The sequence below is a fragment of the Rhipicephalus sanguineus genome, chromosome 11 (assembly GCF_013339695.2).
Source record: "Rhipicephalus sanguineus isolate Rsan-2018 chromosome 11, BIME_Rsan_1.4, whole genome shotgun sequence".
NCBI lineage: Eukaryota > Metazoa > Arthropoda > Arachnida > Ixodida > Ixodidae > Rhipicephalus > Rhipicephalus sanguineus.
The window spans coordinates 2534076-2666288 of NC_051186.1; the positions used below are offsets into that span (position 1 = coordinate 2534076).

The 132213-nt window shown below is 46.1% G+C and overlaps 4 protein-coding genes across 4 annotated transcripts; 2 read left to right on the forward strand and 2 right to left on the reverse strand.

Moving 5' to 3' along the window:
- Positions 1-1708: 1708 nt before the first annotated feature.
- LOC119373669 (NPC intracellular cholesterol transporter 1) lies at positions 1709-2438 on the forward strand. The gene has a single exon (XM_037643731.2). It carries the CDS (start codon positions 1713-1715, stop codon positions 2385-2387), a length of 675 nt encoding a protein of 224 aa, XP_037499659.1. The 5' UTR covers positions 1709-1712; the 3' UTR covers positions 2388-2438.
- Positions 2439-37011: 34573 nt separating this feature from the next.
- LOC119374211 (denticleless protein homolog) lies at positions 37012-79679 on the reverse strand. The gene is made up of 8 exons (XM_049410899.1): positions 79575-79679; positions 78688-78796; positions 76578-76690; positions 60992-61081; positions 59265-59376; positions 46828-47003; positions 44496-44849; positions 37012-38373 (listed from the first exon to the last, which is right to left on the reverse strand). The coding sequence occupies exons 2-8, from the start codon at positions 78773-78775 to the stop codon at positions 38305-38307; spliced, it is 1002 nt and encodes a 333-aa protein (XP_049266856.1). The 5' UTR covers positions 78776-78796; positions 79575-79679; the 3' UTR covers positions 37012-38304.
- A 15442-nt stretch (positions 79680-95121) lies between these two features.
- On the forward strand, positions 95122-120188 carry LOC119374011 (T-complex protein 1 subunit delta). Its single transcript, XM_037644070.2, has 6 exons — positions 95122-95306; positions 98215-98267; positions 98868-98957; positions 100458-100566; positions 105734-105998; positions 119985-120188. The coding sequence occupies exons 1-6, from the start codon at positions 95192-95194 to the stop codon at positions 120148-120150; spliced, it is 798 nt and encodes a 265-aa protein (XP_037499998.1). The 5' UTR covers positions 95122-95191; the 3' UTR covers positions 120151-120188.
- Positions 120189-131287: 11099 nt separating this feature from the next.
- Positions 131288-131965, reverse strand: LOC119374212 (tigger transposable element-derived protein 6-like; the record flags this gene model as incomplete). Its single annotated transcript, XM_037644270.1, has 1 exon — positions 131288-131965. A coding segment is annotated over one exon (678 nt), but the record flags the coding sequence as incomplete, so codon positions are not given.
- Positions 131966-132213: the final 248 nt, after the last annotated feature.

Consider the following 132213-nt stretch of genomic DNA (forward strand, 5'->3'; position numbering starts at 1 on the left):
CTCACCAGTTTCACCGAATAAACTGAAACCGAAACGCTGAAGAGCGTTAAAGCCATACTTCTCCAAAAAATCCGCTATCAGAGCGCGTCGTTGTATCAACCATCAATCCACTCGGATTCGTGGGTGTACGGGCAGCGCATGCCATGATAATACTCTAGGCGCACGTACGTTAAAGAATGCAGAACTAATACCCCTACACCCGTTGTAGAAAACAGTGTCGTCATTTTGGTAGTCCTTTAGGGTACGGCATTTGCGCTATTAGGAGCATCGGATTCGGCTTCACCCATGAACTTTGTCGAATTTAAAGGTTACCACAGGCCACCTTTTGGAGATCCCAAAGACGCGATGAGTTCTTTGACGGAAGGACTTCAGTTCTCCCATCTAACCTAACCGTCTATCGCCTCTAATTAGAAAGAGAATAATATTAATTTCTATAATGAATGCTGTCATTATGTCTATAGAAAATTTAACATTTCTGCCGCCACAGCAAAAGTAAACACGGAGGCAGCGGGCAAATAGCGCATTTCCCTTATTTTTTTAAAAAGATTTTCAGGCACATGTTTTTGAAGCACTCCGTATATCTTACGCATTGCCACTCGCGTGTATACGGAACACGCGAGTGACAATGTGTGCAGGTAAATCACGTATTCTTTCGACATACTATACATTCGATAAACCACGTGCGCGCTGACCATCGTAATACTCGCTTTCAGTGCACGCCTATAAATGCGAATATGTCGGCTAAGATAACATCTCGCAAAGCAGAATTGCCCTTATAGGATTGTCGCTTACCTTATGTTTCTTGGGCTGTTTTAATGTGCCATGCAACCATTTAAACGTAATATTGCATTCATGAAACGATGAAGGCACCTTCTAGAAAATAGTTTTGTTCACCGAGTTAAAAGATTATTACAAGCAGTGCATTTGAAACCCTTCAAACGTGCGTTCCGTCAACGCAGAGAAGGTGCAATTGTAAAATACCTCAAAACCGTACGCAATGCATGACTCCAGGGCATTTAGAGGTCACTTTTGGAACGCTCTAGGCTTTTTCGTTCTTTTTCTTGTTTTAGAGTTATACTCCTGCTACCTTCAGATAAAAGAGGTACTACTTGGCACAACGCTAAAAGCAATTTGGAAATCTCGAGTTTCCGCAAGAAGTCAGTGAAACGAAATACACTCAGTAACTATTACAATGCCTATTGCACGACAAAATTACATCTTCACTTATATGTGGAACATCGTAATACCGTGGAAGATTTTCTAAAGACACATGCCTTAAAAATATGCTGCCATTTGTGTCGCGTTCCTCTTAGGAGTGTTGCGTCGTACGGTGCGACTTGAGGAGATAAGGGAAATTTTATAGGCTTAATTTTTCATATATAATTTTTGTTTCCCGAGATGCTGCTACCTCACATGTAGGTTTGACTTTTGTTCAGGGCGAACCGCAGCGCGACATAATAGAATAGGTGCGCGTTGCCATTGAACGTCCGGCGGCCTGTTATCAGGTAAGTAGGTGTGCAACTGCGACGCGTATCTGTCTAATGAAGGTCCTGCGGTCATCGAGCGCTTATCGCAACTGAGGTCATCCGCTTTGTCTTATTGAGAAACTGTGATCCAAGGGAACACGAACGAATCGGTGATCGCGAGCCGTATAAAAGGAATGCCTCAACGCCGATGCACCGTTGAGGCCTCCGGTTCGAGCGCGCGTCACGATGTCTAGCAGCTGGCTTTTCACCGTCGCCGTAGGCGTCACGCTGGTGTCGTCCGCACTGGCTCAGTGCGTCACGTACGGCTACTGCGGCAGAGACGAGGACTCCGACAAGCCGCTGCCCTGCGCCGTTAAGCGTAACCCTGCCCCACTCGAGAGTAGCTTTCTTGAGGACGCGTGCCCCGCCCTGGTCGACGGCAAGGCGGCATATGCCTGCTGCGACGCTGAGCAGGCGGCTGTGTTCAAGTCCGAGTACAAGACCCTCATCAGCCTCGGCGTGCGCAAGGACAGCAAGTGCTTCAAGAACTTCCAGAACCTCGTCTGCCAGGCGTTCTGCTCGCCCAAGCAGTCCGAATTCGTCGCCGTCAACGGCACCAGCGGCAGCGGTGAGAAACTGTCAGCCACGGAGTCGGTCTACGCGGTGCACAAGAGTTTCGCCCAGCGAGTCTATGACGCCTGCAAGGACGTGCGCACCCACATCTTCGGCATCAAGCTGATGAAGTACATGTGCGGTAAGCACGCCGACGGCAAGTGCTCGGCCCAGCGCTTCCTGGACTTCGTGGGCGCCGTCTACTCCGAGGGCGGCTACTCGCCGCTCAAGATCCGCCACGTCCTCACCGACAGCCCGATCACGGTGGACGGCCAGACGCTGGAACCCTTCAACCCTAAGATCCTGTGATATCGTATAAGTCTGGAACTGGAAAGCGAGTACAACTGTTCTTACAGTAAAATAAAGACTAAGAACAAGTGACAGTGCACATCTTTTTCGTTTCACTTTATAAATTTTTAAGGCTCGCGAAGCATAACAAAGAAGATGAGCCTAGAACTACAGAATGAGCTGTAATTGTGAGAGATTCATGAACAAGGATTGTTGCTGGCAACATTCCCTTGTCAACCGTTTCTCATCGCTTCAATCCCCGCATACCCGTGAACTTTTTTTTTCTTACGCTGCAATTATGCTATTTGACATGGTGGCCTGCAGAACATTATCTGAAATTGCATTGAATGTTAGTCCACAACCAACTCAGACGGGTAATGTGGTTCCATTTAGATACGCAGGTGGTTCCTGTTCTTCTTGAAGTGCGGCTTTCTCTTTGAAATCCTAGCCATTTTCGCGGCTACGTAGCTATTTCATAGTTTGGAGTATTCAAGCTTTCGCCACCTCACCTGGTTCTGTGCTGCCTCCGTGGTCGGCCCACCTTTGACCAAGAAACGATATCATGTGATGGCGCCGTCGTGCGACGTCACTTGATGGCACTGTCTCAGTGACGTCACGATGACGCCACAAACTTTGGCGATCTGTGACGTCATAATTCTGTCATGATGCGATGGTGATTTTTTGCATCACTCTCAATGATGCCGAAGCCGCGGGACGCCGACGGTAAATTTTCACGTTTGATGAGGCATCTAAGGCTTTCGAACTATTAAAAAAAAAGAACTTCGGAAAAAAAAATTCGGGTCTTCCAAAGCGACGAACGTAGGAGTCTGGACAGTTCATGTAAAACGTACGTTTTCTTTTTAATGAGCAATCATGGCACTTGATGTAACGATATAAGATTGCGGATTAAATCAATAGACTTGAGATGCGACTCAGCACTCGTGTTAAAGTCAAGGGGTCTTGGTCCGGCTTTTGTTGGTTATCTTTTGATACTGTTCCCGCTTGTCTTTATATGCTTGCGTTCAAGCAAGGTGTGCTCTACGGACTCCACAGCGTCGCGGTTGTCACAATATGCACTTGTAGCCTGGCAATTGCGGCAAAGATGACCATCCGTGTTGATAGCATTTAGCGGAAGCCGGTGACACACCGTCTCCAGGTGCCGTGGTAGATATTGTGGTATCTGAGTTATGTGTCCATACTGTGAAAGAATAAAATGCGCAGCTGTCTGACAGTGAAGACCAGAGCACATTCCTCTCCGTGGACACGTGGCGCTTTGCCGTAGCTGAGGCCTCAGTTTTCATAAACATCAATTCTATAAATCTGATGTGGGTATGACGTTTGGGAGCTTTTCATTGCCTATTATACCGAAACTGGTAGGACTGCAATGGCCGGAAGCCATTGCATTTCTACCACATGTCTACCCTGCATTTAATGCCAATTAGTGCAGGTACGCTATGTCATTGTTCAAAATATAATTGCATGATGTCCTGTCCTTCGTGCAAAGGTTTTACAATGCTTTTTTTAAGAGTCAGTGAAAACTGTCAAATGTTGTTGAGCTTACTGTGGTATATATTTCATGACCTGTTTCATTGCATACAGCTCAGCCGTTGGCGTTATTCTCGCTAAACGTCATGGGAATGTCTAGCTTGTTGAAGGAATGAAAAGGCTCGTCACAATGAATTGTGATCTAGCCCTGGAGTTATACCACCTGTTTCTGTGCAGTTCAGGTTTTAAAGAATTAGGAAGTATCAAAGATAGCGACTGATGACAGACCGGGCCACGCTTGCGAGTATGGTATTGCAAGTGAAATTAACACTTTAAGTACATTACCTCAGTCTCATGCACATGAGGCTGAGGTAATGCACATGAGACATGGGGTAATGTAGTACATGAGGCATGACGCTGATGTTTTTCATGTAATGAATGACCACGACCGTGATTTCTTTACTCCACAAACTGCGCTGCAGTATGGTTTATAGAATGATAATTAGTCATGCGAGAAGGAGCGAAAAATTTCTCAAGCTTGAAGTTACGTGATAGGTCTCTGAAGCATACGCACTTTGCCACTGTGCATGGTTTCTTGCTTAATAAGCTTAGCCAAGTGCGGCCGACAGGCTGGTGTAATGTCGCCTGTTGATTGTAGTACATATCTGCGCTCAAAGCGCTTATCACATTTCAGTGTCTACGCTCATTTCAAAGTTCTTACGAAAATTTGGTTGCATAGCCATGTCAAGTGATAATAGAAACTGCCGACCCACGTTACAGATTTATGTAAAACATACTGGGCCTTAGCTGCGAAACTACGCTCTACCACTTTTTGAATGATGGCCACTGGTCTTAATTTTACGGACCAAACAGATCCGGCCGCCCGTTTCTACACGTTGTTTTCGTGTTTTTACTTATGTTTGTCCAAGTCTTCGTCATCTCTTCCTTTACTTTCCTTCTTCTTGTCTCTTTTTCTCCTCCTATCTTCCTTTCCTCTGTCTCTTCCCTCCTCCCGAAAGAGTAGGCCGGCGTTGTGCCCCTCTAGGTGGCAGTTGTCAGCCTGCTCTCCACCACTTTCCTCTGTGTCCTTGTGTACTTGCGTATGCAAATCAAATAAATAAATAATTTTACAGCATCACAAATATCGACGTAGAGAGAGAAATGTTGTAATGAAAAGCTGGAGTTAGCATGCTTGCTAATACTTTAAGACGTGATTTGGAAGCTTTCATCCGCTGCAAGGAATTTTGACCGGAGCGCTGTCCTGCGTGGTTTTCTAAAGACTCACCTCGTTTTAATTCGGAAAAAGCTAGTACGATATGAAGTTCAAGAAAATAGAATCATTGATGTGGTACGAAATATTTAGTGTCTTGCGAAGCGAGAGGAAGCTCTCAATGCGTATGGACAGTGCATATGTTACGTTTATTGAAAAGGGCGTAAAATGCGACCGCAAACGTTTACTGTACGTCGTAGCCATACAGATATGTAGGGGCGGCGCCAGGATTTTTTCACTGGGAGGGGCCACTCCCGAGAAACGAGTTCCCTCAGGGGGGAAGGGGGGGGGGGGGGGGGAAGGAAGGCGGACAACCAATGCGTTATGTTTTTAATGTTTCCTTTGGGTGGGGAGGGGGCGGGGCAAAGGGGGGGCAGGTGAAGATTACTGAGGGGAGACAGTAATCTTCACCCGGTTGTTATTTTACTCTTCTACTACGCTATATTACATACGTTAATGTGGTTCCTTCTCGACATGAAGCATGTATAGGGACCTTTTGCAATGAGGTTTCAAGCACCGGTATGGTTCTGTGGTAGAATACTGGGCTCCCACGCAGAGGGCCCAGGTTCGAACCCCTTTCCATCCTGAATATTTTTTCTTATTTCGTTTTTTTTTTTCTTATTTCGTTGGAGCAGGAGCACGGGAGGCTGCTGCCCCCCGTGCCCCTGCTGGCGCCGCCCCTGCAGATATGTTTGACGACAACGAGCAAGAAAAGACTGTCCAGTTGTAAATGGCTATTGGTTGCTTGCGCCTATTAACAGCACAAATATAAGTAAAGGTCCTAAAGTATGTGTGCAGGGTGTGCAAGGCTGAGGAACGTTTGCTTTCATGGCAGTAACGCGAACAGAAGTATTGCACGCATTTCAGTTAGTCATCGAAAAATGCTAAATCAGACACGCAGAAAAGAAAGGTAAATAAAGGGGAAGAAATTTGAGCGAGCAAGTTGGGGCCCATCAGGTTCGTTAGCGTTACCTGGATGAGGGAGATAGGGAAATGGAAATAAGGTGGGGAATAAGGAGGGATCGGCACACAGTCACACCACGTTCATGGTGTATAAGCACACAGTCACACCAAGTTCATGGTGTATTAAGGGAGTACTGACACGATTTTCAGGCGTCGGAAGAAAGACATTTGTTATTTCCTTGGCATGCAGTTATAACGCTCCAAACGCACCGGAGCCAGGAAACACGTATAAAATAATATCAAAGTGTTTTAGCAAATTACGGAAATATAGCACGCAAATACGGTAAGGCAGTACGGTAACGCTCCTCATCTTCCTCTCGTTGTGCTTAAGCCGCTCCCAGTACCAGTGACAGTACGCCCCCCGAACGACAGGTTCCTCGTTAACAATGCGTAGGCTGACAGGCAACAATGAGGCGTGATAACCTCACAGTAATTTTTGAAAAAGCTTTTGTGGCGTTGGGGTGCCTTCACCAGCAAAAGCACAACGAGCGGGAAAAGAGGAGCGCTACCGTGCGGCCTTACCGTATTTGCGTATCGTGTTTCCGTAGCTTGCTAGAAGACTCTACTGACGGGATAGATTTAAAGAGCTCGTTTCGCGTCGTCGTCGTTGGTTGCGAGCGAAAAACCATGTCTTGTCCGTAACCGAAAAATCGAGAAAGATGCAAAAAAATAAATAACAACAATTTTCGGTTCGAGTGAGAATCGTACTCAGGCTGTCTGCGTGGCAAGCAGCTGTTCTAGTACTGAGCCACGCTATTGCTCTAAACTGCTTCAGAAAAAAAAGAAAACACTACATGAATGTCATGTAGTGGAAGTAGTCTCCTTAACGCGTGTAATATTGCGCGGCAGAAGCGTAGAATCGCGCCAGGCGTCAATACATGTGAATTGCGCAACGAGTGGGTGTTTAAAGGTCCACCCATTACAAAGCGCAGAGACATATTTAATCATCATCAGCTGCAAAAGCACCGGCAAAGTGAGCAGCTGCGTAGGTTCGCTTGTTGCCTTACGGACGCGTAATGGGCCCTTCGCTGAATCGCAAAAGGAAAAAAGTATGGCGTAGTGGGCACTTGACAACTGTACTTACAGTAGGCATTTTAGGATACTTTAAAACGGCCAATGATACGCGCACAGTCGTTCGTTTCCTTACGGCACAGTTGAGGCATGCACCGAAAACCGAAGCCAGGCCAGCAGTTTAGAAGGTGATGCGCACTGGGCCCGATTACGCTATCGCGTTCTACTCTTGAAGGCGAAGCTCAAGCGTCCACCAATTTTTCTTTTTCAGTTTGATTTTAAAGTTTTCTACACCCAGCACCTGCAAGCCAGCCCCACTGCAATGGACATTACTATGGCGAGTTAACACGGTTCGCTGGGTTTGCGAACTATGCGTCCTGGATGCGGCTAAAATTGCTGTCGGAGCCGCTGAATGGCATTGCACTCCTCGATTTTTACGTGCAATACGTACAACTGACAGCCGACCACAGAGTGCTGCTAGTACGTCGAGAGCTGCTACCCCCACGTGACTTTGACCTAAGTCACACTGTGTTTGCACGTCACTGTGATACAGCCGCCTCGATATCGAAACCGAAAGGGTTCTTTTAAGGAAGCGGTATTAAAAATACAATAAATGCGGTCCGAGGCACCATGATATGCTTCTTAGTGTTCTCGACTCTAATGCTTTTACTTAGAGCAACAATACGAAACTTTTTTTTAATTGTGTCGATACTCCTTTAAAGGGCCACTAAAGAGAAACAATGAATCGATTTAGATCGATAAATTGTGCTCTGAGAACCCTAACGTCGTTAATTTCGCCATCATAGGTTTGTTATTAGAGGGGAAAATCAACTTGAAAGTTTCATTTTTAAATTTCTCGCCGTATCTCCCCGCGTGACGTCAGGGATTTCAAAGTGTATTTATCGTATTTTGGCGCCATTGACTCAACAAAATTACCCCAAACTTGCTGTGTTAAGTCTATGGCCCCCTCAGAGGACAATGTACTTCATTTTTACCGATTAGGAGCTACGTAGTTCCTAGTAGGCAGCGTCAAAACATGTGACGTCACGGCGAATGATGCGGAAACTTCAAGGTGGCGTCGCCGCCCACATTTTGTTTTTGCGCGTTTTCTCGCTTACTAAGCGTCTTCTCGCAGCAAGCGTTGTCTTTTTTTTTTTTGGTATCGTGAAAGAGTACTTTACTAATAAGAGAAAAAATCGTTTTGCTCCTTAGTGTCCCTTTAAAAGCCAGTCGCAGAGGCCAATCGTGAGCTTAAACTGCCGCAGAAAACTTCACTGCGGAGGAAGACCACGTTCACTGCCGACGTCGTAAAGGTGTGAAGAGTCAGCTGGCGGATTTTTTGTTTTCGCAAGAGCACCTTCACGTCGTAAAGTCACGTTCTCGTTATGGGAGATTCATTCTCAAACTAGTTCATTCTCAAAATATAGCTCTTCGTTTTTCTCGTCATCTTTCGGAGCCTCTGTCCCACTTGCATTCTTTTCTGTAACAATATGCGAGCGTGACGTTTGCTTTTCGAGTCTTGACGCCATCGAATGGATCACGAGATATGAAACCTCCCCCAAGGCAGCACACATTACTGGGAAGCCGAGGGAGATTACAAATCACGCTGTGGCCGCAATATCGGATGTTTACACGAGCGAGCGCGAAAGCAAAGTGGCAGGCTCGTTTTATCACTCTCATAACTGCTGTCGTCACGATGTTGGACACTCAAATATTAAACCGTAAATTCAGTCGTCAATGCACACAGCGCTTGTCTCGTGGCGATTGTGCATTTCGAAGGCGACTATCGAGATAACATTCATCTGTGCAGTCCAACGCGTTGTTCCGTGAGAACGATAGTATTCTTAAACGAAGATTTTATTGCTCACAAATTGGCGTTTTAGGTGCGACCACAAAAAAAAAGAAAACCCGGTGCCCATGAGTGCACAGGCATGCGAGTGTACAACAATATACAGTCTAAGAAAAAATCGAGTATTTGGGGAGTTTTTTTGCCACACAACAGTAATCGTCATCCACCTCGCGTACTTCCCTCGCGTTATCACGAACGGCGCGTGCGTTATCAGCGTGGCATAGCATTCTTGAGGGGAAAGTGACGAGAGCCGGGTTTTCAAGAAAGGAAACGCGAGCAAGTCGGATGACGATCATTGTTGTGTGGCAGAAATACTCCCCAAATACTCGAATTTTTCTTAGAGTGTAATAAGGTCCTCGAGGTTGCGCTGGTAACACGCGTATTTGCATGCGGTTTTCCAATAAATGATGTCTCTCTCGATCGTGGGCTTGCCGGCGATCAGCTGTTTCTGATCCGGCAGTCTGATCTTTCATCGAGGTGACATGTCATTTCACGGTACCACATTTCAGTGTTGCCTTTATGCGCTGTTACCTGTAGCATCTGAAATGTGTTGCTAAGTGCGTATATGGAAGGTCCAATTCCCGGCATGGAGCAAGGAAACAGTTGGTAGGAAGCATTACAGAGAAAGAAGAAAGAAAGAAGAAAGAAAGAAAGAAAGAAAGAAAGAAAGAAAGAAAGAAAGAAAGAAAGAAAGAAAGAAAGAAAGAAAGAAAGAAAGAAAGAAAGAAAGAAAGAAAGAAAGAAGTAGTCGTGGAGACAAGCACACGCCAAGCTTGCCTCAATATTCCCGATCAGACAAGGGGCCCTGACTTTTCTCTTTTTGTCTTTTTCTCTTTTTTTGCGCTCTTTTCTTTTTATTTGGTGAAGAAAGTTATTTGCCAAGCGCTGCAAGTATGCGGTCTTTCCAGAAAATTGTTCGAAGTTTCTGACGTAGGAAGTATATATTGAAGTGATGTCCTCGGTCAGGCACGTAGCCAGGATTTTTTCTCGGCGGTCAAGGGGGGGGGGGGGGGGGCAAGGCCTAATTGTTCAAAAGAAAGTCTTTCCATGGCAAAAAGAAAAAAAAAGTTGCCCAGGAATATAGAAGGCTCGTCGAATTTCGGGTGAGGGGGGCCTAGCTTTGTCGTCGACTCTCACTGTTCGCTGTCACGGCATACAGAAAAACCGTTGCTATAGTCGAAACATATATGTGTGTATGTGAATCGAAAAAAGGTTTACAATAGACGAACATCAATCGTAATTGTGAGAGAACAATATAAAACACCTACAAGCACGAACCCTCTATACTAGTCGGCGACTTCAACGTAGACATTGTGGACCTTAGGACCTAGCTTTATCGTCGACTCTGTATATTGGATTGCTGCCTTCAGCATTGGTTTTTCTGTAGTGGCAGGGATTTTAAGATGGTTAAAGAAATTATTTGGGAATGTAATTAAAAAAGTTAAATTAATTAATTTTTCAATTAGTGGAGTTAGGTGGTTATGTCAAATGGGAGAATTGATGTTCTTCATGCCAGAAACCCAACCCAACTTTGAGATTTCAAAAAAGTGGCATCTAGTAATAATTACGAAGTAATGGAATTTAACCAAATTCAATGGCGAAACCTAAACATAAACATGGAAGAACGCAACTGTCATGTTCTTCTGAGACGTCCAAAATGAGTGAATGACTTTTTTTCTGTAGCGCTAAGCATCTTAAGATGGTTAGAGACATGACTTGAGGCAGTAATTAAGAAAGTTAAATTAATTAACTTCTTAATTAGTGGAGTTAGGTGACTGTGTCAAATTGGAGAATTGAAGTTCTTCGTGCCAGAAACCCATCCCAACATTGAGATTTTGAAAAAGCGGCCTCTGGTAATAATTACGAAGTAATGAAATTCAACCGAATTCGATGGCTCTCGCTGTTGAAAGCCGTTGCGTTTCGTTGAATTTCATTACGCCACAACAATTACTAGAGGACGCTTTTTCGAAATCTGAAAGCTCGGATGGGTTCCTCGCATGAAGAACTTCAATTCTCCCATTTTACACAATCACCCAACTCCACTAATTAAAAAGTTAATTAATGTAACTTTCTTAATTACTGCCCTAAATGATGTCCTTAACTACCTTAAAATTCCTGCCGCTACAGAAAATGCAATTCTGAAAGCCCCGAGCAAATATCGCATTTTTCTGATTTTTTGAGAAGGGTGGACACATTTCTTGAAACACCCTGTATATGGGGTAACGCTCGGGTAACGTGCGGTTACTCGCCCATACGATACCCAGAGCTTCGCCCACTCGTCATGATTCATTTCGTGGAGATGCGCAGGTTTTTTAGGGGCGAAGCTCCTCATAGCATCACCTGGTCGGTCGTCGCTCCATGCGGCGTGCCCTCCCCGCCGTCGCGTCTCCCGTATCGTTCAATAGATGGCGCTGTCCCATAGAGATGCATGCAAACTGCAGTTGGATGACGATATACTGGATGGTACTGTCCCATAGAGATGTGTGCAATATGTGTTCAAAAAAAAAGAAAAAAAAAGAAAAAAAGAAAGAAAAGGAAAAGAAAGAAAAGAAAGAAAAAAAAGCAGTGGCACCCTGCACGCTAGATGGCATGCAGTAATCAAAGCGGCGTATCGCTGAACATTTCACGGTGTAACCATGACTGCTTCAGGAGCTTCGCCCAAGCTCTTCATCATTCACCCGTGGATATGCTGTGATTTTTTTCCATTGCTCATCATTCGTCACGTGCTGTTATTCTTTGTGGCTTTTGTGGTACATATTTTCGTATTCTGCACAAAATGCTCAGTTTGGAAGTTAGCGCTCGTCCTCGTTTGTCTATGCGTCCTAAAACCCTCAGTTCGCGCTATAGCAATCATCGGGATTCGATCCCGCGACCTTCGGGTCCCCAGCAGAGCAATAACCACTGGACCACCGTGGCGGGTGTTGGCACAGCTGTGTCGAGCCCTCGGCGCAAATGGGAAACAGAGGAGGTCTGCCTCGCCGTTTTGTGTCCACGTTCATTTCCACTAATTTGACTTTGAAATAATGCAATACCGACAAGCCTAACAGTTCTTCCTGCTGGAATTAGAAACGTACGCTTTTGTAGCCAGCTAATATATGTACATCTCACTCAGTAAACAAAAAAATGCATCGCAACGACGACGTATATGCATGCAGACCTAATGTGTTTTTGGGCGTGAAATATACCTGTAACAATGGAAACTTTTAACAATAAAACCACTATGTGGTATGTGTTAAGGAAGCTTTCCTGGAAAGCGAATCATAAGACGCGTAACAAAGGCAAGCACATATTTCATTCAGAACACCGCTACTTCTTACAAGAAACTGTCTCACGCTTTTCAGGCGTTATGGAATCCCGTGGATGCCAGCGCCCCCCATCGCGCCTGCATAAGGCATCAATTTTAGGGGTGAAGCTCCTTAAGGCGACACCCGTTCGTCCCTCGTAGCGTAGTATGTAACCAGTCTTACGCTTTGACCTGCAAGGTGGTGCCGGTGGGAGATTTCTCCTGTGCGTTGTTGAACAATAAAAAAAATTCGCAGCGTGCGCGTTAACTAAAAGCCGAATTCTTCTGTCTCTCATTCCCCATTAGCAGCCATTGGCATGTTCCAGTAGGAAACGTTAGTAGAAGTAGAAAGTGTTAGCTAAACCAACGAAACCAACGAAAGACGCCAGATGTTTTGTAAAAGCAAAACGAAAGAACGCCAGATGTTTCTAAAGCAAAACGAAAAGACGCCAGCTGCTTAACGAAAGACGCCAGATGTTTTCTAAAGGAATGGTTTTCTAAACAATGAAAATTCACAGCGTACGTGCAAAATTAAAGTGAGCTGCAAGTCGTCATAACTCATCGAACCTTTAGTATAAACGCGCCCGATCTCACGTCGGTGATGATGTACTGGGCAGAATTCACGGAAGATTCACGGTTTACCGATGAACCTCCGCAGCTTCGCCCACTCATCATCATTCACTCCGTGGATATGCTGTGATTTTTTTTGTACAGCGTTCACGGCGGAGCGCATGCTGATGAATTATGGCCTGCTGTATGATTAGACCATATTAATACGAGACTCTAGGTATAGTTTAACGAACAACAGAGAACCTGGTGCGAGGAATTGAGCAGCGCAGCATTTCTAGCTCGTTCTTTCGCAAGCGCATCGCTAGCGTTGACACTGCGCAAGCGCCGTCATTATATCTCAGTGCAACGCAGAGCGGCACAATCGCGGAGATAACACGTTTACCTCGTATTACGCAATAAAAAAAAGGTCAGTCTCGGGGTGCGGCGCTTTCGGAACTTCCGAAGAAATGCCCGCAGCTGACGATAAGGTGATTACATTCTTCGAAAGAGACTTCAATGCCCGGATACGCTTCTGCCGCTAACGATACGGAGCTGTGTACTTGTGTTTTTATCGATAACAGTTACTTATCTTTCTCGTCGTTATTAGAGCGAATGTCCCTGTATACCTCATCGGTGGTCAGCACGATAAGCGCCAGCCCAATCAATAGGACATTTCGCCCGGCAAAGGCACACCGATTGACCTCTCTGATAATATTTTTACCTAAGAGGAGTAGTAGTAGTAGTATCTGGGGTTTAACGTCCCAAAACCACGCTATGATTATGAGAGACGCCGTAGTGGAGGGCTCCGGAAATTTTGACCACCTGGGGTTCTTTAACGTGCACCTAAATATAAGTGCACGGGCCTCAGACATTTTCGCCTCCATCGAAAATGCAGCCGCCGCGGCCGGGATTCGATCCCGCGACCTTCGGGTCAGCAGTCGAGCGCCATAACCACTAGACCACCGTGGCGGGGCTTACCTAAGAGGATATCATTATGTTACTGTGATTATGTAGAATAAACACGAGTAATATTGTCGGCTCTTGACGCAACAAGTGGATTCGAGGGCTCGATTGGCGAATACGCCAAACAGGAATGGGAAGCAATGTAGATTTATGAATGCGAAGCATTATTTGACCAACCAAGGGCACTTCGACCGTTACTATCTATCTATCTATCTATCTATCTATCTATCTATCTATCTATCTATCTATCTATCTATCTATCTATCTATCTATCTATCTATCTATCTATCTATCTATCTATCTATCTATCTATCTATCTATCTATCTTTTCGTTTCGTTTATTTCATACATACCAAAATTTGCATGGCATGCCATGAGTGTGTGAGGAATATAAACTGCCAATCATCACCAGAACATCATGATATACATGTCATGTAAATTATTGTCCAGACAGCCACCTACAACATTGTACTTCCGTGACCGTTTCGGTAACTTGACATTTACCAAATTTGCATAAATGGCATCAACGTATGAGGAACATGAGAGGTCATGACAGAATATCATGACAAGCGTATCATGCAAATCACGATATAGCCGACAGACCTCTTGCTCTCGTGGTGGTTTGGTTAATTTGATGTATGTGAAAATTTGCATGCAATGACATGAGTGTATATGAAAAGAGAATGACCGATAACGACAACATCATGACATGCATTCCATGTACGCCATGACATAAAATACAAGATGCCATCGCGATGCCAAGGTAATTGTGTCATTGCATTGCTGTACACCAAGGTGTACGCCACACGACGCGGATGTATGCAAAACAAGAATGATAACTTATCAAATTAATATCATCTAGTACGTGTATATCAGGATATGATTGGCACAAATGAGATGAATATATGCAACGACCATGACGTGAAGCCGTCATTGTCGTTTACTTAACACGGTATGTAGGAGAATGTGCATGTACGCATTACAAATACGTTGTAATGATTGACATATGAAGACATGAACCACACGCAAGATCATGAATGGCACGCTACGCCTGTCATGTGTGGCGTGACATGAGTGTCCTAAATTACAACGTATTATTGCTGCAATTGCTTTATCTATATTACGTAAATGTTTATGACACATCGTAAATGACATCACATACATATGCCATGCACCGTATTTGCCCAGGTAAAGAGAGCATCCTTTGCCCAACTATTGGCTAGTGTTTTATAATGGTCACTAGTGAGCCAGTGCCGACACTGCGATGACTATAAGGTACCTTCTAGGCGTGAAGGTGTAGTCTATGTGCACGGTCAACTTGCGTAACGCGTACAGAGGGAGAGATAGGTTTATTTACAGAAAGGCAGAGAGGTCGACCTGAGCGATGTAGCATGCTCTGGCCTGCTACTCCACACCGGGGGAGAAGAGAAGGGAGGAAAAAGAGCAATGAATGACGATGGTAAGTTAGGGAGGTGAGTATATACATTCCCGTCAAGTTAACGCAATGCTATAGCCGTATATCCAGCATAGTTGCTTGTAGAATGGCTATGACTGCTGTGACGACCTCGTTTGCACTTTCATGCCAATGGCCCAACAAAAGCTCATCAGTTAACGGCCTATTATGAAATCGTTCAGTAGAGGAAGTCAGTTTCTGTCGTTCGCGTGCGTATGCTGGGCATGTTCAAAATATGTATACAAGCGTGTTGTGGCACTTGACAGCGATCACATTCAGGACCGGTGTCATAAACACCCCATTTAACACTTGGCTGCAAGTCAGACAATGTGCCATAGCCAGCTTCTTGCTCAGTGCTTCGCACAACGTTGATTTCCATAATGCGTGAGGTCTGCTTGAACTTTTTTTGTTAACTATGTGAAAGGTATGCTTACTGAGCATCATTCACAATTTCTGTTACGCACGCCTCGGTGGTCTTGCGTGTGGAATAATCTGCAGGTCTGCGTAGAACATCACACTTTCCAAAAAGAAGAACACACCTGAACCAGCGAGAACAAATGCCGTAGACGGCATGTCACCTGCTGCAGTCATAACAGTGCCTAAATTGCAAGGAAGGGCCTTGGTAAAATTATAGCTAAGCTCTTTTAATTACTCGCTACATAAGGCCCTCTTTTCCGATATAGATCTTACCACAGGATACGGAAACCGACCACACCAAATTTATAGTACCCAATACGCAGCGTCAAAACTCGAGGAAAGGTGCAGCACACACTGATGACACCATTTTCTGAGCGTCCACTCGCTCACGTAGTTCCTGCGCGCCCCCCTTAGAGGTACGTTGATATACACCAGCTCGATATACACCATAATTGGTATCGCGCGGCGCGACTGTATGACGAACGTAAATGAGAGGTGGCAACATGAAAGTCATAACACGCATGACATGTATGGCATGATTTACATGCCACGATCATGGTGCTTTCGTGGCCGTTTCGCTAGCTTGATATACACCAAAATTAGTGTTGCGCGACGCGACTGTATGACTAACACGAATAACAGGTGGTAACATGAAAATCATGACATGCATGTTATATATGTCACGATTTACATGCCACACTCATGGTACATTCGCGGCCGTTTCGCTAGTTTGACATTCACCAAAATTGGTATTGCGCGATGTGAGTGTATGACGAACATAATTGACAGGTGGCAACATGAAAGCCGTGATATGCATCTCATGTATGGCATTATTTACGTGCCATACTCATGGTGTACTTGCGGCCATTTCGCTCGTTTGATATACACCAAAATTGGTATTGCGCGATGTGACTGCATGACAAACGTAAATGACATGTCTTAACATGCGAATTATGTTATGCATGTCGTGTACGGTATGATTTACATGACTTTGTCAGGGTGCTCTTCCGGCCGTTTTGTTAACTGGATATATACCAAAATTGGTATGGCATGACATGAGTGCGTGATGAACATAAATGACAGGTCATGCATTGTATATACTAGAATACACGTTTAATTGGCATGGTATATACCAGATTGTGCATGCATTCGTGCATGGCAAACATGCGATATAGGGTGAACTAGATGTCGTGGTATGAATGATTTCATTTGGCTCAAAGACAAACAAGCCGATGTATGCAGCTCTTTGCTGGCTGCTTCGCATTACATCGATTCCCACAGTGCGTGGGATCTGCCGGCTTTTTTCAATTTCAAATGTACCTGAAGTTCAGCACCCTTCCTGTATATGCTATTAAATAATTTTGTACGTGGAGCGACAAAAATATCATATACACGTGCGCTGTGTCGAATAGGGATCCTTACCACATGTGCCCTTTGCGTCCTCTCGTGAGTTCTTTTTTTTTTTTAATGTGCATAGTGGGTTTGTCCTGATAAGAAGGAATACGAGGTCCTGGTCACCATTCCCGATTTTGTTGCAATTTACTCTAGGCGCAGGTTTAAGGCCCAGAACAATGTTATCGGAGCTAGTTTAGCGAAAACAAATTTCTTGCTCAAAAAAAAAAACAAAACAAAATTGGCCAAGCTTGCACTAAGTCGCGCTAGGCTTGTAGCAGTGAAACTGGACGATTCTTACTCTAATCTGGTTGTTTCTAGGTTGTTGCTGGGCTTTAGCTAGGTTAGTCACGACACGGACGTCCAAATTCCAGAACCGAGTGTCCGCACCTTTCGTAGAACGGCCCTTTCTTTATCTCTGCTTTTTTTTTCTCTCCTTTTTTCCCTTTATTTCTCTCTTCATTTTTAACCGCCACGGTGTTCTAGTGGCTATAATGCTCGACTGCTGACCCGAAGATCGCGCGATCGAATCGCGGCCGCGGCGGCCGCATTTTCGATGGAGGCGAAAATGCTTGAGGCCCGCGTGCTTAGGTTTAGGTGCACGTTAAAGAACACTTGATGGTCGAAATTTCCGGAACTCTCCATCCACTACGGCGTCCGTCATCATCATATCGTGGTTTTGGGACGTTAAACCGTAACAATTATTATTATCTCTTGATCTTTCTATTTTATCGCGATAGCAATTATGTGGACACTCTCGGCAGGTTTTTGCCGTCGCCGTACGTCGACGCCGTCAGGGCCCGTGTGTGTGTATATATATATATATATATTTGAACGCGTCGCTCAAGCCCAAAGGACGCACGAAAAGAACACAGACAGGATGAGCGCGAACTGTCATATGTCACAGCTCGACGCTTGAAGCGCTCTGCTCAAACATAAAGCAGGACGCGCGATACGAACGCGGAGTACACGTAATATATATATATATATATATATATATATATATATATATATATGTATATACCGTGAATGTACCATGAGTGTGGCATATAAATCGTGACATACATAACATGCCACAAAGAAAAATAAGTCAGAAAAATTTTTCCCGAAGCGAGGAATCGAACGGGCGACCTGCCGCTCCTGAGCGCGCGGCGTTAGACGGCTTGCCCACCAGAAATACGTACTGCAGCATGCTAATGGCGAGCTATATTCATATGCATCATTTACTTCAGCATGCTTTCTTCGCCACCAGCGAGACGGCGCGAAGTGCGCGTGGGGCGCGCTTTAAAGGTAGTCGCCACGCTCCTGCCACACCGATGCTCTTCGCCCTACAGGGCGTGGTCGCCTGCGCGCGCGCTTATCTCGAGGAATGAGGAGGGGGCGTTGTATGTCTTGTGCTTTCTTCGCGTTACAGAGCGTACGAAGGTCACTTCACTCGCTGCAGCGGCCTCGTTTGCGAAAGGAGCGCGCTGTTCGAACAGAAATAGGTCACAATTGTGACAGTTATTAGTTCGCGCTCGTCCTACGTGTACCTCCTCGTTCGTATCGCGCGTCCTGCTTTATGTTTGAGCAGAGCGCTTCAAGCGTCGTGCTCTGACATATGACAGTTCGCGCTCATCCTGTCTGTGTTCTTTTCGTGCGTCCTTTGGGCTTGAGCGACGCGTTGAAAATTTCGAGCTGCTTTCCGTTCTTCGCGTAACATTCCAATTTGTTGCTATCGCATTCATTGCTTCGCCCCTGAGGCGAAACTGTGACTTCTTTTTCTCTTACTCTTACTGCTCCTTTCTCTCTCATTATTTGTTTCTATATATATATATATATATATATATATATATATATATATATATATATATATATCTTTCTCTGTCTTTCTATCTTTTTGTGTCTTTATTCTCATTATTTCTCTCAATTTTTCTCTCTCCTTCTTTTTATAGTTTTCTCTCTTTCTCTCTCTCTCTTAGTGAACCAGTGGTGATTAGTGGGATTTGTCCAATTTCTGTGGGGCATACCCGTTGATGATAGCCATGTTGGGGGGGGGGGGCTAATTGTTGCCTTCTTCATTTTTAGTGGACCAGTGGTGAGTAGTGGGATTTGCCCACTTTCTGTGGCACATGCCCGTTAATGATGATGATAGTTTTCTGATAGGCCGCACGATCGATTCGAGTAACGAATCGAATAGAATGCTATTCGATTCGCTGTTCGAAATTTTCGAATATTCGCACACCCCTAGTAGACAGCATCCTTGACTTCAATCAGACAGATTTAAAAAAAAATTGAGATGGCATTTTTGAGGAACCTATTTACAAACTTCGGCGTGTTTGGTAAACCATATACGTTTGAGCGCCATTGTGGATTTTAATGATGAGAGCGAAAAGCACGAAATTTTTAAGGGAAGCTCGAAATCCAAAGTCAGCACGTACCGAGTTTTATTGTCCTCAATTTAATTCGTCCGCAGCAATAAATTCCAGAAATACAGGCATTTCATTCAGTTACCATAGCCTGTGATTTTTTTTCCTCATTAGTCCTTTTACAGCAAAGGAAAATAAGAGACTCACAAAATTTTATTTCACTTGTTCATTGGCGGCAACAAATCCTGTGACCAAGAAGTGCGCCGACTTCTCACTAGGTGCGCTGAAAGTGCAGATATCGCCAATTAAGTGAAGGTGTGTTTTTTTTTTCTTTTTCCGACCGTAATTTGTGTATTTTTTTAACAGCCAAGCTGTTTAAACTAGCTTTAATTAGTGCATATTCAAAATGCCGAATATTTTCCGAATATTTTTCGAATAACCAGCATCATCGGGAAAACTCCAAAGGAACGAAACGTTGGAACAGCGAAGGGTTAATTCTCTTTAATGTAGCGCGAAACTGCGCACGGACTCGAAAAGGCGCGCTGATTGGTGCTTCTGCATGTTCCTTGCCGTGTCCGTGTGACTTTTCGTGCGGCTTCAAGCCCACATAGCAAACAGGATGCACGCAGCCCAAACTTTCATGGGACTATCGGCGCTATATTTATGACCGGATGAAAGCGTTTTTGTTTAAAGCTGCAGTGTCGCCGAAGCGAAAGTGTCGTCAACCCACTGTCATCATCATGATATTGGTCGCTATCAGTAGAGGGTATAGGACGGCTGCATTCAGCTTCAGAAGTGCAATTTTGTACATGAATAACAAAAGACGCAGATGTTGTGTTCATGTGAGTAGTTATTGCAGATAGCGTATTCAACCCCGATGTTTTCCTGCTGTCGGTGCCTAGGGCTATGCTGTGATATCTAGTGCATTTATTTCATTATATATTTAGCTGTATGTGGGGTGTTTGGTTCAACGTTGTTTAATTTTTCTCCGTCACTTAGATTTAAGAGCTGGTGGCAAAGTACGACCTTTAGTACCGTGGTACTGCTGCATTTCGCTCTACAATTGTAAAATATTTCGGAGGCTCTCTTGGCTGCAGTATACAAGCTTAATTGTCGTATGAATTTATAGGTTCGAAGTAATCGCAAAGTTCCTTTGTTAAAGTTTGTGAATATTTGTTTCAAATAAAATATTATCAAATCTAGAGCTGTTTTGAAAACGGCTGCCGTACTATTCGAAAACCATCTGAATAATATTTGATTAGCAATCGTATTCAATTCGGTGTCATCACGATTCGATTCGTGTTTAATTCTGTTCCAAAATTCACTATTCGCACACCTCTATGGTCTACCATTCTGCCAAAAAAATGTTGCGTTATTGGAGTTGCTCACGAGGAATAGTGCGTCAAATGTGACCAACTCTGCATGGCTGCCGCGTCATTTATTATAAAAAGTTCAAAATAACTGTGTGCGACATAATAACGTAGCAGCTGTTCCAAAACAACAAATGCGCCGCCAGGTTGCATGGTGCGGCAAGCATTGTCTTGTGATCTGCTGCTTGGCAAACTTGTGTACACGACCCGTAGCGGCGGCCGCTCGAGGCTATGAGCGCTCACATTATCAATACCGCCTCGACTGCGGGCGTGCTCTGCTTGAGCATGAAAACAGCGCTAAGAGGGCGAATGAGATAAGGAATGTATCACTGTGAAAAGTAAAAGCTGTCAATTGGCAAGAAGGTTCATAAATAAAAACTGTTTGTATAGTTTACAGTGAGCGCATCTGGTGTTGCATGCCCAGACGTGTTGCTTCCTCTCTTCTGATGACTTAAAAATAATTAGGTACACTCTATCGGCAGCATATGACAAAAAAAAATCACAGCATATCCACGGGTGAATGATGAACAGCTTGGGCGAAGCTCCTGAAGCAATCATGGTTACACCGTGAAATCTTCAGTGGTTTCGCCCAGCAGTAATCAAAGCGAGATAGCCCATATATATATATATATATATATATATATATATATACTCTGGGTATGAAGATCGATGGGTCCGGTACGATAGATGGGTGAAAAGACGGACTGGCGTACGAAATGTTGTTTTATTAACGGTTCGGCTGGTGGGCCAGCCTTCGTCAGAAGGCTGGCCCACAATATATATATATATATATATATATATATATATATATATATATATATATATATATATATATATATATATATATATATATATATATATATATATATATATATATGCCATCTAGTGGCGATTCACGTGCACACGCTTCTATTGGACCAACGCCATCTAGGAAATGAGACGAGAAATGGTGATGACGACGATGGATGGATGGATGGATGCTAGGAGCGTCCCCTTTATAACGGGGCGGTGACAAGTGTGCCACCAGGCTCGACAAAAAAAAAAACCTTTACACTTCTTTTTCTTAGTGTTGGCCTATAGTATCTTTACTCCAATTAAAACTATCTTACTCCAGAAAAAAAAAGCAAGTTTTCAGCTCCATTCTTTGCCCTTTACGGCAGAATGTCCTTATTTTTTTCAAGTATTTATTTTTGTCCTTTCTAATTTTCTGCCACCAATACGCTAACCGTCTCTTACTTATTTCAATCGCGGGTGTGTTCAGTTTTCCATTGTCTCTAAAACCTAGGGCGTCATGTAGGCTCGTGCCCAAGCGTACACCAGGATGGATATCTCCACATTCAATCCGGGCGCTGTACACAGATTGTGTACAGCGCCATCTAGAATATCATCACTCAACTGCAGTTTGTATGTACTTCTATGAGACAGCGCCATCTATTATGCTGTTCGGGAGATACTTCCGGTTACGCCTTCCGCCGGACGCGTGACAAGGTTAGACTAAGATAGAGTGTACTAGAACTGTCGAGTGGCGTGAACGCGCCTCGCCGCCTGATGCCTTCCGCGTCGACAGTAGCGGCGGCGCTGCAGTCGCTTGGTACTGAAGGCGCGCGGCGCCGCGCGCTAGAACGGGTCGCTAGAACTGCTGGACGCGTCGGCGGCACCCGGCAAATCGGCACTGATGTGGCTTTCGTTGCGTGTCTATCATTATAACGCGTAGGAATCGTCGTCTTAAGCCTTGATGGACGACACTTCAAAGCTTTTAATGGATGCTTGCTTCATATATGCCTTTGAGAGATACTGCAAATCAGTTCTTGTAGCCGAAGTGACCGCAGGAAAGTACGCAAAATATAAAAATGAAAACAGGCTGACACCGACCGTGAATATTCGAGATCTCAGTGTAATTGAGCCGAACTCATTGCTGGGCTATTTAGAACAATTACTCTCAATTAACTAGACGCCGAACGACGGCCAGAAGAAGGAGACAGAGGAAACAAAAAGGGCGTGTCTTATTCTGATTTCTTCTGCCTTAATGCTTTTTTTGGTGGTGATTCGGCGTCTAGTTTATTCAGAGTAACTGAGCTGCTCTAATGGAATTTAACTGTGCTCAGAAAGCTGTGTGCTGATATTGTGCCGAAAGCACACCGAACATTAACCGCGCGTTGGCGAAGCTGCGAATACGGCGCGTATCTTTACAAATGCGCTGTAAATATGACTTCGACGTTACGAGGGCTCAAAGGTATTGGAACTCAAAGTTAACTCGACCGGTACAAAGAACGGTCGTCCTCAGGTTCCTTGCACGGCTATTGTTATTAATTGCTAGGCGCCGGGTGGGGAGGGGATACCTTACTGTCCGTATTTGTGCGTGTAAATACATATCCACGTATATATATATATATATATATATATATATATATATATATATATATATATATATATATATATATATATATATATATATATATATATATATATATATATATATATATATATATATATATATATAATCTCGCAAAATCTCGCTTTACAGATAAAGCAATGAAATTATAATACAAAACGTTGTCCAAAAGAAGTTTTTCTAATGGCATCGATAGAAGATCAGGAAAAGTGCAAGCTGTCCATTGAAAATGAGAACTGGCTGTAATAAATTTAGGCAGAATAACCGACGGGCTACATTTCCATCTGCGCATTTTAATATGCTTGAGATAAGCCCTGATGCATGAAGTTTGTGCCTCGAAGGTGAACACGCGCCTTCGGCTCGGCTTCCTGGCTCGCCTTCCTGGTATTTTAAGCCCTCAGAGGTCGCATAACCGATGCATCGTAACCGCGGAAGCATGCTGTTCATACAAGATAGCCTTTCGGCATTAAAGAAACAGCGCAAAACTGGCAGAACTCAGCCGTCACTAATATAAATGTTGCGATAGAGTCATTTGTACTTAGGTTACTCATGAAACAGTCGAGCGCATTGGAGCTCATACAGGGATCAATGCTCTGGATATATCGTAGAGACTGCCGGCAGAAGAATTGTAGGCTTTTTTTCGTCGCTGGTTCGTTAGTTCTTCGTAGTCAGTGTTCGTAGACACTTATAGTGTAGCGCGGCTCGAAGTGCTGCTTGCAAACCGCACAGCAATCAGTGAGCAGCTAGATGCATGTGCGCAAAATCCCATTGTCGCCTTCACTGGGGGTCGGCAGGCTCCAAGAACAGGGAATATCTCGGCGCAATTTTGGCACGCCAGCATATTCACTCATGCACCATGGCGCGTAGCAGGCGTGGATACACCGATCGAAGCTCAGTAATGCATTAAACGCGCTCAAAACGCGCAATTACACGCTTTCGTAGGCTGCAACGAGCGCGCGCCAAATGCAGACGCTCTCCACAGCTTCAGTACAAAGCGACTACAGCGCCGCCGCTACGGTCGCCCGTCGGAGCATCACCCGAGATGCGGCGCGGCCGCTTCGTTCGTTCCACTGCCCCCTTCTAGTACACTGTAACTAAGAGGAGCTTCGCCCCTAATAAAGCAAGCCTGTGACAATTAAAAAAGCCTGTCACACATGCTCACGCTGGTCGAACAACTCAAACTTCAGTCTGTTTCTCTTGCCTCACCCGGGTGTTAACAAAAGTGTGTCCGAGTGCTTTTCTTTATGAAAGCATCGCTTATACGATATCGTTCTTGTGTGTCTGCATACAGGATATTCAACACAAGCCACGCGTTTATCACGATATCTTGCGACTTCAGGTATAACAGCGGAGGAAGAAACACATGTGTGCTGTACTGAAGGCGCTCACTGCGATATTACCGGCAGTTTTAACGCGGTAGCGTTAGAGAGCTCGTGTCGCAGAAATTCCGCTGTCGGCGTCGGCACCGTTGGTTGTGAGCGAAAAATCGAGAAAGTAGCAAATAAAATAAACGATAGAATCTTCGGTCCCAATGAGGATCGAACCCGGGCCGTTTGCGTGGCAAGCAGGTGTCTTACCACAAAGCCACGATGTTGCTTGCAGCTGCTTTGGCAAAAACACTACATAAATGTCATGTAGTGAAAGGAGTTCGGCAGGTGTCACGACGAAAACGAGCCCATACGGTAGGCGCATTCGCGAGGCCATCAAACTACGTCGAAAAACGCCGGGATAGTGCAGCCATCGCCGCTAAATACACACACGAACTTTCAAACAGCTCTAAAAATGGACAACTATGTCCATCTAGAGGAAAACATATCAAGCCAACGCAGCAAACGCTAGATAATGTGCTGCCATCTGTGAGGCGTTGTGAGAAATATGTCTCGACTTTTTATGGCATCCGAGAGGGCCGGCGCGCGGCGTATATCTTGGAGGCCATGCGACTCTTGCTTTAGATCGAAAGCCTGTAAAATTCGCGCGCGCGCGTGCGTGTGTGTGTGTAACAATACACATTAATAAGTATGCACTTAGTGGTTGAAGTGCGCACTAGGGGCCGGATTTCGCTATCGCGTTCAACTCTTAAAGGCGAAGCTTAAGGGTCCCCCAATTTTTCGTTGCATAATATGGCTCGTGTTGGCAACAGCTGTTACTTTTCGCAGTGATACATTCCCCATCTCATTCGCCCTCTCTGCGAAGCTCGCCCACAGTCGAAGCAGCACAGGTAATGTGAGCGCCTGCAGCCTCGAGAGGCCGCCGTTACGGGCCGTCTACTCAAGTTTACCAAGCGGTTGATCGCAAGACAAAGCCTGCCGCCCTATGTAACCTGGCTGCGTATTTGTTGTTTTGGAACATCTGCTGCGTTATTATTTCGCGTACAATTATTTTGAAGAACTTGTATCCGATTTGCAGCAAATAATTAATGGCTCGAACGCTAGGCTGAGTTTTTCATGGGGTACCATGACCTCCCTCTTCACCCCGCAAACACTTCTACGGGAAGTTCATGATATAAACGTGTCGTGTTGAGTCGCGTATTTCATAAAAATGTCCTTGGTGTACTGAAACCACTGATAGCTCGTATAAGACGGTACAAGATCAAATGGCGTGTCATAAAGCACCGAGTATGTGAGATATCAGCGTTAAAAAGCATTGACACCGTGATCTAAAAAGCAAATTTTAAGCTAACGGACTCATGAGTCGACTCTCTCAGGCTCACTTAGACTCAGGTCAAGCCGTGAGTATGAGTGAGTACGGCTAAGTAATGTGCTGGTCAGTTTGAGTCAGATTGAGTACGGTTGAGAAAAAATTGAGTCTGAGTCCCAGGGAGCCCAGGGAGCAAAATATATTTCTTGAGTGAGTCTGCTTGAGTTCCAATTTTTTCCCGACCCATGCGAAGAAGTGCACTGTCTTTTCGCTAAGTACGCTGAAATTTCAAAAATTGCATATTTCACGAAAGAGAATTTTCTGGGGCCAATATTTCTACATTTTTTAGACCAACAAACAATTCTTCCACACTTGTGATGGAAAGTTGGAAATGTGGCGTTCATGATTCGCGCGTAGTGTTTGATTCATGTCTCATTCAGAAGGCTTAAACTTCTTCCCTACGTTCTACTGCAGTGGTGCGATCTTGTACGCGTTACAAAATAAACACGGAGGCGTGGCAGTACATCCAGCCGCACGTGACCGCACGCGAATGGCCCATTTGAACCGCGACAGACGTCACGGCTCTGCATTGACCAATCGCGTGCGGTCACGTGCGCCTGGTTGTCATGCCACGCCTCCGTGTTTATTTTGTAACGCGTACAAGATCGCACCACAGATTGCCAAAAAGCTGAAGGCGTCAACATCATCATCTGGGGCAATCGCTCATCCACGGTTTCCAGACGCCCCTCACGCCTTCGCAACCCTGGACGGCCGGAGCCTGAGGGTCAGCAATGTCTTCAACGACGAGGCCTACATCCAGGGAGAGTTCCCAACCTATAGGTGACAATCTTTTCATGAATAATAATTTACAGCACATTTACAGCAGAGCACTTAAGCAAATGATGTGTGGCAATAGCCACACCGCCCCCACGGTTATCATCAAAGCGGTCTTTGCGAAAGATGTCAAAATCTGGTAGATCGGGAAGAATTTCGGAATCAAGTACGTTAGAGGTTAGCCACGTTGCCGTCAATAGTACGACGTTGCTAGAAGATGATGAGATCAAGGTGCATAACGGACCTCGTTTAGGTATCAGGCTGCGAATGTTAGTGTAGAGCAGCGAGAGATCATGCTTGACACTCTGATTCAGCCTTGGTGGCTTTTGCGCTCGTTGCTAGGCTTGGCGTTCGACAACCAACTGCTTAGCCTGATCATAAACGTATGTTTTACGGCCACAGATGAGCTTGTCATAACGGAGCTCATACGGGGAGTGCTGCGCTTTTCCAAATTCGATAAGGCGTCTTCTGGCTGAGCGAATTTCCGGGGGGAAGTCATTACTGATGCCGTAATCACGTAATCAATGCCTTTCAGATTACCGCTAGACGAAAGGAGCGCTTCCTTATCCTTGAAATGTGCAAATTTCACTATGAGTCGACTCTCTCAGGCTCACTTAGACTCAGGTCTAAGTGAGCCTGTATCGGTCGCCGTTTCCCCTCTCGATAAGTTCCGAGTCTATGGGCACGTTCTATGTCACGACTTTGAGTAGTCATGGCCAGGCTTTTGTGACAGAGTTCAGTGGTTAATTCTGCACTATCACGCCACGCCTAATCAGGTTACACCTTCGGGATCTGCTTTCCATGTCGCTAATCCGGTCAGATGGCCTCGTTTAGGGTGCCTTGATGCCCGCGCGCTCCGCTGAGGGTGAGGACAGGCGCGTCGTCTGCTACGACGGCCGCCATTGCGAATCCCGCCGCAGCTCGGCAGCATGCGGAGCGCGCTACACAAAGCGCTTGCGGTGCGCGGATACGTCCGGAAATAAGTGCACGCTAGTGAGCTTTCTCTTTTTCTTTTCTTTTTGAAGCTTGGGCAGCTTTTATTGCTGTTGTTGCCTAAATGTTTACTAAGGAAACAGGTAATTCATCTAAGCTGACGGCCTGTGCATGTGTTATGCGCTAGAGGTAGACGTAGACTTATGTTGAAACCCAATCCTCTTCCTTACGCCGGAAACAATAAAGTCTAAAGCCTTACTTAATTTTCTCGTAAGCTCTGCATTCCAAATACACAAACAATCGTTTAAAGTATTTGTATACATGTCAGCAGCAGCAGTATATGTATCTGAACACACACAATTTAGTGTTGCGAAGCTACCTAAGCGCGATTAAGGTGGCTCATTTAGCTAAGTTTGCAAACAATTTACTCGTTTATTATAAATGGCGTCATACATATTGTACACAGAATAAAGGGCCGAGGGGTGCGAATATCCTGCTAAAATGAAACGAGAGCTTCTTTATCATTATTATTGCTGACATTTCTTGCTCACAATCTGTAGCCGCTACTGTATCGGCATCGAGTTGCACCTTGAGTCCTTATGGAAACGATGAATACGTTGTTAAGTAGTATCCCGTAAAAATTTGCATGCGCGCAGTATCAGTGCGTTTTTCCTTCTTTTTGTATCTCCAGTTTCTGCAGGTTTTCTCGCATGCCCAATTGCATGCACATATCATCGAGTATTTCCAATACTGTTTTACACTTTGTGCGGCAGATGCACGGCGTCGTTTATTTGTCTCTTTCAATAATATCTAGGGTTTTACTTGCCAGAACCATGATATGATTATGAGGCACGCCGTAGTGGAGGGCTCCATGAATTTTGACCATCTGGTACCTGCACTGACATCGCACGGTACACGGGCATCTAGCATTTCGCCTCCACCTAAATACGACCGCCGCGGCCGGGATCGAACCCGTGACTTTCGGGTCAGCAGCCGAGCTCCGTCACCACTATACCACCGTGGCGGACGTCTTTTTTAAGTCGAAAGCCTTAAATGCCTCATCAAACGCAAAACTTGACCGTCGGCGTCCCGCGTCTACGGCGTCAGCGTACCACTACGTTGGGGACGAGGGATGCAAAAAATCATCGGCGCGTGATGACGTCACCATATGACATCATCATGGCTTCACAAATTTGGCGTGACGTCATATGATGTCTTTATCGCATGACATCGTAGCTTGGTCAAAAGTGGGCAGATCACGAAGGCAGTGCAAAGCCAGGTGAGGTGCAACCGATCTTGGAGGCAATGTTAAACCGCGCTTTGTGCGCAAAAAACGGAAAGAAGATGGCTTTCGCTTTCGAGCCGTCTTAAGCGAACGCATAAGGGAGCCTGTGAGTTTTTATTTCATTAACTGGTTTTCCATGACGTACTCATTGTACAACTTGACTTTGTTTCTTGTATTTTTTTTTACTGACATAGCGTGTGTACTGAACACAATGCGTCCCCGTCTTCTTGTTGTTTTCATGCGTCTTCTTTGCATAGACGCTTTGCGAGAACTGTTTGTATGCGCATTCCTGTATGAGCTTTCAGGGCTTACATTATTAATAAATAAATTATGCTTGCCCAAAGAAATAAGATACTCAGTGTGTGTGTGTGTGTGTGTGTGTGTGTGTGTGTGTGTGTGTGTGTGTGTGTGTGTGTGTGTGTGTGTGTGTGTGTGTGTGTGTGTGTGTGTGTGTTTGTGTGTGCGTGTGTGTGTGCGCGCGCGTTATTATCCAGTGTACAGGCCATTTATTTGTGCGCATTTACGCTGCGCTGAGAGAAGCAACTACACAAATAAAACGCAGATTACATAATAAAACACAAGTGCCACTAGTCGATTCACAGTGATCGTAAATGATTAAAAAAACAGGAACTGCGTAATTATCTAAGACAGGACGAAAATGTAACCTTGAAACACAGAAACAGAGAAGGATAAAAACATTTAACTGCAGACATACATACGTGGGCATCAGACCAGCACAGAAGGCGTACTTGAAACACGGAAAGTAATATAAAAACAAAGAACCCACTGTGGTTTTAGTTATGGTGCTTGACTGGTGACCCGAAAGTTGCGGGATGGAATCCCTGCCGCAGCGGCCCCATTTCGATGGAGGTGAAATGACAGAGGCCCGCGTACTTAGATTTATGTGTACGCGTTAAAGAACAACAGATGGTCAAAATTTCAGGAGCCTTCCACTATATACGGTGCCTCTCATAATCATATCGGGGTTCTTGGGACGTAATTCTCACAAATAATTATTATTAGGAAAAAAGAAGGATCTGATCTGCAGACAAACACGTATAATATATTCCATGATACATTTCAAATCACAAAAAATAGCGTAAGCAAAAGTCAAAGGCAGATACAGGACCAACCAAGTGCAGTAAAGAATGTTTGCGAAGTAAAATGCAGGATTCATGCACACGTGAACCAAAGCATTTTGAGCATGTAGCTGATATCAGTGTGTCCATTTATTACGCAAGGTTAACACCGGCAGAATTATTCTTGCATGTGCATTCGAAATACCGGCCGGAAACGTACGCTGCAAGTGCATAATGTGTTCTTCGGATGCCGCTTGTCACGTTTGATTTTTACTGTCCAAAGAAACCTCGTATCTTCTAAAACGATACAGCTCCCAGCGTTTCTGGAATGATTGGTGCACTGCGGCATGCAACACCCGGCCATGGTGACGGTAGCGAGCGCATAAAACTGGAGGGAAACGAGCACCGACCCAAAAACAGCACGCGCGCCACGCACAAGTGACCGGGCGGGGGATTCAAAATGGCGGCAACGCTGCCGCCGAGGCCGAGGAGGCGGCATCTGCCCTTTCAAAAGCTGACACCACTCTAAGCGGGGGCGCGCGCATCGAGGCACTCTAGCCTCGTTACTTGAGCAGCGCTGTTAGTGGCAACACTTTCAAGTTATTGTCAATTTGAGACTTTACATTAGGAAGCGACAGGATTCTATCTTGGTCAACCGCGAGCTCAGGTCACTGAACGTTTTTTCATGATCAGCAAGGGTTGATCTGATTGAACTTAACTGCTCAAGCATGGCTGACTGCCCAACTTGTAACGCCTTCAGTACATCAAGCATATCAGCAGACAATGCACTGTGTTCATTCCTAGGTCCAGGATTAGTCTCAACATCACCTGCTAATAACAATTTCAATAGCATTTTCGCACAGTCAAGAACTACACAGATGGTGCGCCGTGGGCTCGGCAGGACAAGTAATGATCGGTAACCAGTCCGCTTAGCGTAAAGGCAGAGGTAATTCGTTACCTGTGTAACCTGTGTTACAGTAGCAAAGAGAACGTTGAGATTAGCAAGGGGCTGAGACAGGGATGTCCTTTGTCCCCGCTGTTATTCATGCTGTACATGGTGAATATGGAAAAATAGCTAGAAGGTAGCAATTTTGGTTTTAATCTGTCACACAAATAGGGCGGCGTGATGATTGAGCAGAAGCTTCCAGGATTATTTTATGCTGACGATATTCTCTTATTTGCTGACAGTCTAGAGGATATACAGCAGCTGGCGGATATATGCGGAAGGGAAGGGAAAGCTCTAGGACTAGGATTTAGTGTAACAAAATGTGGATTGATGATATTCAATGATCCTTGTGATCAGGCGGTGTCAATACAAGGCTAAGAAATACCGAGGGTGAGCGAATACAAGTACATCGGAGTATGGATAAATGAGGGTGACAGGTACATGGAGGTACAGGAAAAAGCCTCGGCAGCAAAAGGAAAGACGAATGCTTCAATAATGAAGCACAGAGTATTGTGGGGATACAATAGGTACGAGGTGCTTCGAGGTATGTGGAAAGGTGTAATGGTTCCGGGGCTTACTTTTGGGAACTCATTGGTGTGCATGAGGGCAGAGGTGCAATCGGGAATGGATATAAATCAAAGGACTGTGGGACGCCTCGCGTTGGTGCTCACGGGAAGACGACAAATGAGGCTGTAAAGGGCGATATTGGATGGGCAGGTTTTGAGGCGAGGGAGGCTCAGAGCAAAATAAGGTTTGAAGAAAGGCTAAGGAATATGAAGGAGAGTAGATGGGCAGAGAAGGGGTTCCGTTACTTGTATAGAAAGAGCGTGGACACACAGTGGAGAAAAAGAACTAGGAGGCTCACTAGTAAATAATACGGCTGGTAGTGTAAGCAGTGGTAGTCATAGGCGTGCGCACAGGGGGGGCAGGGGGGGCGCCCCCCCTAATCATCTAGGAGGGGGCCGCAAAATCTGCCCCGTACATTGACCCTCCTAGTCACATAAGAGGGGAGGGGGCGCAAAATCTGCCCCATACATGGACTTAGTAGGGTGGGGGGCGCTGCGATGAACCTTCACCCCCCCTAATGAGGAACCCTGCGCACGCCTATGGTGGTAGTGTCAACAAAGAGCGTTAAGCGAAAAGTCAGAGAGGCGGAGAAGATTTACTAGACGGCAGCTATGGAGAAAAAACCGGCTTTGAGTAACTACCGAAAGGGCAAAAATGAAATAAGGAGGGAGGCATTTTGCGATAATTCAATGGGAAGCGATTTACTGCTTGAAGCGAGATCGGGTTGAGTTAGAACGGGTAGTTATAAAGCGAAATTCAGTAAAGAAGAAAATGCACGTGCTGCGGGGGAAGATAAGGAAACGGCGGAGCATGTTCTGATTGAATGTGGAGATATCCACCCAGGTGTACGTTTGGGCACGAGCCTACGTGACGCCTTGGGTTTTAGAGACAATGGAAAGCTGAACACACCCGCGATTGAAATAAGTAAGAGACGGTTATAGTATTGGTGGCAGAAAACTAGAGAGAAAGGACAAAAATAAATATTGGAAAAAAGAATATAAGGACATTCTGCCGTAAAGGACAGAGAACGCAGCTGAAGACTTAGGTTCTTTTTTTTTTCTGGAGTAAAATAGTTTTAATTGAAGTAAAGACACTAGGCCAACGCTAAGAAAAAGACGAGTAAAGGGTTTTTTCTCTTTTTTTTGTCGAGCCTGGTGGCACACTTGTGACCGCCCCGTTATAAAGGGGACGCTCATAGCATCCATCCATCCATCCATCCATGCATGGTGCGGCCGCCGCCGTCGCAGACTGCCGGAGGAAAGCCCAGCACTCGGCAACGCGGCGTCGTATTTTTCATCGTTCAAGTGGTGCTTATTGTTCGAGGGTCATGGATTTTTGAGGTGTGAGGACAATATGCCATAGAAACCGAAGAAGACTGGACGTTGTCGCTTCGTTCCTGGCTGCAACTTTGGGTACTGGTCGTCGACAGAAAAGGCATCTCTGTTCCGAGTACTGGCGTGGAAAGAGTTATTTTAGAAGTAAAGTCGTGCGATACCGAGAGCTGAAAGACAGCTGACAGAGAACTCAGCGCAATGCGAGAAGCATTTCGACGCAAGGCACGTAGAAGGGAACGACGTTGGGCTAGTTGGTATTGCGTAGTCTGAAGTGAACGACGGAGCGTACAACGTGATACGTTGTAAATTTTAGGGGCGAAGCTCCTTAAGGCGGCACCCGTTCGTCCCTCGTAGCGTAGTATGTAACCAGTCTTACGCTTTGACCTGCAAGGTGGTGCCGGTGGGAGATTTCTCCTGTGCGTTGTTGAACAATAAAAAAAATTCGCAGCGTGCGCGTTAACTAAAAGCCGAATTCTTCTGTCTCTCATTCCCCATTAGCAGCCATTGGCATGTTCCAGTAGGAAACGTTAGTAGAAGTAGAAGTGTAAGTGTTAGCTAAACCAACGAAAGACGCCAGATGTTTTTGTAAAAGCAAAACGAAAGAACGCCAGATGTTTCTAAAGCAAAACGAAAAGACGCCAGCTGCTTAACGAAAGACGCCAGATGTTTTCTAAAGCAATGGTTTTCTAAACAATGAAAATTCACAGCGTACATGTAAAATTAAAGTGAGCTGCAAGTCGTCATAACTCATCGAACCTTTAGTATAAACGCGCCCGATCTCACGTCGGTGATGATGTACTGGGCAGAATTCACGGAAGATTCACGGTTTACCGATGAACCTCCGCAGCTTCGCCCACTCATCATCATTCACTCCGTGGATATGCTGTGATTTTTTTATTCCTTAACTCGGGTGCACTTATTTTAGATGCGAAGTATCTTAAGGCGGAGCTCAATCCGGTGGTGGTGGTGTGCGGCGTGACCACCCTTACTGCGCATGCGCATACCCTCTCCACACACCCCTCTCCCCTCCACTTCCCCTCCCCCTTTCCACTCTTCCTCTGAAACGCGGGCTAGACATGCCGAATTTCTCTCCTGCGCAACGCCGCGATGAGCTCGAGCGCATGCGCGTCCCCTCCGCTTCTCTCTCCTCTCGCCCGCCTGTCGACCGCGTTCCCCGCTCTCCCTGTGAGAATTAACGGCCAGGCTGAATGGGAAGATACGACGCGCGTAGCGTCCCTCTTCGCGTTCCACGACGCGAGGTCGGTAGCATGCCCAAAGAACGCCAACGGAACGCGATCGTGCAAGTGCTCCGGCTTCGCATCGCCTCATGGTCCCCTTTAGCGGGATATGGTGTAATTTTTTAAAGGGGGTTAACCATACGGAAGAAGAAAAGAAAGCCAAGTGGGCTAAGACCTGTGTTCTGTAGATAGCTCTTCATTGCAGAGTTCAAATAAACTTGTTTCGTGTACGAATTTTCTTTTCAACTAATAAATCTTTCAACCTGCCGACAAAACGTACACATGACGTTTTGACCAGCAGCTAGTGCCTAGTAATGGGTAGTGCGAGAGCAGGCAATTTTTTAGGTACGTTTCCACCTTTTCTGAAATCTTCTTAGATTTTGGCCCGAAATTGATTGTTTAATTTTGTTTGCCTTTGGGAGAACAGTTTAAATGGGCTTAGAATAACAGATAGCTGAGCTAGTTGGTAAGTATTCATTCTAAAAAAAAATTGGCCGCGTATCTGCGTGCTTCGCTGCAAATGTCGTCTAAATACGGTAGTAGAGGCGCTGCGTGAGATATGGACGCCATCTGGCAATACGTCGGGAAACGTGTGCTGTGTTGTGGGCTGTTAGTCCCGGCGCAGCAGCAGGCGAAGACCGGCGGTGACCAACGCGACCGGCGGGGACGCCAGCCAGCCCGAACACGCGGTTTGGCGCGAAGCGCCGAAGCAGACGAAACGTTCGTACTCAACGAGTACTCTCCACACACTCTTTTATTTACACGTCGCCTGGGTAAAACAGGAATGACAGAGCGGCGCCCCATGGCTTTCGTACAGTGCAATACTGAACCGAAACACAACAATGAGCTCGTGCAGAGGGCACGGATGAAGGCAAGTTTCCGCGCAGTCGCATTTTCAGCGCCGCTTAAGAAACTAGGGTCTCTAGAATTACGTATCTATGTATTTTTTATTAAAGGAACACACCACCTAATACTTACCTAGTGATGTTGTGCCTCAGATATGCGCAATGTTTGCTTTTTGATCAACCATGTACACAAGTATGAACCTAGTCAGCCGTTCAAGATGGCTGGCCCTTGGGCAAGTGGTTCAACTTTGGCCGAGTGACTGAATCGAGTGACGTGCCGACAAACAGAAAGACAGACAGACCAAAATTTCTCCGTTTAAGTATCCCAAGAAAGACGATCGCCTTTAAAATATCTGCGTTTAAGTTTCCGAAGAAAGACTATCGTCTTTAAAAGACAGGGCGTGCAAACACGGACACAACAAAGAAGTCAGGACGGCGTTTGTGGTGTCCTGACTTCTTTCTTGCGTCCGTGTTTGCACGCCGTCTTTTTAGAAAGTTTAAAGGGGCTTTGCAAGTGTGTTGAGTAAAAAAAAAAGGAAGGTAATTATAATGTAATTACCAATATTACGCATAATACGGCCATCACGGCAATAGTCATAACTACCAATCCAACCATAAAAAGAGAAAATGACTTCGCAGCACTATCGCTGTGTACCAGGGGCGTAGCCAAGAGGGGGGGGGGGGGTCGGGTTTTGGGGGAGTTCGAACCCCCCCTCCGAAATTTTTCAATTTCCTCCCCATTCTAGCCACCCTAGCCGCGCGTTCGAAGAAAATCAAGGGCTCAAGGTCCTGGCGCGCGTTGTCGAAGGGATGCATCTTCTTGCCCCCTTGTCATACCCCTCCCTGCGTAGCTTTCAGCGCGCTCGCTGGCACGAAAGGAGAGAGAAAGCGCTTGAAGCGTTCGACAAATACCTGCAACTCTGTTCGTATACTTGACGGATTCTAAATATTTTTGCGGCATGTGATTCGTGAAGCGTCATGCAGTAATAGAGAGACTATTCCATTATAACTCAGAAAAGTGTTACGGGGACCCTTTAAATGGCCCCTAAACCACCCAAAGGTCGAAATTTAGTTGTGGCGTTGTAGTTGTACACGAGTCTACAGCGAATGCTAGCGGGATTACAAGCGTTTGCTCGCTTCGCTCTTTCCTTCGCTACGCTGCGTTCGTCGTCTCGTCTGTCCACCTCTCCGAATGCCCTTCCTCAGCGTCCGAGAGGAAAACGCAAGGAGTGTGCGCATCTGCTAGCAGAGGGGGCACGCAAGCGTCTGTTGGTGGTGGTTTAGGGGCCCTGGCGTTTTGTGTTTACGCCACGAAATTTTCCGACCAACGAGGTAAAACGACCATCATCATGAACCGGCACGCGCTCAGTCATTGCCCAAGCCACGGCCGACCATCCGGTGTTTTTTAATGTGTACCTAAATTTAAAGAGACAGGCCTCAAGCACTTTCGCCGCCATCGAAAATGCGGCCGCCTCGGCCGAGGTTCGGTCCCGCAACCTTCGAGTCAGCAGTCGAGCACCATAACCACTAGACCACCGCGGCGGGTAGCCTTCCAGGTGCTTTTTCATATATTGAAACCTCATTATAACAGTCGCATTTGACGCGGAAATAACTTCGCTATAGCCGAAAATTCGTTATAAGGGTACATTCGAACCACTGTAGGTATTACCAAGGCTATCATTCATTTACTTCGTTATAACCGATAATTCGTTATATCCGTGTTCGTTATATCGAGGTTTGAGTTATTTTGGCCACATTGCCACAACGAAATTTCCTGCAACTTGGTATGTCAGGACTCTGGCTCCTCCAGAAGACAACATATACTTCACTTTTACCGATTAGGAAATACATAGCCCTAGAAGACGGCATCAAAACCAATGATGTCATGGCGACTGGTGCGGGAACTTCGAAGTGGCATTGCACTTTCTTTGGCCGAGTTTTGTCGCTCACCCAAGTGTCTTCTCGCAGCAAGCGTGGTGCTTTTGATATCGTGAAAGATGAATTTACAAATATGAGAAAAATCATTTTTCTCATTCGTGTCCTTCTAAGATGCTTAAATGGAACATTAAGGTCACATAAAGCTTTGTTTTTTTTTTTTGCAGTGGGGCAAAGGTCACAATCAAGGGACTAATTGGCAGAGTTGGCAGGTAATGAATGCTGTAAGTTCACATGGTTCATTATTTGACACACAGACACTTAACATGGAAATCATTTTATGTTTATTTTCACATGCAGCAGTGAGAAAACATTTGCAGGGAAGACATTACCACACAATAAAAACTTTATGCAAGTACAGTATGAATGGGAAGAGTATAAAAAGATGTCTTTTCAGAACTTTTGATATGCGTATGGAACATGACCTTACGGTAGGTGGCTCAACAGAAAACGACACTGTTACTGAACAACAGCATTATGATTAATACTACTGATATAATCACTGCCTATCACTGTCTATCTGCATTGAATTACTCAAACACAGCCGGTGCCTTTTGCGCAACATACGCAATAACGACAACCACAGTTGAATTCAGACACTATCCCAATCTAAAGCAACCCAATAGAATGATATACAGCCACGTACAATTGAAATATGAACAAGTTCACATGTTCTTTCTTTTTTGTTACTGCCAGTGCGTGTAATAAAAGCCTGATTTCGACTTGTACGCTTATTTTCTGGCAGAGACAATCTTTCGCAGCCACATAAGTAGTGGTCCAAGGTAGTGCCCACGAGTGACATGCAAAATCTATTCTACTTTGTAATTCCTTGTTCGCTTTATTTGTCCATGACTGCACATGAAGACGACGCACATGCTGAGCGGACGTCAGTGCTCAACAAGCGCATCGTCTGAAGTGTTCTGGAGAACTTTCGTGCTAACTCTGTAGGCAATGTCTCTGCTTCCATCGTTTGAGTCAGACACCAGCATCCTTAAAATAGGAGCAAATTTGAAGTTCAGGCACACAGTGAATAAAAAGTGCAACCCTTACACAAGAATATGCAGTAATTCAAATCATGTATAATTATGCAAAGTGAACACTGAGGAAACGATATCATAAATGTATCAAAGCATGCAAATTATGTGCAACAATGTCAAATCTTAAAAGAGTAAAAACAGTAAGAGGTGAAGCCATCTTGCTTTTCTGTTTCATAGAGACAAAAACAAACTCAACTGAGTTCAAGCAAAGAGGTTGTTGTTGGTTCATGCTGCATATACATGTCACTTCAGAGGTCGCCATACAAAAAAGGAAAAAGTACAACATAACACAGTAGCACATTTTTTTTTCCTTCTTTGTTTTGTTCACCTGTGTTAACTAGGTAGGCATTTCACTTTGACACGACATTAAAAATGCAAGACCCGCGAGGGCCTAATATCAGTCTGTTCTAGAAGCGAGGCGATGTGGTACTTCTGTTGACCCAGCAACAGTGGCAGTGGGTGGCTGGCCAGTTAGAAAAACTGGGACGGGCAGCAGCGAGTCGAGTCATGTGCCTCTACAGTGTCAGCGCTTGAAGAAGGCCGTTATTTGCTGCTGTGTGTTCAGCAGCGCCCTCTTTGCCTTGCTCTTTCCCTGCACATGAAAAGGAGATTGCACACGCTTACCTTTTGCAACAGAATATACGCACCTTCGTACAGTTCAGCCTTGCCACTATGAATACAGATGTGACTAACTGACAGATGCAGCCACCCATTGCAGACTTCGTTGAATCGAGCGAAAACTGAATTAACGGAGTTCGCAATGTAGCAAACTGTTTTCATTTCCTAGTCTTAGTTCCACTGAAAACTACCGTCTTTCTTTGTTTCTTTTTCCTCTTTTTGCAATTCAACGGTATGGGCTAAAAGCTACGAGCTGTGGTATTTAGCGGTACGAGTTAACAGTGATGAGCTCCAGTATGCTTTTGCGTTACCACAACATATGGCAGAGGGTTGCGCATTTCTCATAGTGCGAGCACTTAATATGAATACAGTCAAACCTCGTTTATACGTACCCGCTTTAAATGTACTAACGGTTAAAACGTAGTTGCGACAAATCCCCGACCGAGTCCCATAGAGCCCAATGCATTCGCTGACCGCTTAAAGGGGTACTGACACAAAATATCGCGGCCGAGATAGCCTGCTGGATCGATTTCCGTGTACGTGCGTGTACCATCTGCAAAATATCGACAGCGAATAAAGCTTGGAAGCTATTTTATGTGAATTTTGAAGTTCGCGTGCGCGATCCAGCATTATAGGCCGCACCTGTTGCATTGACACCCTCGGAGGTGACCCGAGGTGACCCCCCTACTTCCCCTACGTAACCGTTGTAGCCGGTACAACAAGTTATGATGACGTCGTAGACGCCATTTCTGTTTTGACGCGCTCGCCGCTGCGCTGTTGGTGTCTCAAGAAAATTGTCGCCAAGAGACGACGATGAGGAGAACGAGGACGATGATGGCGACGACATCGCGCAGCATGTGCGGCAAGCGTGCGAATGCGAGAAGACGATGCGAACAGCGCGGAAGTGCGTCACACTTCTGTGTGCTGACGTGATCGAGCGCTGCAGCCGCTAGGTGGTGATAGTTGCACCCGGAGGCTTGTCGTTTTTGAAACCGAAACTGACACTGGTCGGTAATGAGGAGCCTGTAATTAATTATCTGTCGCGCGCTGCAGCAAACGATGTGCCGTGTTATGACTAACAGGCCCCCAGCAACACACTGCAGCAAAAGAACGCGAGGCCAAAATTTTTGTGTCAGCACCCCTTTAAGCCGTAGTGGTTCGCCCTATGCCTACCGGTTACTGCGTACCCTGCGTACCGCGATAACTTTTTGTGCCATACAATTTTACTGTGCCGCTCAACTTCCCGACGCCAGAATGTGCCGCTCTTCGTCCTTTTTGAGAAGTGCGCAGATCAGTCGATCCCCGATTCCGACTTCCGCGCGATTGCGGCGACGCCTTTGCGGTTAAGCATCGGGAAAGAACGAAGGCGAGGTGGCGGCCACCGACGAACGCGCCGACATGACTTATCGCCGACAACCTTATCACAATAAGTATCTTCAGCTATCTGCTCGGGCACGCATGCGGCGCAGCGCTACTTTTTAAGCCTACTGCACGCTTTTATTAGGCGACAACCTGAACGCGCTGGGCCGCCGATCGCTGCCGCTTCGTTGTGCGCGGCCGTCTTCAAGGCTGAAGTTGAATTAATGGCACAAATGCTCGGGTAGGGTCGAAGAACTTCAGCCATGTACCAACTAGCCCGACAGCAAACGCTACTAAGGCGTCATAAGGCGCGCACCGCTGTGTAGAAGCGAAAGCAGATCGCTGTTGCGTAGTTAGCGTTGCGGGTCGCGGGCGCCGAGAAACCTCGCTGCATTGACGCTATCGCACTAAACGCACGTGTACGATACTGCAAGCGTAGCGCGGTTGTAACCATACTGCAAGCTTTTATTAGGCGACCACACGCGCCTCCGTCCGCTGCCAGGACCGCTAGAGCATCGCGGAGTGCGCATCGCTTGCATGAAGCTCGTCATCGCTGCGTTAAGGGGAGACGTGGGTCTTAAAAAATGGTTTTTTAAAAGTTGGGTGAATGGCATGAAATTTAATACACTTATTCAGCTTTTTCTGCAGATTCAAAATCTCTAAGTAGATTTTTAATAGCTGCATTAGAACAAAAGATATGCAATTTCTAACACATATTTAAGCATATTTCTTACGGGAATTTTTGGCAACTTTGCTTTGTCAAACACAAAAACAAAGTATGTGGCAAGATTGCCAGGAAGCTGGTCTAGCCGGTGATGCTATTTATTTTCTTATAATGTTGTTCACCAAATTACAATTCTCGATTATCAGAAATAGTTTGCGGCAAAAAAATTTCACTCACATTTACGTCTACAGTAAAACCTCGTTATAACGAAGTTGAAGGGGGAGTCGTAATTACTTCGTTATAACCATTAGTTCGTTATAGCCAATATCCATTTCTACCGACAATTAGCACGCAAGAGAGGCTGTACTGACCACCAAGTGCCACAGCAGCCCGCCACGCAAACGAAAAACGGCCGTCGCACGGAGAAAAACTAGCAAAAGAAAGAACAGCAAAGAACTGCTACTTTATTCACGCCAAACTTGGCACACCAGCTGGCGGCTCACTTAGCAGAAAAATAGTCCTTAATAGACTTCTGCCGTGTCTTCCTCAGACGGATGATGGCTTTTTCGGCCGCTGCCGCTATGTCGAGTCCGTCCTCGCCGTCATCGTGAGCGCCGAAGAAGCGGCGCAGCGGGTCTGCCGCATCCAGCGCTTGCGCGGACGTCGGAACATCGGGTTCACCAACTCCGGGCTGTCGTCGACACATTCGTCACTGTCGTCATTCACCACCCCTGTCACCGTCAGCTCTCCGGTTGTCACCGCGTCAGCATCGGCACTAACGTACGTGCAGAAGGTGTCGCAGTCGGGCACAACTCCGGCGTCAAGGAGAGCGTCCCACGACGCCAGGTCTTGGTCACCCGCGGCACCCTCATTGGCGGCAGCACCGATATCTTCGCTGTCACCGCCGCTGTTGACGCCAAATGAGGCATGTCGGAAGCAGTTTGCGATCGTGCTTGCTGTAGCGCTTCATGCTCATATTGAGTAGAATTCGGTCGATTACACGCTCGCGGTACCGTGCTCAACGCTACGCCGAAATCTTCGGCAACTTTTTTCTTCTTGACGCCGGACTCAACGGCTTTCAACATAGCCGCCTCCTGTTTGATTGTAATCGTTTTGCGCTCTCGTTTGCCGTTGCCGTCGTCCATCTCCTGTCTAGCGGCGGGAACCGAGAGGGACGCTGTTCTGATGCACACGCAGCGAACGACAAGCAAAAAGGCCCGCGCCCACGTCGCGCCGTCGCCGCGTCGCCGTCCACGCGCGCAACAGGAGAGCGGGCGGGTCCACGAGTTCCGCGGGAGAGGGGAGGCCGGGTGACGTGTGCGGGTGGGTCCACGAGTTTCACTGGAAGGGGAGGCAGGCAGACGCGCACCCTCGCGCGTGTTGGCAGGCGGCTCCACGGGAGCGCGAGGCGCGAGTTTTGAATTACCGCATCCGTGATGGGACGTAAACCGTCGCGCGCTATAAGACATTGACTTGCCGGCTACCAAAATGGTCAGTAAATGCTCGGTGGGGGAAAAAAAAGGTTCGTTATATCCATTGCGAGGAAATTTTAGCTTCGTTAAAACGAGGTTTTAAATACATGGGCGTCTATGGGAATTTCAAGGGGAATTACGATTGCTTCGTTATATCCATTAGTTCGTTATATCCCGCTTCGTTATAACGAGATTCTACTGTATTTATTTTGCATTCAAAGTTTGTTGAAGACAATCGGATTAGCATCACCGGCTAAACCAGCTCTCTGGCAGCCTTGCCACATACTTTATTTCTGTGTTTGACAAAGCAAAGTTGCCAAAAATTCCCGTAAGAAATATGCTTTTAGAGACTGCACATCTTTTGTACTAATGCAGCTACCAAAAATCTAATTAGAGATTTGGAATCTGCAGAAAAAATGGGATAAGTTTGTTAAATTTCGTTCAGTTCACCGAGCTAATAAAAGAAATAAAAAAAAGACCCGCGTCTCCCCTTAACCGAACAAGCTACTCGCCGCATCTGTGCACGATCTGGAGCGAAGTGGGTACGAACAACATTCCCACGATAAATGCGCGCGTGCGGCACAGCAAGCGGCCCGGTAGTGACGGCGTGAGCCGAGTAGGCGACGCGCTGCACGCAACTAGCCGGGAGACGATCGGCTCCACGCGGCGGTACCGCGTTTCACTGGAACTGTGTCAGTTTTCGTATAGTGGCAGATCGCGGTTAGACGCACAACATATACCGCGGAAATCACACTGTCCCTTCTGTCGCTATGTCGGTCACTGCGTTGACCGCGTATCAGGGACTCTGCAATAGTTTCGAAATGCTCTTCGGCGTCGCCACTACGCAGTTATCGGGCGGTCGTGCGAGTGTGCCAGGATGATTTCTCCACTTTGGCAAAAAGAAAGAAAAGGCTTTGCGGTGGGTACTTTAGGCAATATTTGCTGTGGCACTCTATTTATTTGGGCGATGGCGTACGCTAGGAGATGCAAATTTGTACTTGGTGTTTAATGCGTACTACCGTTTAGTGCGTAGTTATGCCGCGTTCCCGGCAGGTACGTATTAACGAGGTTTCACTGTACAGTGTAAAGTGCGTTGACTCTCGTGTGGACGCACACGTGGTTCACGTGATGCGCACGACTTATGGTACAGTATAGACCGCTTATAACGTAAGTCGCCGGAGTCGCGAATATCCGCACTATAAGCGGTACCGCACTATAACCAAAACAAACTTCTTCAAAGGCTGCACTTGCGCAAAACGTGTTCAGCATGTAGCCTCGCGTGTCCGACAATCGACATATGCGATATGGGGCGCTTACAACCACTTAAATCTCCGAATGTTCAAAAATTAACCGCCAAGACCCGCATTGCCAACGAAATGAACACGGGGGAAAAAAGCAAACAAAACAAAGTGCCATCGCGGAAATTCGCCGACTACGTTTCAGGCCACCTCGAGGTATGCGCATTACACAGAAACCAGAATCGCGATAGAAATTTCACCTGCTGAGCGGTACCGATCGCTCGATTTCACGGGCGCGCACGCGATGTCCAAGACATTGCAATCGAATCCGGAACCACCATTCGAGAGTTGCATGTGCCAACCATGCCCTCGTTTGCATTAACGATATGATTCCCTTCCCTTCAAGTGCAGCCATCGCAAAAAGTTTCGTTGATTCCGCACCAAACCGCAACTTTTATCGCCCGCGACCGCTACCGAAAAGCAACCAACGCTGATTAGGCCTAGCCTGCGGTTCAGCATGTTGTCGCGGGAAGTTTGTCTAAGACAACATGAAGATCGGACGTCGAAAAGATCGCACTCAAACACTAACCCAAGAACAGCGCGCGTGATACGAAGTTTGTGTTCGCGGCCGGGAGATCAACGGCGACAAAAGCCCGCCAAGCTCGTTTAAGTCCGCGCACTGGCAGAAAAGGCGAAAGCTCGCGTCATGAAGCCGCAAAACTTTTCAATTTGCGGACGAGGTAGCAAACGCGATATCTTTAGCAAGTGTGATAACGACGACGCTTTTCCCGACAGGAAACTTACTTTAAAGCGCACTTGATGAGGACGCGATCGTACGTTCCACGCGGAACGCGCTGCCGGCAAGCGGCCGCGGAGCCTTGCCGCCGCCGGTGCTAAGGCTACTCCGTCGCCTAGGCAACCACCACCCTTCCCCACTTGGCGAGCCCGCGCAGCGCTGCCGCGGTCTTTGTCCTTCCTCCGCCCCTCGTTTGTTCACTGTGTGTGCCGTCGCCCTTCGCAACGACCTCGTCGCTCCCTCCCCAGCGGCGTACCTCCTTTGAGAACCGCACTCGTTACCGCGTTTCTCAGAAATATTTTCCCGCCACCGCATTATAAACGGTATTTCATCTTGGGGGACTGCACAATAAGCGGTATGCGTATACATGCGGTTCTATGGGAGGGTAAACGGGAGTCGAAAAAGACCGCACTATAACCGGTCCTGCACTATATGCGGTTACGTTATAAGTGGTCTGCACTGTACGATCCAATGTGGAGCATTTCTGCTCTCGGCAGGCAGATTCAGAGCGATAAAATTTGAGCGCCCGCTCCAGATCAACCAAGGGGAAAACAACTTCACACGTACCTTGTCAACGGCAGAGGCTGCCTGCTTCTTGAAGAGCCTAGTCATGATTTTGTGCTGCTTCCGGCTATGCGATGCACTCGGAGGGGATGGCATCACCTCGGATGCCACGGGCCGTGGTGGCGTTTCTTGCATCTGCAAGGGCTGGTTTTCCAGGTCACACGTTGTCAAGCCTGTCGCACCGGCATCTTTCTTGATGTCGTCTTCGAGGGCGTTGAGGCAGGGCAGCAGGCGACGCTGCGGAAGGTTTGCGGCGTTGTCGACTTTCTTTCTGGGGGACAGCACAGCTTCGGCAGGAGGTGACAGAGACTTGCCATCCGGTAATGTGACAACGCCCTCCGAGCATGTGCTATGATCCTGCAAAAAATCATGTGCAATAAAGGTCAGTCAATGAAATATCCTCACTTACAGTAGACTCTCGTTAAGTGGAACCTGAAGGGACCAGGAAAATGTGTTCCGTTAAACAGGAGTTCTTTTTACCGAGGGATGAACAGTAGTGCAGAATTCACATTAGAGGCAGTTTTTCTATTTAAGCAGCAGTTCTGTAAAAGAGGTTTCCTTTTAGCGAGAGTCTACCGTATGTGTTACACATGCAAAGAACTCTTGTAAGTCCATCCGTATCCCTAGCCATAGGCTAGTTGACAGCCTTTAGACAAGTGTCAGTCTATTAGAGAAAATGAGAGTAACGCTATGTACAGTGAAACACTGTCTAGAATGGATAGGTAGAACTTTCACAGTGTAAAAATGAACGTTTTGTGTAATAGCAAAAGGTACACAAACATATATGTGCAGAAATACAGGTACTGAAAGAAACTTGAAGTATACTGTGTAAAGTAAACGTTCCGTACAAAAACAGTAGGTACATGCAAATAGCATGCAAGAAAACAGCACAGAAACAGAGTTGATGATCACAGGTGTTATTTGGAGAGCAGAGAGTGAAAAGAATCTCGAAATAAATATTAAGCGTTTATTATATGCTCCAAACTTATGCGGGTCAGCTGCCATAAAAGTGCAAAGTATGGAGTCGTCGTTTATACTACAATAACACAGGGACAACAAATAGTCTGGACAACATAACTGTTGTCTTTTAATTTGAGGTTATTGATAGCACGCGCCAATCATTACATACAAGGCCTGGAAAAAAAAAAAGAAGAAAACAACACAGGCTGTTCACAGCTGGGTACAAAATAAGCATTCACATGCATGAAATGAAGTTATTGAGTTGTCTATAAAAGCGAACTGCTGCAAATTTAGAGCGATTAGACTTGTGTAAGCCAGTGCAGCATTAATTTGATGCACTGAACCATGGGTATTAAAGTCCATTATTGTCAATTTAGTTAAAATCAAACACAAATAAAAAAAGCATTGAGGTTTGGCTACAGTGTTTTAAAAAATAATGTGACTGTGATTGTAACAGTAGGGGTGACTTCAGTCACTCAAGATAAAAATCATGAAAACCCGAATGCAATGCAATATGAGTGAAGAAAGAAAAGGTACCTTTGTTTAAACAGTTCGTTTATACGTGTTCATTTTTCGTCATCATCATTTGAGGAGCTTCCTTAGGCAATATTTTCGGGCGGTCATTTGCAAAGGTAGTTTAACTTTTGCAAAAATTAAAGGGACACTAAAGAGAAATACGATTTTTCTCGTATTGGTAAATTGGGCTTTCATAATCAAAAAGCACAATTCCTGCAGCAAGACGACCAGTAAGCTAAAAAATAAGCAGAAATAAAACGGTGGTGGTGACGCTGCCTGGAAGTTCCCGCATCAACTCGCTGTGACAGGAAAATTTTGATGGCGTTTACTAAGGTATGAATAGTTCTTAATGGATAAAAAATGAAGCAAATTGTCCTCTTAGGCGGCCAGAGACTTAGCATACCAAAAATCAGGAGATTTTATTCAGCCAATGAGCTCGAAAAATGAAAACATGCTTTGAAATCTGTAATGTCACTAGATATTCATGTGCAGAGATTTTCACTCGAAGTTGAAAAATGAAACCTCAACCTTTGCATCCTTTTCATTTTTTGGAAAAAGTCTCTTTGCTTAAAAGACTTGCCAGTGTCCGAATGATAGGGGTGTTAAGCGACTCAGACTTGAAACAAAACCCGAAGAAACACATCGTACACCAAAAAATTACACAGATATACTCGTGAAATTTCCACAGTGGCATCACAGAAACATCTGCAATAAGTGTGCCGATTTCATGAAAGTTTATAAAGAAATGAGAAAGTTGGTACCAAATTGCACATCCCTCCAAAACTCTGCAGATCGCAGGCAAATTCCTGGTGTAAGATATATCACGCAGGCAGCCCAGACTCTCTTCGTGAGCACTTACCAAAGATCCGGGCGTCGTGCTGGTAACACTGGTTAGCCTGCGCTTGGTGGGCGGTGTGAACCAGTCGGCCATGGACGAGCTCGTCCTCGTCGGGGTGCGGGCGCTGCATGCCGGGTAGTGTGGTGGTAAAAACCGAGCCAAACTGGGCGATGCACCTGCCCGTGTTTCTGCACTCTCTGCAAAGACAGATTTGCCTTGTAAAGCTTCGAAGTAATATTCACTCGAGTGTACAAACAGACATATTTTGATAACACATAAAACCCATACAAGTAGAACCTCGGTGATACGATCACGGCTTGTATGAATTTTGGAGTGATACGAATTTTTTGGTGGTCCCAGTAGGCCCATTAGCTTGCAATGTAATGAAGCATGGTTGACCCGAACCGATTTTCACCCTGCGACATTTCATATGAAGGCACGCTACCACACAGGTATGAACAGGTGCTGCTCGCGAAAGACGCAGCAATCACGCAAGGGTGCGAGAACTGTAGCGTGGGCATGTGCGCCATGCCATATCCTTCGAGATTGCACGCGCTAATCTTGGGGGCCCTAATGCGCCTTTGTTTTTGAATTACAGATGGTGTTGGCGTCTCGCTCTTTTTTAATGTGATAGCACTGTAGAGCTCGCTTTGCAGAAATTCCGGTGTCGGCGGTGGAACCTTTGGTTGTGAGTAAAAAATCAGCGTTGTCCACGAGCGAAAATTTGAGGTAGGTGCAAATAAAGAAATAAAAAATCTTCGGTTCGAGTGAAACCGGGGATTCGAACCTGCGACCCGTTGCTCCGTGGTGCGATGCGTTTAGCCACTCAGCCACCACACATACATCCTCTAGCATACTAACAGCGAGCTATTCATATTGTCGCGACGTCAAGAGAGAGGTCGTAACGCCAAGATCGAGAGAACAGCAGGTCGGTCTTTTTAATACCGCGCGCCAGCGAGTTCCTCTTCTTTCTTCTTTCTGGCTCCTGTATAACGTGTATGAGCCTTTTTGCTGTCGTCTTCGTCTTTCTCATAGCACGCACGTGGCATTTGCCTCCGTCCGAAAGAGGCATCGTCCCGATGCGCAGCCCAGGTGCTCTGCTTAGAGAAGCGCGCACATATGCACTGGAACCCAACCAGAGTTAGCTGGACAGGTACGGTTTCATCCGCACGACATGCACGACTTCGGGTGAATGCTTCCGGCGATTGGAACCGCAATCACTGTCGGGAACGACCACGCAGTTCACGTCGTTCAAGCGTCGAATGACTCTGTATGGACCGAAGTATCGTCTCAGCAGTTTTTCAGAAAGTCCGCATCGACGTATTGGGATCCAGACCCATACCTTGTCGCCTGGTGTGTAGGTAACGAATTTGTGTCGCAGGTCGTATCGTTTCGCATCTTTATGTTGCTGATGACAGATGCGTACGCGGGCAAGCTGTCTGGCTTCCTCGGCGCGCTGAGTAAATTCTTCGGCGTCGGTATCAATGTCGTCACCCTCGTGCGGCAGCATAGCGTCCAACGTTGTCGTGACCTCGCGACCATGGATTAAACTGAACGGTGTCATTCCAGTAGTTTCCTGTCGAGCGGTATTATAGGCGAAGATCACGTAAGGCAAGATTTCGTCCCAGGTTTTATGTTCCGTGTCGATGTACATGGAGAGCATGTCTGCGAGGGTCTTATTAAGGCGCTCCGTTAGTCCGTTTGTTTGGGGATGGTACGCAGTCGTTCTCCGGTGAGCTGTACCACTGAGCCTCAAAACCGACTCCAAAAGTTCTGCCGTGAAGGCAGTTCCTCTGTCTGTGATGACCACTGCTGGGGCGCTGTGCCGAAGGACGACGTTTTCGATGAAGAAGTGAGCCGCTTCTGCTGCTGTGCCCCTCTGCATAGCTTTAGTCTCCACGTAGCGAGAGAGGTAATCAGTGGCGACAATGATCCATCGGTTCCCTGCAGTAGAAGTTGGGAATGGGCCCAGGAAATCCATTCCAATTTGGGCGAATGGCCGTGCTGGTACTTCTACAGAATGTAATAAGCCCGCTGGTTTACCGGGGGGCGCATTGCGTCTTTGGCAGTCAGCACAAGTCTGAACGTGATGTTTTACAGCAGCAGGTAGTTTTGGCCAGTAGTACTTTCGTCGCAGTCGGGACAACGTTTGGGTGTAGCCTAGGTGACCGGAAGTGGCCTCGTCATGGCAGGCTTCTAAAATTTCTTTTCGCAGCGATGAAGGCACGACGAGCAAGTACGTGCTGCCGCTTGGAGAAAAGTTCTTATTGTAGAGAACGTCGTTCCGTAAACAAAAAGACGGCAGTCCTCTGGCAAAAATTCGCGGCACGTCTTTACGTCGTCCTTCCAAGAAATCGATGAGCGGAAGCAGCTCTACGTCGCCGCGCTGCTCTTGTGAAATAGTGGCCGTGTTGACGACTCCCAAGAATGCGGCGTCCATGGATTCGTCATCAATAGCGGCAGGCTCGACGGGCGACTGCGAGAGGCAGTCGGCGTCAGTATGCCTCTTTCCGGATTTATAAGTTATGCTCATATCAAATTCTTGAAGCTGAAGGCTCCAGCGTGCCAAACGGCCAGATGGGTCTTTCAGGTTAGTGAGCCAGCAGAGCGAATGGTGATCGCTGACGACCTTGAATGAGCGCCCGTACAAATATGGACGAAATTTGATTACTGCCCACACCACAGCGAGACATTCCTTCTCGGTAGTCGAGTAGTTCTCCTTGGTGCGAGAGAGAGCTCGGCTGGCATAGGCTATCACTTTTTCAGTGCCGTCTTGCCACTGTACCAGTACGGCGCCCAGGCCTACATTGCTGGCGTCGGTGTGAAGTGCTGTGGGCGCTTCCTGGTCAAAGTGCGCAAGAACTGGAGGTTTTGGAGGCGTTGACGTAAGTCGGTAAATGCCATTTGTTCCTTTTCGCCCCAAAGAAAGGGAACATCCTCTCGTGTGAGTCGTGTCAAAGGTGCCGCAATAGACGAAAAGTCCGCGATGAATCGTCGGTAATAGGCACATAGTCCTAAGAAGCGCCTCACTGCCTTTTTGTCGTGTGGTGCAGGAAAGTTTGCAACAGTGTCTATTTTGGCTGGGTCAGGTCGAACACCCTTGTGACTTACGACGTGGCCGAGGAAGGAAAGCTCACTGAAGCCAAAATGACATTTTTCTGGTTTTAATGTCAGGCAAGCCGAACGTATAGCTTGGAGAACTGTGAATAACCGGTTTAGATGTTCTTCAAATGTAGCGGAGAAGACAATAACGTCGTCCAGATATACCAAGCATGTTTGCCATTTCAGGCCTGATAGCACGCTGTCCATCAAACGCTGAAAAGTGGCTGGCGCTGAGCATAACCCGAATGGAAGGACCTTAAATTCATAAAGACCATCGGGCGTCACGAATGCAGTTTTCTCACGATCGCGCTCGTCGACTTCTATCTGCCAATAGCCGCTTCGTAGGTCCATTGATGAGAAATAGCGTGCATGCCACAGTCTATCCAGAGAATCGTCTATGCGTGGCAGCGGGTAGACGTCTTTCTTCGTTACTTGGTTTAACTTGCGGTAATCTATACAGAAGCGCAAGCTGCCGTCTTTCTTTTTAACCAATACCACGGGAGATGCCCAAGGACTTTTTGAAGGCTGTATGACGTCATCCTGGAGCATCTTCTGCACTTGCTTTTGAATCTCCTCGCGTTCTTTCGGAGCCACACGGTAGGGATTTTGTCGGATCGGTCTCGTGTTATCTTCAACAACGATTCGGTGCTTGGTCAATGGTGTTTGCCTGACCTTTGATGTACACGAAAAACAATCTTCGAACTGGTGTATTAGTTCCATTAGGCGCTGCCTATCAGAGGGTGACAGAGTAGAACTGACGTCGACAGACAAACTAGTCGAGGCAGGCGTGGTCGCGTCGTAAGGTTGCAAAGCGAAACAATCCCTCGTTTGGTCGATGTCGTCGTAGTAGGCAATCGCGGTACCCTTCTGAATGTGACGGCGCTCGTTGCTGAAGTTGGTGAGGAGTACTTCTGCCTGCCCACCAGCTAGTGCCAGAATGCCTCTCGCGACGGAAACACCTTGCGTAAGCAATAGTGTAGCTATTTGCTCCGCTATCACATCCTTATGACACGGCCGCTCACATGATACTGACACAAGGCAGCAGGATCTCGGCGGAAGCGTCACATCGTCGGCTACTCGCAAACGCTCGTGTCGGTCGTCAGCGGTGGTCGTGGTGGTGTCAACAGACGAATGTGCGGAAAACGTCACCATACGGTCCGGAATGTTGATGACAGCGTCGTACTTGCGCAGAAAATCCATACCCAAAATGAGCTCTTTACAACATTCAGGTAGAAGGACAAAAGTGGCGACGATGCTGGAATCGCCGATTACAAGCCGAGTGGTGCACTTACCCGTTGGAGTCATTAGCTGACCATGTACCATGTGCGAGCGCTATTTTCCATCGCGAAATAGGCACGGCCAAGCTTCTGTTGTTCGTTCCAGCGATTCACCACAGCGACCCGCTCGAACTGTTCGAGCCAGTCCTCAACATCCTCATACGCTTCCCCACGGAAGATTTCAGGCATGTGAGGATGCTCAAGAGTCACCTGGGAAGGAAGGAGATCCGCTGATGTTGTAGGAGTGGCCATGCTGGGAAGAGGAGGAACAGTCGAGAACTCCGGACTTAGGTCTAGGAGGCGCCGGCTGAATCGGTGGACTGGAGTCGTGACGAGAGGCTGAGTCTCCGGACTGGGGGTATGTGTCCGAATAAGGCTTTCCTGCATCAGGTTGCAGGCTCCAGCACCTCCACCAGTGTCGCGACGTCAAGAGAGAGGTCGTAACGCCAAGATCGAGAGAACAGCAGGTCGGTCTTTTTAATACTGCGCGCAAGCGAGTTCCTCTTCTTTCTTCTTTCTGGCTCCTGTATAACGCGTATGAGCCTTTTCGCTGTCGTCTTCGTCTTTCTCATAGCACGCACGTGGCAATATACACCATTTAGCGTTGGTGGTATGCACATCTCGAAGGTTCTTCAGCGGCTTAACTGTCACCCGCAAGATGGCTCAAAGGGTCTAAGGGCGTGCTTCTAAACATCATCGCCCGCCGTGTGGCCGTGTTTCGTCACACTTCATGCATGGATATTGGACCCGGAGCGTACACATTTTGGCTTTCCCTGCAGCAATGTTTAGGTCTCCACCGAGGAGCGAAGCCAGGCTATTGAGTGGGAAGGAGATACGAACACGGTCCAATTATGCTATCGCGTTCTGCTCTTGAAAGCAAAGCTCAAGTGTCCTCTAAGTATTTTTTTTCTCCAACGCAGTGATGTGATTGATCGAAGCTGTTCTGGTGCAGCTTCTGGAGCAGATAAAACCCCGCTTTGGAGCAACAAATGAGCCTGTTGCAGCAGTTACCAGTCCCAATATTCGAACGCATATATTCATGCCTGTAGCAGTTGTACCATGTTTAATGAAACTGATATATGCACACATGAATGCATGTTTATTAGGGATGGGCGAACATTCAGGCGTTTCGAATATTCGAACGGATATTAAAGTATTCGAATTCGCTTCGATACAAATTTAGATTATTCGAAATGAATGAATATACATATATATTTGACCGCACATAAACCCCTGCAAAGGTGGTTTCACTGCAGCGTCTGCTTGCTGTGCCGTGAAACCATCCATCCAGGGGAAATCCACAGTGCCGCGAAGCCACACTTCAAGGTTAAATGCACATATTTTTTTAAGTTTAAAAGCGTGTTATATGGGCTTATATGCGCTAAGTATAGTAATTTTTGCCTTCTAAAGTATTGTACCTTTTATAACTTGCACCCTACTGCTATTCAAATTTTGATACTATTCAAGGTTTCTTCCACTTCATTTCAAACCAAAAAAGTGACATTCACTCATACCTAGTTCCAATCCTTAAAAATATTGTGCGAGGGTCATGACAAAAATGCTCATTTTTCAAAATAATATGTGGTACATGCTATTCAAACTATTCGATTCGAAATTATTCGACCAAATCACTATTCGCTTCGCGTTCACTTCGAACCTCAAGTATACTATTCGGCCATCTCTGTTTATTACTAAAATTCCAGATGATTAAATTAACTACCTGTCTTCAATTTCTTGCACCCAACCCTCAGTTTCTTCAGTCCCTAACATCTGATCACCTCACGTTCTCTTGTGTAAATCTCTCGAAAAACATCCCCGACACCACCGCGGTAAGAAAATAACAACAAAGGACAGCTGTTCTAAATTTTCTGGCCTTAATCTATCACATGCAAAGCACTGGTTAAGTCACTTTCGCCACAGTAATTTGGTGTCATGCGGAAAAGTATACAAAGATTAGGAAGGGGCTACTAGCTGTCACGGGTCACAACAAATTCGGTTCATTAATTACAAATGTGCCGTATATTTATGAGTACAAGTATGATCGTCGACATCTAAAAACTTTACTGGCAATCATTCAGAGCTGTTCATGGCCTTGCTGCGGACCTGAGAAACAATAAATGAAAACGTACGACGGCTCTCTTTTGTGACATACTAATTTTGCATGCTTTCTGGTGATAAGAATTTTGCATGATACGAATATTTTGGTGATGCCGCGAGATTCGCATCACCAAGGTTTTACTGTACAGACAGGACAGGTTTATAGCCTGTGCAGAGATAGCTATTTGGACAAAGTGAACCATCAAATCAGTTTAGACTGATAATTTGTGATAAATCATCCTTTGAGAACTTCATTGGACATCATCGATTCATTATTACAAAAGGAAACGAAGGTCAAGATTTCATTTGAGTTTTGCGCCACAACTTCACATGTGAATAACATCATACTTATGATGTTATTCACATCATAAGTATGATGTGAATCTACCACATCTGGTAGATTTTCTGCCTTTCTGGCGTCACGTCCTACGAGACGCCAGAAAGGCAGAAAAAGAGTGTTCCACACTCGCCGCCATAGCTCAGTGGTAGAGCATCGGACGCGTTATTCGAAGGTCGCAGGTTCGGTCCCTGCCGGCGGCAAGTTATCTTTTCATCCACTTTACTTACTTCACATTTATATTCTAAATACTACAGATAACACCCCCTATACTTTACATGGCGTTAATGTCTGTTACTTCTCATTAATATTGTGTCTAACAAAGAAAACGAGCCCTTAACAGTAATCTTCTTTCCTTCAATCATACTTATGATGTCACACATTTAAAGCCTTTTTCGTATTTTCACCACACTGGCTCGTTATTGCTTTCCAGAGCTTGCCGTGTTATGTCTGCATCGTCCCTTTGAACAAACCTGAATTTAATTTCACCAATGAAAAATTAGGTCCGCCCTAGCACAAACTGTCAAAATCTTAAACATTGTGGCGAGTTGGTGTGGGAACTTCGAGGCTGTGGCACCACCTGTGTTTTATTTTTGCATGTTTCTTGGCTTGCCAAGCATCTTCTAATGGCAAGAGTGGTGTTTCCGATCTTGTGAAAAGGTAATTTAATGATATGAGAGACATTTTTTTCTCTTTGATGACACTTAAGGTGTGTGAACAGCGAAAGTTCATCTAAAATCAAATGCCGAATGGTGGGCAAAAATAATGGACATCAAATACCAAAGCAAGCGCACCCTTGAGAGTGTCAATTGTTGATGGAAGAGCCGCTATTCCAATACCCAACAAAAGGGCACAGGATTGTGAATTTTTTATTTAAAAGGTGTGAATGAGGCCTCGACGCACGTTCTGGTAAGGCAGTAGTGCACGTCTCAAAAGCGTAATTACACACTTGGTCCTTCCTGCCAGGCCCGCACGAAGAGCACTGGTACTTTTGTTGTCAGCAACTCGTGAAACGTGTGGTGGTACAAGCCACCAGAGTAGTATGGTAAAACTGGGCTCCCTGTCCGTTTGCCTCACCCGTTTTCTATGGGAAATTCTACCTGCAAGCTGACATCACTAGGCTCCGCCCTCAACCTTCGTAGAAAACTCCCCAATGTAAATATCTCTTTCTACACCACATTCTGATCCCCAATTTTACACCACGTTCTGATCCCCCATACACTACCTCTCAGCAGTGTTCCCAATTCAGGAGATACAGCACCACATCCAGCGGATCAAAATTTTCTCAGCTTTTTGATATCGCTCAAAATTTCTATTAAGACTGAACTGCAACAATGTTCAATCAATCTTGCTAAGGAGGAGGCACAAGAAATTTTATCTGAGTTACAGAATTTAGACATGCAACTTTGGCCACAGCCTCTTGGTAGGGGCGCACGAATATTTATCAGTATAGAATGTTATAGTAAGGGCGATCGCGTAGGAGCCAGAACAGTCTCAAACTCTGTTTAACCTCGTAATATGCAGTAGATTTAGTGCCACTTTGCAAAGTACTACCACAGTGGAATCTAGTGCACAAGGTAAGTATGCAAGTGTCTAGCTGGAAAGAAGTCCGCCCAGTGATGCGTACCGATGACCTCTTTCGTCCCTTCTTGGCCTCTTATGCAGTGCAGATGTGACATGCACGAATGCACTGCTGGATGCTGTGGTGCAATCATGCAGGAAAAGCAGGGCAGAAGCTGGCTTTGACAATGAGCGTGTTGAGAGCGTGCGGGGACATTCAAGCGCTCGTGAGGTCAAGCTTCAAAGGTCATGCAGAAGAAAAAGATAACAAGGCAGCTGCAGGTAATCAGGCACTGACAAAAAGCGGCATGCACCCGCCACCACGGCAGCCAGATGAAATCGAGAAGCTCAGGGTTGCCATCCCAGTGCAGAAGCCAAACTCAGGCGCAGACGACAGAGAGGTCGTGATGGCCAACTGCGCAGAAAATAGATGAGCGAAAGCAACAACAATAAAACTGACTGTATACACTAAAAGCTCGTTAATTGATTTCACGGGACAGAAAAAAATGTCCGAATTACACGAATTATCGAAAGTATCAAGAAAACAACAAACAAATGTCTATTACGTCAATACACTTTCATTTTCTTGTTGAATACGTAAACTCGTGTGCTTATTTTGCATGAGAGCAGTGTAAAAGTCGCAATTTCCACCAACCTGCGACTTCGTTCGCGATGCGACCACGGCGCCAGACTCCAGTGTTTAATTAGCCCAAAACATGTTCTCAAATCACTTATTAGGTACCGCCACCATGCGCAAGTGACACCACTAGCATCATAACCACTAGACCACTGTGTCTGGTATCGTGCCACTTGTAAGTGGTAAAGGCGGAGAAAGTTTTTTCAGTGGAAGAAGGAGTGCAATGCATACATCCCATTAATCCACAAGAGGGTTAGCGCAGACTTGCAGCTTCGTTGTTGAGATATGGAACGCGTTAGATATGTAGTTCGCTGGGGATCAGAAAATATTTCATTGTGGCGAGAATTTCCCCTTCTCGGGATTTCGTTAGCGCTGAGACAGACTGAACTCGCATCATCCTGCAGTCTCTCTTCTTTGTACATACCGTAGTTACTCGAATCTCAGCCGATGTTTTTTTCGAAAAGCTATGTGCGAAAGGGGGGGGGGGGGGGCGTGGGGTTGGCTTAGATTCGAGTACTATGATTTGACCGCAGCCGTCACCTACCTAAAGGCCCGGCCACGCTAGCGGCATGGCGGCTCACCATGCGCCATCTCTGGCTACCGTATGCAGACGGCTCTGCATGCGCGTCCAAGGCTCATTTTCGCGACATCCTACGGTAGCTGCATGGTGACGAGGTCGCTTAGGCTCAGTGGCAGAATGGTGGTCCCCATGGCTACAGTAGAACGTCGTTGATACGTTCCCGCTTAGTACGATTTCCTGGCTCCTACACTCGAAATCGCCAAAATTAAAAATAACCCAATACAGCTGTGTGTAATACGTTCCGGTTAATACGTTCCCGGAAAATACGATTATTCGGCAGCAACGTTCAGCACCACGGAAAACTGCGGGTGTATGATACGTTTTGTACTCAGAAACTCTCATTCAGGCATGCAAAAAGGGCCTTCTCGTGTGCTTGTGAAGTGCGAAGTGGCAGACAGCCGCCGCGCGGCGACGGCAGCTTCTCCGCAGTGCCTTTGCCCCTCCACGCTCTCTCTGTTTTGCTCAATTGTCCCCTCCGCGTCTCTACCGAATTGCTCGATCGTCCCCTCCGTGTCTTCTCCGAATTGCTCGATCGTCCCCTCCGTGTCTTCTCCGAATTGCTCGATCGTCCCCTCCGTGTCTTCTCCGAATTGCTCGATCGCTGCTCTCTGCCAACCACACACCGACTCGAAGGCAGGCGGCGACGCTGGCCGTCAAAATTTTCAAACGGCTTTTAAAAAAAAGGGTATTTTCTGTAGCACTTGGCACGATTTTGCTGAGCATTGCAAATCCTTCATCCGTAGCACGGTACATAGATGCACACTCGTTCCACACACTTTTGTTCAGATTCCATGGCTACAACAACAGCCGGGGGAACTAACAATGCGGCCCAAAGAATGGAGGCTGTCGCTCCTCCAATCCGCCACAGTTCGGTACGAGACCTACGGAAACGCACATGCCGCCGCCACTGCACAACACGGAGCGACATGTACCCATAGCCATAGAGTTTCCTACAATACTTAATTTTAGGAAACTATGCCCATAGCAACGCCGCCATTGTGCCCAGTGAATATGGCCGATAATTTCCCCCACACTTTTATCCCGGAACACATTCGTTTTTGGGTTGCTCCGGCTGGCGCATTTCCAGTCGGCGTTCGTTTTTCTCTGGCTGGACAATTCTGCCTACGAGCGAGTCCTTAGAAGCTGCCAGAAAAAATTAGTTTTGGAAGATATCGGGGAGGTTTCTGGTTATCAGACGCCAAAACGAGACGATGCGCGCTCGCCGCCATCTTTGTGAGGACTTGACGGATCGCAATGCGGGCGCTTGGGGACTTCACCTTCGGTTGCCATTACTAAGGGCGTCATCTTTTAAAGCCTGTTCCGCTGTGCGAGGTGGTGCGATTACGAGTGGCGGTGAACATACCAGCGCATGTCTCAAGTTAATACAGAATGCAAACTGATCAGTGCGAGTGTGCGACGTAGTATGCGATAGCCGCGAGCAGCTGTCGCTTTCGGGGACGCTTATCACTTTCGCGAGATTTCACAAAACATGTTGTACTGCGGTTGTTACGTGCACTGCGAAGAGCTGAGTTTGTTAAGCCTTCAGCGGGGGCGGCAGTTTTTCTTCACAGACGGGGCGAGTGTCGCGCGTGATCTTGCGAACGTACGTGTTCGTATACAAAATGCGTATGCTCGAGAATATCACTTCCGCTCTTCAGCAAACCTAGCTACGTATTTCCAAACGGAAATGCAGAAAGAACCGACGCTCACGTGGCACAAAGTTTCGTCTGCTGACGCAGCGGTAGCATTTCTTTACGTTTACGCTGGTTGTCCCAGAGTTCGATTTTGCAATATTCGGGTAATCTCGGGATTTCAACACACGTGACCACGACATTATTTTCAGTCAGGACTGGAACTAGCTGGCTGACCTCTGGCTGCCAGCGAGATGCCATGTGTTTGAAAATCGAAGAGTCCCTCCATGTTTTTTGAGAAATAAATGTTTTTTGCCCTTGCACCTCAATATGGGCTTGTCAGCCTCAATTTTTACTAAATTCGGATCGTACGTTTATTTTCTGCATTTTTGTTCGGAAACATATCAACGAGGTTCTACTGTACTCAGGTCGACCGCGTCTTCTGCTTCATACTGTCCACTGTTCCGAAATCTCGCAGTCCCACATTCATGAAGCGAGGGCCGTCGAGCCGGTGTGATTTCACGCCGGCAAAGGCGGATCGGGTCACGTGATTATGGCGCCGGCGAACGCCACACACTTTGACACCCTCTGCTCCTGTCGCGTGACGCGGAGGTGGCAGAGGCGCGAGCGCGGAGTTGGCCAGTCTTCTGGAAGCGATCAAGCAGTGTAGTAGTGCCTGCATTCGAGGTAAGTATTTTTTTTTTGGCCTTGCGAATTTCAGGGTTCAGCCTGCAATCTAGGGCGGCCTAGATTCGAGTGAATACGGTACATCCACTAGCACCCTTTATGGATGGCGCTTTATTACACCTGTGAAATGAGCATGGAGTGTGTGAGTCGGACTAGGCGTAAGTGAATACGCTTACCCGCGGTTTCTTCAATGGCACTCTCAGTCGACGACAGGACAGTTTCGAATGACTGCAGTAGCAGCAACAAAAGCTCAACGTACAGCCATGCACAATATGAATTTTAACATGCTGCTCGTGGTCAAAGCAGCGCTAACACTGCCCGGTGGCATTGACATAAAAAACAATTACTGATGTAAACACTGTTTCGTGTACTGGTATTTCCAAAACCAATTTCACGTTTGCCGGTGTAACAGTAGAGGCTTGGGGCCCCTTTAACCATGGCCATTGTGCTTCAACTCATATTTAGTGCCACTGTACATCAGCCCACTGAACAACATCTTGTTGTATGTCTCGCCACACATCAGCCGTGCAATGCGACAAAAGCAACGTACCTGGAGCCGCGAACACTTCGGCACGGGTGCAGTCCTGCATGCTGCTGCCTTCCTCCTCCGCACCTGCTGCATCCCAGAGAAGTACCCGGTTGTCGTCACCACAGGTGGCAAGCTGTAAACACAATGTACATACAGAAACAAAGCTAAGAACAAAAGAAAGTTGAGCTAGTTGGCAAGGATTTATGATAAAAGAAGGTACACATGTCCGTGTATGCATGCCTGCCTTCTTTTTACAAAGAAACAAAGCAAGGCCCACAACAGTGGTTATACAGAAAAGGTGGAGCGATTGCAATGCTAGTAATACACCGAAAGCCTCGTAATAAAATTGGCACTGCCATGAAGCAGCTTTAAAGCCAAAATTTACATATTGTAACTCGCACATCGAATTTTTAATTTTTTGTGTGGGTTATAATGCGATAAGTTGAAGCCTTTTTTTTTTCTGTTGTTGAAAGAAAGGTTTGCTAGTGCAGTGCAAGTTACGGACAGGCAGCATTCTCACAAATGTTTCCCTTGTGCTTGCTTCCTGGCTTACTATGGTCTTTATCAAAGGAAAAAAAAAAAGATCCGGGCGTTTTATGTGCCAGAAGCAGCATATGGCGATGAAGAGCACAGTATAAAATGATTTAATCTTCTCCCAAAGATAAGCACATAGGCGCATTTTATCTCCATGAAGAAGAATGGCCACTGTGGCTGGGAATCGCACCCACACCCTATTGTTTAGCAGCGCAACACCACAGCCATTAAGCCATCACAAGGGGTGGCTTCGAGTAGGACTAGCCTGTTGAAATTTTAAGAGCACAACTTATAAAGTCAATAGGCTTGCTGCGAATATTCGAGCACTTCGAATATTCAAACTGAATATTACAGTATCTGAATTTAAATTATTGGAAATTTCGAAGTATTCGAAATGAACAAGTACATTAATCCACATGTAACCCCCCTGTAAAGGTGGTTTCACTGCAGTGGAGGAGGTGCTATATCGTGAATACACCTTTCCAGGGAAAATCGGCACTGCCGCGAGGCCCCACTTCAAGGTTAAATGAACATATTACTCTCAGATCAATTCATCATTTTTAAAGTTTAAAAGCTCGTCACACTGGCTTATATGCTCCAAGTATAGTAAACATAAAAACTTAACATATTTTACAGGTTATCACTTGCATTCTACCGAAAGTCAAATCCTGCTACTATTCAAAGTTGCTTCCACTTCCTTTGAACCAAAAAGAATGACATATGCACATGCCTTAAAAAAAATATCAGAAAAAAAAACATTGTGCAGGTCAGTTGGGTCATGACAAATGCTGATTTTTCTTTATACAAGGGGTGTTCAAATGAAGAGGGTGAGCTCTGCCTTCAGTTCCCCTTTTGTTTAATTTGTGCGTATCTATTCCAAATTTTCGTGCTGAAAATGCATGTAACAAAAACCTATTTGCAACAATTTTTTTTTAAATATGTTAATTTCGTTACATCCAGGTTTAACTGTACGTCTATTCGCTCATTTCGAATACTTCGAAATTTAGAATCATTTAAATTGGTTCCGAAGATAGTTCGAATATTCAAACCGCTCGAACATTCGCACAAGCCTAGTCATCTCATCATTTGTTGTCCACGTTTCTAGCGCAGTTAACTTAATTTAAGACGAACTTACACCAACTGGCCCAACTTGGTGCCCTACATCAGTAATGACGCCCGGTGTCACAAAGAAAGAAGAAGAAGGAGAGACTCACCCTGGCAGGGTGGAAGGTGTCCCAGGCAAGTACGGCCACCTCAGCCCGGTGGCCAGCAAGCCGCAGTTGGGGCAACCCAGGTGTGTCAACCTGCATGCAATACGCAGAAGGCTCCACAAGAATGCCACAATAGCTACAGTGCAATCCCCATTGTTAGGAGCAATCACACAAGCACGTACACAAAAACAGAAAAAGGTTTAATACCGTATTTTCTCGCACATAACCCGTACCTGCATATAACCCACACCCCGAACTATAACTCTGCAAAAAGAAAAAAAAATAAGGCATATAACCCCTGCATATAACCCGCACCCCCACTTCACAGGCACATTTTCCCGTTTTATGGAGCGCGTTATATGTGAGAAAATACGGTTATCTTTGCTTGCCCCATCCCCCAGGTATGGCGTTCGTTGACCTTTTATCGCTGTCTATAGTCATATGGGCATTTGTCAATATAACACATAGACAACATGGTCCACTAAGTACGAGCTGGCTTGCCAAGAAGACAATTTTGGTCGCTGTGTACGTACAACAAAATAGAGTAAAACATTAGGGGAAAAAAACCATTCAGTGTTGCTTCAGAGTAAAACGCTTCTAGTTTTGGTCCCCAGCAAGCCTATGCATTCATTAATTCGGTCGTCAGTGGCAGTGCACAGGTTAATATGGAAAACTTTCTGAGCATTCGACCAATCGCCACAAGAGAGCGAAAGCAGCACCAGTGTCCCATGTTTATGAACCAGAGAATGTGCCCATTTTTTGGGAAATTCACCCAGAAGATATGTGCAACTGTGACAGAAGGTATACAAGACCCTAAATGTTTTTTTACATATGGCATAGTTCTCTCTTCACATTTCTCGCTCAATGAGTATAACGCATTGTCTTCGTGCGTATGGCGGAGACATAATAACCAGAGCTGTGCAAATAGGACAATTTTGGGTGCGAAGCGAATTCGAATATTGAAGTGTGAATGCGAATCGAATCAAATATTTTTTGAATATTTCTCAAATATTTTTTGAATACTTCGAAGCAAAACTGCAGAAAAAAAAGTTGGAGAGGATTCCTAAGCATATTCTTATGAGATAGCAACGTGAAAGTGTTTCTTTTCGCTAGGTTGATGAAGCGCTGGCGGGGTGGTGTTTCATAGTTGTCTTATCAAGAATGAGGCAATATAGAGGCCAAATTGTATTTATGTACATGATTTGGTGCAACCAAAGTGTTGCCGACAACACTTCACATGTGATAGGCAAAGATGCCATTTACTCAGCCTCTCCTCCTCTTTCAACTTCTGTGGAAGCCCAACTGATGTGGCGGACAAGGGTGTGCTTTCTTCAAGTCCGGAGTTCCAAATCTGCCTCGTAGACGTCGATATACAAGAACATGTGAAATTTTGAGCGGTCAGCGAATGCATTAGGCTCTATGAGACTTCGTCGCAACTACGTTTTAACCGTTACAGTGATGCTACCGAGGACTTCTGATTTGGAGCAATTTTTGGAGCAGCAAAATTTCCGTTTTGGAGCACTTTGGAGCAGCAAAATTTTCATCTTGGAGCACTTTGGAGCAGCAAAATTTCCGTTTTGGAGCACTTTGGAGCAGCAAAGTTTTCATCTTGGAGCACTTTGGAGCAGATAATTTTGCATTAACATTCAAGCACCTGAGTATTATTATGGGGCTCTTATGAAGGCTAGAAATATTTCGATTCATTGCAAATCTCATGGAAAAAATCATCTCAGAAGCATAGGCGTGCGCACAGGGGAGGGGGGGGCAGGGGGGGCGCCCCTCCTCCTAATCACCTAAGAGGGGGGGCGCAAAATATGCCCCGTACATTGACCCTTCTAGTCACCTAAGAGGGGGGGGGGGCACCAAATCTGCCCCATACATTGACTTAGTAGGGTGGGGGGGCGCTGCGATGAACCTTCGCCCCCCCCTGATGGGGAACCCTGCGCACGCCTATGCTCAGGAGAACTCCATATTTCACTGCCTAATGAAAAAATAAGGGCTCATGCAGTTGAGTGTTCTGGATTAACCTCTTCGGCGATTATTTTCGACACTAGCAAATAAACAAAATATCGGATCAAGATAATTGCACTTTACGAAATAACACTCTAAATACATCTATGTGGTTATCAGCAGACATGGTAGACAAACGCCGTGATGTACAGCAGTGCCTCAATGCCAAAGAGCCACACTGTCCCTGATGCATTCCCCTAAGACAACCCCAAGGCGAAAGCCAGGTTCTTTTTCTTCTCGATCGATGGGTTGATCCTCCCCCTCTCTCTCTGCAAGCTTTCTGCACCTCAGCTGGTTTTGCGCTAGCTCCATGATCAGCGCACCGATCACGGAAGCAGTGTAAAGTGACGATGTCATGTGATGGCGTCATCACGTGACATGACGATATATTACGCCATGATGACGTCACAAGTTTTGACGATCTATAACGCAATGATGACGCCATCACATGATCATTATTTTTAGCATCAATCGACTGACGCCGCCGACGGTCAATTTTCGTGTTTGAAAAAGCATCTAAGGCTTTCGCATTAATATTGCGTCTTGAACGTTAACAGCCTGGCCCTACATACCAAACTGTCCTCCACCATGTCACCTGTGTGCCATGCGCGAAACAGCTTCACTTATCATCCATTTCAAGAGTGAAATGGCTCCTCAACTTTTTAAAAATTTTTATTGCGATAGCAATTATATGGACACTCTCGGCGGACTTTTGCCGTCGCCGTTGCCGTAATTTTCCGTATAAAGTCCAAATTAATAACATCACCACGCACATTCTAGCCGCGGGTAAAAGCTCGCGAGCGCTGGCGACGAACGCGACTGAAGCGGAGATTAAACTAGCCGGCCGTCAGTCTCCGTCGCACGGACAGCGCATGAGATAACATCTTCCCGCGTGCGGGCCTGCCGTCGATTGCTCATCAAACAGAGAGGAAACGGCCCGCCCGTCTTTCGTAAGGAGCATGGCGGGACGCCAGGGGAGCGGAGGGGGGGGGGGGCGCATCGTTCGAAGGCCGCAGTCGCTTGCGCGCTCGCTATCTCGAGGCATCAGGAGACGGCTCGTAAACTTGCTGTGCTCTCAACGCTTACTTCGCGTTTAGAGAACTCGGAGCAAGAAAACGCTTCGGTTCCTGGAGCGGCCATATTCCCTCAAACCAGCGTTTTGTTGAGTTACGCGAGATCGGATCCAAAAGAGTTAGCTGCTAGCCTTACTTCGTTTAACAATACAATTTTTTGGTATCGCATTCATTGCTTCGCTCTTAAGCGAAAATGAGTTTTTTTAACCGTTAGCTATTGACCCCCGAAAGGGCGGACGTGTAACATGGCGTAGCCGCTTCACTGTGGGCCGTCAGCGACGGGCTCTCTACTGACAGCTGCGCATTTGCGGCTGCTCCGACCAGGAGATATGATTTTACTAATGAGATGAAATTTTTAAAAAACCAAGCAAAAATTCGAATTGGAACCCTAGCACGTGAGCTCGAAAGGGCAGGGCCTTTTAGGGGATATTTACCGCAGAGTGATTACAAACTCGGACGTGCTGGCGGAAAGAATTACGAAAAAGCTGTTCTGGATGAAGATCCATGGACAAAGTGTATCTGAGGAAAACTGTCAACGCGTTTCAACCGTTCGCGTGCTCTTCCATAAACGCTAAGCAATTAAAATTCGATATTCTCCCATATATCTACTGCGAGCGTTCCCAGATTTCATTCCGCGAAGTCCGGAACCAGAAGTGACAGGCATTTTAGCGGCACGCATGTAGTTATTACTGAACATTGCTTTCCTTACGTGCCGTGCGACGCTTGAAACGAGCTATCAGCAGCGTTTCTGGAACAGACGACGTCCGCCGATGAATCGCCGTCGCACTTTCTCGCTACCGATAGGCCTAGACGTCACGAGCCTCTGCGGAGAGCACGTTTTGCTGTCGAGCCGACTTGCAGAACAGAAGCTGCGTCGGCACCGTGCATGGCATCGTGGCTTACTCGGAACGCACGCGCGAGCGCTATTTATTCAGCGGAATAATTCTTGGTCCATGATTGCGACTTCATTGGCAGCCCCAAGATCGAGCTGCACATGTTCTGACGCGCCGGCGGTGCGATTGCCGGTGATAGACGCCCCCAAGCCCGAGACTTTGGCGCAGTTTGGCGCAAATTTCGTCGATATTATCAGGATGGCGCAGTAAATACAATTTGGCGCACTTTGGCGCAGTTGGCGCAGGAGTGGAATCACTGCCGTTAGTCCGCTTAAGGGTATGTATTAACGAAGTTCGACTGTATAGCGAACATTTTTCAAAGCCTCCTACTTTAACAACGAACACTTCAGACACGGTCGCGGTAAAAATATGGCGCATATGAAGCGAAAAAAAATCACACCATCTCCCGCTAAAGGGGACCATGAGGCGATGCGAAGCAGTGTTTCAGCATGTAGAGCCTGCGTTTCAGAGGTGGAGTGGTGAGGGGGATGGGGAGAGGGGGAATAGAGAGGGGATGGGAAAGGGGAAGGGGAGGAGAGGAGGGGAAAGGGGAGGAGAGATGAGGAGTGGGGAGGGGAAGTGGAGGAGTGGAAAAGGGAAATGAGAGGGGGAAAGGAAAGGGGAGAGGTGATGTGGAAAGGGAAAGGGGAGAGAGGGAGTGGAGAGGGGAAGTGGAGAAGGTTTGCGCATGCGCAGTAAGGGTGGTCACGCCGCACACCGCCACCACCACCACCACCACCGGATTGAACTCCGCTATAAGAGCTCCAGTTTACTCGCGACTCAGACAGCCCTGATCGGCGAGCACCGCATGCAGATTTCTGACGCTGCGAGCGAGCTCGCTCACTTTCCAGCCTTTTCTTCAGTGGCAGAATGGAAAAAAAAAGGAGGCAGCATGAAGCCTTGCGGTCAGCTTTCGCACGGTAACCTTTCCTGACGCCGTTCTCTGCAGCTACGGACGCCTACGATGAACCAAACAATGCCTTGGAACGCAAGAAGGCATAAATGCAAGAAGTGATAACCGCGATAACTTTCCATCGGATAAAAGTTCACTGCGTCCCTAAACTCGTCGACGCCACTATGTGCCGCAAGAGGTCGTCCGTCTTTTCGGTAACGGCAGAGACCGGTCGATTGGTGATAACGATTTCCGCGTGATTGCGGTGATGCCTTCGCGGATAAGCATCAGAAAAGAGCGAAGGCGAGGTGGCGGTTGTCGATGAATGTGCCATTATGACTTCTAGCCGACAACCTTATATCACAGTCATCTGTAGATATCTGCTTGGCTGCGCATGTGGCGTACGCTGTACACTGTGCGTATTGACGGCGGTACGAGCGCACCATGCTGCCGTTCGCAAGTTCGCCGCTGCGGCGTCGTGCGAGACCACTTTAAAGTGCGCGTCGCTTTGTAGAAACGTAATTAGCTCGCTGTTGTTGAGCGGCGCGGGCACTGAGAAACGTTGACACACTGACAGCGAGTGTATACAGCTCAGGCCACTTATAACGTAACCGCTTACAGTGCAGTACCGGCTAAAATGCGGCTTTTTCTGACTCCCGTTTACCCTCTCATAAAACTCCATGTATAGGCATACCGCTTATTGTGCAGTCCCCCCGAGATGAAACACCGGTTATAATGCGGCTGCTGGAACGTTCCCAGAGATGCGAGGGAGCGAGCAGCGACGGCGTTACGAAGGAGGAGGGGACACGGAACGAACGAACAAGGAGCGGGGGGGAGAAAAAAAAGGGATAGCGGTGGGGGGCAGCAGCCCGGCGCGGGTGCGTGGCGTGAGGAGGGGGAGCGGTTGCGTGGCCGACGGAGAAGCCTTTGCCTTCCTTCGGCCGCTTGACATGCGCGCTCCGCTACGTACGGGAGCCCGCGTCCGCATCAAGAGCGCGTTACCGCTGTTTGTCTCCGTCGGGCGAATAGTTGCTTCGTCTTAGAGCGCAGATATCGCACGTGCAACCTCGATTCCCCCGCAAGTAACAATTAATGCTTTGAGACGCAATTGAGCTTTCGCCTTTGCCACCACACCAATAAGGCAGATTTACAAGCTTGAAAGACTTTTAAGTGTGAATGCACTTTATAAGCGACCCTGAATCCACCGTCATCCGCGCTCCTCCTCCTCTCCCCTAGCAACGGCGCGAGGAGCGGAGAGGAGCGTCTGTAGCAACGGCGCAGCGACGTCACGCCCCACGTGACTGCGCGCACTCCGCCCTCCGCTCCGTGGCCGTGGCTGCGCGCGCCCTTCACATTGCCTGTGGTGATGAAGGCCGGCGGCGAGACGCCGAACGAAAGCGTGCGAAGCGAGCCGGGCATTCCGAAGCCGATCTGGTGCGGGGACTCGAATTCGATCGGCCGGACGCGCGCTTCAAGCGAGACTTCCTGGACCGCAGCTTCGGATATAGCTGCGCAGTGTGCGATCGACTGTGGTTCGACAACAACCTGAGCCCCATCTCGGGCGTGCGCAACGCCGCCAACAAGTTGAATGCGTTGCGGGTTCTTTGGAACGAGTTCGGAAGACAGATCATCATCATCAGTAAAAGTGCTTTGCACTTAAAAACGGCCAGACCTCCGTGGGTCGGCTGGCGCGTGCTCTCTCGCTGCCGTCTCCTTCGCTCGGCTCTGCAGTTTAGTCGTGCGCGCCCCCTCATAGCATCACCCCGTGCTTCGCACTTCCTCATACTCCCCTTCGGGGAAATGCGGGTTTTTTTCAGGATAGTTGCCGCAGCTGTTCTCCCGACCGCGAACCGAAACTTCGTTTCACGCGTGATGCCCTCGGTTTAGCTCGCGAGTGCGATCTCTTCTTCGCCCGATCTCCGTGTTGCCTAGGGCGAGCTTCTCGCGACTGCATGCCAAGTTGCACACGCACGCTAGGCCTAACAAGCGCTAGCTGCCATGTCGGCGGCCGCGGACTACAGAAGTTGCGGTTTGGTGCCGAGTCAATGAAACATTTTGCAGTTGTTGTATTTAGAAGGGGTGACTTATATCTTTAACGAAAACGCGGGCATACATGTGAAACACTGGAGTGATGGTTTGTGGTCGCCACCGTTTTCGTCATCGCGCACGCACGGTGTGTTACCGCTGTGACTTCCTGTGACGGCGCATTTTTCCCGCGTTCATTATGTCGCCACCGCAGGTCCGCAGACACTAACCCCCGTATTCACGAACCTAACTTAACCTTATCCTTATGACTTAAGTCGCCCTTAACCATAAGTACGCCCTTAACGCGTTTCAAGAACGAACCTTGTACTTATCGCAGAACTTTCCTCGTACTTATCGCCGTCATAAGTAAGGCTCGGTTAAGGTAGCGTATGACATACCTTAAGGCTTCCTTGTAGACACACAACATGGCGGGGGACAACTATGCGCAGTTCGTTGATATATGTGGACCGTAATACAAAATATTGAACGGCACAGCGTATGCATACGCGTACCCGCCGCGGCGAATCCTCAGTGGAACCCGATGGAGACCTACGATGGGCACGAATTTCTGTGTCGCTTCCGGTTTAGAAAAAGTGCCGTCAAGAAGTTGCTCGCAGTGCGCCTCTGCAGGAAAATACCGATGGTGGTGGTGGTAAACACTGTACTCAAGAAACTCGCAAGATACACACAACACGCACAGAGTACACTGTTTACGAAGTTCGGTCACATTCATGGCCCGAAGAAAGTCAACAACGCAAGTACCTCACGGTACCTTGTTGACGAGATCCGTCAAAACACCGCGACATCGGCCGCGATGCCGCACTCTTCGTCGTGAAGTTCGCCTGATGCGTTGTTTCATAATGAACGCAATTTAAGAAGGCAAAGGACTCTAAACCGCTCAACCAATTGCATAAATCAAGTGAAGTAAAAAAAAGTCAGAGATAACGATAAACGCTGAAGCGAGCACGAAAATACCATCAACGAACAAAGCAAAAACGTACGTGAGAACACGTCGAAATAGCAATCGTTCTCTCGCGGCCCGACTGTCGACGGGGGTTCAACAAATGTGGCCAGACAAAGAATGCGGATTTCACCAAAAGCGGGCGGTGCCTTAGCAAACATTTTTGGTGTTTACGCATGGGTGCTTTTGTGCATACCATTATTGGTTTCTTGCAATGAAACTAGAGCTGTGCGAATACAGTAGAATCTCGATGATACGATCACGGCTAATACGAATTTCGGGATGATACGAATTTTTCTGTGGTCCCGGCCAAGGCCCATTAATTTACAACGTGCTTGAGTACGGTTGTTACGAACTGATTTTTGACCCGCGTCGTTTGATACGAATAAACGCCGCCCCACCCAACGTAACGTTGGCCCCACCGACGGCCGCGGAAGATAGCAGCGTGCACTTACGGCGCTGGAATGCGTGCGGCGCCGCCGGTTTGGCAGGTTTGGCACGTTGCCAGCGCCGCCGGCGAGCAGCGCGCGACAGCCTCCAAGATCTGCGTGTATCGGAGGCCGGAGTGTGCCTTTTGCTTTCTCTTGAAGATTACAGATGGCGCTGGCCACGTTTTTTTTTGTTTGTTTTTCTTGGTGCGGAGGCAGGCCGGCAGGCGGAGACGCCGGAGAGGGAGAGGCACGGCCCGCGGGAGCTTGTTTCTTCTATGCGTGCCGTCGGACGGAGTGGTTGTCGTTGCTGTGCTCGAGCCCGCGTTCTTGCTTGTTGTGATTGTGCCTTTTTTGCCGAGTGGCAGCAAGCTATGTCTCGCAAGCGGAAAGCCCTCTCCTTTAAGGAGAAACTGGACATTCTTCGAAAGGTCGATGAGGATCCCAAAAGAAAACGCACGGAGTTGGCTAAGGAGCTAGGCCTCGCAACGTCGACATTAAGCACAATTGTTGGACAGCGGGACTCAATAATGAAGAATGTGCTTTCATTCAACGTCAACGCGAGGCAAGCGAAGACAGCCCAACACGTGAAGCTTGAAGAAGCTCTTCTGACCCTGGTTTAAGGAGGTTACTGCAGCTGGTGTGAACATCGATGGCAAAGTGTTGCGTGAGAAAGCCGACGAGATCGCACTTGCTCTGCGCATCGACGGATTTCAGGCCTCAGGTGGGTGGCTGCACCGTTTCAAGACGTGACACGGTCTCGTTTACAAAAGCGTCTGTGGGGAAGCAAAGAAGGCTGACGAGACCGTTGTTAGCGACTGGCTCGCGAAGCTGCAGTCACTCATCTCTGGGTATGAGCCGCGTGATGTTTTTAACGCCAGACGAGGCTGGCCTGTTTTTTAACCTTCAGCCTGAGAAGAGCCTTTGCTTAAAAGGCGAAGCGTGCCAAGGAGGCAAGAAAGGCAAAGAGCGAATTACGGTGCTTTTGTGCTGTAACGCCGACGGGTCGGAGAAACTTAAGCTGACGGTAATTGGCAAATCCCAAAAGCCTCGGTGTTTCAAGCGCGAGAGCCATTTGCCGTGCGTCTATCGCGCAAACAAAAAGGCGTGGATGACGGCGGCCCTGTTTTGAAGAATTTCTGTCGCTCCTTGACAGAAGGATGGCCTGCAAGAATCGGAAGATTGTTTTGATTCTTGACCAGTGCGCCGCCCACCCGAGGCAAGTAACGCTCCAAAACGTCAAACTGATCTTTTTGCCCGCGAACACGACGACGCACCTGCAACCGCTTGACGCTGGAATAATAAAAACCTCAAGCATCATTTCAAGGGCCTTCTTGTGCGCCGCCTACTTGCCAATATTGACAGAAAACACGAAGGCGACCTGCGAATAAGCCTCCTGGACGCCATCCATTTTATCGCTATGGCTTGGGATCGAGTAACGCCGACTACCATAGCAAACTGCTTTGCGAAATGCGGCTTCTTCAGGAGTTCCGAAGAGGTGCCCTCAGAGCAGGAAGAGCCAATTGAGGGTTGGGAACTGCTTGATGCTGGGTGTACAGCTGAAGACTTCTGCACGGCGGATGACAACCTCGCCACTTGTGGTGCGCGCACGGTGGAGGATATTGTTGAGGAGGCCACATGCGAGGTTGCCGATTCCAGCGATGATGGCGACAACATAGACGAGGGCGATGGTGAAGGACCACCACCGGCGGCTGAAACGCTGCATGCGCTCGACGTCCTGAGGCGTGCTATGGCCGCTGATGAAATCAGCGACGACACGTGCACGCGTTTTTACGGATTTCAAAGAAGTCTGCTGAGTGACTTCGCGAAAAAAAAGAAGCAGAAAGACATTAGAGATTTTTTCTGCAAGAAATAAATGTTTTTTTTATGTGTTCCTAACAATGAGTTTGCCTCTGACTGTTAATTTAGCTAGTTTTACATGTGTTTCAGTGATACGAATTTCGGCTAATACGAATATTTTTCGTGACCCCGCGGGATTCGTATCATCGAGATTCTACTGTAGCAATATTTTGGGTGCGAAGCGAATTCGAATAATCAAGATTCAGTGCGAATCGAATCGAATAATTTCGAATAATTTTCGAATATTTCTCAAACATTTTTCGAATAATTCGAAGTGAAATTACAGAAAAAGTTGCAGAGAATCCCTAAGTATGTTCTTGTGAGATAGCAACATGAAAGTGTTTCTTTTCGCTAGGTTGATGAAGCGCTGGTGGGGTCATATTTCATAGTTGTCTTTCTTATCAAGAGTGAGGCAATGTAGAGGCCGAATTGTATTTATGTACATGATTTGGTGCAACCGAAGCATTGCCGACAACACTTTACACGTGATAGGCAGAGATGCCATTTCCTCAGCCTCTCCTCTTTCAACTTCTGTGGAAGGCCAACTGATGTGGCAGACAAGGGTGTGCTCCCTTCAAGTCCGGAGTTCCAAATCTGCCTCATAGACGTCGGTATATAAGAACATCTGAAATTTTGGATGCTAAAAAGCTTCGGTGTCCGATTTTTTCGGACTTCCTGCCCAAATTTCAGGTCCAAAACAGCATTAATTGAGCCCCCAACTCTGCCACATCTTTCATCTCCATATTGGAACCAGCGCTTTCTTGTGTTAATACATTTGTGACCGTAGCGGCGCTTGAAAGGCAGCTTTGCCGCAATACGGGGGTGTGATGAGGTGAAGCATATTGAAAATCTAGGGACCACCGCCAAACGGACGTTGACTGTCTCTTGCCTAAGTTCGACCGTAACGGAGCTTGAAAGGCAGCTTTGCCGCAATAGGGGGTGTGATGAGGTGAAGCATATTAAAAATCTAGGGGCCACTTCCAGTCGGACGTTGTCTCTTGGCAAAGTTCGACCGTAACGGAGCTTGAAAGGCAGCTTTGCCGCAATACGAGAGTGTAATGAGGTGAAGCATATTAAAAATCTGAAGGGGTCACTTTCAACCGGACGTTGACTGCATTTGTCTTTGGCAAGTTCGAATAGTTCGAATAGTAAAACTTCAGTGCGAATCGAATCGAATAGCAAACACTATTCGAAAAATATTCGAAATTTCGAATATTCGCACACCCCTAAATGAAACTAATTTATTGTTGCTTGAAGTAATCATTTTGCAACAAAACTTTACCTACCCTGGCTCCCAGGGCACATACTTGACGAGTTAAGGACGCCTTTCATAAGGCGCACTTATGGCAAGATAAGGTGGGTTTTTGAAACTCACCTTATCCTTTTCTTATACTTTTCTCTTCCTTTCGTAAGTAGCCTTACCGCGATAAGTTAAGGTCGGTTCGTGAATACGGAGGTAACTGTTCAACATTTTCAAATGCAAGCAGATGCAAACTTACGACTGAGTCACATGGCTCGATAGTTGAAATCGTGTGCCTGCCTGTTGGTCATGTTTTACACACGTGCAACCTTTCAAAAATGTTGTTTTGGTTATAGTGCGGATATTCGTGACTCCGGCGACTTACGTTATAAGCGGTCTATGCTGTACTGCGTGTTTGACTAGGTGACAACTCAAGTGCGCCGCGCATCGTCTTGCAGGGCCGCGAGAGCATCACGGAGACGTAGAGTGCGCGTTGCTTGTAAAATGCTTATTTTCACCGCGTTGAACGAAAAGGCTACTCGCCGCACCCATGCACGGTCCGGAGTGAAGCTGGCACGAAAAACGTACAAACGCGCGCATACGGCATACAGCAAGCGGCCCGGCATGTGACTCCGCGAGCCGAGTAGGCGACGCGCTGCATGCAACTAGCCAGGCATAATCGGCTCCAGATGGCGGTACCGCGCTTCGGTGAAATGGTGTCAGTGCAATGCAAAGACGGGTAATTCACTCGTGAGCACGTAGTAGGCATCGCTTCATGACACGAAAAGGCTTAGCTTGTTATTGGAGGGGTTGGGTGCACTTAAAGCTCGTTAATTCGGATTTCTAGGGACCGGAAAAAATGTCCGAGTTAACCGAATGTCCGAATTATCGAATGGTCGAAATAAACACAATAAATGCACGAGTTTTTCCAACATACCTTTACTTAACAAAGTAATCACGGATGTTAGTCTGTTTTCGAGCAGATATTCGCGCGGACACAATTTTTCTGAGCCCTTCAAGGTGCTCAGCAGCTCGCATGATGTCTGCAGTGTCCGCAAAAGTTTCACCCGTCATCCACGCTTTTCGGTTGGCACGGTAATCCACGGGAAGATTGTTGATGTTCTTAAGGGGGGAAGCGGGTCTTTGAGACCGAAAATCAGAAAAAAAATCGAATTTTTGAAAATGTTTCATTTGGATTCTGCCGCTACTGATGCATAACCTCGCCAAGTTTCATGCGTCTTAGATCAGTATTTTAGCCGTGACAGCATTTTATGTGCCGTCAGCGAGCTAAATTTTTAGCGATGAACGCGTAAAAAACGGGCTTATTCAGCGCCGCGCTGTTGCCGTTCTACGTTACCTACGGCAGCCATCTTGGTCGCATTCGAAAGAGCCGCGCTTTTTCTTTAATATCCCGCCGCCCTTGTTTCCGTCCACTCAGAATTCACGTAGAAAATCCGCGCCAAAAAAAGGTCCCTCCGCGTGAGCCTATTGGCACAGTGAGCCCACGTGACTAAATAATGCCTTCCGATTCGTCGGGCTTCCCGCGCTGTCTGCTACAGTGCGCGCAAAGCGGTAAGTTGATGTCGCCGTAGTATAACTGTGTTGTTCTCGTCGATTTACGTCCGTAAAGTTCCAACCCGCCCAAGCTGGCAAGAAACTGGAGCAGGCGTTTTTATCATCCTCAACAAAGACTGCACGTTGCGGCGGCTTACTGGCACGGCGCCAAGTGAGCTAGACGAAGTGCACCGCAGCCGCCGGGAGTGAATTAGGCCTACGCTCTCGGCCGCGTTTTGGAACTTTGATCGTGGCGAAGCCGTATCGAAAGTTGCGCAGCGCTCATAAATTCGAAAAAAAAAAAGAAGCGAGATCACGGCTCGAGTGCATCAGAAGCGCATCCAGCGGAGGACGGCGTGGTGGCGGAACGCGATTCATCGGTCGAAATGCCGACTTCACCTGTGTCGGCGGCCGCCTCGACGACGTCAGTGATAGCAAGCGTGGTAGAAGGATCGACACGACGTTCTTGACTAGCACCGATCGTGCGCAACAGCAGAAGAAGACTGAAGATAAGATCTCCGGCTTATCGGCAACTTCCGCTAGCGAGCGCAAGCTGCGCACGCTCGCAACAGCGTGCGAGGGCTCTGACCCGTCGGCGGCTAACTACGGCATCGTCGACTTCTCCGCAATCAACAAACTGCTTGAAATGACATGCACTGGGGCCGTTTCGATTGGAAAATGTGATAGGCTACTCTCCTGGTGTCTTCTAAGGCATTTATTTGCAAAGTAAAGCATTTTTACTTGCGTAGCGCTCTTTGAAGATACAGAGTTTTGTTTTTTGCTTTTTTCTCAGTTTCAATTTTTTGGCCACCTTTCATTCTTCTGGCGAGCGTTTCTCAGCTTTGGTACACTCGGTTTTGATCATTTTTGTATTACTGAAAAGCTGGATGTTAAGTGAGTGCAACAAAGTGTCATATGTTACTATAGAAAAGCGTAAATTTTTACAAGAGAGAAAATAACAAAAATACATTTTCTCGGTAATCGAATGGCGGATTTTGAAGCTTCATAACTTTTGTTGTAGGAAAGCTAGAACCATGAAATTTGCTTTTTGCACTCTTTGATAACTGTAGAATGCAATGACATTTAATTCAGCAGGATCCGAGTAGCCAATTTATTAAAAAAGTGATTAAACGAAATTTTAATGAATTAATAATTAAAAAAATTGTCGTAAGGGCTACATAAAAACTGAGTTCATATTTGATATTTACACATGTAAATACATGATCACCGAAGTTTTCGTTATCCTAACTTAAATAAAAAGATGCTTCATGTCAAAGTGCCTCTTCCCCCCTTAAAGGAGCGTGGCTTTTGAACCTTTCTGATAACGAGAAGCGGCAAGCGCTCTGTTCCCGTCACGTTGGTGGCTAAAAGTACGGTTACTCGTTCCTTGCTTCTTTTGCCGCCGATACAAGGATCCCCTTTCATCACTCTTCATCACTTCTTGTCGGGAGAGCCCATTATTCAGAGCACGCAAAATTTCTACTTTGGTGGTGAAGTCCTTGGCCTCGTACTTGGGCCACTTCGCCGGCGTTGCCATCGGTGGAGAGTGCGGTCACACGAGAAGTCAGCACAAAAGCACCAGCAACGATCAAGCTAAAGGAGCCGTACTAAAACGTTCCTCGATAAATCGGCGATCAACGATGCAGCACACCAACGGGAACAAAGCAATGAAATGGCACCGCCAAACCCACACGCGAAAAAAAGGCGTTCAACCAGTCTCAATCCAAGCCAAGTCGATAATTGATGTACATGGCGATGCTGCGTTTGAGCTTCACTTTTGTTCCGAATTGTTCTTTTTTCGTTTTCGAGCCTCACCAGTAGCCCGAAAGTCGCCGAATTATCCGATTTGCGGTCAAATCTGTCCGAAATAACGAGCGCCCAGTCTCATAGAGTGATGCGTATATTTACAGGGACCAGGTAACGTGTCCGAATTAACCGATTTTCCGAATTAACGAGAGTCGAATTAACGAGCTTTTACTGTACAACGAACTACTGATACAGTGACCACTTTTCGCGACACTTTCGAGTTCGTTATAAGCGGGTTCGACTGTATTAGCGTTTCCGGGCGCCATATCGGACAGGAGCAGAGTGAGCGACATCATCAGTGCAGATAACGATGTAGCTGTTTCTGACTGCATCGATGCCGAGATCATAGCTGGCGTTGCCGGTGCTGCAGAAATGGACCTGTGCGCTTTGAAGATGCCAATGCCGCCGCTGCCACCACTAAACCCTTTATCGCGCTACAGAGCTTGCATCGGTATTCAGCGTTGATCACTGCTGTTGTGGCCGAAGGTGCTGGATTTGCTTATTTGCTTATTTGGAAAGCTTCAATGATACTGACAATGACTTGATGAACCTCACGGCGCGCAAGAAGCAAGACAAGTTTACGAATTATTTTCATGCGAAATAAAGTGCGGTGACTTGCACAAGAAGAAGCTGTCGCCTTGTTCTTTAGCATATGTGAGCAAATCGTCATGTTCGCGCTCTTTACGATTTCCGAAAACTGTGTCGAGGCCTGCAGTGCTTTAATTAAAGCTTAAATACACATGTGTTGTATTTCGAATGATTGATATATCGAACAATTTCGCAGTACCCTTCGAGTTCAATATATCCGGGATTGACTGCATATTAAAGCAAGAAAGGCTGAACTCACCTTCCAAATGTACGCTGATGCATCTGAAGAGCCACTGGCCAGGAAGCGTCCGTCACAGCTAAGGCCCAGTTTGACATAGAAGCTCTGGGTGCTGTGTCCAGCATAAGTAGCCACTGCATAGACGTAGCAGAAAACCCAGCTATGTTACTACACTCTTCGACGTTTTTTTTTTTCTAGTGAACACACACACACACACCTGCAGAATAACATGCAACCACACAGGACAACTGCTGGAATTGGCTAGAAAAAACTGAATGCATTAAGTCAGTGCCAACCAGATTAGCTAAATCTGTTAACGAGATATCTTACTATATTCCATTACACACAGGGCACAGGCAGGCAACACTGTGAAAGCTAGAGAGGCCTCTCTGTCACTGCTTGCACGTGTGACCAAATAATTGTGTTGCCCATAAAACAAACACGAACATGTAAAAAATTCAGCGCCACTTCAGTCTGGTGCTGTTATGCCATAATTTCCAATGAATTTTTAACTTGCAGTCAGTTACAAGCTAAAAAGAAATGTCGGCTCTGCCTACAGCCGTTGCTGTCTCTCCCCCAGATAATTCGCATAAATGCTCCATCCAATAGTGCTTACTCATTTTCTTGATGTCAAGCTTTAGACATTTCGGTCGCTGGTTTTAGGCTTGAAACTTGAACGTCCTGGTGAATTTTGCCGGGGACTTTGACACTGCTGCTCAGCCAAATGTAATGCTTTAGTTAGTAACGATGAAACTTCAACACTTAACATGTATAGTACACTCAAACCTCATTATAACAAAGTCACATCTGTCACGAAAATACCTTCGTTATATCTGAAAATTCGTTATAAACGTTTATTTGCAACACTGTATCTTACGACAAGACTAGTCTTCATTTACTTCGTTATAACCGATAATTCGTTATATCCGTGTTCGTTATATCGAGGTTTGAGTGTATTTACATTAACCGAGAAAAAGCATTCATGGTTCAAGCAGAAACCAGCTAGCACGACTGTCTTTCACAGGTGAAGAGCAGGTGCACTGCGGTTCTGCGAGCGAAGCTCACATCCCTTGTTAGTTAGTAATCCACTATAGTAAGCATAGCAGATATGAAGCCTACTTACAAGTAATCGAGGTGACATGTTCTTGTAACTAGCAGTCACACACATCATTCTCACTTTCAGCCAAAACCTGCTTCAAACTGCCTCGACAGTTAGGCCTAATTGGTTCCGTTTCATTGGGTGCTGCGACTAAGGTTTCATTTTAAAGCGGTGTCAAAGTAAACGTACTCGCAGTGGACACACGACTGTTGGCAAGCTGAAATACCACTTGCCTTTGAAACCGAGAGTTTGGGAAGCAATCTGAATGAAGCTTCCCTCACAAGACACTGTTTTAGGATAGTTTTTAAGAACATTTGACAAGTGCGGCATAATATAGAAATTACACCATCTCCCGCTAAAGGGGACCACGAGTAGATGCGAAGCCGGAGCACTTGCACGATCGCGTTCCGTTGGCGTTCGTTGGGCATGCTACCGAGCTCGCGTCGTGGAACGCGAAGAGCGACGCTACGCGCCTCGTATCTTCCATCTAGCCTGGCCGTTAATTCTCACAGGGCGAGCGGGGAACTCGGTCCGCAGGCGTGCGAGAGGGGGGCAGCGTAGGAGAGGAGAGAGAGGGGGAGGGGATGGGCATGCGCTGGTGGTCATCGCGGCGTTGCGCAGGAGAGAATTTCGGCATGTCTAGCCCGCATTTCAGAGGAAGAGTGGAAAGGGGGAGGGGAGAGGGAAAGTGGAGAGGGGAAATGGGAGAGGGTAAATGACAGGGGGTATGGTGAGGGGGGCGGAGAGGAGGTGTGTGGAGAGGGTGTGCGCATGCGCAGTAAGGGTAGTCACGCCGCACACCACCACCGGATTGAGCTTCACCTTAAGATACTTCACATCTAATAATTGTGGGCGTCTTTACGTCCCAAAACCTTGGTGTGATTATGAGGGATGCCGTTGTCGAGGGCTCCGGAAGTTTCGACCATCTGGTGTTCTTTAGACAAAGTGCAGCAATTCCTGTCACTGCAATATCAGGTTTCTACATCACAGCAACGTTAGAGGCCGACGAAACGACAACAATGTGCGACGTACGAGGTTCCAAAGTGTTGCTGGCCAGCAGGTCAAACTGGTAGATGTGGTGGTCCTGTGCAGCTGGCAAAGGCACGCCTTCGCGACGCATCCAATACCATGCTGGTGTAGCCTGTAAATGTGGAGATGAGCGAAACGTTGCTTTCGAACTCAAAGTGTGGTGCTGCAACGTGCCTCTCCGTGTCAGCTGACAAGATGCACAATTCAAAGCGGACAAGTACTCCCATATTGCACTCATGTTAAAAGCCAAACACTTAAATAATTTTACGGTACACCCTTGTTAAAAAGAACCTGAAGGGACCAGGTTGATTTGTTCCGTTTAACAGGAGAGTTCGGCTTACTGAGAGATGAACAAAGGACCAGAATTCAAGTATGAAACCAATTATATCGGAGTTCCATTTACTGAGAGGGGTGCAGAATCTACGTACGAAACCAATCATATCAGAGGCAGCTATTCTATTTAAAAGGCAGCTGTTCCGTTTACTGAGTCTACTGTACTTCAGGCACCCATCATCTGAATTGCAGGTAATGCAAAATGTTAGGCAACAATAACGAGCTTCTGTGCAAATAAAGGTAAAAATGACACTAAAGTTGTCGCACATTTCATAGCTACCAAAACCTTCGTTTTGCTTGGTTTTTCATGAGTGAAATAATAGCACACCTATGCTATTCACTGCAGTACACATCATGCAATTTCAATCGACATGTGACTTCACCTAATCAGCGTGAACCTTTTCTCATCTTGTTTATTTTCAGTAAAGGCGCGAACGATACCACGGCAATATTTCACAAATTTCTTAGACCGAAGACGTGCGCTCACTTGCGAGGGGTCCTTTGTAGAAACGAACAGGAGCCTACAAGATTGCGAGACAACGCCGAAAGTCACTTACCGTGAATAGCCGAGCTGTGACCCGGGTAGGGCAGGGAAGTGACCGGTCGGGGATCGTTATTGTAGAGCTGGTAGTTCTTCCGCAAGTCCCACACCTTCACTGCCCTGCAAAAGGTCACCGGCAAGCACAGCAGCGCTCACTTTCATCGCTATAGCGACAAAAGCCATCGATCGACCTCAGTGTCTTGAGACGAACCTGGCTCTCGTGATGCAGTATTCGAGCAGCCATAGGGGTACTATGCATACTTTGTTTCATGCATAGCAGGCACCACTACAATCGCTGAACAATAATTCGAACTCAAAGGAGACTGCCAAAAAGTCCAAATAATCTGTAGCCCAAATACCAAAATCATCAGAAAATATGTGACATTATTCTACAAGTGTCCCCCGTCACCCAAAAAATGTGCACAGTATTCTCGGATTGTCAGTCAATATTTTTCGAATATTTCTCGAATACTTCGAAGCGAAATTGCAGACAAAAGGTTGGAGAGGATTCCTAGGCATATTCTTATGAGATAGCAATATGAAAGTGTTTCTTTTTGCTAGGTTGATGAAGTGCTGGTGGGGTGGTGTTTCATAGGTTGTCTTATCAAGAATGAGGCAATGTAGAGGCTGAATTGTATTTATGTACATGATTTGGTGCAACCAAAGTGTTGCCAACAACACTTTACACGTGATAGGCAAAGATGCCATTTCCTCAGCCTCTCCTCCTCTTTCAACTTCTGCGGAAGCCCAACTGACGTGGCGGACAAGGGTGTGCTCCCTTCAAGTCCGGAGTTCCAAATCTGCCTCGTAGACGTCGATATATAATAACATCTGAAATTTTGGACGTTAAAAAGCTTCGGCGTCCGATTTTTCGAACTTCCTGCCCAAATTTCAGGTCCAAAACAGCATTAATAAAGCCCCCAACTCTGCCATATCTTTCACCTCCATGTTGGAACCAGCATTTTTTTAGTTAATACATTTGCGACCGTAGCAGAGCTTGAAAGGCAGCTTTGCCGCAATACGGTGGTGTGATAAGGTGCAGCATAGTGAAAATCTAGGAACCTCTTTCAATCGGACTTTGTGTCTTGGCTAAGTTCGATCGTAACGGAACTTGAAGGCAGCTTTGCCGCAATACGAGAGTGTAATGAGGTGAAGCATATCGAAAATCTGAAGGGGTCACTTTCAACTGGCCGTTGACTGTATTTGTCTTTGGGAAGTTCGAATAGTGCGAATCGAATCAAATAGCAAACGCTATTAAAAAATATTTGAAATTTCGAATATTCGCACACCCTTACTTGAAACATTATGGAAGGAAACACATCCGCAAACGCAAACGTGCAGAAATGCGACTGAAGTTTGTCAACGCATTCCTACGCGCACATGGCCTGGACAGTCCGTGGAAATGATGACATGTTTGAAGATATGTGTTTTTTTCCTTATGCTTCGCACTTTTTTCCTTCGTACTTACGCTTTATCAGCGGTCACAATGGTGCTCTGCCTGCGTTATCAACAGTGATTGCATTAATCAAAGATGTAAAGCAAAACTCCGATGAAGGTAGTGATGACATCAGATCAATTCTGGCTGCTCAAAGAACCACTGAGTGCCACTTGGGGAACATCTGATTTCCACGAAAGGTACTACAAGAACCTCTCGCATTGCATCACCATGCCCAAGAACCACACATCAATTGCTCTTTCGACAAGCAAGGTTTGTGAGTAACACGCATAATGCCTTCGAAGTCATCGGCATAACCGACGTATCAGAAACACCATTCCTGCAAGAATCACTAAAAAAAAAGTACCTACCCATTGCTGGCACCGCACGTCACCAGGTGGTGCTCGTCACGGAACTCGCAGGCGGTCACGCTACTGGCTACTGTCGGCTGCAACACACAGACCGAGAGCGAGTAAACCCTCAAGAATTCCCAAACTTTCACGATTTGAAAAACGCCATCAGCTTTTGCAGAGTGCTTAAGGAACTCCAATGCTAATGGGCGTGAATTGCTAACAAAATCAAATTGTGGGGTTTGACATCACCAAGCTACAATGGACACTGAAGCAAGGTGCATAAACCTAATTGGGTGACTTGGTTTAGCATGATGGATGTGAGAATACGCGTAAAAGACGAGGACGAAAGGTGAGGACAAGACACATGCGTCTTGTTCTCACATTTCGTCCTCCTCTTTTATGCACTTTCCCACATTCACCAAGGGGGTGTAGATTATGTGTATAGTACTTAATCTGAAATTCTTCTACTCAGTTTGAGTTAACATATCTAAATCAAAGAATGTGACTAGTTTTGCATTCCAACCACATAAGAACGCATCCACTGAAACCGGGATTCAAACCTACGACTTGGCACTCTTCAGCACACACCATCTGAGCCACTGTGACAGGTTACGTAGGTCTTGAGTCATGCATGCGCCATGCATTGTTTGAGCCACAAATAGTGGCCGTTCGTCCACTGCTTTTTCCACTAGCTCTACACACCAACGCAGACCTCCTTTCTAGCGGTCAGTGGACTGAGCTAAACCATCAATACAGTGTACTCAGCAGTAATTGTTGGCGTTTTACATCCCAAAACCACGGCATGATTACGAGGGACACCATAGTGGAGGGCTTCGGAAATTTCGACCGCTCTAGGTTCTTTATTGTGCATCTAAATCTAAGCACACGGCCTCAAGCATTTTCGCCTCCATCAAAATGCAGCCGGGATTTGATCCCACGGCCTACGCGTCAGCAGTCGAGCGCCATAACCACTAGATCACCGTGGTGGGGCTAAAGACAAGCGCTAAAGTCGAGCACCATAATTACTAGACCACCGTGGCAGGTGTACTCAGCAGTAATTTCTTTCCTTCCTCTTCTTTTAGTGTAGTCAAACAAACAAGTAATGAATACTACATTTAACGCGCCATTCGCTACAGTCATTTGCGCCTACTGCAGACAGTGCAACATTTGGCTCCCATACCAACGTCCCTCCTAAAGGCTCTGCAATACTCCGACTTTCCCGAAGCGCGCGCGAGGACGTTGCGTTTTGTTTAGTCGAGCCGGCGAAGCTACGCCAGGTGCAAATCGGTCTCCGCTATAGTCGAGCTGGCTCCAACGCGCCGGTGCGATCGCATCTTGAGGAGCCCATGCACAGTAAACTGAAGAACGCGCCGCGCCACCTGTCGGGAACAGACGAAACAGCCCGCGAAGCAGGTTCCTGTATATGCGAGTCCAGCATGGCTGCGTGCATCCAGCGCAAAATGCAGCAAGATCTATTCAGAGCCACGCACCCCTCACGCGCGCCAGCAGCCGTCGGCGGTCAGCCAACGCCGGACTATAGAGGGCTGTTTCTTGCTGACGTAACGTTGCCGCGATGCGCGCGCGACGACGTTACGCTAGAGTATATCAGCCCCTTTACCGGCGCTCATAACACGTCTGCAAGTTGTCTTCCCAGTGCAGTCAGTGTACTTGTAGAATACAAACTGTTGCAGCAACGATGAGCAAGGATGCTCAGGGTTGAGAAGATGGGTCGTCGCGCATGCACCGAGTTGTCCAGCACTCACCATCGTGCGGCCACTGTGGCTTCTCTTCCGGCTTGGCGTGACTCCAGCCACTTTGCAGTGTGCCCTTGGAATGGTAACCTCTGAAAGAAACGTGAATGTACACTATGAACTTTCCATAACGATGACTGAGGGAAGAAAAGAAAAAGCGAAAGATGTGAACTGTTGCAATAAGCAATTAGAAATTGGTCGATTTCACCAGTGTGCTTCGTTGTCACAAAGAAACGATGCTATCAGTGAAGGTGTACTGAAGAAGCATTTATAATAATGAGGGATTTATAATAATGAGGGATGGGCGAATAGTAAATCTGAGGTTCGAAGCGAGTTGTGATGTCGTTAAATTTCAGAACGAACCATTCAAACAGTATACATCGTATATTATAAAGAAAAACAAACATTTTCACCACGACCCAACTTACCTGCACAATATTTTGAAAAATTGGAACTAGGCATGTCACTTCTTTGGTTCAAACTGAAGTGGCAGCAACTCTGAATAGTAGCAAGATTTGAATAGCAGTTTGGTGCAAGTTATCAGCTGTAAATTAAGTTGAGTTTTAAAATTTGTTATACTTAGTAGAGGCGTGCACGGGCTCCGGGTAGCCCGAAAGCCCGAGCCCGACCCGGCCCGCGGGCCGGGCTCGGGCGGGCCGACGTATTTTCACCTCGGGCCCGGGCCGGGCTCGGGCTACTTGGAGTTTTATCGGGCCGGGCTCGGGCTGGCGCAAAGCCCGACTCAAGCCCGAAATGTAGAGAATGAGCGGGAATTTTGAGGAAGAACCTGCCACAAAAAAGCAATGCTTGCAGTTGTTCAGCGAGTGGAGCGACATTGGTGAGAATGTAGCAGTTACAAAAGATGAGCTCTTCGATTATCTCTCTATGGAAACGCCCTCCTGTCCATCTGAAGTTTTAGTCTTCTGGAAGAAGAAGCACCAGAGATATCCCAAGCTTGCCAGGCTGGCAAAAAAGATATTAGCAATTCCGCCGACGAGTACAAGCAGCGAACGTAACTTCAGTTCGCGCCGCACTTCATTGAAGTCAGAATCGTTGGACTGCTTGCGGTTTTTGCGCGACAATTTGTAATCTGTGTAATAGAGACTGTTCGTCGTGTGTCGTTTGGTCATATTTGATAGGCTCAATAAAATCCCAAATTACCGGAAAACGATGTTTTGTTTTCGCAGCGAACCTTCAAAAAGCCGGGCCGGGCCGGGCCCGGGATTGTGTTTTTGTACGTCGGGCCGGGCCGGGCGGGCTCGCAGTCCTTTGCCGTCGGGCTCGGGCGGGCCTTCGACAAAGTCAGCGGGCCCGGGCCGGGCTCGGGCTCGGAAATACGGCCCGTGCACAGCTCTAATACTTAGTGGATACAAGTCCAAATAGCACGCTTTTAAGCTTAAAAAGTAATTAATCGGAGAGGAGGTAATATGTATATTTAACCTTGATGTGTCGCTTCACGCCATTGCTAATTTCCCCTGAATAGCTGGTTTCATGGCATAGTGACCCCATGCTGCAGTGAAGCTGCCTTTTCAGGGGGGGGGGGTTACATGTGGTCAAACATGCATTTTTTTCGTTCATTTTGAACACTTTGAAAACTTGAATAATTTAAATTCACGTCGAAGCAAATTTGAATTGTGATTTGGTGCCCAATCACGATTTGAATATCTGCGCCAAGTTCCATCCGGATTAGTTTGGACCATGTAATAGCAACCATTGTTGATCATGATCAAGAAATCTGATCCAGATCAACCATGATCGCGATCAAAAGTGCCCATGTGACACTGGTATTAAAGAAAAGTAAACTGTGCATCAGAAACCAATGACCAGAAACTGACTACGGAGAAATTGAAATGAGCAGCAGAAAACAGGCAGCACGTTAGACTACAATTCAAAGTGCACAAATGGCTGATCAAAGACTAGAACATTGCAAACAATTTCTACATGGGAGACTCACGAGGTTTGGAGCAGCGAGTGTCCCAGATCATCAGGCCACCATCTCTTGACCCCGATGCAAATACATCTGCAAGTAGATGTGCAAGTTCACATAGATTAGCTACTTTCACATCACTTAAAAATAGGGATGGGCGAATAGTGAATTTGAGGTTCAAAGCGAATCCGAAGCGAATAGTGATTTGGTCGAATAATTTCAAATCAAATAGCTCGAGTAGTATTTACCGCATATTATTAAGAAAAATGAGCATTTTTGTCATGACCCTTGCACAATATTTTTAAGTATTGGAACAAGGTATGAGTCACTTTTTTGGTTTGAAATGAAGTGGAAGCAGCCTTGAATAGTATCAAGATTTGAATAGCAGTAGGGTGCAAGTTATAAGTGGTGCAATACGTTACAATTTAAAAAATTACTATACTTAGCGCATATAAGCCCATATAAAACGCTTTTAAACTTTAAAAAATATGTACATTTAACCTTGAAGTGTGGCTTCGTGGCAGTGCAGATTTCCCCTGGATGGGTTGTTTCACGGCACAGCAACTAGACGCTGCAGTGAAACCACCTTTACAGGTGGTTATGTGCAGTCAAATGTATACATATATTCGTTCATTTCGAGTACTTCGAAATTTCGAATAATCTAAATTCGTATACTGTAATATTTGTTCCAATATTCAAAACGCCCGAATATTCGCCCATCCCTACTTAAAAACATCATACAGAGGTTTTCTTGAGCCAACTAATGCCAAGCCTTAGAGAGACCCTGAAACGCTTGTTTGAAATTTTGTCAGCGTTTAGGCCACAGCATCATCACATCATTTGCATTGGAAATTAAGCGATGCAGCTTGCATCAAGGCAGCTACGGGCAATTTAATGGTTACTCTCATTCTCAGCACTGCATTTTCTCCCTAACTCATCGAACGAGCAGCCATCATTGGCAACGACTGCCCGTTCGACGAGTTAAAGGGGCGCTAAATAGAAAGACAATTTTTCTTGTACCAGTGTACTACTCTTTCACAATACCAAAATTGCCACACTTGCCGCAGGAAAACTGTCGGTAAGTGAGAAAACGCACAAAAGCAAAATGCATGCGGCAACGACACATCGAAATTTCCGCACCAGTCGCCGTGACATCATAGATTTGGACGGCGTCTACTAGGGCTCGCATAGCTCCTAATCAGTCCAAATAAAATACATTGTCTTCTGAGGGAGCCGCAGACTTAATACACCAAGTTTCAGGAAATTTGGTGAGCCAATGTCTTAGAAGTCCATGACGTCACGTGCAGAGATTTCGGCACGAAATTTAGAAATGAAATTTCGCCCTTGATTATCTCCTCTATTATTATGCCTATGGGCGACGTCAGCGAAAGTCCCAGGAAAGAGCGTGGCTTTTCAAAATGTTTTTCGCTCTTGCTGATTCAATGAGCCACGCTTTTTTGCCCCCTGTGTTCACTGAGCAACCGAAACTAATTGCAGAAACCCCAAACCACCGAAATAACTTTTGTGCAGTGCCGTGTGTGATCCGCGCAACTTCCCTCTGCAAAGGGTCCTTCAGAGCAACCACAAGGGTTTCAGTGAAGGACTTTACTTTCGCCCGTGTGTCAGAGGTATAGCTGCATGCAAGAGCATAGTTGCGCGGTATTCTTCCGGATGGCCGAGACTTTCTCTGCAGCCCGGAAAGATTAAAACGACAAGAAAAGTTGAAAACAACAGAAAGAAATTACAGGACACTTGCTAATAGGCTCCACAATTTTTCAATTAAAAGATTTCTCATTTAAAGCAATAATTTGAAAGTTTGTTAAGGCATTGTTATTACCTAATTTCACAATAAAAGAAAATACTCACTATTGATCAAAAGGACAATGACAACACTAAGTTTCCTGCATTCTCTAAATGCATTGTCGAAATTTTAAAGCTGAACGTCACTTAGGATCTGAGTAAACAGAAATCGCTTAAACGAACTTGCTGTACTGAACTGCCTCCAAGAAGGTTGGTTTTGTGTTTGTCTGCTGAACGCCTACGCATCTTTCTCAGTGAACGAAACTCCCGTTCAATGTGGCATATTTTCCCGTTCTCTTCAGGTTGCGTTTAAACAGATTCTGCTGTACTGTTTTGTACAATGAACGAGACTAAAGATTTCTGCCAAATCACATTTCGCACACCTGATTCCTGTGAGTGTGACATGCCAGTCCTTCTATAACAATAATTACTACGTGGTGCAACAGCCTATCGTAAAGAAAAAAGAAAGAAGAAAAAATATGACATCTGTTTCCATAGCCCGAGTTCAAAACAAAAATTCTGTGGCTGAACATGGTTAAACCAAGCTTGTGGAGAGACAGCGCAGTTTTGCTTGCTTTGGGATAGGACGAGATCATTGGTTTGCAAAGATTTAACTTTACTGCATGTCTTGGTTTATGCGAGGACAACCAGATGTCTACACGTTTCGACTACACGCCGCGACAAGGGAGCCAACGTGCTGCACGGTGCAAACATGCAGCAACCTTGTATGCAGACAGTGCCTCTGGCGGTGGTGGCATGAAAGACTCACTTTTAGCAATTGTTCATTTTCACAAACGCGTCATTTTGCCATCACTGACCTTGGCTGAGCTTGAAGGTCAAATGAATGCACAAGATCGTTTTCAGGGTTTGCACCGGAGAGAGTAGAGGTATCGCTCTAAAGGCACGTTCACACCTGCAACTAACACTCGTCACGGGATTGTTTGTGACTGCTGACCAAAAAGCGACTAAAGGCGACCGATGTTCATACCAGCGTGCAAGCTATACCCATCACCACACAGAATGCACGTCTGCACGCATACGGCTTACATTGCCATTGCCAAGTGAAATAAGCTGACAGCCTGTTCCTGTGCATGTGATCGGTTCAGAGGCTTGCGAATGCAGTCGTGCAAACTGAAAAATCGAACAGAGAGCGACTGAGCCAAAGCAGTCACTTTGCGATCAAAGTCGGCCATATTGCAACCAACTTGGTCATGCAACTGGTGCTAGTCGAAGGTTTGAACGAGCCTTAACAAAAATTAGGAGTACAGTCGGTAAGGAACTCACCTGCATGCCCTGGAAGAAAACGGACACACTTGACACTGCCCTTGTGAGCTTGGAAGCTGGCCACCCTAGTCTGTTGGTCAATGTCCCAGAGGCGAACCGACAGGTCTCCACTAGCCGTGGCAAGCTGCCTCCGCCCGGGCCTCGCGCACACATCAAATATGGCATTGTCGTGTGCCTGCCATGCTGTCCCGATAATAGATAAGGGCTCATGTAATCAACTTAAATAATACAGCAAATTTATTAGTGTTCAAATGCTGCAGCTCCATTAAAGGGGTACTGACAGGAAAATTTTCAGTTGTCGTTCTTTTGTGTCAAATGAAAGGCTAGGCCCTCGAAAGCCTAGAAAATGTACTGGTAAGAATGAGTGCACCCTGAAAAATTAGTTACATTATGTTTTTAAAAGGTAGTTTCAGTTCCTACTGTACCCTGATGTCACAACATGGTATGAGCGTCTTGTGAAATGCTCGATGGGCGCAAGATATTGCGACATTTCCACGCGCACTCCGCCTCGTCATTCCGTTGGTGACGTACAAGCGGACATTTTGAATGCTTTGGGTGGCGCACAGGCAGCCTTTTTGAATATTTTGGCACCTGATATCATCCCAACTAGCTATACTGGTGCGTGAAGTCACCGGCAGCCTGACATCACCGGAGTGTCGATGTCAGTAGGTGTGCCATGTGAAAATTTACTTTACTATCAAAATAAATTATCTTATCACCATTTACCGAGCTTCACACATGCTCAGAACCATCTCTATATTCGGGAGCGTTTTATGGCAGAGTAAACTCGGCTCCGAAAATTGGTGTCAGTACCCATTCAAGGACTATTGTTAGGACTAGGCACCGTATTTTCTCACGTACAACTCACACAAAAGACACTGATACTACAGACAATCTGCGTTTCTTTAAGAGCAGTCATGCCCACCAGAATGCATCTACTCTCACGACAACACATTACGAACCACCGAGCACTCACAGGATTCCAAGGTAAGGCGGGCGTCAGGCTGGCCCGTGCGCAACATGTGCACCGTGCCCATCCTCATCGGCTACGGCCAGGAGGTCACGAAGGTCTGGCTCTGCAAGAGTTACAACCAGGTCAGCATAAGAATGGGAGTGGAAACAACACAAAATAATGCGCAAGCCAAAAGGTTTTGTGTGTACTAGTTATTTCTAGGCATAGGCGAATATCCGAGTGTCTCAAATATTTGAACGAATATTACAGTATTTGAATTTACTGCAAAACGAACTTAAGACTTCCAAAATATCGAAGTACTCGAAACGAACAAACAGACACATAATTTTCTGTATGTAACCTCCCTGAATAGATGGTTTCACTGCAGCGTGAAGCTACTACGCCATTCAAAATCTGCACTGCCATGAAGCCATACTTCAAGCTTAAATGTATGTTTACGTGCAGCTGAATTTTTTTTTAAAGTTTAGAAGTAGGGGTGTGCGAATATTCGAACTTTCGAATATTTTTCTAACAGTGTTTGCTATTCGATTCGGTTCGCACCGAAATTTGACTATTCGAACTTCCGGAAGATTAATGCAGTAAACGTCCAATTGTTTGGGCCACGAAATTGTCCGAAAAAAAAAAAAAACGATTTCATGGTTTTTTATTTCACTCAAGCGATCAAATCGCCACAGCCACGTCCGAAATAGCCTTAATGCCTCCCAGTACACCTATCAGGTATATTGGTGCGCACCCATAAAAAAGCATGAATTCGTTTTTTCGGACTGCCCGATTTTTCGGACAATTTCGCAGTCCCTAGGGAGTCCGAAAAATCGGACGTTGACTGTACGTAGTCCCTAGTAGGCACCGTCAAAATATGTGACGTCACGACGAATGGTGCGGAAACTTCAAGGTGGCATCGCCACCCACATTTCGTTTTTGCGCATTTTCCCGCTTACTAAGCGTCTTCTCGCTGCAAGTGTGGTGTTTTTGGTGTCGTGAAAGAGTACTTTACTAATATGAGAAAGATAGTTTTGCTCTTTAGTGTCCCTTTAACAAAAATGAGTTTGGAGCAGCATACTATCACTGCTTCCCCAAACAGTACTGCAACTCCTCCTTACATTACTGGAAGCATTCATGCCAACAAAAAATCACCGTGTTTAAGTATGATAGCAACCAAGCCATTAAATCTGAGGAGAATCACATGCCATGTAGGACAAGCAGGGTGCATGTATCAAAATATAAAACAGGAAACTTATTTGCACTTCGTAAGGAGCAAGTTTGTTTATGCATCACTTCAGCACAGGCATATAGTGCAGGGAAGCATCCAAGTAGTGGTGAGGGCTGCTGTGCAGTGAAGTGTATGATCGGTGACTTGCATCTCTTGACATTGAATTACCAATAATACAACTATCTTGTGATCTCCAGATGAGATACACAGGAGATTGTATCATTGCTTTCGGAATTGAGAAGTTTGCCAGGCCTACGCTGATCAAGCATAGAAAGCTCGTCCGATAAGCCTGAAACTAATGTCATCAAATTCATGAGTTCCCAAGAAAAAATAATCATAATACTGGGATTTAAGGGCTTTGAAAACACACTTAAATTTCCAAGATTTCAAGAGCCTGAATGCATTCTGTGTTTACAATCACTATTTCAACCCACAATGACATCTAGACTAAGATTCCTACACATACTCGACCCCAATTCCCGTCAAAAACAACGGAAAATACACATTCTTGTGCCCCTGAGACATTCAACGTGGATGAATCTCGATAAGGTAACACGTCAACATGCGAGCCAAAATAACACTCAGAAATATTATTAATGTGTCGGTACCCAATGATGTTGTAAACTGCACTTCTGTCTACACATTCAATAACAGCACTTGCAACTTATAATTTGAACAATAACAGTGACTTATAATTGAATTGCATTTGCACCACTTGAAGCTGTATGTACATGAACTGGTATAAAAAGCATGTCTTATTCCATGCATACTCCCACTTGTGCAACAATATGTCTTGTTTCTGGATGAGCATATCACTTTTCTTTTTCAGATATACAAATTATGTACTGTAAACTACCCTGCATGAGCCCAATGAGGGCCTGCACTAGAAGGAAATGCATGAACGAATACCTGAAAAATAGATGCAGGCAAGTGGGGGCACCTCTTGCTCCTCCTGCATGGAACACACACACGGTTTCATCACACAAACACTTCAACATCAATAGGACAGGCAAATGGGTCAGCTCGTACAACATCATGTACAACACAGTACAAACACACACAAACGTCGACAGAAATCACAGGATGTTGGCGCTAACTAGCAGCTGAGAGCATTGTTGCATGCGATCAGGATCAGAATTGAAAGCCGAGTTAGTTGTCCGTCAGTTTCCTTATCAGACAAAGAAATGCTTTGGTAACAATAGGAACATGTGTTTGGTGAACTTGCTGGGCTTACTTGTCTGTGTTTTTTTCCCCCCTTCTTTGTTGTGTGATGATGTCGGTCAAATTACGTGCAGTATAACTTTTAGTTGCTAGCGCCGTGTCCCGTTTTTCTGTCGACGTCCGTGAACCAAAAAAAAAACAATGCGCTACAGTGTACGTATTTTCGAGAATTCACAACCGCATTCACGTAAAGACTGTCGAGCTGTCAATTCTCGCAAGAAAACCGTCGCACTTATTCGAAATGTGACTGCGGCGCATCAAACCTTGCCACGCTAATCCTAAACTGTGCGCTGTCTTCATAACTGAAGCGTAAGAGTGCTGCACGCAACTGCGAAGTAGCTTCGCGACGAGAAATAAAAAAAAAAGCAATAGAAACAGGGATACGCCATTCTGTCGCAGTACCACACGCTCGCCGCAATAGACAATGCGAAACAAAACAAAAATTAAAAATGCGTGCATACACGCAAGTGCCTGGGTGAAATCGAGCGCCAAATCAGGCACACGTCACGCATAAATGTGAGTGCGTTAAGTACGTAGAGTATAGATGCCCTATATGTTATCGATTCAAAGGACCCAACTCGAACGGCAACACTTTTTTTTAATACATGCACAAACCTTTTCCTTACAGGCAAATGCCAGGTTGCACGCTTTTCACATAAGGCGCGCACATCGATCGAGGCCTACAATTTGGGCGCGCATTCGCGCTCTAACAGACTGGTTGCTCATTCGTCGGAAAGTGCGAGAAAAAGTTAACGGGAGAGACCAACTCTAAAAGACAAGAAAGGGTCACTTACGTGGTTTCGGGTGACATATTCATTTGCTGCCCGGTTGTGGAGATTCTTGAGGACGGAATAGGTCAACGCGCAAGCCCGCCCATCGGTCCCTGCGATTATAGTAAAAAAAAAAAAAATACGATAAGAGATCAACCCGGAATCAAACTAGCAGAGTAATTCGTTAGATCTGAGTACTGCAACAAACGCCACAATGAGAACGACCCATCAATCAAACGCTCGAAAGACGCGATGCGATTGTTCATCTACGAGCGGCGAAAGAAGCTCCCGCTCATTAAAACAACAAAAGAAACCCCATACTCAGCTCTACGACAGCTTCTACGAATTCAAAACTGTCAAACTTGAAGAACGGGTCAGCTTCAATTTCAAGTTTCGGGGGTCACGCATCCGACCGTTACGTAAGGTGGCGGTTATAAGCGGCCCGCTATTAAATGCCCGAACATGTTGGATCGCGCCCGGGCGAGATAACAAGCGCGGCTTCACAAAACTTACCCGACCGACGAAAGTACTCGTTCCCACGAAGAACGTTTAGCACGCTGGGACCCATCGCCGCCCCTGCTCAGACTTTCAACGATCTTTCGATCCACAATTTATCACCATAAACTCGCATCGAACTTTTCACCCACGCACTATTAAACGGCCGCCCGAGCTCACAGCGATTTTTCGCGCAAAAAACAAATTAAGGCGGGCTTTCGCCAGTTGACGGTCACGTGGCGCGTCTACGTAACACCTGTGGCGCATTTATTGCATCATAAATCGTTTTTACAATTTTAACATTGTCAGTTCTGATACAATGCAAAAACCTAAATTTATTCTCATTAACGCAGCACCTTTTTTGTTTAAAATAAGTAAACATTACATAATCTGCGGAGCTATTCTAATGCGGGGCAGGTTTGCCGGAGCTTTGTGTGAGCTGCGGGTACAGTGTACTAGAAGGGGGCAGTGGAACGAACGAAGCGGCCCCGCCGCATCTCGGGTGATGCTCCGACGGGCGACAGTAGCGGCGGCGCTGTAGTCACTTTGTACTGAAGCTGTGGAGAGCGTCTGCATTCGGCGCGCGCTCGTCGCAGCCTACGAAAGCGTGTAAATGCGCGTTTTGAGCGCGTTTAATGCATTACTGAGCTTCAATCGGTGTCTCAACGCCTGCTACGCGCCATGGTGCATGAGTGAATATGCTGGCGTGCCAAAATTGCGCCGAGATATTCCCTGTTCTTGGAGCCTGCCGACCCCCAATGAAGGCGACAAGGGGTTTTGCGCACATGCATCTAGCTGCTCACTGATTGCTGTGCGGTTTGCAAGCAGCACTTACTGACTACGAAGAACTAACGAAACAGCGACGAAAAAAAGCCTAAAATTCTTCTGCCGGCAGTCTCTATACGATATATCCAGAGCATTGATCTCTGTATGAGCTCCAATGCGCTCGACTGTTTCATGAGTAACCTGAGTACAAATGACTCTATCGCAACATTTATATTAGTGACGGCTGAGTTCTGCCAGTTTTGCGCTGCTTCTTTAATGCCGAAAGGCTATCTTGTATAAACAGCATGCTTCCGTGGTTACGATGCATCGGTTATGCGACCTCTGAGGGCTTAAAATACCAGGAAGGCGAGCCAGGAAGCCGAGCCGAAGGCGCGTGTTCGCCTTCGAGGCACAAACTTCATGCATCAGGGCTTATCTCAAGCATATTAAAATGCGCAGATGGAAGTGTAGCCCGTCGGTTATTCTGCCTAAATTCATTACAGCCAGTTCTCATTTTCAATGGACAGCTTATATTGCACTTTTCCTGACCTTCTATCGATGCCATTAGAAAAACTTCTTTTTGACAACGTTTTGTATTATAATTTCATTGCTTTATCTGCAAAGCGAGATTATGTTTATTTATATATATATATATATATATATATATATATATATATATATATATATATATATATATATATACGTGGATATACATTTACACGCACAAATACGGACAGTAAGGTATCCCCTCCCCACCCGGCGCCTAGCAATTAATAAAATATCCGTGCAAGGAACCTGAGGACGACCGTTATTTGTACCGGTCGAGTTAACTTTGAGTTCCAATACCTTTGAGCCCTCGTAACGTCGAAGTCATATTTACAGCGCATTTGTAAAGATACGCGCCGTATACGCAGCTTCGCCAACTCGCGGTTAATGTTCGGTGTGCTTTCGGCACAATATCAGCACACAGCTTTCTGAGCACAGTAAAGTTCCATTAGAGCAGCTCAGTTACTCTGAATAAACTAGACGCCGAATCACCACCAAAAAAAGCATTAAGGCAGCAGAAATCAGAATAAGACACGCCCTTTTTGTTTCCTCTGTCTCCTTCTTCTGGCCGTCGTTCGGCGTCTAGTTAATTGAGAGTAATTGTCCTAAATAGCCCAGCAATGATTTCGGCTCAATTACACTGAGATCGTGAATATTCACGGTCGGTGTCAGCCTGTTTTCATTTTTATATTTTGCGTACTTTCCAGCAGTCACTTCGGCTACAAGAACTGATTTGCAGTATCTCTCAAAGGCATATATGAAGCAAGCATCCATTAAAAGCTTTGAAGTGTCGTCCATCAAGGCTTAAGACGACGTTTCCTACGCCTAATAATGATAGACACGCAACGAAAGCCACATCAGTGTCGATTTGCCGGGTGCCGCCGACGCGTCCAGCAGTTCTAGCGGCCCGTTCTAGCGCGCGGCGCCGCGCGCCTTCAGTACCGAGCGACTGCAGCGCCGCCGCTACGGTCGACGCGGAAGGCATCAGGCGGCGAGGCGCGTTCACGCCACTCAACAGTTCTAGTACACTCTACTGCGGGCGTGTAGACCGGTGTAAACTTCTAGCAGTTTCCATTGATACGAGTTAATTTAAAGGTATCGCAATGAAAGCGCCCACGCCGGTTGCATCTTCGACGGGCGGTACTGGCGACAGGGCCACTTATAAGGACAAGGACAAGCCGGCGCAAGTTCGCCAGAGCAACATCACCGCTGCCAAAGGTATTTTTGTGTGGGCACACGCACGTGCCTTAGGCCTACACGCTGACACATGCGAACTCGGCGGGCTGTCTCGAAGTTTGTAAAGCGAGCTGGTGATCGGGAAATCCTGGGCGAACATTCTTAGAGACGAAGTGAAAAAGTGCGGAAGGTTGTGGGAACTGTTGGGTGTCGGTTCGCGTTTGTCTTGGGCGTTTAGCGGGATGTAGGTGACCGGCAATCCAGCGTTAGCCATATAAGGCAAAAAACAAGCAGTTCCTCGGTACTCCACTGAATAGGATTTAGAACTGGGCTAGTTGGTAAGGATGCATAGCGAGTATAATCAAGACGGCGCATATAAGAGTATTCTAAGGTGTTCTTTCAATAAATTTTTCAGCTGAAAGTCTGCGCTCGTGCTGGGTCCACTCTTAGTCCTCGTTCATTTTGCGCTGTTTTGCTCATACTCGCTATGAATCCTTGGTATGCATGTATTTCCTTTTTCTTATCGCCATCTGTGAACTACGTGCTGTGTAAGTAACATTCTCGTACAGTTTGATGTAACCTCTTCATAAACTGTTTTCGGTTGGTGGGGGGCGAACTCATGTGAGTCGCCTTCAAATGCACCGGTATAGTTTTTTTTTTTTTTTTTCATTCACTTGCATGTTCGGGTTGGTGGTGAAACTAGCGGGTTATGAAATAAGTTTACGTTAGCAGGAGTGGCTAAGGAAATCCAGAAACTGAAATATTGCACTCTGTGGCTTTGAAGTAAATTAATCAAGGTTACATCGAATGAATGGCGAATACCGCAGAGTCGCGACTACCAATAACCACTGCACTGGAGGTGGTCCGCTGCATGTTTGTAAAGCCTCATGTATGCCTAGCGAAGCAGCTTGACGCGGAGGATGCCTTCGAAACAGATAATTCTTTTCTTTTTAAGTAATGTCCGGTTCTAGCAAACTACAGTCACGTGACAACCTTAAAGGTCGTGTTTATTTTATTCTTGTTCGGGGAGTTAAGTGGGAGTCGCACTGTAAGCTGCTGCGTTGAGTGTTTTGAGCAGATTTAACGAAGTGTGTGCCCCATAACTGATCAGCTGCAGGTAGCTCGCATAGCTCAGTTACAATAATCTGAGCATGCAGGGTTTAAATATGTAGACACAACGCACCACACATCAGAGAAAGAGACATTAGGAAGAGGAACACATCTGCCAAACTAAACAACTTACAGAGCCACTACTGGAAGGCAGAAATATTTCTCACAGTGGTTGAAGACATGAAATAAAAAAGACGGCAAGCACATCATCGATGAAGGTTGAGCCTCAACTCATCCTTCCTTGCGTTTCCTTAAAATTTATTTAGCTTTAGCAGTTTTCACACATTTCACCTATCTCAACTCTGCATCAAGTTTGTATTGTTTCCACAGTATGCTTAGTCTTGCTTAGCACAATTTAAGTTGCTTTCTACAAAATTTTCTGCTGTCTTTTTTTTTCAGTCATTCTTTGACAGCCATTTTGAGAGTAAAATCGTCTTCTTCCACGGATAATTGCCTGATAGAAATAAAAATGAAATGCCAACCAAAACGTCATAGAAAAAATAAGGCTTCGGATTACACACGGGGAAGCGATGTTCACTCTTGGTGTTAGTGTGGAAAGCCACAATAAGTTAATAGATGTAGGAACACATCACGTGAAGAATTTATTTAGATGATAGATGGATTGCTGTTTTTTAAATGAAACTTGTTGAGAAATGGTGGGGAAGTGCGAAATGTGGGCATCTGTCTGCTCTCAATGTGTGCAGCAAATAGAGTAGAGGATCACTCTTCATACGTAGCCATGTAGCATAGGGACATTTCATTTGGACTGAGTGACTTGGAACATCGTGTAGATATTGACTTCGGGGGCTCTGACACGCAAGCAGCGTTGCATGCAAGAATTGAACACCCACCACGCCCGGGTGGTGACACCTTGCCAAACTAACGCCTTAGGACAACATCTGAGTCTCTGCTACGGTGACTTTTGCTGCAAGTGTTCTGACGTGCGTGGTGGCACTTGCTTGTCAAAGCACCACTTTCTAGTACAATTAGTAACACAGTGGAGAGCTCTAATGTGCAGTGAAAAAATAACCTACAAGGAAGTGTTCAAGTAAAGCAGGTAATTTGCCATGCTAATCTTTGTAGCCCTTTTACTGTTTTCTTTTTTCCTTTAAGTAGTAGTTCTAAATCGTTTTGTTTGTTATAGTAGCCATAGTTTAGTGGCCAAGGCATTCTGTGAAGCACAGGGGCGTGGGTTCAGTTCTCGGCCATGACAACCACATTTTGACGAGGCCACCATGGTGAAAGTACCTTTGTATGTAGATTTAAGTGTGTTGAAGCCCATGTGCTAAAAATAATTCAGAGTCACCCCTACACCATGCCTCATGTTCGCGTCAAGGTTTTTCCTTTATTTTATTATATTGTGATACCAGTGATATGACTTGTGCTTTATTTGAAGGCAGTCTTTCTACAAAACCAATGCACACATCTAGGGCATGTGTCTAGCGGTCGTCAATGACAGTGGCTACACTGTCATGTAGATATTGGTATTCTTGGTGCCATATTACGCTTCTGAGATGTATCTCACGATCTGATCTGGATGATGGAATAGAACAATGGTGTTTTGACCAGCGATTTGCAAAAGTGCGTGTGTTGTGTGGTGGTTTGCCGTTGCTGCATTCTAGGTTTTTTTTTACTTTCTAAGCATGTTGCACATCTTGTTGAGAGTGTAATACTTTTGAGAATGTGGGACCCAATGCGCTTTGTTCTTGTCAAGTGATACCCTCTGCTAGTTTTGGTTGATCGTGGTCTTTCATTCTCCAGCCCATGCTGCAGGCCTGTGAGATGATGAGATTGCTGCATGGGATTTGAGTCATTGCCTAATGCGACCTTACACTTTCAGCTGTTGCCGATGCCATACGCACCAGTCTTGGACCGCGGGGCATGGACAAAATGGTGAGCACTTTTCTATTGACATATCTAGGGTGCATAGTTGTGCAAGTCACTAGTGTGCATTTTGAACGAGAAATCAAGGTGCCCTGTTTTTGTTGGACACGTCCTTATGCTTTCCTTGGCTTTATAAGCCAAGGAAAGCGTAAGAATTTTTTGGTAGTTTTTAACTGAAGTGTAATAATTATGAGATGTAAGGATAAATTAAACCATGTGTGCTGTGCAAGCAGCACCTGACTGGTAGCATCGAGTACAGTATTTGCACGATTCTAACGCGCACTTTTTCCACTAAATGTAGCCCTCTACTTTGTGTACGCGTTACAGTCGGGCTTAAAAGCAAAAACAGCATCATGTGTTTTTTTTTCTTAATTTTCCTAATGTAAAATTACAAATGTGTTACAATCGGGGGCGCGCTATAATCGTGCAAATACGCTACTGTCAAGAAAGCAGACGTATTTATCACATTTCACACACAGCCACTCTAAGACATAATGCAGTGTTGTTCTATCGGTGCACTGCGATGTGTTGCGAGAGCTGTGTAATGGGCCATTGTTGGGAATTCGACTTTCTGTAATGATGCACTAGTGAATTTGCATCTTGTTCCAGATTCAGGCAGCCAACGGGGACGTCACCATCACGAACGACGGTGCCACCATCCTGAAGCAGATGCAGGTGCTTCACCCAGCTGCCAAAATGGTATGACTGTGCTCTGCTTTGCTTTTTCTTTTCGTTCTTTGTGTATGCTGTGTCAGCGGCCTGCATTATTGGCGTGCTAGTTATGTGCGTGCAGTGGGGATTTTTATGCTGACCATCTTGGTGTAGGTGTAAAGTTGGTGTAAAGTGCATTATGGTGTCTGAGATGATCTGGAATTGAATCCAGCACAATTTGAAAGCCAAATGCTAGCATACTGCAGATATTTTGTTTTGTCAGATTTTCTAGGTCTGTGGGGTTTTCGTGCCAACCGTACAGTGCATTCCAATGTTACAGGGTTCCTGGTGTGATTATAATCACAAGGACCTCCTCTAGTGACATGCACAAAGCAGTTTCAATAGTTTCAGGGGTTCTTTAAAAATATTAAAGTATGGATGCTAATATATCTTCAAGGTGTCAACTTCACAAGGCATAACTTAAGTATTCCATGTTGGGCATTAGTTAAGTCTGTAATTGTGAAGAATCATTGCAAAGGTGTGTAACTCCAAACAGAGCTGTAATCGTTTACAATTTCAGTTTGGTGCTTCCTTTAGTAACCCTGGACTGTGCCACACTTGCGTGTTTCCTATGCAGTTTTTTCAGAAAAGTTTATGTTCACTGCTCCAGCACACAGTGCATTCAGCTTAAGAGAGGGATTTCAGTGAGCTCATCATCATTCATAGCATGAATGCAGCGCAGAAAACTGAACTGTGAAGAAAATGTGTGTGTAATTACTGGGGAAAAAATCGAAGTACGACAGCACCCACTACGCCATTATTCTTATTTCTGCGGATAAGCGAGGTACCCATTACGCATCTGTAAGGTATTATATGCGCTTTGTTGATGCTGCATGTGGCTGATAATGATGAATTATCTGACCACTTTGCAGTGGGTGGGGCGCATTAAACCTCACACTCGTGCAATTAGCATTGTGTGATGACTGGTTGTTATTTTACTCTTCTGCCATGCTTTATTACATAGGTTAAAGTGATTCCTTGCTGGACAATGACGCCTGTATAAGGTCTTTTTGCCAATGAGTTTCAAGCACCAGCATGGCTCTGTGGTAGAATACTCGACTGCCACACAGAGGGCCCGGATTCAGATTCCATTCGATGCTGGGTATCTTTTCTCATTTAATTTTTTATATCTATTGGCTATTTTTTCAAGTCTTATCGGTTACACCACCAACAGCGATGCCACTGAACGCAGGAACGGGTGCCTCAGAGCTGTGCTCTAAAATACAAATACAGGCACTGACATACATTGAATCTTATTGCTAAACGAATGCACATTTGGAAATGCAAAATATCTTAGGATTATAACAGGCATGAAGCCCTCATTCCAAATTTCCCGGCCATGTGTTTGCATGTTTGAAATCTTTGAGATTCAGCTTCTTTGCTGTCATCATGTTTGCAAATCACTTGCGAAAGTGCAGTATAATGCCTTTATCAGTTAGCCTCCGCATAGAGTGACCATGCTCTGTGTCCTGCCCGTGTTCTGTGCAGCTGGTGGAGCTCTCCAAAGCACAAGATGTGGAGGCTGGTGACGGCACCACCACAGTCGTGGTCATTGCGGGCAGTCTGCTAGATGCTGCAGCCAAGCTGCTTCTCAAGGGTCAGTTCAGCTTGGCGTACATCTCATTTCTGTGAGCCATGCCATGTTGAATCACCCACTGACTTTCGTTTGCCAACAATTGTGCACGGTTGATTATCAGTGCATAGCCTTAGTTAGGGCAAATATAGCATAGACTGCTGTAAGGGCTGCATCTCCTACATAATCTCCTGAAATTTGTGGAGAAAATAATCTGAACTGGTAAAAAAAAACAATAGTATTTCAATTTATGCATACCAAATAACACTTATTCCAACTGACAAATGCGGAGTAATTGCTAATACAGGACAGAGGTCTCTCAACACTATGGGTAGCATGCAGGAATACCGTATTTTCCGGTTTATAAGTCGCACCTCTGTATAACACGCACCCCCTAGTTTTTACGACTTTTGCAGGGGAAAATGGTAGTCAAATCCCGCTACAACTACAGTGGACTCTTATTAAACAGAACCTCAAGGAACCAGGAAAATGTATTCCATTTAAGGGGAGACACTGGTCTCGAAACGAAAAGTTTTATTATTGGAGATATTGTAATGAAATTGGGTGTGTATATGTATTTCTTCCTCCTGTTTTCAAAAATATAATTAGTTTTCATGTACTTCAATTAGTTATCAAATTGTGAGAGCATAAGTGAAATCTAATTAGGTAATTTCTTACGGGTCATTAAGACACTTTCCCTCAGTATTTTTAGGTTCTGTTTAAGATGCAGCTGTAGCCAAAGACCTGCCATGTGGAGCTATGCTATTTATATTGTCACTGAGATATATCATCATATAAGAACTTTCAATTGTATTGACATTGTGTAATCTTGAAATGCAATTAGCTCACATTATTGTTCACAAAATTTCATATGTTCATCTTAGCCACAAAAAAATAGCATAGCTCCACAGTCCTATTTCTTACGAATTCAACGGTATAAAATTTATCAAAATTACCTTACAAAAACATAATGAAAAGATCCGTAAGGCTGGTCAAGTTGGCAAAAAATGTGAAGCTGAGAAAATCGCGTTTGAAGATTGACACGCACTGTATAAATTTCTAAAAGGAACCTTTAACCATAAATTTTATTCACATGTTCCCCATCTGTTTCCCTTCAAAACAAAACAGAAAGTGTCTTGTTCCACCCAAGGAATCATATCTAAAAAAATTTTCCAATGTGCAAAGCATGATCAAAACCCCACCATGACAAGCGGCTGGGGGGTTCTGGAAAAGCCATGGGGTATGAGGCTCAAGCGACTGGCTGCTCATGTCTTTTCAGTCTTTAGGAAGAACCTTCTAGATGTTAGGCAGCATGTTACCCTGGGTAATAGGTTGCTATGCTTGAGAGAATACCTTCAAAGTAGTCCAGGACTGTAATCTTCAGTTGCACCCGTTTTGTGTCTCCTTGCAAGAGTCTTTTTTGTGTTGGTGCTCTTCAGATGAGTTGCATTTGCCTTGCGTAAACGCAGAGAGTCTTTTTCTAGGCTTCGTCGAACAAGGCAATCCCCAGCAATATAGCCCAAACTTGCAGCAATGGACTCGTTGGTTGCCCTTCTTCCTTGGTTGTAGATGGCAACAGCCTCAGCGGCAGCTCGCTTCACACTTTCCAGCGAAGCGTTCCCATTCTTTGAAGTTTGGGTCCAGATGACCGAATGAAGACTCTCACTCGCGTTCTGGGTCTTCCCTTCACAGCACCGTGCCAGCAGGCTCTCATCACTGAGCCTCGCAAAGACTGGCTCCAGAGCAGCCCCAACACAAGCCGGCAGGGCATTCTTGTGTGAAGGTGGACTCTCCCCATTGGCCAAGGCTCTCTTGTACTTGCACCAAGAGCTAGCACCCTCGGGGCACTTTGAGTGCTTTGGTGCATCATCTGTCGATGTCATGTGCAGCAGTGTAGCTTCGACTGCCCTCTTCATAGCTGGCACGTCATTGATATTGCTCCTCAGGGCATATCCGTAGTAATTCGCGATCTTCTTGATCTTCTCTTGTGTGAGCTTTCCTCTACCCCCAAGAGACTCACCCTGAGCCTTCTTTTTGTCCACAAGGTTCCGTAAAGCTGCACCCATTCGCTTGTGGACATGGTTGATGCAGTCCTTTTTGTCTATTTGGATAAAGCCGTACACCTCGGCTTCGGACAAGGCATGAAAAGTGCGGCTGTCTCCATCAGAGAGCACAGTCGTGTAGCGCAGACCATGCTTGGCCCAGGACCTCTGAAACATGGTCAGCGCAGCCTCTACTTCCATGCGGCCAGAGTTGCATTCGATGTTTCGTTGGCACTCGTGGGTTGCCAGCCAGTCGGTGTACCCTTCGTCTTGCGGCTGTGGTCCCAGGGCACAGCCGAGACAAAAGTTTGAGTAAACAACATGGTCAATTACAAGGCCAGTGTAGAGCTCAATGATGCAGCCCACACCTATGTGTGAGCTCCGACCTCGCGTCATCCATGAGCCGTCGAACACAACATCGATGTTCCCTATGGGGTTCAGGAAGTCTGTATACAGCTCTTTTATTACTGCCACACTAGCAGCTTCACTTTCAGTCGCTGTGTTTTCGCAGGTTTTCACTAAACTTTTTAGGTGTCCCTGAAACGTCTTGTGGTGCAAGCCTCGGTGCGAAAGGTTCATACACGCACAAAAGTCCGAAAGGGCAGTAACACCTTTGCCTATCATCTGTATCCCCTTCATGGCCCTCATGTTGACTTCGAAGGGAGTGATGGTGGCAGTTCCGCTCACTCTCGGAGAAGAAAATTGCTTCTTCTCGAAATCACAACTGCTGCAAGAAAAAATAAGCTTTACCGCAAGGCCGTACTCCTTGTCCGTTGCCTTCCTCACGCTGAGACTTTTTGCGTCGCATTTGTCGCACTTCGCTTGTGCAAAAAAGTTATTCAAAACTTTCATATCGACGAGCAAAAAATCGGTCCCGGCGTCACCGGTCTGGCACTCCGCGCTTACTCCAAGAAGGTCGAACTTGCGCTGGGTAGCCGACTTTCCAGACAGAACGGTCTTCGTTTGCGCCGATCTCTCAACTCGCTGCGCCTGCTCCGCCGTTGAGTAGTACGCGGCATCAACCCGAAGTGTTTCGCTAGTCGAACTTGGTCCCACGGTGTCGTCAGTTGAAGTTCCCGGCAGGTCCAAAGGGTCCGGCCGCGACTCCAACTCCGCTGCCGATGGTGCACTTGTAGCCGGCGCCTTCTTGTTCCAAGCCCGTTTTTTACGGCTTCCAAAAGCTCGTTGCGTCGATGGTTTCAGACGAGAGTCTCCAGGCATCTCGATCGCGTGGAAAAACTACCGGCACAAAGTAGAGACACGGTCCGTCGAGAAACACGCACGATCGCAAAAGCAGGCGCACACAAACGGACAGCCACGGCGGAGAACCAAACACAAAGAAAAAAAAAATGACGTGTCGGTCGCGCCAGCCAATGGGAGACTCGGAAAGGCGCGCTTGAAAAGCGCGCCGCGTGAGAGCCAATCAGTGGCCTGCAAACGACCTTCAGAAAACCCGCGACGGCGGCCGTTCTGCTTGAGCGACGCCATTTTGAGATGGCGCAAAATGTGCACAAAGAAAACAGCTTCAAATCTAGCCCAAGATGGCGGCGCTCGGCCCGCTGCAACGCTCATGGCGCGCGCGGGAAGTTCGAACAAATTTCGTCCTTTTGGGGACATTTTAGTGCTGCCGGGGTGCTTTGAAAGCCGATTTTATCGCGTTTCCCGACCGAATTTAGCGTTAGCAATTTGAGAGTAGGTGCTCAGAAGTACAAACGCCTCGAAAATAAGCTTTGCGAAAAATCGATTTTTTGACCATTTTTGACCGTTCCAAGACCCGCGTCTCCCCTTAAAGGGCCCGTGAACAGGCTGCGACTTTTTTTTTTACACCCGCCAAACAAGCTCGCTAATCTGTGCAGTAGACCGCGGCGATCACGTTTTCTGAATACTACAGCGCTGCGCGCCGCGCAGACCCTTCATTATCGAAAAACAATTCCCGCGCTTCTTTCCTACTACGCCTGACCAATCCTCCTCGTACGCGCAGTGACGTCAACTCGGCGATCGCCGAGTTGATGTAGCACTGAGCTCGTCGGTTGGTCTAAACCAGGCCTCAACAAACAATTGTCAAGTTAACGTCAGTTCCTGTTCTCACCCACCGCTACGAAACTGCGCCTTGTTTTTTTGGCCCTGTGGTGATGCAGTTTCGGCCACGCAGTTGTCGCGCGTATATTCCTCGCACCGCATAGCACCTGCACGCACTTCACCTTCGACATGAGGCGAAGCGTTGTTCAGTTGCCGGCTGCAAATCGAGCGGGGAGAGGGGAATCTCCGGTAGCTCGGACGGGTCGCGCTTGCTCGCGTGGCAAGCGGGGTTCTCCAGGCTTTTCTCTCGCGCCCCTTCGACGTCTCGGAAAGCAAGCACGCATTCCTGCTGCATTGTGAACTGTCACAAAGGTTTAAAAATAGTGAAGAGCCGAAAACTGCCCGTCAAGTTACGGAGCACGTGCGACAATATAAACAATAAACAACCAGGAGCCGCAGCAAGCGGAAGTGCATTGCGACTGATCGAGCTCGCCCATGACGTCAATTGTTGACGTCGTGTCACGTTGCCGAAGTGGGCGGAGTCACGACGACGGGCTACGCCTTTTCCTCCATGTGGCGGAGAAGGGTGGTGAGGCCGCGCGAAAATTTGAAACCAGCTGAAACGGATGTTCTAACCCCTGTAACTTCCTTATTATAGCACGTACTCGCAAAATTCTTGCGGCAGCATGTTCACATAGCAAAAGTGCGCATATTTCTTTTCATTACAATTTTTGGACATCTGGGTTGTTTACTGGCCCTTTAACAGGAGTTCCATTTACTGAGAGATGAAGTGGGGTGCAGAATTCAGGTACTAAACCAATCATATCGGTGTCAGTTGTTCCATTTAAGCAACAGTTTTGTTTAAGAGATTTCCATTTACTGAGAGTCTACTGTAAATTGACGGGACATGCGAAAAAGTTCATTGTCGCGAAATTTCATGTGTACACCTCAAAAGTTGGGAAGATCTGACAATTCTGACTCGTCCTTTGGTCCCAGCTAACACATGCATGAGCTTTTGCATTGAGCTCTCGCTAACTCGAATGTACTTGGCCGCACACAGGGTGAGCGTATTTTCTCGCATTTAAAATAGGCTGAGTACAGTAGACTCAGTGGGTTGCCCCTTTCTGCAGGCATCCACCCCACCACCATCTCTGAGTCGTTCCAGTCAGCAGCGGCCATGGCTGTAGAGGTGCTGACAGACATGTCGCACCCTTTGGACCTGGCTGACCGGGAGTCGCTGCTGAAGAGTGCCACCACAGCTCTCAACTCCAAGGTTGTGTCGCAGCATGCCTCCCAGCTGGCACCCATAGCTGTGGACGCGGTACTCAGGGTGGTGGACCCGGCAAAGGACACCAACGTGGACCTGCGCGACATCAAGGTCATCCGCATGCTCGGGTCAGTCTGCTGTTTTTCTTTTTAAGGGGAGATTTTTTAATTTCTTTTATTAGCTGGGTGAACAGAATGAAATTTAACAAACCTATCCAACTTTTTCTGCAGATTCCAAATCTCTAATTAAATTTTTGGTAGCTGCATTAGTTCAAAAGATGTGCAATCTCTAAAACCATATTTCTTACGGGAATTTTCGGCAACTTTGCTTTGTCAAACACAGTGGGTGGCAAGACTGCCAGAGAGCTGGTTTAGCCGGTGATGTTAATCCGATTGTCTTCAACAAACTTTGAATGCAAAATAAATAGATGTAAATGTGAGTGAAATTCTCTTGCTGCATACTATTTCTGATCATTGAGAATTATAATTTGGTAAACAACATTATAAGAAAATAAATAGCATCACCGGCTAGACCAGCTTCCTGGCAGTCTTGCCACATACTTTATTTTTGTGTTTGACAAAGCAAAGTTATCAAAAATCCCCGTAAGAAATATGGTTTTTAGAGATTGCACATCTTTTGAACTAATGCAGCTAATAAAAATCTACTTAGAGATTTTGAATCTGCAGAAAACGCTGAATAAGTGTATTAAATTTCATGCCATTCACCCAACTTTTAAACAACCATTTTTTAAGACCCACGTCTCCCCTTAAAGCGGAACTGTTTAGGCTTGAGGTCGAGCCAGCCGTCGTATTGGAAAACTCGGGGTGTATGTGCCACCGAATGTGGGTGTGTTCCAAGCAGCTCCTAGCATAGCATAGTGTAGCAAGGTGGTGGGAAAGGGAAGTGAGGATGAGGAGGAGGCAAAGGAGGAAAAAAAAATGGTCATGGACTTCTTCAGCAGTCTTGGGGCTCTTGTTCGCGGCAGTGTGCATGGAAATGACTATTCACAAACACGAGAAATGTAAAGATCAGACCATGGGAGGCACGGCATGGATGCACGACGAATAATAAGCACATGCGTATGCAACAGCTCTGTGCAGCAGACACTGCTCTTGAAGGCCTTACTTTTGCTAACATCATAGGAAGCATTGTAATATTGAAAATGCAGATCTTGAAGGCCATGCTTCCGTTCGTGGGAACCTGAATATAGTCATGTGTCTTGTGTCAAGTTTGGAGTGCGATCATTATTCTACAAAGACAAAAAAATCTAATTTTGACTAAGAATATAAGGTGCAGGCGCTTAGCCAAGGTAGGGCTGCTCAGTAGTTAGCAGGCCACTGTCCCCAGATGAGTGCTTTATCGGGGTGCAGAATGTGGAGAGGGCTTTCCGGAATGACACGAAAATTTGGAATTGGAGTTAAATCGGTGGGGGCGCTTATTGGGTGAAGTCACTTGCTTGGAATATTACGGAAGGTAGCATCATTTGCATTTCTTTCAGTATAATCTGCGAATATGTGCTCAGTCTTGAGGTAAGCGTTACCTTTCAGTATGCATCAAGTATTCATTGATACTGCTGAACCCTTTTATAAGAGGCACACTCAGGGGAGCAGTTCCTGTCCCTTATGCGAGATGTCTCTCATAAATAGGCTACCAGGTTCTCATTTTCTTATTAAACCCTGTTTCGATATAAGCACACTTGTACACTCAGACCTCGATGTAACGAACACGGATATAACGAATTATCGGTTATAATGAAGTAAATGAAGAATAGTCATTTCATAGCTACAGTGTTACAAATAAACGTTTATAATGAATTTTCGGATATAACGAAGTTATTTTCGCGGCAGCTGTGACTGTTATAATGAGGTTTGAGTGTATCACTTATACCCAATTGTCTCTTACATCAGTGCCTTATAACAGGCCTCAACCGTATTACACTCAAACCTCATTAAAACAAAGTCGCATCTGCCACGAAAATAACTTCGTTATATCCGAAAATTCGTTATAAACATTTATTTGTAACACTGTAGCTATGACAAGACTATTCTTCATTTACTTCGTTACAACCGATAATTCGTTATGTCCGTGTTCGTTATAACGAGGTTTGAGTGTGTATATTGCTGCAGAAGAATTAATGTTTAGGCAGGTTGGAATTGGTTATGCATCTTGGAAACGGGCAGCGCAAGAACCAAGGATATAAGGAAAGGTGTGTCGTACTTTTCCTTTTGTCTCTGTTTTTTGCGCTGCCCGTTTCAAAGGTATATATTGCTGTTTCCTTTCGGCTCTCTGTCACACACATGATGAAATTGCCCAATACGCCTTAGGACACTTCTGAGTCTCCACAGTGATCTTTCTTTGCAAACATTCTGATGTGTGGACAGATGGCTTTGGGGTTGGGGCAGTTAGTGTTCGCTAGGTTGGGAGAAAATTCTTGGCTGTAGAGATATTTTACCATCTACACTCAAACCTCTATATAGCGAACATGGATATAACGAATTATCGGTTATAACGAAGTAAATGAATAATAGTCTTGTCATAGATACAGTGTTACAAATAAATGTTTATAACGAATTTTCGGATATAACGAAGTTATTTTCGTGGCAGATGTGACTGTTATAATGAGGTTTGGGTGTACACAAAATGAGTATTTTTGTTGTGCAAGCATCATTCAAATGGTTTTCATTTATTTCATAATAACCTGCTGATATATGCTCAGTTTTGTAATAAGAATTCTTCGTCCGGTATGCATGATTACTATTTGTGATAATATTGCTGTTTCGTTTTGGCTCTCTTCCACACACATGATGACATTGCCCAATACGCCTTAGGACACTTCTGAGTCTCCACGGTGAACTTTCTTTGCAAACATTCTGATGTGTGGACAGATGGCTTCGGGTTGAGGCAGTTAGCTTTCGCCAGGTTAGGAGAGAAAATTCTTTGTGTAGAAATATTTGGCATCTACACAAATATGTATATTTTTGCTGTGCAAGGATAGCTGAAATGGTTGTGATTTATTTCATAATAATCTGCTGATATGTGATCAGTTTCGTAATAATTCCTCATTCAGTATGCGTGAATGGTCTTTATGATAATATTGCTGTTTCATTTCGGCTCTCTGTCACACACATGATGAAATTGCCCAATACGCCTTAGGACACTTCTGAGTCTCCACGGTGATCTTTCTTTGCAAACATTCTGATGTGTGGACAGATGGCTTCGGGTTGAGGCAGTTAGCTTTCGCCAGGTTAGGAGAGAAAATTCTTTTGTGTAGAAATATTTTGGCATCTACACAAAATATGTATATTTTTGCTGTGCAAGGATAGCTGAAATGGTTGTGATTTATTTCATAATAATCTGCTGATATGTGATCAGTTTCGTAATAATTCCTCATTCAGTATGCGTGAATGGTCTTTATGATAATATTGCTGTTTCATTTCGGCTTTCTGCCACACGCATGATGAAATTGCCCAATACGCCTTAGGACACTTCTGAGTCTCCACGGTGATCTTTCTTTGCAAACATTCTGATGTGTGGACAGATGGCTTCGGGTTGAGGCAGTTAGCTTTCGCCAGGTTAGGAGAGAAAATTCTTTTGTGTAGAAATATTTTGGCATCTACACAAAATATGCATATTTTTGCTGTGCAAGGATAGCTGAAATGGTTGTGATTTATTTCATAATAATCTGCTTATATGTGATCAGTTTCGTAATAATTCCTCATTCGGTATGCATGAATGGTCTTTATGATAATATTGCTGTTTCCTTTCGGCTCTCTGTCACACACATGATGAAATTGCCCAATACGCCTTAGGACACTTCTGAGTCTCCACGGTGATCTTACTTTGCAAACATTCTGATGTGTGGACAGATGGCTTCGGGTTGAGGCAGTTAGCTTTCGCCAGGTTAGGGGAGAAAATCCTTGCGTTTAGAGATATTTTGGCATCTACACCAAATGTATATTTTTGCTGTGCAAGGATAGCTGAAATGGTTGTGATTTATTTCATAATAATCTGCTGATATGTGACTCAGTTTCGTAATAATTCCTCATTCAGTATGCGTGAATGGTCTTTATGATAATATTGCTGTTTTCATTTTCGGCTTTCTGCCACACGCATGATGAAATTGCCCAATACGCCTTAGGACACTTCTGAGTCTCCACGGTGATCTTCTTTGCAAACATTCTGATGTGTGGACAGATGGCTTCGGGTGAGGCAGTTAGCTTTCGCCAGGTTAGGGAGAGAAAATTCTTTGTGTAGAAATATTTTGGCATCTACACAAAATATGTATATTTTTGATGTGCAAGGATAGCTGAAATGGTTGTCATTTATTTCATAATAATCTTGCCTTATATGTGATCAGTTTCGTAATAATTCCTCATTCGGTATGCATGAATGGTCTTTATGATAATATTGCTGTTTCGTTTCGGCTCTCTGCCACACACATGATGAAATTGCCCAATACGCCTTAGGACACTTCTGAGTCTCCACGGTGATCTTTCTTTGCAAACATTCTGATGTGTGGACAGATGGCTTCGGGTTGAGGCAGTTAGCTTTCGCCAGGTTAGGGGAGAAAATTGTTGGGTGTAGAGATATTTTGGCATCTACACAAAATACGTATATTTTTGATGTGCAAGGATAGCTGAAATGGTTGTCATTTATTTCATAATAATTGCTGATATGTGCTCAGTTTCGTAATAATTCCTCATTCGGTATGCATGAATGGTCTTTATGATAATATTGCTGTTTCGTTTCGGCTCTCTGCCACACACATGATGAAATTGCCCAATACGCCTTAGGACACTTCTGAGTCTCCACGGTGATCTTTCTTTGCAAACATTCTGATGTGTGGACAGATGGCTTCGGGTTGAGGCAGTTAGCTTTCGCCAGGTTAGGGGAGAAAATCCTTGGGTTTAGAGATATTTGGCATCTACACCAAATGTATATTTTTGCTGTGCAAGGATAGCTGAAATGGTTGTGATTTATTTCATAATAATCTGCTGATATGTGATCAGTTTCGTAATAATTCCTCATTCAGTATGCGTGAATGGTCTTTATGATAATATTGCTGTTTCATTTCGGCTTTCTGCCACACGCATGATGAAATTGCCCAATACGCCTTAGGACACTTCTGAGTCTCCACGGTGATCTTTCTTTGCAAACATTCTGATGTGTGGACAGATGGCTTCGGGTTGAAGCAGTTAGCTTTCGCCAGGTTAGGGGAGAAAATCCTTGCGTTTAGAGATATTTTGGCATCTACACCAAATGTATATTTTTGCTGTGCAAGGATAGCTGAAATGGTTGTGATTTATTTCATAATAATCTGCTGATATGTGATCAGTTTCGTAATAATTCCTCATTCAGTATGCGTGAATGGTCTTATGATAATATTGCTGTTTCATTTCAGCTTTCTGCCACACGCATGATGAAATTGCCCAATACGCCTTAGGACACTTCTGAGTCTCCACGGTGATCTTTCTTTGCAAACATTCTGATGTGTGGACAGATGCTTCGGGTTGAGGCAGTTAGCTTTCGCCAGGTTAGGAGAGAAAATTCTTTGTGTAGAAATATTTTGGCATCTACACAAAATATGTATATTTTTGCTGTGCAAGGATAGCTGAAATGGTTGTGATTTATTTCATAATAATCTGTTGATATGTGATCAGTTTCGTAATAATTCCTCATTCAGTATGCGTGAATGGTCTTTATGATAATATTGCTGTTTCATTTCGGCTTTCTGCCACACGCATGATGAAATTGCCCAATACGCCTTAGGACACTTCTGAGTCTCCACGGTGATCTTACTTTGCAAACATTCTGATGTGTGGACAGATGGCTTCGGGTTGAAGCAGTTAGCTTTCGCCAGGTTAGGGGAGAAAATCCTTGCGTTTAGAGATATTTTGGCATCTACACCAAATGTATATTTTTGCTGTGCAAGGATAGCTGAAATGGTTGTGATTTATTTCATAATAATCTGCTTATATGTGATCAGTTCGTAATAATTCCTCATTCAGTATGCGTGAATGGTCTTTATGATAATATTGCTGTTTCGTTTCGGCTTTCTGCCACAGACATGATGAAATTGCCCAATACGCCTTAGGACACTTCTGAGTCTCCACGGTGATCTTACTTTGCAAACATTCTGATGTGTGGACAGATGGCTTCGGTTGAAGCAGTTAGCTTTCGCCAGGTTAGGGGAGAAAATCCTTGCGTTTTAGAGATATTTGGCATCTACACCAAATGTATATTTTTGCTGTGCAAGGATAGCTGAATGGTTGTGATTTATTTCATAATATACTGCTTATATGTGATCAGTTTCGTAATAATTCCTCATTCAGTATGCGTGAATGGTCTTTATGATATATTGCTGTTCGTTTCGGCTTTCTGCCACACACATGATGAAATTGCCCAATACGCCTTAGGACACTTCTGAGTCTCCACGTTGATCTTACTTTGCAAACATTCTGATGTGTGGACAGATGGCTTCGGGTTGAAGCAGTTAGCTTTCGCCAGGTTAGGAGAGAAAAATTCTTGGTGTAGAGATATTTTGGCATCTACACAAAAAATGTATATTTTTGCTGTGCAAGGATAGCTGAAATGGTTGTGATTTATTTCATAATAATCTGCTGATATGTGATCAGTTTCGTAATAATTCCTCATTCAGTATGCGTGAATGGTCTTTATGATAATATTGCTGTTTCGTTTCGGCTTTCTGCCACACACATGATGAAATTACCCAATACGCCTTAGGACACTTCTGAGTCTCCACGTTGATCTTACTTTGCAAACATTCTGATGTGTGGACAGATGGCTTCGTGTTGAAGCAGTTAGCTTTCGCCAGGTTAGGAAAGAAAATTCTTTTGTGTAGAAATATTTTGGCATCTACACAAAAAATGTATATTTTTGCTGTGCAAGGATAGCTGAAATGGTTGTGATTTATTTCATAATAATCTGCTGATATGTGATCAGTTTCGTAATAATTCCTCATTCAGTATGCGTGAATGGTCTTTATGATAATATTGCTGTTTCGTTTCGGCTTTCTGCCACACACATGATGAAATTGCCCAATACGCCTTAGGACACTTCTGAGTCTCCACGTTGATCTTACTTTGCAAACATTCTGATGTGTGGACAGATGGCTTCGGGTTGAAGCAGTTAGCTTTCGCCAGGTTAGGGGAGAAAATCCTTGCGTTTAGAGATATTTTTGGCATCTACACCAAATGTATATTTTTGCTGTGCAAGGATAGCTGAAATGGTTGTGATTTATTTCATAATAATCTGCTGATATGTGATCAGTTTCGTAATAATTCCTCATTCGGTATGCATGAATGGTCTTTATGATAATATTGCTGTTTCGTTTCGGCTTTCTGCCACACACATGATGAAATTGCCCAATACGCCTTAGGACACTCTGAGTCTCCACGGTGATCTTACTTTGCAAACATTCTGATGTGTGGACAGATGGCTTCGGGTTGAAGCAGTTAGCTTTCGCCAGGTTAGGAGAGAAAATTCTTTTGTGTAGAGATATTTTGGCATCTACACCAAATGTATATTTTTGCTGTGCAAGGATAGCTGAAATGGTTTGTGATTTATTCATAATAATCTGCTGATATGTGATCAGTTTCGTAATAATTCCTCATTCAGTATGCGTGAATGGTCTTTATGATAATATTGCTGTTTCGTTTCGGCTTTCTGCCACACACATGATGAAATTGCCCAATACGCCTTAGGACACTTCTGAGTCTCCACGTTGATCTTACTTTGCAAACATTCTGATGTGTGGACAGATGGCTTCGGGTTGACGCAGTTAGCTTTCGCCAGGTTAGGGGAGAAAATCCTTGCGTTTAGAGATATTTTGGCATCTACACCAAATGTATATTTTTGCTGTGCAAGGATAGCTGAAATGGTTGTGATTTATTTCATAATAATCTGCTGATATGTGATCAGTTTCGTAATAATTCCTCATTCGGTATGCATGAATGGTCTTTATGATAATATTGCTGTTTCGTTTCGGCTTTCTGCCACACACATGATGAAATTGCCCAATACGCCTTAGGACACTTCTGAGTCTCCACGTTGATCTTACTTTGCAAACATTCTGATGTGTGGACAGATGGCTCGGGTTGAAGCAGTTAGCTTTCGCCAGGTTAGGAAAGAAAATTCTTTTGTGTAGAAATATTTTGGCATCTACACAAAAAATGTATATTTTTGCTGTGCAAGGATAGCTGAAATGGTTGTGATTTATTTCATAATAATCTGCTGATATGTGATCAGTTTCGTAATAATTCCTCATTCAGTATGCGTGAATGGTCTTTATGATAATATTGCTGTTTCGTTTCGGCTTTCTGCCACACACATGATGAAATTGCCCAATACGCCTTAGGACACTTCTGAGTCTCCACGTTGATCTTACTTTGCAAACATTCTGATGTGTGGACAGATGGCTTCGGGTTGACGCAGTTAGCTTTCGCCAGGTTAGGGGAGAAAATCCTTGCGTTTAGAGATATTTTGGCATCTACACCAAATGTATATTTTTGCTGTGCAAGGATAGCTGAAATGGTTGTGATTTATTTCATAATAATCTGCTGATATGTGATCAGTTTCGTAATAATTCCTCATTCGGTATGCATGAATGGTCTTATGATAATATTGCTGTTTCGTTTCGGCTTTCTGCCACACACATGATGAAATTGCCCAATACGCCTTAGGACACTTCTGAGTCTCCACGTTGATCTTACTTTGCAAACATTCTGATGTGTGGACAGATGGCTTCGGGTTGAAGCAGTTAGCTTTCGCCAGGTTAGGGAAGAAAATTCTTTGGTGTAGAATATTTTGGCATCTACACAAAAAATGTATATTTTTGCTGTGCAAGGATAGCTGAAATGGTTGTGATTTATTTCATAATAATCTGCTGATATGTGATCAGTTTCGTAATAATTCCTCATTCAGTATGCGTGAATGGTCTTTATGATAATATTGCTGTTTCGTTTCGGCTTTCTGCCACACACATGATGAAATTGCCCAATACGCCTTAGGACACTTCTGTCTCCACGTTGATCTTACTTTGCAACTCTGATGTGTGGACATGGCTTCGGTTGAAGCAGAGCTTTCGCCAGGTTAGGAAAGAAAACTTTTGTGTAGAAATATTTGCATCTAACAAAAAATGTATATTTTTCTGCAAGGATGAAATGTGGATTTATTTCATAATAATCTGCTGATATGTGATGTTTCGTAATAATTCCTCATTCTATGCGTGAATGGTCTTTTGATAAATTGCTGTTTCGTTTCGGCTTTCTGCCACACACAGTTGAAAGCTTTCGCTTAGGACACTTCTGGTTAGGATCTTACTTTGCAAACATTCTGATGTGTGGAAATGGCTTCGGGTTGACGCAGTTAGTTTCGCCAGGTTAGGGAGAAATCCTTGCGTTTAGAGATATTTTGGCATCTACACCAAATGTATATTTTTGCTGTGCAAGGATAGCTGAAATGGTTGTGATTTATTTCATAATAATCTGCTGATATGTGATCAGTTTCGTAATAATTCCTCATTCGGTATGCATGAATGGTCTTTATGATAATATTGCTGTTTCGTTTCGGCTTTCTGCCACAGACATGATGAAATTGCCCAATACGCCTTAGGACACTTCTGAGTCTCCACGGTGATCTTACTTTGCAAACATTCTGATGTGTGGACAGATGGCTTCGGGTTGACGCAGTTAGCTTTCGCCAGGTTAGGAGAGAAAATTCTTTTGTGTAGAAATATTTTGGCATCTACACAAAAAATGTATATTTTTGCTGTGCAAGGATAGCTGAAATGGTTGTGATTTATTTCATAATAATCTGCTGATATGTGATCAGTTTCGTAATAATTCCTCATTCAGTATGCGTGAATGGTCTTTATGATAATATTGCTGTTTCGTTTCGGCTTTCTGCCACACACATGATGAAATTGCCCAATACGCCTAGGACACTTCTGAGTCTCCACGTTGATCTTACTTTGCAAACATTCTGATGTGTGGACAGATGGCTTCGGTTGAAGCAGTTAGCTTTCGCCAGGTTAGGAAAGAAATTCTTTTGTGTAGAAATATTTTGGCATCTACACAAAATATGTATTTTTGCTGTGCAAGGATAGCTGAAATGGTTGTGATTATTTCATAATAATCTGCTTATATGTGATCCAGTTTCGTAATAATTCTCATTCGGTATGCATGAATGGTCTTTATGATAATATTGCTGTTTCCTTTCGGCTCTCTGTCACACACATGATGAAATTGCCCATACGCCTTAGGACACTTCTGAGTTCTCCACGTGATCTTTCTTTGCAAACATTCTGATGTGTGGACAGATGGCTTTGGGGTGGGGGCAGTTAGTGTCGCTAGGTTGGGAGAAATTCTTGGCTGTAGAGATATTTTACCATCTACACTCAAACCTCTATATAGCGAACATGGATATACCGAATTATTGGAATAATAGTCTTGTCATATGATACAAGTGTTACAAATAAACGTTATAACGAATTTCGGTATAAACGATTATTTTCGTAGCAGGTGTGACTTGTTATAATGAGGTTTGGGTGACCACAAATGGAGTATTTTTGTGTGCAGGCATCATCCAAATGGTTTCATTTATTTCATAATAATCTGCTGATATATGCTAGTTTGTAATAAGAATTCTTCGTCCGGTATGCTGATTACTATTTGTGATAATATTGCTGTTCGTTTTGGCTCTCTTCCACACACGTGATGAAATTGCCCAATACGCCTTAGGACACTTCTGAGTCTCCACGGTGATCTTTCTTTGCAAACATTCTGATGTGTGGACAGATGGCTTCGGGTTGAGGCAGTTAGCTTTCGCCAGGTTAGGAGAGAAAATTCTTTTGTGTAGAAATATTTTGGCATCTACACAAAATATGTATATTTTTGCTGTGCAAGGATAGCTGAAATGGTTGTGATTTATTTCATAATAATCTGCTGATATGTGATCAGTTTCGTAATAATTCCTCATTCAGTATGCGTGAATGGTCTTTATGATAATATTGCTGTTTCATTTCGGCTTTCTGCCACACGCATGATGAAATTGCCCAATACGCCTTAGGACACTTCTGAGTCTCCACGGTGATCTTTCTTTGCAAACATTCTGATGTGTGGACAGATGGCTTTGGGTTGAGGCAGATAGCTTTCGCCAGGTTAGGGGAGAAAATCCTTAGGTTTAGAGATATTTTGGCATCTACACAAAATATGCATATTTTTGCTGTGCAAGGATAGCTGAAATGGTTGTGAATTTATCTTCATAATAATCTGCTTATATGTGATCAGTTTCGTAATAATTCCTCATTCGGTATGCATGAATGGTCTTATGATAATATTGCTGTTTCATTTCGGCCTTCTGCCACACGCATGATGAAATTGCCCAATACGCCTTAGGACACTTCTGAGTCTCCACGGTGATCTTCCTTTGCAAACATTCTGATATGTGGACAGATGGCTTTGGGTGAGGCAGATAGCTTTCGCCAGGTTAGGGGAGAAAATCCTTAGGTTTAGAGATATTTTGGCATCTACACAAATATGCATATTTTTGCTGTGCAAGGATAGCTGAAATGGTTGTGATTTATTTCATAATAATCTGCTATATGTGATCAGTTTCGTAATAATTCCTCATTCGGTATGCATGAATGGTCTTTATGATAATATTGCTGTTCATTTCGGCTCTCTGCCACACGCATGATGAAATTGCCCAATACGCCTTAGGACACTTCTGAGTCTCCACGGTGATCTTACTTTGCAAACATTCTGATGTGTGGACATGGCTTCGGGTTGAAGCAGTTAGCTTTCGCCAGGTTAGGGAGAAAAATCCTTGCGTTTAGAGATATTTTGGCATCTACACAAATGTATATTTTTTTGCAAGGATGCTGAAATGTGTCATTTATTTCATAATAATTGCTGGTAGGATAGTTTCATAATAATTCCTCTGATGCGTGAATGGTCTTCATGTGATTGCTGTTTCGTTTGGCTCTTGCCACACACATATGAAATTGCCCAATACGCCTTAGGACACTTCTGAGTCTACGGTGATCTTTTTTTGCAAACTTATGGGACAGATGGCTTCGGGTGAGGCAGAGCTTTCAGTTAGGGGAGAAAATCTTGGTAATATTCCTACACAAATATGTATGTTTTTGATGTGCAAGGATCTGAAATGGTTGTCATTTATTTCATAATATGCTGAATGTGCTGTTTCGTAATAATTCCTATTCAGTATGCGTGAATGGTCTTTCATGATTAATATTGCTGTTTCGTTTCGGCTTTCTGCCACAGCACATGATGAAATGCCCAATACGCCTTAGGACACTTCTGAGTCTCCACGGTGATCTTACTTTGCAAACATTCTGATGTGTGGACAGATGGCTTCGGGTTGAAGGCAGTTAGCTTTCGCCAGGTTAGGAAAGAAAATTCCTTTGGTGTAGAATATTTTGGCATCTACACAAAATATGTATATTTTTGCTGTGCAAGGATAGCTGAAATGGTTGTGATTTATTCATAATAATCTGCTGATATGTGATCAGTTCGTAATAATTCCTCATTCAGTATGCGTGAATGGTCTTTATGATAATATTGCTGTTTCGTTTCGGCTTCTCGCCACAGACATGATGAAATTGCCCAATACGCCTTAGGACACTTCTGAGTCTCCACGGTGATCTTTCTTTGCAAACATTCTGATGTGTGGACAGATGGCTTCGGGTTGAGGCAGTTAGCTTTCGCCAGGTTAGGGGAGAAAATCCTTGGGTTTAGAGATATTTTGGCATCTACACAAAATATGTATATTTTTGCTGTGCAAGGATAGCTGAAATGGTTGTCATTTATCTCATAATAATCTGCTGATATGTGATCAGTTTCGTAATAATTCCTCATTCGGTATGCATGAATGGTCTTTATGATAATATTGCTTGTTTCGTTTCGGCTCTCTGCCACACACATGATGAAATTGCCCAATACGCCTTAGGACACTTCTGAGTCTCCACGGTGATCTTTCTTTGCAAACATTCTGATGTGTGGACAGATGGCTTCGGGTTGAGGCAGTTAGCTTTCGCCAGGTTAGGGGAGAAAATCCTTGGGTTTAGAATATTTTGGCATCTACACAAAATATGCATATTTTTGCTGTGCAAGGATAGCTGAAATGGTTGTCATTTATTTCATAATAATCTGCTGATATGTGCTCAGTTTCGTAATAATTCCTCATTCGGTATGCATGAATGGTCTTTATGATAATATTGCTGTTTCGTTTCGGCTCTCTGCCACACACACTGATGAAATTGCCCAGTACGCCTTAGGACACTTCTGAGTCTCCACGGTGATCTTTCTTTGCATTCTGATGTGTGGACAGATGGATTAAGGGACCCCTGACACCAAAATTGAAACCTTGAGATGTTTTTGTTGTTTGACTTTCCTGTATACGGGGACACATCTGACTGATTATTAGTGACAAATGTTGCCTTTAAGATATCTTAATTTGTTTTTAAAAGTAAGCATGAGTGCTCATTTGAGTTGGCTGCACCTCTTTGCGACATGCTGGTATGACGTAGATAGAGGCCCCGTGTGACGTTACACGAGTAAAGCAAGTATTGTGGACGTGCACAATACGACGACTGGCACCCGGCGAGGCCTACTGTTCCGCACCCCTCTCGCTTTGTTATCGGGCTGCTCTCGAGGTAACAGGTTTAACGACGCTTAACAGGTTTAACCCATACCGAGGCACCCACGTACTTTCAATCTCTACCATGCGCAGGGCCCCGATTTGAAAACGTCACCACAGCTTGAGTGCAGGTGGTCTCTGACGCTCCCCCGCATGGGGCGCTAGTTTCTTGTGGTTTTTAGGCAATGGTCACAATTAACTATGCTAGAATTAGTTATACGATACGATTTAACTTAGGGATTATCCAGACACAAAGCTACAAATTGCAGTAAAAAAGTCACCAACAAAAATTTTGCTGTCAGGGGCCCTTTAAGTGCGTGCATTTATTGTGGCATGAGCAGGCTATTTTGCCTTTAGTGTGAGCATCGGTGCTATGTTTGTCCCTGCATTAAAACATGTAAACTGTGGTTGCTCTTTTATTTTGCCTTTTGCAGTGGCACAGTGGAGGACACAGAACTGGTGGACGGTCTGGTCTTCACTCAGAAGGTGGCTGGCAGCGGGGGCCCTCATCGTGTGGAGAAGGCCAAGATTGGCCTGATCCAGTTCTGTATTTCCCCACCAAAGACCGACGTAAGTGCATTGCCTAGCACTTTCGTGTAAAGTGCCTAAATAGTGGAAATGTTGCCACGAGCGCGGAAGGTTTTGCCAACCCGTTGGGCCGTGTCTTACAAATACAGTCGAGCCCACTTATAACGATCCCACATATAACGATCTATCAGTTATAACGACCATATTTCGGTACACTTAAGATTTTCCAACGCTAACCATTGAAGCTGCGTCCACATATAGCGAACATTTTTCAAAGTCTCCTACTTTTACAACGGACACTTCAGACACCAGTCGCGGTAAAAATATGGCGCATACGAAGCGAAAAAAGTTAAAACAGGCCTTCTAAAGTGTGACGAGGGGCGCGTGCTCACGCATGCTCCGCTATAGTTTACTCGCGACTAAGATATCCCTGATCAGCGAGCGCCGCACGCAGATTTCGGACGCTGCGAGCGAGGTCGCTCACTTTCCAGCCGTTTTTTCAGTGGCAGAATGGCAGTGAGGGAAAAAAAGATAGGAGGCAGCATAAAGCCTTGCGGTCAGCTTTCGCACGGTAACCTTTCCTGACGCCTTTTTCTGCAGCTACGACCGCCTACGATGAACCAAACAATACCTTGGAACGCAAGAAGGCATAAATGCAAGAAGTGATAATCGTGATAACTTTCCATTGCATAAAGGTTTGCGTTCCTAAACTCGTCGACGCCACAATGTGCCGCAAAAGGTCATCAGTCTTTTCGGTAACGGCAGAGACTGGCCGATCGGTGATAACGACTTCCGCGCCATTGCGGCAATGCCTTCACGGATAAGCATCAAAAAAGAGCGAAGGCAAGGTGGCACCGTCGATGAGCGTGCGGTTATGACTTATAGCCGACAACCTTATCACAGTCGTTTGTAGATATCAGCTCGGTTGCGCGTGTGGCGTACACCGTACACTGTGCGGATTGACGGTGGTACGAGCGCGCCATGCTGCCGTTTGCAAGTTCGCCGCCGCCGCTTCGTGCGAGACCACTTTTTTTAAAAGTGCGCGTCGCTTTGTAGAAACGAAAGTAGCTCGCTGTTGTTGAGCAGCGCGGGCACCGAGAAACGTCATTGCACTGAAAGCGAGCGTATACACTCGCTGTGCGATGTATACGCTCGATGTATACGCCGCGCATCGTGTGTCAGTAGGTGACAACTGAAGTGCGCCGCGCATCGTCGTGCAGGGCCGCAAGAGCATCGCGGAGACGTAGGTGCGCGTTGCTTGCAAAATGCCTGTTTTCGCCATGTTGACCGAACAGGCTACTCGCCGCACCCGTGCACGGTCCGGAGTGAAGCAGGCACGAAGAACGTACAAACGCGCGCATACGGCATACAGCAAGCGGCTCGGCAGTGACTCAGTGAGCCGAGTAGGCGACGCGCTAGCCAGGGATGACCGGCACCGTGTGGCGGTACTGCGCTTCGGTGAAACGCAGTGATTCCACTCCTGCGCCAACTGCGCCAAAGTGCGCCAAATTGTATTTACTGCGCCATCCTGATAATATCGACGAAATTTGCGCCAAACTGCGCCAAAGTCTCGGGTTTGGGGCCGTCTATCACCGGCAATCGCACCGCCGGCGCGTCAGAACATGTGCAGCTCGATCTTGGGGCTGCCAATAAAGTCGCAATCATGGACCAAGAATTATTCCGCTGAATAAATGGCGCTCGCGCGTGCGTTCCGAGTAAGCCACGATGCCATGCACGGTGCCGACGCAGCTTCTGTTCTGCAAGTCGGCTCAACAGCAAAACGCGCTCTCTGCAGAGGCTTGTGACGTCTAGGCCTATCGGTAGCGAGAAAGTGCGACGGCGATTCATCGGCGGACGTCGTCTGTTCCAGAAACGCTGCTGAAAGCTTGTTTCAAGCGTCGCACTGCACGTAAGGAAAGCAATGTTCAGTAATAACTACATGAGTGCCGCTAAAATGTCTGTCACTTCTGTTTCCGGACATCGCGGAATGAAATCTGGGATCGCTCGCAGTAGATATATGGGACAATATCGAATTTTCCTTGCTTCGCGTTTATGGAAGAGCACGCGAACGGTGGAAACGCGTTGACACTTTTCCTCAGATATACTTTATCTATGGATCTTCATCAAGAACAGCTTTTTCGTAATTCCTTCCGCCAGCACGTCCGAGTTTGTAATCACTCTGCGGTAAATACCCCCTAAAAAGCCCTTCCCTTTCGAGCTCACGTGCTAGGGTTCCAATTCGAATTTTTGGCTTGCTTTTTTAAAAATGTCATCTCATTAGTAAAATCATATCTCCTGGTCGGAGCAGCCGCAAATGCGCAGCTGTCAGTAGCGGGCCCGTCGCTGACGGCCCACAGTGAAGCGGCTACGCCATGTTACACGTCCGCCCCTCGCTTTCGGGGGTCAATAGCTAACGGTAAAAAAAACTCAGTTTCGCTTAAGAGGAAGGAATAAATGCGATACCAAAAAATTGTATTGTGAAACGAAGTAAGAATAGCAGCTAACTCTTTTGGATCCGATCTCGCGTAACTCAACGAAACGCTGGTTTAAGGGAATATGGCCCCTCCAGGAACCGAAGCGTTTTCTTGCTCTGAGTTCTCTAAACGCGAAGTAAGCGTTGAGAGCACAGCAAGCTTACGAGCCGTCTCCCGATGCCTCGAGATAGCGCGCGCGTAAGCTACTGCGCCCTTCGAACGATGCGGTCCCCCGCCCCCTTCCGCTCCCCTGGCGTCCCTTCCTGCTCCTTACGAAAGACGGGCGGGGCGTTTCCTCTCTGTTTGATGAGCAATCGACGGCAGGCCCGCACGCGGGAAGATGTTATCTCATGCGCTGTCCGTGCGACGGAGACAGACGGCCGGCTAGTATAATCTCCGCTTCAGCCGCGTTCGTCGCCAGCGCTCGCGAGCTTTTACCCGCGGCTAGAATGCGCGTGGTGATGTTATTAATTTGGACTTTATACGGAAAATTACGGCAACGGCGACGGCAAAAATCCGCCGAGAGTGTCCATGTAATTGCTATCGCAAGGGTCAATGTACGGGGCAGATTTTGCGCCCCCCCCCCTCTTAGGTGATTAGGGGGGGGGGGGGGCCCTGCCCCCCCTGTGCGCACGCCTATGCTCCTGAGATGATTTTTTCCATGAGATTTGCAATGAATCGAAATATTTCTAGCCTTCATAAGAGCCCCATAATAGTACTCAGGTGCTTGAATGTTAATGCAATATGCTTCTGTATTGCACTCCAGAATGTAAAATTCGCTGCTCCAAAGTGCTCCCAGATGCAAAATTATCTGCTCCAAAGTGCTCCAAGATGAAAATTTTGCTGCTCCAAAGTGCTCCAAAACGGAAATATTGCTGCTCCAAAAATTGCTCCAAATCAGAAGTCCTCGGTAGCATCACTGGAAACGGTGTCAGTTCATTGCAAAGGTGGTTAATTCACTCGTGAGCACGCAGGAGGCGTCGCTTCACGGCGCGAAATGGCTTAGCCTGTCACCGGAGGGGTTGTTAGCACTTTAATAAAAGTGCAGAGAAAAAAAACCGGCTTGGCCGCTAAGAGCGCATTTTTAAGGGCGAGTCGATATACAACGAACTACTGATATAACAACCACTTTTCGCGACACTTTTGAGTTCGTTATAAACGGGTTCGACTGTATGGAGCATGTTTCTCGTCACCTCCACGTGTCAGTGCCTCAGTAAGAATATGTTACATGGCATTCGCTTGACACCAGACAGAACATGACAAGCTTCAGGAAAGTTTTCTTGAGTTAGTGTTCTGAAAGTGTCGCAGAACACCATATGCATTTTGGCAGGTACTGCTGCTGCGTGCAGAACGAAACTGAAACTATAGAAATACCGTATTTACTCACATAATTTTCGCACTTTTTTTCGCGAATTTGGAGCTCCAAAAAGGGGGTGCGCAAATTACGCGGAGATTTCACGAGCACATCTGAAATAACGCACAATATATAGTCCTAACGCGCGCGATATAATACATTAAAGAAGAAAATAAATTATAACGCAAACGAAGGGGTTTTTAACAGAATTAGCACGTACTTTAACCAGCCAGATTCGGTCATGCACGGTCTAGTCAGAATCACTGGTTGAGAAGTCCGACTGAGAATCATCGCCGCAGCCGCTGTCACCGCCCTCCCAAAGCGCGTCGTCCTTGGTTCTGTCGAGTGCGTTGAGGCGTCTTCTTGAAGCTCTTCGCGACAATGCTGGGAGTAACGAGGTGCCACGGCACGGCGATACCAGTGGGCCTAAGCTCTCGAACATATTTGAAAAGGTATTCTTCAACGGCAGGAAACTTTCCATGCTTCGGTCGATCCTCGGAACGGTCTCCTTCCCGGTCTTGTATTAAAAAGCGAACCCTTCTGCGGCGCGGTTCCCGTTTCCTTAGGCAAATTCTATAACAGTGAGCTTGAATTTTGCCGAATAGTTATTGTAGCCCAGCGCAAGAGAACAGTGAAAACGCAACTGGCTGATCGCGAAACCTAAACTTCCGAAATCAACGAAGGCTGCGTTGCACCGCGGACGCCATGGCGGACGCAGAGGAGGAGGCGAGGAGGGTCAGCGAGGGGAAATGTTGGCGCGACTGGCCCTCGCACGCCTCCGATGCAGAAAGTAGTCCGTGCCGTGTCGCGTGCATGCATTCTCACGGCGGGTGAACGCTCGAACAGTTCCGACAACCCGTGAACACGTTTGGTGTTCGGGTACGGTTGGTACTGGTCTCGGCGGTTTCCGGAGAATAGAACGAAGTAATCGGAAGAAGGGACTTCGCACTCGCGGCCTGTCTTGTGTATGACTGCGCTCGCCTGCTCGGTGAGGGCCGCGGGGACGCGGCGACGCGGCCGTTCAAAGTTTCCCCGTGCGCGCGGGCCGCCGAGCTGGCTCGAGCGGGATGGGGAGCGCAAAATTGCGAGTAAATATTTTTTTTTAGCAAAGCTGGCTAAATATAAGGGGTGCGCAAATTATGCGAGGGCGCAAATTATGCGGGTAAATACGGTAAGAATTTTGGGCAGTTTGCTAGCTAGCAATATCCAATATCAAGCCTGTACTTCCCGTAAAGCCCAAACCCCATATGCGCGAAAATGCACGCGACAGCGACGGGCGATGCTATGAGCGACGAAACGAGCCGTTCGCGCGACGTGTCGCGTGGTCGATTTCGCGCGATCGCTCGGTCTTTCAGATTTGGAATCCGTCGCTCGTCGCGCGGAAGTGCTGAGCTCAAGCAGCCAATAGCAAAACACCGGAACAAGATGCATCGGTGACGTAATGCTGATTGTCGCCGCTTTCTTATCGAAGCGCATCAACAACAACGTTCATCAACATGGCCAACGGCGACGAGCGCAACGTTGACGTTGTCGAACGCGAACGTGCCCTCAGGGACGGGAACTACAAGTCCCGCGCCGTCTGTGACGCGGCTTGGCGGCACGTAGCAGCAGTGATGGGATCGAAAAAAATGATGCAAGACAATGATAACATTTTATGTACCATTAAGCACAAAACATCGTATTTTACATTGCATACCGCTGACTACGGGCCACTTTTGGCACGAGTAAACGCCCTCATGCCAGCAACAGTGGAGATCGCTCGCTGAAGCCGTCGCGTGAATGAGGTTTGCCCATCCAAGCGACCGCTTGCGCGAAGACGATCTACGTCGCGTCGCTCGTCGCTGTCGCGTGCATTTTCGTGTATATGGGGTTTGGCCTTAATTCCCATGGTGGTTGAATGATCGCAGTGCCAGATTGCACTCTAGCTATCATACAGTCGAACCCGGGTATATCGAACTCGCCAAAAAACGTTTATTAGTTCGATATATGGCATAATTCGATATAGGCCCGCTATAGGATTTTGACACAAAGGCACATAAATAAGAAAAGTACTTTATTAAGGGGAGACGCGGGTCTTGGAACGGCCAAAAATGGTCAAAAAATCGATTTTTCGCAAAGCTTATTTTCGAGGCGTTTGTACTTCTGAGCACCTACTCTCAAATTGCTAACGCTAAATTTGGTCAGGAAACGCGATAAAATCGGCTTTCAAAGCACCCCGGCAGCACTAAAATGTCCCCAGAAGGACGAAATTTGTTCGAACTTCCCGCGCGCGCCATGAGCGTTGCAGCGGGCCGAGCGCCGCCATCTTGGGCTAGATTTGAAGCTGTTTTCTTTGTGCACATTTTGCGCCATCTCAAAATGGCGTCGCTCAAGCAGAACGGCCGCTGTCGCGGGTTTTCTCAAGGTCGTTTCCAGGCCACTGATTGGCTCTCACACGGCGCGCTTTTCAAGCGCGCCTTTCCGAGTCTCCCATTGGCTGGCGCGACCGACACGTCAATTTTTTTCTTTGTGTTGGGTTCTCCGGCGTGGCTGTCCGTTTGTGTGCGCCTGCTTTTGCGATCGTGCGTGTTTCTCGACGGACCGTGTTTCCACTTTGTGCCGGTAGTTTTTCCACGCGATCGAGGTGCCTGGAGACTCTTGTCTGAAACCATCGACGCAACGAGCTTTTGGAAGCCGCAAAAAACGGGCTTGGAACAAGAAGGCGCCGGCTACAAGTGCACCGTTGGCAGCGGAGTTGGAGTCGCGGCCGGACCCTTTGGATCTGCCGGGAACTTCAACTGACGACACCGTGGGACCAAGTTCGACTAACGAAACACTTCGGGTTGATGCCGCGTACTACTCAACGGCGGAGCAGGCGCAGCGAGTTGAGAGATCGGCGCAAACGAAGACCGTTCTGTCTGGAAAGTCGGCTACCCAGCGCAAGTTCGACCTTCTTGGAGTCAGCGCGGAGTGCCAGACCGGTGACGCCGGGACCGATTTTTTGCTCGTCGATATGAAAGTTTTGAATAACTTTTTTGCACAAGCGAAGTGCGACAAATGTGACGCAAAAAGTCTCAGCGTGAGGAAGGCAACGGACAAGGAGTACGGCCTTGCGGTAAAGCTTATTTTTTCTTGCAGCAGTTGTGATTTCGAGAAGAAGCAATTTTCTTCTCCGAGAGTGAGCGGAACTGCCACCATCACTCCCTTCGAAGTCAACATGAGGGCCATGAAGGGGATACAGATGATAGGCAAAGGTGTTACTGCCCTTTCAGACTTTTGTGCGTGTATGAACCTTTCGCACCGAGGCTTGCACCACAAGACATTTCAGGGACACCTAAAAAGTTTAGTGAAAGCCTGCGAAAACACAGCGACTGAAAGTGAAGCTGCTAGTGTGGCAGTAATAAAAGAGCTGTATACAGACTTCTTGAACCCCATAGGGAACATCGATGTTGTGTTTGACGGCTCATGGATGACGCGAGGTCGGAGCTCACACATAGGTGTGGGCTGCATCATTGAGCTCTACACTGGCCTTGTAATTGACCATGTTGTTTACTAAAACTTTTGTCTCGGCTGTGCCCTGGGACCACAGCCGCAAGACGAAGGGTACACCGACTGGCTGGCAACCCACGAGTGCCAACGAAACATCGAATGCAACTCTGGCCGCATGGAAGTAGAGGCTGCGCTGACCATGTTTCAGAGGTCCTGGGCCAAGCATGGTCTGCGCTACACGACTGTGCTCTCTGATGGAGACAGCCGCACTTTTCATGCCTTGTCCGAAGCCGAGGCGTACGGCTTTATCCAAATAGACAAAAAGGACTGCATCAACCATGTCCACAAGCGAATGGGTGCAGCTTTACGGAACATTGTGGACAAAAAGAAGGCTCAGGGTGAGTCTCTTGGGGGTAGAGGAAAGCTCACACAAGAGAAGATCAAGAAGATCGCGAATTACTACGGATATGCCCTGAGGAGCAATATCAATGACGTGCCAGCTATGAAGAGGGCAGTCGAAGCTACACTGCTGCACATGACATCGACAGATGATGCACCAAAGCACTCAAAGTGCCCCGAGGGTGCTAGCTCTTGGTGCAAGTACAATAGAGCCTTGGCCAATGGGGAGAGTCCACCTTCACACAAGAATGCCCTGCCGGCTTGTGTTGCGGCTGCTCTGGAGCCAGTCTTTGCGAGGCTCAGTGATGAGAGTCTGCTGGCACGGTGCTGTGAAGGGAAGACCCAGAACGCGAGTGAGAGTCTTCATTCAGTCATCTGGACCCAAACTTCAAAGAATGGGAACGCTTTGCTGGAAAGTGTGAAGCGAGCTGCCGCTGAGGCTGTTGCCATCTACAACCAAGGAAGAAGGGCAACCAACGAGTCCATTGCTGCAAGTTTGGGCTATGTTGCTGGGGATTGCCTTGTTCGACGAAGCCTAGAAAAAGACTCTCTGCGTTTACGCAAGGCAAATGCTACTCATCTGAAGAGCACCAACACAAAAAAGACTTGCAAGGCGACACAAAACGGGTGCAACTGAAGATTACAGTCCTGGACTACTTTGAAGGTATTCTCTCAAGCATAGCAGCCTATTACCCAGGGTAACATGCTGCCTAACATCTAGAAGGTTCTTCCTAAAGACTGAAAAGACATGAGCAGCAAGTCGCTTGAGCCTCATACCCCATGGCTTTTCCAGAACCCCCCAGCCGCTTGTCATGGTGGGGTTTTGATCATGCTTTACACATTGGAAAATTTTTTTAGATATGATTCCTTGGGTGGAACAAGACACTTTCTGTTTTGTTTTGAAGGGAAAGAGATGGGGAACATGTGAATAAAATTTATGGTTAAAGGTTCCTTTCATAAATTTATACAGTGCGTGTCAAACTTCAAACGCGATTTTCTCAGCTTCACATTTTTTGCCAACTTGACCAGCCTTACGGATCTTTTCATTATGTTTTTGTAAGGTAATTTTGATAAATTTTATACCGTTGAATTCGTAAGAAATAGGACTGTGGAGCTATGCTATTTTTTTGTGGCTAAGATTAACATATGAAATTTTGTGAACAATAATGTGAGCTAATTGCATTTCAAGATTACACAGTGTCAATACAATTGAAAGTTCTTATATGATGATATATCTCAGTGACAATATAAATAGCATAGCTCCACATGGCAGGTCTTTGGCTACAGCTGCATCTTAAACAGAACCTAAAAATACTGAGGGAAAGTGTCTTAATGACACGTAAGAAATTACCTAATTAGATTTCACTTATGCTCTCACAATTTGATAACTAATTGAAGTACATGAAAACTAATTATATTTTTGAAATCAGGAGGAAGAAATACATATACACACCCAATTTCATTACAATATCTCCAATAATAAAACTTTTCATTTCGAGACCAGTGTCTCCTCTTAATATGGTGGCTTACTTGCGTGCCCTACTTTGGAACAAAATAGTCCTGGATCTTTTTCTTTGTCAACGACTTCGCTGCCTGCGACAGCACGCACGCCTCCACGTTGTCCAACGAGTCGGAGCAGCTGAGGCCGCAACCTTCCACATTCACGCAATAAGTCGATGTCCGATTTCCCGGACTCATCTGTGGCACCGTCAAGTTCCCTGTAGAGTCAATGTATTAAAAAGTCCGAAATTCCGGACTCTTATAGCCTTCGCCATCCGATTTCCCGGACTTTTTACTGTTAACCGCCGACTTAAAGTCACCACCGACGCCGCCATTTTGGTTGTTTTCATTTTCATATCCTTGAACCCACCATACTCGCATCGCAGGTGTGGCCAGCAGCACCGCCGCACCGCGCCGCGGCTGCCGTAACCTCGAAACCGCACGTGTCAGTCCGTTGCCAGCCGTAGCTTAGCCAAGCCAAACCTCACTGTGTTCGTTCACGTGTTGTTTTGTCAGCTGTGCCAGCTCTGCGGTCGTGTCTGCGGTTGATCGTTTGCTGCTGCTGCACGCTACCTTCAGTGATCACGTTTCCCGACCTTCAGCATCCACCGAGTTCCTAGCTGTTTCGTGCTGCGCTTTTCGTCGAGCGGATTCGCCGTTTACAGCAATGGCACCGACTGCTCCTTCGTCTTCGTCCGCGCCTTCGAAGTGCACAAAGCCACCTCGTAGGCTCACGATGACGAACTGCCATCCGCGGACGTTGCCTTCGACGATCTACGCGCTGGCGGCGTGTTGATTCCAGCCGAGATAACCCTTGAGGGCTTCGCCGACGGTGACAAAGACCTCGAGCTATGTGCGGAGTTGACCGATGACGAAATCATTCATCAAGTTACGGAGGATTCCGATGACTCCGACACCGAGAACGAAGAGCCAGCTCCTACACAGCCAACGAGCTCGGAGTTGACGCGAGCACTGATGACACTGTCATTGGTGTACAGCGGCAACATGACGTTGACTGAAATTGAGGCAGACATAATCGCGGGCAAGCGGACCGTGCAAAAGAAAATAAGCGACTTCTTTGCGCCCCAGTGCTGACCTATGAGGTAGTGCCGGCCACGTTGTATTTTTTTTTTATAAACGGCTCTTTTCAGAGCCACCTAAACGATGCATTGGCTGAATTGCTATGGGAATCTTATATTCCGGCTGTGACCCTCTCCGTCAGCGAAAAATACCTACCAAAAAGGTGCGTTTTCACGTGCATTCGTTTTTCCGGACGTTTTCGCGGTCCCTTGAGAGTCCGGGAAATCGGACGTCGACTGTAGCGCCGGACCAACGCAAGTGCACTAATCACTTCGGAGGATGTAGGCAATGGGCTATCGTCAATTTCCTTATTGCTGTCGCTTTGGCTCGTGGTCGGCACGACGTCTGCAACGTAGTCCTCATCTTGTAGCTCACCCATGATGGCGACATCATCGTCCGCACTGACAAACTTGTCGAATGTCGATCCGTCGATAGCTCCCGGGAACTCTGCCAGCTCGCTCCAAACTTCGGCGGAAACACCTGCGGTGTCATCAGTGCTGTTATCGGAATTTGGGGTGTCATCACCAGGCATGCGGAAGCCGGCATGCCTAAAGCAGTTCTGGATCGTCTCCGTCGTGACATCTGCCCACGATCTACTCAACATAGAAAGAGCTCCGAGCAAGTCGATCTTAAGCTCCCTGCCGACACGAAGGTTCTGCAGCAGCCTCTCCACTAGGCGCTTCCGATAGCCGGCTTTCAGTGCGCGTATAACGCCTTGATCCAGTGGTTGCTGTACAGACGTAGTGTTTGGGGGCAAAAAACGCAGCTTGATGTTGCTGAAGGTCGTACTGCAGTGGTGCAATGAACAATTGTCCACGAGCAGGCACACCTTGCGATTTTCGCCTACCAAATCATCATTCCACGACGATAGCCACCTGCCGAAAAGCTCCCCGGTCATCCACGCTTTTGAGTTTGCTCGGTAGGTAACTGGAAGCTACAGCGCATTTCGAAAACACCACGGTGCCATGCTTTTCCCGATAACCAGAGGTCGAAGCTTTTTCGATCCGTCTAAATTAGCTGCGAACAGCACGGACACACGAGCTTTGTTTGCCTTGCCGCCGCAAGTCTTGTCGCCACGACACGCAAGTGTCTTGTTTGGCAACATTTGCCAAAATAGAGCGGTTTCATCCGCATTGAAGATATCTTGGGCTTGATATCTTGCTGCGATATCTCGCCAGTTTTCCTCGAGCCATTTGTCTACGCTGTCCAGGTCCGCCGCTCTGCTTTCACCTGTAACAGCTTTGCCAACGATGTCGTGCCGTTCTTTGAACCGTTGGAGCCAGCCTGAACCACCTTGGAAATCGTTCCTGCCAAGCAGGAAAGCAAGGTCCTTGGCTTTCTTCTCAATCATAGGGCCGGACACCGGGATGTTTCGCGACCGAACGTTCACAAACCATTTGTAAACGGTCGCTTCAACATCTTCGTACACAGCAGTGCGCATACGTCGGACGCCACGGGCACCTGGCCTTTTGTCCGACTTGGCCCCGATGTCTGCCTTGTTCTTCAGGATAGTACTTAAGGTGCTCCTTGGAATTTTGTACGCGGCGGCAACGTCGGACTTCTTTTCACCACGCTCGACCCGATTCATGATTTCGAGTTTCGCGGCGAACGGCAAATTCTGCCTCTTTGCACAAGCCATGACGACAGCGCACCAATAAAGTTCACAGAGCACCAACAGGCAACACCACCAGCATGGACCACGCTGAATGAGGACTCAAGGAAAACAAGCAGCAGCAGGCACACAAGCATAAAGAAGAAAAAATGGCGCTCACTTCTACCGCCTCCGCACCTCGGAGAAAGCACGACGGCCTCTGATTGGCTGTAAGCGCTGCGAGCGGGCCAGGATCATTTCTTGCAGGG

Excerpts from the sequence above, each read along its gene's own strand:
- LOC119373669 (XM_037643731.2), top strand. The coding sequence starts at position 1,713 with ATGTCTAGCAGCTGGCTTTTCACCGTCGCCGTAGGCGTCACGCTGGTG.
- LOC119374211 (XM_049410899.1), bottom strand. The coding sequence starts at position 78,775 with ATGCGTCGCGAAGGCGTGCCTTTGCCAGCTGCACAGGACCACCACATC. Across the intron at positions 59,377-60,991 it reads ACACCTTCCACCCTGCCAGG|CTTGCCACCTGTGGTGACGA; the intron begins GTGAGTCTCTCC and ends TTGTGTTTACAG. Across the intron at positions 38,374-44,495 it reads CAGCCTCTGCCGTTGACAAG|GGAAAGAGCAAGGCAAAGAG; the intron begins GTACGTGTGAAG and ends TTTCATGTGCAG.
- LOC119374011 (XM_037644070.2), top strand. The coding sequence starts at position 95,192 with ATGAAAGCGCCCACGCCGGTTGCATCTTCGACGGGCGGTACTGGCGAC. Across the intron at positions 100,567-105,733 it reads AGCCAAGCTGCTTCTCAAGG|GCATCCACCCCACCACCATC; the intron begins GTCAGTTCAGCT and ends CCCTTTCTGCAG. Across the intron at positions 105,999-119,984 it reads AAGGTCATCCGCATGCTCGG|TGGCACAGTGGAGGACACAG; the intron begins GTCAGTCTGCTG and ends TGCCTTTTGCAG.